Source organism: Spermophilus citellus (genome assembly GCF_964194105.1).
Source record: "Spermophilus citellus genome assembly, chromosome: 2".
NCBI classification, from domain to species: Eukaryota; Metazoa; Chordata; class Mammalia; order Rodentia; family Sciuridae; genus Spermophilus; species Spermophilus citellus.
The window spans coordinates 148,707,564-148,851,742 of NC_138183.1; the positions used below are offsets into that span (position 1 = coordinate 148,707,564).

At 46.4% G+C, this 144,179-nt stretch overlaps 5 pseudogenes across 5 annotated transcripts; 3 read left to right on the plus strand and 2 right to left on the minus strand.

The window, feature by feature from the left end:
* Window positions 1-7,472: 7,472 nt before the first annotated feature.
* Window positions 7,473-32,323, minus strand: LOC308639815 (leucine-rich repeat LGI family member 2-like; annotated as a pseudogene). Its single transcript has 8 exons — window positions 32,126-32,323; window positions 30,220-30,291; window positions 28,603-28,674; window positions 26,605-26,676; window positions 21,454-21,525; window positions 20,621-20,790; window positions 14,673-14,837; window positions 7,473-8,289 (listed from the first exon to the last, which is right to left on the minus strand). The product of its transcript is annotated as a leucine-rich repeat LGI family member 2-like (transcript).
* Window positions 32,324-32,581: 258 nt separating this feature from the next.
* LOC308641658 (putative olfactory receptor 10D4) lies at window positions 32,582-80,098 on the minus strand (annotated as a pseudogene). Its single transcript has 2 exons — window positions 79,203-80,098; window positions 32,582-32,779 (listed from the first exon to the last, which is right to left on the minus strand). The product of its transcript is annotated as a putative olfactory receptor 10D4 (transcript).
* Window positions 80,099-90,836: 10,738 nt separating this feature from the next.
* On the plus strand, window positions 90,837-100,381 carry LOC308641659 (von Willebrand factor A domain-containing protein 5A-like; annotated as a pseudogene). Its single transcript has 12 exons — window positions 90,837-90,879; window positions 90,986-91,188; window positions 91,487-91,691; window positions 91,803-91,978; window positions 92,263-92,388; window positions 95,905-96,063; window positions 96,306-96,394; window positions 96,580-96,723; window positions 97,095-97,174; window positions 98,238-98,370; window positions 99,212-99,376; window positions 100,370-100,381. The product of its transcript is annotated as a von Willebrand factor A domain-containing protein 5A-like (transcript).
* A 4,285-nt stretch (window positions 100,382-104,666) lies between these two features.
* LOC308639845 (olfactory receptor 10D1B-like) lies at window positions 104,667-105,564 on the plus strand (annotated as a pseudogene). Its single transcript has one exon. The product of its transcript is annotated as an olfactory receptor 10D1B-like (transcript).
* A 4,385-nt stretch (window positions 105,565-109,949) lies between these two features.
* LOC308641660 (olfactory receptor 8G50-like) lies at window positions 109,950-110,928 on the plus strand (annotated as a pseudogene). The gene has a single exon. The product of its transcript is annotated as an olfactory receptor 8G50-like (transcript).
* Window positions 110,929-144,179: the final 33,251 nt, after the last annotated feature.

Sequence of the window (144,179 nt, forward strand, 5' to 3'; positions counted from 1 at the left end):
AAACCATGGGTAAGTTGGTTATTGGACGGCTTGAGTTTGGCTGCCAAGGGAGTGCACATAATCACTGAGCAGGACCCTTACAGTTTGGTTTTAGAGGAGGGCTTTTCCCCTGGTGGGCAATAGTAAACAAGTTGACCAGGTGTTGAGGAGGTAGGGTTTTGAAAGAGACTGGGGTCAGGAAGGAGCCAGTCTTGATAGCCCCAGAGTTCAGAGCGTAGATGGAAGAGGAGGGGCAGGGCATAGGTTTTGGAGATGGGTAGGGGTTCTATAGGCAATCTGGAAGGAGCGAGAGGACGGCCATCCATGACTTCGTAAGGTGAGAGATTAGAAGGCTTCTTTGGCAAGGCCCTAATGTGCAATAAAGCCAAGGGGAGCATCTTGACCCAGTCCAGGCTAATTCCATGGTGAGCTTGGTGAGGGTCTCTTTAAGGGACCAAATGGTCCTTTTCAACCTTTCCTGGGGGCAGTAAGGGCAATGGAAATGCCTAGGGAGTGATAGCGTGTGAGCCAGTCCCTGAGTTATCTGCGAGGTGAATTCTGGGCCATTGTCTGATTGGATAGAAGTGGGCATCCCAAAATGGGGTATTATGTGAATAAGCAACAGATCAACTACCATAGAGGCCCGTTTGTTAGAAGTGGGAAAGGCTTCAACCCATTCCGAAAAAGTATCTACCAATACAAGAAGATATTTTATGTTTTTTACTCGGGGCATGTTGGTGAAATCAATCTGCCAGTCTGCAGCTGGGGTATGACCGCTGGCCTGATGAGAAGGAAAGGGATTAGGTTTTAATGGAGTATTGGTATTGGTTCTCTGGTAGATCTGACAAGCGGAAGTGATCTGTTGTAGGAGGGTCTTATCATGTGGGGAAAGGGTGAAAAAGGAGTGAAAGAAAGTAGTGAGACTCTGTGGACTAGAATGGAATAGAGAGTGAAGAAACTGGAAGAGTTGTTGGGGATCTTTGGGCTGATCCCTGGTGGTAACAAAGAGAAGCGGAGAGTAGGTAAAGCTCTGTAGGGCGGCTGATGGAGCCACTTGATCGGCCTTGGAATTCCCCATAGTATTAAGGGAGCAGTCAGTTTGGTGGGCTTTGCAATGGATTATTCCCAGTTGGGAAGGCAGCCTGAAGGCTTGTAGTAGGCCAGAAATAAGTGTGTGGAATTAATGACTGCCATCACTCTGGTGGTCAGTATCCCCCTTTCTTTCCAAATGGCTGCATGGGAGATCAGGTTATGGAAGACGTATTTGGAATCTGTATATAGGGAGAGGGTTTTTCCCTCTGCTAGCTTGCATGCCCTTGTGGCAGCTATGAGTTCAGCTTGTTGGTTGGTGGTATTGGGTGGGAGAGGTTTCGCCTCCATGATGGATGAGAGGGAAATGACAGCATACCCCGCCACTTTAACCTCTTCATGTATAAAGGAGCTACCATCTGAGAACCAGACGAGGTCCGAAGAGGGCAGGGGTCCCTCAGAAATGGTGGCAGGGCAGGGTAAAATCGTCTCTAATGCCTCCAGGCATTTGTGGACGGGATCTTGTGAGGGAGAAGATGGGAGCAGGACTGAAAAGAGATGGAGGGATTTTCAAGGAATGAGACAAGGAGGGATAGAACCCTGGAAGGAGGAAGTGACTGTAGCCCCTTGTAAGTGAGGAAATCCTTTAGATGGTGAGGAGATGAGATGGTTAGTGTGGAGGCAAAGGTAAGCTTGTGTGCTTCTTTCTGGAGGTCATGGGCCACTGCTAGGGCTCTGAGGCATGGGGGACATCCCCTGATGGTGGGGTCGAACTGTTTGGATAGGTAGGCCACTGGTGCAAATGTGGGGCCATATTCCTGACCCAGAGCGCCCAGACTTTGTCCCTGTTTTTCATGTACATAAGGGTGAAGGGTCGGGAGAGGCCAGGGAGATGCAGGGCGGGTGCACAGAGGAGGGTCTTTTTGTAAAGGGCTTCCCTACTGCTGAGGGTAGGGGTTCATCTTGGGGGCCCTTGGCTAGATTATAAAGCAGCCTGGCGAGGAGGGAGAAATTAAAAAGTAATCCAGGCCCTGAAGTACCCAGCCAAACCCAAGAAGGAGAGTCATCTTTGGTCTTTGGTGTAGGTATAGACACAATAAGCTGTTTTCTGTCACTGTAATGGACTTTTTCCCTTGAGAGATAGAGAACCCTAGATACATGCTATTTGGGCTTTTTGTGGAGAGGCCCGATATCCCTTTAAGGCCAAGAAATTAAGTAGGAGAACTGTGTCATCTGTTGAGCGCCCTTTGGACAGGCTAGAAGAATTTGTAGAGGTTTGCAAGAGGTGCAGAGAGCAGGATTGGATCGGAGCAAGAAGAAAGCCTGGACATAAGCGATCTCTACCCATTTTTTGAATGCTCACAGGAATTGTAGAGATCCCTTAGAATGGAGGGATCCAGGGACCCAAAAGGGGCCATCTGCTTTGGTTGTCTAAGGGATAAGTTGGCCAGGCCTGGGTGCTGTATTTGATCCAAGAGGCATTGTAGGGGAGAGTCAACTGGCAGAGAGGACACATTACCCATGTAAGGAGGAGGGAAGAGGACGCAGAGAAGGAGGAAACTAATTTATTGGCAAAAGGAGCATCCCTGCTAGAGCCAAAAAATCAGGAGTGCCTAAGTAGCAGGTTCAAGCTGCAGAGATTGGTCATCACCGAATCCTGACAGTTGAAGCTCTTGTCCCAGACAGAGCCGGAGCCATGGGAGACCTTGGCCAAGGCTTTTCGGGACCCCTCCTGGAGAGGCCGGATACTCCCAGGGCCAGAAAGAGGGGAGAGGAAGGGGAGGGTAAGCGTCTCTCTAGCAGCCGAGTCTTAAAGGTGAGAGGACTAGTACTTTCGAATCTGCCCAAGGAAGGAGTCCCTGAGGGCCACCGTAGCCTTAAAGGCTGTGGTGGGGTGCTTTAATCAACATATTGCAAGAGGGTGGATTCGGGGCACTGGGGGTGAAAAGATTGGAGGTTGCAGGCCAAGGTTTGTCCAAAGAGGTGAGGACTATCTCGGAATCCCTGAGGAAGGACAGTCCAGGTTAGTTATCGAGACTGTCTGATGGTGGGATCTGTCCAGGTAAAGGCAAAAAGATCTTGTGATTTGGGGGCAAGGGGAATGGAGAAGAAAGCATCCTTTAAATCTATGACCAAGAAGTGTGTGGCAGTGTGGGGGACCTGAGACAGCAGGGTGTATGGGTTGGGAACCAAAGGATGTATGGGCCTAAAGGAGGTGTTGATGAGTCGTAGGTCCTGAACTAAGTGATCGGACCCATTGGACTTTTTTAACACCAGTATGGGAGTATTGTAAGGGGAATGAGCAGTTCGGAGGTACCCCTTGCTAAGAAGGTCCTGAATAATAGGTTGTAGGCCCAGAAGAGCTTTTGTGGACAGGGGGTATTGAGCCTGATTGGGGAAGGTGTTGGGATCTTTGAGATGAATGTTAAATGGTGGGCAGGAAACGGTGGAGGGGGTGTGGATATCCCATACAATCGGGTCAACCAGGTTAGTATGGTATTTCATGTCAGCCTCACAAATGGAGCAGAATGGCCATTCTTCTGCCAAAAGGGCCAGAAAAGATGAACAGGCTGATTCTGGGGCCTGACTGATGCCAGGAGCCTGAATGTTGATTGTTGTATTGAATTTAGAGAGAATATCTCGGCCGAGCAAAGGAACTGGACATTGGGGCATAACTAGGAATGTCTGAGAGGATGGGAAGTTGTCTATGGAACAGAGTAATAGGGGAGTCTTTCTTGGATAGATGGTCTTTCCTCCTACCCCGTCAATAGGAGAGGTGGACGGCACTGTTTGCCCCCAGAATTCTGTCAGGACTGAGAAGGTAGCCCCCATGTAAAGGAGAAAGTCAACCTTGTACCTATCCACCTGAATCTGCATCTTGGGTTCCTGTCTATTGATTGTTACAGCTGGGGACAAAGACCCAAGGCACCATCAATCTTCGATTGCCAGGCCCAGAAGGTCGGAGGGTTCCCTGGCCATAGGCCTCCTACAGGATCTAGGACAGTCAGAGCCCCAGTGACCTTGTTGTTGACATTTATGGCATGGGGTTCGCGGAGTGCGTGGTGTGGGGCATGCCCTGGCCCAATGTCCCCTTGCCACACTTGAAGCAGGCACCCAGAGGGGGTTTTGGTGATGGGCGGCGACCCAAGGAAGCACCCTGCAGGGCCTGGGCCAGCATAAAAACCTTAAAGGCTACCGCCAAGAGCTCTGTCTGGGGGTGGCAGGGCCTTGTTGGAGATTTTCTAGTTTGGCCCAGATGTCAGGGTAGCTCTTCGAGAGGAAATATGTCATAAGGACATGACGGCCATCTGGGATTTGGGGATCTAGGTTAGTGCTGAAGGGCTTTCATAAGCCGATTCAGAAATTCCAATGGGGTCTCTTATAATTTTTGGAAATTGACAGCCTTACGTGCCGCTGTTTTGAGCCCAGCAATAATACATGCGGAGAATCGGTCCCTACTCTGTATGCCAGCTTGGGTATTATAATCCCAGTCAGGAGTTTGATCTGGGGCAGCAAGTGGCCCCGGAGGGTGATTGGGATTAACTCCATGAGTTTCATCTGCATGGGCTCTGGCAAGTTCCCAGACTCTGGTACATTCCTCAAGAAGGAGGGTGTTAGCCAATAACATATAAGTGGGGTTATAAGCCTGGAGGACCCACTGAAACTCTCTTCTGTGGTGAATGAGCCCAACCTTGAGGTCATTCATAGAGAATGGGATATGTACCCGGATAATGCCCTCAGGTCAGGCAACCTCTCATAAAGGGGCCATGGTTTGTGGGACTAGGGGCAGGACCTAGTTTGGGGGGAACTAAAGGTGTCAGCTGAGTCAGGGGGAGCACCTGAGGGGCTGGACGGAGCCGACGGGGTAGGTCGTTAGGGAGGGGGATCATCTGCCGGATAGGTAGGGGTGAGAACAAAGAAGAGAAAAAGCTTCAACATAGGGGATCTCCTTCCACTTTTTTGAGCGCTCAAAGAAGTTAAACAGATCTCTGAGAATTGTGGGATCTAGGGATCCTCCTGGGGGCCATTGACTTTGATTGTCTAATTGATAGTAAGGCCAATCTTGTGTGCAGAATTTAATAAGGGGGAGTCTGAAGAGAGGGAAGAAGAGTCCCCCATAGGTCAGGAGAGGGACAAGGGTGGTTAAGAGGGGGGGTGGGAAGGGGAGTGCCTGTTCTTCCACCCCTCAGTACCTCTCGCTCATGAACCAGGTTCCAGAGAGTCCACCGTGACCATGAAGGTTGTGGTGGGGTGTGATCTCTCCTCCAGGTCAAAGCCCCTGCGTAGCCCGTCTGAAGTTGGATACCTGATAGGGGAACTCACCTACTGAAGACTCCCAACACCAGTCCTATTTTTTGTATTTTATTTAGAGATAGGGTCTCATTGAGTTGCTTAGCACCTTGCCATTGCTGAGGCTGGCTTTGAACTCAAGATCCTCCTGCCTCAGTCTCTTGAGCTGTTGGGATTACAGGCATGCATCACCATGCCCAGCCCAAATGCCTTCTGAGGGCTATTCCAGGAAGGCTCAGCCCTGCACTTCTGCCTTCTGCTTCACCTTCGCAGGGAGTCACCAAGCACAGCTCACACTCCAGGGGTGGGAAATTGGCCTCCACCTCTTGATGAGAGGAGCACCAAGAAATCTGTGAGCAAAATTAAAACCCTACAAGTAACTTGATTCAAAGGGGAGGAGCTCAGCCTTGGCCTGCGGTTCCAGAATGTTCCCAAGAATGCTGATGCAACACCAGCGTCTCATTCTCTGAGTGCCATTGACTGCTCAGTCTGCGTTGCTCAAAGTCAAAAAACAACAAACACATTCACATTTGGGGCAAGACATCCACCTACTCATGATGTGGCCAATAATCATTAAAACCTAATCCCACCCTGCAATTGCAAATTTCAGGGCTGGAAGGAGTTGCTGGGGTACTCTTTGCAAATCTCCGACTAAAGCATCCACCTCGTACCCTCTGAAGAGAAGCAGCCACCCAGGCAGAACATTCCCTAGGACACTCCCACAAAAGCAGACCCCTGTGCTTCCCCAATGTCCACACCAGAAGCCAGTTTGAGACAGGCCATCTGGTCCCGGAGCACAGACCTGTCTATGGGATTCAGCTAGTCTGGCTCTAGCTGCTCTCTCCTGCTCAGCCTGGAAGTCCTGCCTGTCCATGACGTCCCACCACCAACGAGGCCCTCTGCTGAGTGTGGGGCTCCTGGGGTCTCCTTGCTAAAGCACTAGGAGAAGAGGGTGTGTCCCTGTTATAAATGCCCAGCTGGTGATTTGATGGCTGCAGCACCTTCAACAGGGCTGCTCAAGCAGCAGTGAGACCAGCAACTCAACAGGGCAGGACTGTCTTAGGAGGATGGAGGTAGGCTGGGGGCAGGTAGGCAGGCTGCTACTCAATCACTTGAAATATTAAGTTACCCAAAGGGCAAAGACATGCACAAACCAAAGGGCCACCTCTGAGTTTCAAAGCACAACGAGATCTGTGTAAAGTCCCCTTGGACTCCATAAATTCTCACTTCAAAAACTCTACCAAACGCACATCAGATGGCAATAGCTGCTCCGTCCCGCTAAAGGACAGAGTAAAAAGCACCTTTCATTCTTTGGCCTGTCTGCTAGTTACCCACAAACACAAAGGAGGGGTCGGGGAAGCAGAGGAGTCACAGAGCACATCAAGCAAGCATTATTGCTCCGGCCACCACAAGGGTCAGCTTTGAACCACGCCAGGGGAGGGAGGAAGTCCTTTGTCTCACTGCAGGGCCCAAAGCCCATGCTGGGCTTGGACAGGTGTCGCCAGACGTTGTCTCTGCGGCAGAGCAAGCAATGTCCAGCTTTACACTGTGAACACACCCAGGACAAATATCCCGCGGTATAAGCCAACAAAGAGCCAAGGTTCTGGAATGCAGGAGGACTCAGGAAGGCTGGGTAATCCTTTCAGGAAACTAGGATGGCTCAAAATAGCACTGCTGAGTGGTTTAAGATTTTTAAACTAATCATCAGCAAATCTTTTCAGCTGACTTTGGCTTTAACAGTTCTTACCAAAAAGATTGCTGAAATGAAATGAGAAGGGTCCATGAGTTTGGTTTTCTTTTTCTCTCTTTTTTTTTTTATTTTGCTATAAGAGCTATCCTGTCTTGTTCAATTTTCTCCTTCCTCATTAAAAAGAAAGAAAATAAAAGCACATTACTTTCTAGATGGCAAGAGGAAATGCTGTACTCTCAGAAATTACAGGTTTTGAGATGTCTTTTTAAATGGTAGAATGGGCATCTCATGCGGTTAGCCAATAAATGCAATCCCTGAGTAAAATGTGAGTCCTAAAAGTTGGAAAACTTCTAACTATTTCCCCAGTGCAATTGAGATTGTCATATCAGAATTCTGAGCCTGGCTTATTGTATTTTATTATTTCTTCCTGGTCCTCTCTTCTTAGGGCTAATGCCACAAGTCTTTTAAACCTACCTGTCACCCTTCACAAACTTAAGTCGACAATGATGTGTTCAAAAATCTTTGTTTTCCCTTTGAAACTGGATGCAAAAAAGAAATCCCTCCTGTCGGTGGAGACGGCAGTGAAGGAACAGGGGCCTGCACGTAGATCTCCTTGAACTTTTTGAACAGCTGCTTCTCCTTATCCCACTGGTAGATCTGTGAAAAGGTGTAGTCGCTGCCCAGCGCCAGGTAGTGGTTCTCTTTAAAGGAGAAGGGTTGCAGGGTCATGGTCCCCCGGGAGGGGAGCGCCTGGATCTCCACGAACTGCTTGCTGTTCCACCTCATGACCCGGGAGTCCCCGATGAAGCGGGTGAGGGACAGGTAGAGTGTGTTCTGCATCCTGAAGCTCTTCACAGCCAGCACGTCCTCCATGTTGGGGATGTCACCGTGGGGGACGAACTTCTTGGAGCTTTTATTCCACTGGAGGATGATGGGGACCTGGGAGCGGCTGGACAGGATGAGGTGTGACTTGCCATCGATGTCCACGAACTCGGCGTCCGTGTCGCGGAACCACTCATGCACCGACTGGTAGGAGTAGAAGCCCTTGCTGTTCCACTTGTACACGGTGGACAGGCCGGCCTTGGAGCTGTCCGCGATGATGAAGAACGTCTCCGCGTCGATCTGGAACAGCTCGATGTCGTTGGGCTTGGAGATGCGCGACACCTCTATGTCCTGGAACTTGACGAACTTGGTCCAGCTCTCGTCGTATTTGTAAATGTGGGAGCTGCCGAAGAGCTGGGCCACCACCACGAAGACCTGGTCCTCGATCAGGATGGCCTTGCAGCCCACGATGGACTGGCCTGCGCCCCGAGAGAGGGAGGGAGACGGACAGGTTAGCCTGGCACCTCCAGATGACCGCGGGACCTGTGGACAGCCACTGTGGCAAGCAGCTCGACAGCTCCCCCTGGAGACTTATGAGAATTACCACGGGACCCCGCAATTCCTCCTCCTGACACACACCCCAAGAATGGAAGCAAGTCCTCAGAGGGAGCTGCACCAAAGCTATTGGTGTCCCCCACATTCCTGTGTTGGGTCCTATCTCCAAGGCGATGGTGTTAGAAAGTGGGGTTTGGGGGAGGTGAGTAGCACCCCCATAAAAGAGGCCCAGAGAACTTCTTCTGGCCTCCCACCATGTGAGGGTACAGCAATCGGACTATCTACTATGACACAGAGTCTGCCAGGACCTTCATCCTGGATGCCTCAGCCTCCCAAACTGTGACAAAAAATTCCTGTTGAGCAGCCCCATCCCAGACACCCATGCTCACAGTGTCATTCTACATGACAGCGGAAAAGCAGAAGCAGCTCCAGTGTCCATGATGGATGAAGGGACAGACAAGGTGTGGCTGACACATACAATGGAATACTACTCAGCCCTAAAAAGGAGGGGAATTCTGACACATTCTACCACATGCACCTTGAAGACTATGTGCTAAGTGAAAACAGCCAGGCATGGAAGGACAGATGCTGCTTGACTCCACATAGGAGGTGCTCAGAGCAGCCGAGACGAGGAGAGGGAGAGGGAAGGGTGGCTGACGAATCAAAGTCGCTCTTTGGTGGGTACAGGTGAAAAGAGTTCTAGGGATCACTGGAATGTATCTGACCCTATGAAATAAGTACACTAAAAGGGTTAAGATGGTAAATTTTATGTTATGTGTATTTTGCCACAATTAAAAAAATTTTTTTTTTTTTGGTGCCAAGGAATGAACCCAAGGTAGCCTGACCACTGAGCAACACCCCCAGTCCTTCTTTTATGTTTTATTTTGAGATAAGGTCTCATGAAATCCTTAGGGCCTCACTAAGTTGCTGAGGCTGGCCTCGAACTTGCAATCAATCCTTCTGCCTCAGCTCCCCCAACCCCAGTTACCAAAATTACCAGCATGCACCACCACCTCAGACTAAAAAGACAAAAAGAATTTTTAAAAATCTTTTAAAAATGTGCCACCATGGAAATGGGCATGTGAGGTGGTTAGGGCCTGCCAGTCTGTAGAGGCAGGCATCCGACTCAGGAAATTCACTAGCACATGGGAGAAGTGTCTTGGTGTTAGTCAATAATTGTACGTTAATTAGCTTAATGGGACTAGTCCACAGTGAATGCATATTTCCAAATATCTCATATATGATGAATATTTACAATTTTTATCTGTCGATAAAAAATATTCAAAATAAATATATATTTAAATAATATTTAAAATAAATATATGTATATACATATACATATGCATATATATATATACATATTTTATACATACATATTTTATACTTAAGAAGAAAAAGTCTTTCTCAACTGGCAGAGTGGGCAAGGGCTCCCCTGGGTAGTAAGGCAGGGTGAAAAGCAGGGGTCAGGCCTGAAAGCAGACGTTCCCAGGGCTCTGGAAGCCATGCAGACTCTGGAGGGTTCTAGAAGACCAGGGAGGCGGTGGGTGTTAGACCTCAGCCTCCACAGCAGATGGCCTTGGGTTCAAACCCCAGGCACAAGGCGGTAGGGTCCAACGCTGGGCCATGGAACTCAGCTCTGGGGCTCCAGCCCTCATGGGTACACAGAGAGGAAGGCAGCCACGGAGCTGACCTTGAGAACTAGAGGACACCTCACCCTGAGTGTTAGCACAGCAGGGCATCATGGAGGGGCGTCACAACTGGTACCATCTTCACCCTACAACAGAAGCAAACTTCTTGGTGGTCAAAAGACCCTACCCCCAGTGCTCGCCCACAGTGGGCACTGTGCAGACACCCGCAGAATGGGCAAGGTCCCCGGGGTCAAGGTCAGGCGTTTGATGGAAAAGGGGGCCATGCTCCACAGGGACTCTCTTCTCTGGGTCTCACCGGCGGTCCTGTTCCCCACTGTACCTGGACCTCCCCACTTCCCCATCCAGAAGCCAACCAGCAGGAGGACCAACAAATCTCAAGGGTTTCCCACCCTCTGTCTCATCATTCCATGAAGCCATTTCCTGGAAGATGTGGTGATGGCCCAGGCCCATGGTTCATGACTGGGGAGACAAGAGGCAGGAGGATCTCAAGTTTGAGGTCCGTCTCTGCAACTTAGAGAGACCCTCAACAACTTAGCAAGACCCTGTCTCAAAATAAATAGAAATAAAAGGGACTGGGGATAAAGCTCAGTGGTGAGTGCCCCTGGCTTCAACCCCCAGTACCAAAAAAAAAAAAAAAAAAAATTGAGTTCTTTCTTTCCCTTAATTTGCTAGGTAATTTGGACTCAGATGAATTTTGTTTATAAATTATAAGAATTAATTACCCAACGTCCATCCTGAGGATTAACTCTGAGGGCCGACAGTGGGTAATAGAGTGGTATTCACTTTTCTCTTTCACTGTTCTACACTCCATCCAAGAGCCTGACCCCTTTTCTCTGTTTAAAACTAGGGCATTTTTTTTCTGAATAAAAAGTGTTAAATGTTCACCAAAACAAAATATAAAAAATAATAATTAGTAGAACTAACAAAGTGGGTATTTACAACCAGGCACTACATTCTAAGCACTTTTGTGTGTATTTACTTATTTGATTTTCACAATTACCATCTGAGGAAGGTACAATTCTTGTCATCAACATCCTCATTTTACAGAGGATGAAACAGACAGTGAAGTTCACCAATTTACACAAAGTCACACAGCTAGTATGTCGTGGAGTCTGGGGTTTAATCCAGTAGTCTGTGACTCCTAAGTACCCAAAGGCATGAAGAAGAAAATAAAAACCACTTGTACTACAAACATACAATGAGAAATTTCTTTAGTCCATACACAAATTCAAATATGCTTATTTTAAAATATTGAGATTTATATTACACACATACTTTCTAGAATCTACCTTTTTCTCTTGACTTCTCTGTTGTATGTAAACATTTCTACAATTTGATTTTTTAAAATACTACACAGTATTCCACGGCATGGATGCACCATATTTTATTTAGCTAATCCCCTGCTGTTGGACATAGCAGTTATTTCTTATTTTTCATTATTGTCAAATAACATGTTTCTTTTAACATATTGTTAAATAACTTGTTTTGGAACCATCTGGCAATGTTCATAAATACAGGAATTGCTGGGGCAAATATTGTGAATGTTTTTAAGGCTTTGGGGCTTCAACTGTCAAACTGCTCTCCAAAAGGTGCATCAATTTCCACCCTCCCAACACTGATAGTGCACACTCCTGTCTCCTTCTGAGCGGCCTGGCTGTGCAGGCCCCACTGCCCAGAGGAGTCCTAGAGGTCTGCCTGTCACAGCCAAGGGGACCCATGAGACAGTTTCTTGGAGAGGCTGCCTCACAGTTCTGTAAACACTTTTAGTCTCTATGGAGTTGTTAGTAGCAGCAGAGTGTGTGTGTGTGTGTGTGTGTGCAGGGAGAGAGATAACAGGTGGGAACACACATGGCTTCTGACACCACAAAGCAAACAAACCCCTAAACCAAAAGCAGGAGAGCTGAGATGTAGAGAGAATGAGAAGGAGCAGACACTGGTGTGATCATGACCCTGGTTCCTCCCTCTCCTTGGGGACAGACAGACAGCTGGAGCTACCCCACTGGCACCGAGGTTACCAGGAACCCAAAGGGGGAAGCGGGTACCCCTCTGAGTCCTTGGAGCCCCACTCTTACACAGACTGAGAAAATCCTGCCTAGCCCTTGCTGACTCAGGGATCACCTCACAGCCACCCAAAATGACATGAGGGGACCTGGTCTGAGGAGTGGGGGAGGGGGACATCCACATCCACCTTGATCCTGTGCCCCTGCGTGTCCACCTGTGCTGTGGGATCTTCCAGGCTCATTTCCAGCTACCAACAGTGACGCTCCCTCTCCCAGCCAGGGGATCTGCCCTGTCTGTCCCCCCCCCTGCCCCGCCTCCCTCAGGTGGTCCCAGCTGCTCCCTGTGCTGGGTACAGCCATAGGGAAGCTTTAATTAAAGTAGACAGTTAGGGTCTGGGGTGGGGGGAAGAGGTCCTATTTTGTCCCCAGCTTGTTGTGGTGTCACTCCATGCCAGGCACTGAGCTGTCACACACCCATTCCCCATGAATCCTAACCAGAGTCCCCGAGTCCAAACCCTGCTGAGCCATTTTACAGATGAAAAGTCATCAAATGCCCATTTCATAGGTGAAAGGGCCACTGTCCCTGCTGGAAAGAGCTGGAGCCAGAATGACCAAAAACCAGCCTGATGTCGGGGCTCCCAAGTTCAACTACCACAGTGCTGTGACAAGGGGGTCCAGGGGGACCCAGCTCCGAGGACTCAGGCTTGGAGACCAAGGGCTGGAGGAACCCTGGTAATGAGCAAGGTCTAGCCTGAGGTCTGCCCCTGGCCACAGCCACTCCAGGACACTGACACTCACCCACCACCACTGCAGCTCCGTCAGTCCAGGCCCCCATGGCTGCCCCAGGCCCGAGTCCCTGTAGGAGCTCCTTGGGGAGTTGCTTCGCTTGCACCTTTGAACCCCTTTCCCCAGAGTGTAGAGCTCTGAACTCTCTCTCTCTCCCCCCATCTCTCCACATCTCTCTATCTCTCTCCCCCATCTCTGTCTCTCTCTCTGTCTCTTTCTCCTCCATTATAATCTGAACTCCTCTAGGGCAGAGGTTTTCATCTCGCTTAGTCACGGCTGTGTCCCCAGCACCTACAACATGCCTGGCCCAGAGAAAGTACTCACGAAATGTTTGGGAATAAATGAATGAAGGAAGAATGAATGCATTTGGGGATGCCACCATCTGCCATATGTCCCCAGGGTAGGGGGTGGGCAGTGCCGTCCCCTCCCACCAACATCAGCTTGGGTCAGAGAAGGAATAGGGTGCCACTGGGACAGGTCCCAGGCTTGTCCCTGAATGAACATGGAAGGACTTGATGTGTGGAATCCTCCCACATCCCGGGGACACATGTCCTCCCCATTCACCGAGGACAGCTGCCTCAGAGGCACACCGACTTCCCAGCACCCAACAGGCACCAACGCTCACCACTGGTCAAACCCTCAGCTCTGAGGTCGATATCCCAGGTCTCTCTTGGAAAGAGGGCTTCAGTCCCTCCCTGTGGGCAGGCAGCCCAGGGCCACTGAGTAAGGGGCTGATGTGAGTTGCCCAGGAGAGCAGCCAGCCCCCCCCCCCACCAGGCCGCAGCAGCCCTGGACCAGAGCAAAGCTTCAGGCCGCTCCTGTCTCCTGTCCTGGGGCAGGAGGAGAAAAGACCTGGCAGCCCGTTCATCCTTCCCCTCTCCCAAGTCCAGAAAAAGAGGGAAGCAGGAAACACTGGGCTTCGGAGGCCTTCCACGCCCCCCCCCTCACTTGGTGGCTGCACCTGGGCTGCCCTGCGCTGAGCCTGCACCTCCAGCTGCTGCTCAGGAAGGTGAGCTCAGCACCCAGAGGCCAGATGGCCCATCGACAGCAAGCGGCTCCTCTGAAATGCCATCTGCAAGTCCATGAGCAGTGCCTCCCCAGGGTGACACCACGCTCCTCACCTGCTGCAAGGCCACCATGAGCGACCCCTAGAGCCTCCCAACCCCGATGTTCTACCTCCTACACTCCAGCTGCGCAGGTTAAAGGGAAAGCTGCTCTACACCAAACAGGGGCCTGGAGAGGAAGCCCTGTGGGGGTGGGGGGCTGTTGGTAAAGTTAGCACCACAGCAGACTGCACTTGATCCTGGAGAAGTTCCTGAAAGCCTTTTTTTTTTTTTTTTTAATTTCAATTGTATCCACTTATTTCAAAAGCAAGCAGACAGTCATTTTTTTAGATCTAAAACCCTGGGATCCCATAACAGAAGCCTTAACTAAGCCAAATTCCAAAGGCCTGAGTTGAGCTATCTGTTGGTTCTTATTTTGTATGTTCCTATTAAAGGAGAGCAGTGTGGGAGGAAGGTGCGGGAGGGGCGTGGGTGGGTGTGGGGCGTGTTAGTTCGCAAGTTCGAGCTATTACGGAGCTGTTAAGAAGCTGAGCAGACAGGCTGCTATAGCAACACAGGTCCCGGGGCGGGGGGGGGGGGGGGACACTTCTGCCACCACACAATGCTTTCTGCTTCCCACATGCAGCCCTGGCCCCTGCCCCCTGTCAGCGGGCTCTCCACCTGTGGTCTCTGCTCTGTCCAATAACTGACCACACAGATAAGACACAGGAAGGACCAGGGTGGGCTGCCATGGTGCCACCTCCGACTGTGTTAGAGTGCCAAGTCCTCCCTCGACATTACTCAGGGGCCCAACTCAGCCACAACGCACCTGTGATATTGTCGTAGCTCCGGAAGTTCATCTCGATGTGGTCCCACTCCAGAACCATGCAGTTCTCCATGCTGGGCTGCGCGATGGCCACGTACACGTCGTTCTTGGAGTTGAACGTGTCCACCGACACGGACTGGTAGGGCAAAGTCTGGTGGACAACAAAATCTGGGGACGGGCATTAAAAACAGTTCATGAGATCTGCAAACTCTCCCGTGGGATTCACCAACCGCCCCTGCCCTTCTCTCCTTCCCATCACAGGTTCCAGAGGCCTGAGGAGGGAGCAGGAGTGTGGGAGCCAAGCAACGAGTTCTGGTGGGTTTTACTCTGGAGATTGCAGAGGACCATCAGCTTCTCATGCTGCTTCCTGTGGATAAACAGCCTCATGGGTTTGGCAAAAGATAACACGTTAAACAAAACTGGTGAGACCTGGCTTTCAACAAGCCAAGGCCAAGAGGAGGCTGCTGAGAGTCTCAAAGCTGGCACACAGATTGCTCTGTGACCAGGGGGTGCTGTGGTCCACTTCCAGCCCTCCCAGCACAGCCCTGCAGGAAAGCAGCCTGCTTCTGAGACTTACCTGGAGATCCCCTCTGGTTGGACGCACCCCAACAGTGCCCCCGCTGTTCAGAACTGACACTGCACTCCAGAGGGCAGGCGCCATCTGGAAACCAAACCAAGCCCTCCCCTGCAGTCCCAGAGGTTTCCCAGCCAAGGGGGAAGTGAAACTACAGGTGCTGTCCTGGGGTCTGGACCCTGGCACACATTCTCCTGGTATTTCATGGTGAGTCGAGGATCCCCGTCTGTGTGGCTGCCCTGAGCTGCAGCAGACTTTCTGTATTATACCTGACTGGGGAAGGACATAGAATTGCCAAGGAATGGAGCAAGCATGTGCTTGGGAGCAAGGCTAGCTGGTGTGCAGAGTAGCTTCGGAAATGTAGAGGAGAAGGAGTCTGCTTAAGACACACACACACTAATAAAGGTTGTGAAATAAAGTTTGAGTTACATTTTTGGCCAGGGGTGCTTTAGTGTGTGCCACTCTTTAATAACATGGGGCCAAGTCATCCCTAGGAGGAAATCATGGCGTTTCCCAGCTCCTTCTCACCCAGTGCTTAACCATCCCATTCCAGTGCCCTGTACTCTGCCAGGCCTTCCCTAAGCAGCCCCATCCATGAAACTCACTGGGCTGACCCTAGGCACGATCGTTTAAATCTTATTATTTACCATGACTTCAAATAACATCACAGTCTAGTCTGGAGATAAGGGAAAGAGCCTTGAGCATTTTAGAGTGCCCAGAGAGGGTGAGCACCTAGCCTTGGCCACAGAGCCAGATCGATGTGTCTCCTGAACCTAGGGCTCCCAGAAGTCAGGCCTGGGTCCTACTCTGAGCCCCCCACAGCTCAAGCCCACGGCGGCCACTCAAGAAATAACCACCGATTAGGAAGCCTCATCAGAGATGTCACTCAAGAAAGGCACCAAGGGGCCGCTCAGTAGTGAGCAAAGGAGGAGCAGAGGAAGGAAAGGAGACAGCAGCAGCTGGGCAGGCTGAGGTGGGCGCCATGGATCAGGCACAGGAAGGGCAGGTGGAGGAAAGCGCCAGGGCTGAGGGGCGGGGCCATGGGCACCAGAAAGCACACTGGTCCTGAAGGCCCATGATCTGAAGCTACCAAAGACCCACATCACCCCCAGGTCTCATGCACTTGAATCAACCCCCAGGTCTCATGAACAACATGGGGCAAGGACGTGGACCTCCCAAGCGAAACGGCAGGATAGGTCAGGCCATGTGGTAGAAATGCCTATCTTAGCGCCCCACAGGTTAATAAATGCGTTACTGAGGTCCAAGATGAGAGAGCAAGCTTCTAAGGCAGACCTGGCCCAAGCGAGGCAGTGTCTACTTTAATGACATCTAAAGTAAGATGCTGGCACTGAACCACCACCTCCTTGCAGAATGACCTTGAACAAATGGCTCAACCCATCTCTGCCTCAGTTTTCTGGATTGCCCTGCCCTTACCTAGCACAAAGTGAACTTCAGCAAGTTAACTTGAAGAAGTGCCCCCCCCAACTCCGGATGCACAGTGGGTGCGTGATAAACTCTTTTCTGCTTAATGAGGGTGGGGTGGTCTGGCTGGCCCCAAGGACCGTCGTAAGGACCGTCGTAAAGACTACCGCAGAGCGCTTGCGGCAGAGGACGGTGCCGGTGCAGGAAAGAGGGAGGTGGGAGGTGGGCCGCATCCCTGGGAACCAAGAGGGAGCTGCCTCCGCAGCCCGACAGGCAGGAGGTGATGGACAGTGGAGGGACGAGTGACCCTAGTGGACAGGGTAGCTCCCACCCCAGCAGCAAGCGAGCAGAGCATCTTGGTGAAGACAACTGGACTTCAGAGTCTCCTCTGCTCAAGGTTAGCTGTGTGACCTTGAGCAAGAAGACGGAGCCTCAGGTTCCTCACGATAAAATGAGAGGACGCCAACTTGCCAAGGCTGCGCCCAGCGCGGGCCTTCGGAGGCTGCTCCTGAGCTTTCTAGACGCAACCACCGCAGCACCTGGATGCTGCTGGAAGATGGAGGGAAGAGTCCCAGCCGCTCCAGGCCCCGCCCCACCCACTCCTAAAGATCATAGTGCAGTTCCATCAAAGGCTAAGAACAGAGCCACCCCTGCAGGCACCAGCAAAGCCAGTGCAGGAGCCACCAAGCCTGCTTGACCTCACAGGCTTTGCTGGCTTCTGTATTCACGCATAGATAAAGGAAAGAGAGGTATGTGGTGCTCCGGGTGCGCCTTTTCTGGGGATATAAAAGGATTCCAAATGCAGCAAGTTCTTTTAATTACAGCCAGGACGGCTGTAAACTCCTCTGCTCATCTCTGGTTGCAGCGGGCTCATCTCGGAGCCTGCCAGAGGTTCTAAACACTCCCTTGATGGCCATAACTCATGCTCCGCCTTCCCATTAGTCTCCCAACTGCGCTCTCAGTTCTCAGAAACACGAGCATTGGCTTTCAAATGCAGGCTGTTTAAAGTGCAGACCAGAAAAGTTTCCATTTTTATTGAAGAATCCCAGGATGAAAAGAGGCAGCCAGGAGAGCGAGCATTCTCCAGATCTACCCTTTAGCAGCCCCGGTTCCATTTATTTTTCCAAAACAGTGGTTTCCTCATATTTTCTCTATATTAACCAGCACAACACAGACTGTTAAGTCCCTTGAATGACAAAGCTACTTCTTAGTAGAAGACACAAGCAGCAGCCCGGCCATAAAAGGAGAAGACAGAAGGCAGAGAAAGAGGAAAGGGCAAAGGAAGCTCGTGGATGTGTGCGTCTGTGCGCATCAGAGCCGCAGCTGGGAAGCATTCAAATATCTTCTCCCACCTCCATCTTAATTTACCTTTCCCAAGCCACAAAGCAGAGTTCTTGTGGAGACAACTCAAAGAACACACATCCTGACATGACATCAATTTACGGGTGTTGAAATATTAATGGCACTCTCGGCCATTCACACTGGATTAAGTTCAGGATGTCAGGGGGTCTCTGACAATTTAGGCCTTTCTCCCCCTGGAAAATCAACAGATTTGTACGAGGCTATTTATAGCACTGGCAGAAAATAAATTATACATGATGCTGAGCCTAGCACATTAATGCATTATTTCTCTTTGCGTTTTCATCAGCCCCCAAATGGGGAAGCTCCTAGGACAATTAGGATGCAAAGTTCACTCCCTCTAAGGAATTTGGAGAATTATCCACCTAACACGGGCCATCATAGGTAGGTAACAGACATTTTTGAGTAGTTAAAAATATACTTGAAGGGGAGGCTTTGGAAGAACTGTGATTAATCGGAAGAGCTGGAGCACCCAGTGGTAGCTGCCTCGTGTTAATTAGTCCCCTTTGCCAAGAAACAGAGCAGTAATGGTGCCTTCCTCTCTCTGGGCCAAATGGGGAGATCTACTAGAGGACATTGTCTCCTTTCCTGAAAAGCTGAGCTAAGAGGAAAACAAGGCTCTGGGAAATCTGCTTCTTCCCCAACCTCTAGCAAGGAGACAGCAGCCATACCCTGAGCTGCCCATGGGCTTTGATTCTTCCATCCGTCCTCGTTTGCTCCCCAGCCTTTGGTGAAGCACCAGAGACGCGGGCTTGAGCTGAGCAGAAGGCACGAACCCCAGACCTCCACAATTCACTCAACTCCTTCCTGTATCGCAGAGACTACATTTGGGGACAGTTTACACATTGTGGTGCCACCTTTTCCAGATGGGAGAAACTGTAAGAGCTAATGTGTCCTTGAGTCTCAAAAAAACAGCAAAGATAGCACTGTCCTCTCTCTTTCCCAGAAAGCCCTATGCTGGCTTTCCAAAGCGGGGCAGGAAGCTTGCTAGCAAAGACAAATACACACAAGACAGACACAGCCCTACAGGGTTCTGTTTCAGGACCTGGCGGCCTTGGTTCCAAACCATCTCCTTTCCAATAATCATTCTCAGTACCTGGGTCATTTTTATAACCATCTAGATGGTCCTAAAGTCAGAAATCGTGTTTTCTTGTATGAATGAATCCCTACTCCCAAGGTCCTCTGTGGTCCATGTCAATCCTCTCAGAAACTGACCAGTTTTCCCCCACGAGGGCCAGTTCAGTAAGAACAGAACAATGGGAGATGCTACCTTCACCTTGGGAATTAGAGAACCCCCCTGAAAAACTAGACAAGAGGCAGAAAGGAGCCCCAGCGAGCTCTGGTTTAGCATTTCATACTAAATGATCTCAAATGCCACCTTTTGGTGCAAATGTCATTGACTATGACCTCTGATTTATTGTTCTGGCCCCACAGTACAATAAATAACCTCTTGGTGGCCTCAGCTGGCTAAAGGGCACCTGCCAATTACACAGCTGAATAAGTCCCCAGTCAATGATGAAGGACAGGGCACTTCCATGAGACTTCAGGCTTTCAATCAAAAAGAGAGAACTTGTAGGGCCCCTTATTTACAAACAAAGGCATCTAGAAAGAATTTTCACTTTGTGGAATTTTGTTTATCTGTGGGAAGGGTGTAAGCAGGTTCTGGCCTCAAGGTGATATTTTCTTCATGGAATTTGGGTGTCTTTTGAGTTTCTGCAACTATTTTCTGAGTTCTCATTCCTGCTGCTTCTGCTGACATGCCTAGGGGCTTTGTAGATACCAACTCTCAGCCTAAATGTTTATTTTTACAAACATCTAGAAAGCAGGTTTCATGCTGTGGATTGATCCTCTCTCCTTTAAAAACTGGCTTTAGAAGCGGTAGAAACTGTGCCTGCGCCTTTCATATGGAGATGCTCACCTGCTCTCTGCCTGCTGTGACAGTTGAGCCAGTTGGTATTTTAATTCTATTCTATAACCTGAAAAATGTTTAAACTAACACCCTGAGGCCAGGCCTAGAAAAACAAAACTGAACTTTACATTTTTCTCTCAATGATTTTGTTTCTTTTGATAACTTATATTATTTTTCTTTGGATAACTTACATTTTCTTCTTTGCTACTTATTATAATATACCTAGTGAGCTCTTCTTACTTGGAACTACAAGAGCATTTTATAGATTTAGAAGTCTGGTATTCAACTTCCAATAAACATTGTCTCAGTGAATCAGGAGAAATCGAAAGACAAAATAATTCAGGTGTGTGACTGATTTCCCATGAAACAGAGACAGACTTGAAAGATGTTCTCATGCAAAACTCCTGAGTTTATATTTTGATCTTAAAAGAGAAAGAAAGAAAACTTTAGAGAACTTTGAATTTTGTCAAGAATCAAAATGAAAGCAGTGCAGTTAACAAAAATCCTTCCAAACAGTTGAGAAAGTTTGCCCACCACATGGTCTCATTTCTTATAGAATGCTGGAACTTTCTCTAGCTTTGGTAGGAAACCTCTACATTCTCATTTCCCGGCACCCTGTTGACAACCTACAAGGAAAACGAAGGGCTTGTTCTAAATGTCCACCTTTGGCAAGGCAGGCGCTGGTACCTGTGGTTGTGCACTCGTAGTTGAAGCTGGCCACCTCGTTCAGCTTCTTCTCCTGGTATTCTGGTGGGCCAGAGCACAGCACGTCGGAGACGGTGGAATTGGTCATCTTCAACCACAGATACAACCACTTGGCTTTGCAGTCACATTCAAATTTATTACCCCTTAAATCCCTGGAAGAGAGAGAGAGAGAGAGAGAGAGAGAGAGAGAGACTGAGATTTGATATGCTTTGGTAGTGACGTAGGTGTATTAACAGCCTGACATATTTTAAACTCCTTAAACATAGAATTTTTTAAAAGGGCATTTCATGCTTCCTATCTCTTCTGTTTATCATTGTCCTTTTTTAGTGCTTCTTGGGGCATACTTCCAGCTGTATAACATATAGACAGTTCCCAGATGGCATGTCACCTTTTCTCCAACCCTCTTGAAATTGTCACCATGTGGAAATGGGGGAGGGACAATAGAAGGACACCCACAATGTAGGTTCCCCAAAACAAAACAGGATGTTAGAGGAAGAAGCTTAAGATCCTATCAAACCATGTCCAGGAAGACATGACGAACACCACACAATAAAGCAGATGGACTCGCTGTTTGGGAGAGTGGGGTCCTCCCATCCAGCAGGCCTAACTTACCATTGGCCTAATGGTACCAAGTCTACTATCAAATGGCAAAATCCAGCACAGGGCAAACCGCACACGGTTTCCCAGGATGTACTACTTGCTATCGATTGTTAACGACAACGTAAAAGAAATGCAGCAAGAAGCAGAGGGGATTGGAAGATACGATTAACCAGGACCCCATGACAAGTGTACACAGACTTAATCTCATTACTTACAGTTCAATCAGAGAGTCTAAGTCACTGAAGACGTCCCTCGGTAGCGCTTTAATGTGGTTATTGGCCAAAGAACTAGAAACAGAGAGTCACATTATGATGTGGTTATCATCTGCACGCCCTGACACTCTGAAGTCCCTGTAAATATAGCTAATGACTTAAATAGCTCTCGACCTCCTCATCACAGTGTGGCTTAATTCCTGGCCTTGATCATCAGCACTGGGAGAAAGACATGAGCTCACTTACACAAAGAAAACGTTGTAGATGTCAGATTACCAGGGAAGCCTTTTTGTGTATGTTATTTATTTATTATTAGTACTGGGAATTGAACCTAGGGTCACTTAGCCACTAAGCCACATCCCCCAGCCCTTTTTTGTACTTGCTAAGTTGCTGAGGCTGGCTTTGAACTAATGATTCTCCTGCCTCAGACTCTTGAGCCATTAGGACTACAGGCGTGCACCACCGCACCCAACTTGTGTTTGCTTTTAAAATAAGCATTTATAAAGCTGTTTATGTACATCTGTTAAACTTCAGATGGCTTTCTGTTTCTTGGAAAAGTCCCTTTGATGGTATGCAGGACTGTCCCAGCTCACCCACGAGAGCACATCTCACACTGCTCAGCTCCAGTCGAGTGGCCTCCACGAGATTCCCCCAGCAGCCTCCAGGGCTGGGCACCTGTGGGTCTGTCTGGGCCACTCTTCCCCAGACATAGACACAGCTCACTCTGCCTCCTGAGGTCTGCAATGAACTCTTCCCACCCTCCCAGACCTTGGTACATCTCTCTTCCCGACTCTGTTGATCTTCATTGGAAGATTCTCATTGGCATGCTCCATATTTTAATTATCTGTTTTAATTATTAGTTTATTGGCTATATACCCTCCCCATACAGAAGCAACATGAAGACAAAGATGATTGTCTATCTGTCCCTAGCTATATTCCCAGTTCCTAGAACATTGCCCAGCACATGGTGGATTCTCAATAAATTCTTTGTTGAATGAATGAATTAAGCACCCAAGTAAAAATGACAGTGATGACAGAAGATGGATATGGTCTGGCCCCAGGAAGTTCCCTAATAGTCCACCTAAGTGAATTCTATCACTTGTGACTCTACAAAGGACCCAATGAATACTCTTTTACATAAAGACACTCGGCTCTAACACTCAAGAAGAATATAATAAAAACTCAGTGAGTCATAATGTTTAGGGAATGACTGTTAATGTTCAATTTCATTTTCTCATTAACAAAGGTTGAGGAGAAACTGTTGTGCATGTTTGTCCTTAGTGTTGAAGATCTTCCCAAGATGCCCTGGTCTATGCCCCACCTCCAGAAGTAGACCTACGTGGAAACATGAACTCCTCCTGAGGATTCAGGATCCTGCAATGCCCTGCCACCATCTTGCTGAAGGTGGACATCCATTATTCAGGGCTGTCATGGAAAGATGCTGGGAATCCAAATGCTGTCCATCAAGTCTGGTTTCCCCAGGCCCCATATGCTTATAGGAGTCAGCTAAGAAACTGATGCCTACATTTGTGTTCTCTTATTAATTCAAGAATAAATGACAAAACATAATTAATAAACAAATATAGTTGAAATAAGTTGTTTATATCATCCTAAAGACCCATCCCACCAAGAGGACTAAAGACATGTTGTTTCTTCTTAGAGTCAGTTAGCTTCTTAGAGTCAGTTAGACTCAAAAGTATGTGCCCATTGTGTTTTTGTTTGTATTTGGTTTGCTTAGGGTTTTTTTTTTAAAGATCATTCTTTTTTGGGCGGTGTGGGGGGGTACGTACCGGGGATTGAACTTAGGGACACTCAACCACTGAGCCACATCCCCAGCCTTATTTTGTATTTTATTCAGAGACAAGGTCTCACTGAGTTGCTTAGTGCCTGGCTTTTGCTGAGGCTGGCTTTGAACTCATGATCCTCCTGCCTCAGTCTCCTGAGCCCTTGGGATTACAGGTGTGCACCACTGCATCTGGCTTAACCATTCTTAAACCAAATAGTCTTGCTTCAATATGAGGAGATTTGTAGTTTCTAAATTGCACCCCTTCCCATCCATGTAATCACAAATGGATTAAAATCCAGTTGCAGGTACTATTTTACATTTTTTTTCTAAATGATTTATATTTTTAAATGCTTTGGGAAAGAGAATGGAGACGTAATCAGACTGAACCCAGTGCAGAAGTAGCTTTTTGAACTTTAAAAAAGGGGGTGTTTTGATTTTTTTTATAGTGAATGATGGCTTTTTCTGGAAAGCAAAGTAAAAAAGAGTTTTGACTAATTAAAGGTTAATTATTGAGCTGAAAATTTTGGCTGACAGAAAGTTTGCATCGAAGGGGTAAGAACATATGGAATACTAAAGCCACAGAAAGTGCGTTCAGCGATCGTTCCAAGAATGCAATTTAGAGCTCCGAAAGCAGAATTATTTAGATGGTCATCCACCCCACTCACACTAAGTGCTTAACATCTCCCTCCCTACTTCATTTTGTCTACAAATTCATGGCACTTACTTCATTTCTGAAACTATTTAACAGCTCTCTGTCCCTTGGGCTTTACAGGACTGCTGAAAACCAATGTCCTAGATTTTAGTTACAGATTGGCGTGACTTCTCAATGCTCTGAAACCTGATCTGTGTTTCCTTACATGTGAATGTGCATCTGAAGGTGCTGGAGGCGGGGGGGGGGGGGGGGGGGGGGGGGGATATCAGATCTCTAATTTAAACAGGCCAATTTCAAGCCACATTGTCCTGGGCACAGAAGTGAACTTCAGAGCTGGTGTCTTCTCTTCATTAGAGGTTTAATAAAAATGGAAGGAGGGGGACCAGCTCATTCATTAAACACTGTACTAAATGCATTAATTTCTAAATACATCTGCAGCCTAGAGGAGCAACTTTAAAGTCACCAGATTTGCCTGGAAGTAGAGGACACACTAAAAAATCCAGCTCCGTAAGAAATCCATTGCTCAACCAACGAATCACCAAAAGTTTCCTACAGGATTTGCCCTGAACAGGACTCTGAGGGCTTGTGGAAGATGTGTAAGGGCTTGTCCTCAGGGGGCTTCCTCCCTTGCTGGGGAGCCAGGACCAACATCGTGAAACCTCAGCCAGGGTGGCCGGTGTAGAGCATAACAGTGTGTGTGTGTGTGTGTGTGTGTGTGTGTGTGTGTGTGTGTAGCCAGAAGGGGGAACGCGGGAGATCAGGAAACGCTTCACGGGGGAGACAGAACTTGATTTAGACTTTGAAGGAGAAGACGTTTCTAGGAAATTGAGGACAGAAGAAGTAGCATCTTAGGCACAGGGAAGGGCGTGAGGGAAAGCCCTGTCATAAGATGAGCGGGGCATGCGGGGGCACACGGAGAGCCTCGTGTTCTCAGGATGTCCAGGGTACTGAGGCTGGAGAGCTAGAGGGGGACCTGGGGATTTCCCCCTCCCAGCTGAGATGAGCCTGCTCCCCCTCCAATGCATCTGGAATACTCTGGACCCATTTGGAGGATTCCCTCATTCTTTCTGAATTTGCGTTCTCTGGATGTCACACAGAGAAGGAGGTATGTCTTGTAAGCATGCACATAGGATAACACGTGAAAAAATTCCTAGCAGTCCGTGGAGAAATTGAGACTTAATGAGTGGAAGAAGGGAACCATGTTTATTGACGATGGTGTTGAGGTCAACCGTACCTTGACCGTTCCCCATGAGGAATGGGCTGGGTGCCACCAGCGTCATTACCTGCGGCAACCCTACGAAGTCAGCACTATCATCCTCTTATTAAGAATAAGGAACTGGGACTCAGAGAAGTTAAGTGATATGAATCAGTGATGGCCTTGAGATTTGAGCCCAAGTCTATGGAACGCCAAGCCCATAATCTTAGCCTCTACAAGACTGTGGGGATCTGGCGTCTAGACTGAATCGGAAACAAGTCAAGGCTTTTATAGGGAAAAAAGGAAACCTGGAGGCAGAATGTCAAAGAGAACCTGCCGCTCTCCAGCATGGCCGGGTAGATCCAGGTGTCCTGTCTCTCACCATGGCACCCCACCTCCCTGCTCCAGAAACCCCCTGCAGAGCTCTGCCGGGTAGCCCTCCAAACACAGGGCTCCCTGTGCCCAAGACAGACCCCCCAGCCCCACCGGCTTGATGTGATGGCTGTCTCGAAGACCATTACCTGTCAGGGTCACACCCAAAGGTACTGCCCTCCCTGCCCAATGTCCACACCCAAAGCCCTTCAGATTTCCCAGTGCTGATGAGACCTGTCATCTTCCTCAGACAAAATATCAAGCATGCCAACAGAACCTGGCTCCTGCCTAATAAATCACCCTCACCAAGACAAGGACTATTTTTGCATTTTCATAAATACAGCCACTACTTTTTTCTAGTTTTATAAATTTGCTCAATGTGTGTACTTGCTTCATTTTGATATGCCAATTCAAATCAATTTAATATTTTTATTTGTCTCCAGAAAGCTATTAAGGAATCCGAGAGCTTAGCTGAACCCGCAGATTAATCCAGCATAAAAGGAAAAGTGATTTGCATTCAAATGAAAGAACCATGAAGATGTCTCTGTTCTGCTTGGTCCTAATTCTGATCACATATTTAAATTTTTTTTTTTTTTAGTTATAGCTGGACACAATACCTTTATTTTATTTTTATGTGGTGCTGAGGATCGAACCCAGCGCCTCACACATGCTAGGTGAATGCTCTACCTCTGAGCCACAACTCCAATGCCCTGATCCCGTCTCTGACATTCTGTAAGGAGTTATTTATGCCTCAGTTCTCAAATCTGTACAAGGGGGACTCACAGATTATCACAGAAGAGAGAGGAGAAGGCTCATAGGCCCCCAGCCCTGTACTGACACCAAGTAGGTGCAGGACGCACGTTAGCCCCCTTGCCGTTTCCTCCATCCAGCCGCAAGGCCCCTCACAGCTCAGGGCTCCTCACTTCACGTGACCCCAACTGCGACGTAGGGGGATGAAGAAAGTAATTAAGCCAAGTGTTGGTAACCACAAAGAGCAAGGTCTGCTCCACAACAGAAAACCTGGGCAGCCAGGAGGTGAGTCTCCTTCGGGGGACGTTGCAGTATAGAATTATGGAGGCAGAGACATACGCCAGGGGCCAGTCCTACTCCACACATTAAAGAACAGGTGACATTTGCTACAGGACTTACAGGTGAGTCAGATCCCAGAGGCCGCGGAAGGCATTTCTTGAAATGGTTTCTATTTTGTTCCCTTCGATGAGCCTACGGAGGAAAGTCGCATAATTCAACTGAATTTCCTCTTCTGAAAATGTCTAAAAAAGTGATCCTGGTATGATTTGGGAGTAAAATATAGAAGCATTCATGAATCATAACGTCTCTGAAGACTAAGTTAGCTGCAGCGAAGTCCATGTGGGAGCAAGGCACACGAGCGTGTCTGCACTCCCTCCTTCTGGACAGCACGGAAGTCTTCAAACTCAGAGTTGGGGTGTTGGGGTGGGGTAGGGAGTGCATGGGACAAAGGCAAGAAATGCTCATCTCTGCAAGACCGGAGAGCTTCCAGACATGCCCCCAGCCAGCTCAGCTCTGCTTGCATTTCACAGTGCCTGGCTACTGCTCTTCTGATAATATCACAGTCCCTTGAGGAGACTCCAGTGTTTTACATGGTGCTATTAAAGTTTTTGAGGAGGGAAAATTCATTAAGGTTGTTTCCCAGCAACTGTGAGCTCCTCAGGTCCCACCCTCCAAGCAAATGGGTGACGAGGCAGGGATCCCTTCCAGATCTGTGCCACGAGGAATAGGGTGTATGCTGAAGTTGAACCAGGGCTGGCTTTCTCTATCTGTGCTAAAATGGTGCAGGGCTTGCTCATAGAATCTTGCAACCATCACACTGGTGGTGCTTTAAACTCTGTGGGGAAGACAGGGCGTGAATGTACTGTGACGACTCCCTAGGGCCACAGAGAACTAAGTTTTAGTTTATGGCTTTGCATTACGTCAACTGTCAGGGGGCCTTTGATGAGACGGTCCAAGAAAGAGGCTTTGCTAGATCTGTGAACGGGGTCTTGATCCTCACACTGAGAACTTTCTGATGCCTTAAAAAAATAAAAAATAAAAAATAAAGAATCTGGGGTTTCTCTAGTAATAGACTACAGCATAAACTGACAAGCTCACTTCCTCCCCAGTGACCTGGCCACTGAGATGAACTGCCTGCTGGGAAAACTCACAGCTTCCCCTTTGTACCTCCCTCACCAAATGTGTGCCTTCAGAGAGGCTGGCTGGAGCTAGCACTGAGGTTGGCTGGAATTAGCAACGGGGTCCTGCCGTTCTTTCCATATCACGTACAAGCCAGAGTACCACATGATCACAACATCCAAATCACATCGACTCTGGGGGAAGAATTCCTCATTCCCCAAGACCCCAGGTCAACAGAAAGTTTCCCTATACCCAGATGTGTCTAGAATTCCAACATCTACCTGTTGACATAAAATAAGAAAGCCTTAAAAATCCCTCTGAATGCTAAGTGAGGAAATCCTATCTGATGGCAGGATTAGCTTTATGACAGATTTACAGAATACTAGAGTGAAAGAATTTAGGAGGGAAAAAGACATGGTGTCCTGGTGCAGAAACCAGAACAAGGCAAAGCTTGTAGCTAGGAAAAATAAAAATAAGAACTACACATCTGGAGAGGGGGAAATTACCTTTTTTTCTTATAGAGGGGAAAAGAAAATACAACTCAGCAGAATCCACAGGAAATACTGTGGAATACGGGACATGGAAGAGCTGGATAAAGAACAGAGTTGTACCCCCAAATAGGGAAACTTTGTTTAAAAATAAGTAACCCTCAGAACCCTTCAGCCCAATTTCTAACTGATCAGCAAATCCACACCTGGTTATGAGAGGTAAAAATATCCAACGCAGTTTCCAATTTTGCTTACTCCACCACAAATTAAATGTCACCAGAGAATGAATGAATGTCTTTCCCTCTTTGTTTGCTTCCCCACTCTTTGTCTCCAGCCTCCTCTTGCCCCAGTGTGTTTACAAGCAAGGAAACTCTCAAAAGTCCGTGCAGAAAAGAAAATAAGGTTTACTTCACTTGCAGACCCACTAGAGACGCTGTCCTAGCTTAGGACACAATCCAGCAAGCCACCAAGGGACAGAGCACTCTGGGAGCAGACAAATCACCACACTTACAGGTATTCCAAATGGAAAAGTCCAGCAAATGCATCGTCACGGATCACGGTGAATGAGTTAGAATTCAGCAGTCTGAAAATAAGACAGATATCAAGGCAGAGACACAATGCCTGAGCCACATGATACAGCCCTTTCTGTTTCTTTTGCTGTGTTCTGATTTGTAGGCAAACCTGAGCTGTTCTCAGCCCAAGAGCAGCCCATTAGGTCCCCAGCCTCATTTCCACACTACTGATACAGGCAATAGGAAGTGGGTTCCTTTTGGCCAGATTTTCTGGTCATTTCCAATACTCTATACCTCTCACCCCTGGGTTTCTTAGTGAATATGAGCTGATAATTCTAAGGCGAGGCACAGCTGAACAGCTAGGGAATGCTTTATAATACACAAGAAACCATGGAATCATAGACCTAGAAGGATCTCACCCAACTTTATTTTTAGGGAAATCCAAACCCAAAGAAGTTTAGTGATTTAACCAAAGTCACACAGTTGGCGGTGGGGGGAAGTCCCTTTTACTACATTATACATTCCCATGAAAAATGTCAGAAAAGTTTAAGAAGTCTTCAGAAGACTCTTCATCATTACATAGTTTTCTATTTGGTAAAAGTCTATATAGTCTATAGTAATCACTTAAAATACCTAAATTTATATTTATACTCCTACCATGGTAGAGAAAGTTCATTCTAATATCATTACAATTCTAAGAGAATTCAGCTTTTAAAGCATAATGTTGTAAGTAGACACATAACACTTCAAGAAAAAGTATCCACAGTCCGTTTATTTAGGAGGAGGAATGATCTACATTTCTGTATATCTTTCTGTAGCTCATTGCTTGCTTTAGTTTATAATCTCATCTCAAATTTAAGAAACTAATATGATAAAGAGAATGAGCTGTGTACTTGACTTTTTCTGGCAATGATCTGCTTTGGAAAACTGCTTTTTGGACACTTATCTTCACTAACAAACATTAGATGACCTGGGTTATGTGTACTGCACGTCACTTATCACAGTGACCTGGGCATTGCTAACCGAGAAGTGCTGGGACGAAGAGTAGTTATGAGTGAGGTCTTTGAGTTTTGGGTTAGAATCTGTGATTTTTTTTTTGACAAGTTACTTAATTCTCTGACCTCAGCTTCCTCATCTGTCAAATGGGAAAATCAAAATACCCTCTTCAGAGAGATGCTATGTTCATGAGATATAATGAAGCACATAAATGCATACTATGGTGCTTGCCTGTTTAATGAATAAACTAGAAATGCTCCTATTTCCAGGGTAATATTAAGATCTTAAAAAGTAAGTTTCTTTTAAAGTGAGATGTTTGGGGAACACTTCATTCTGGTCATGATTGATGTAATCACCTGCCCAGTTGCTGAATCTGGAAGTCGAATCTACAACAAAGTCCTGGAAGACAGCATGGACCAAAGTCGGGAGAGGACCTGGAGCAAGGGGCCTTGATACTTTGTTTAAGACACCCCGGGGCCAGTGCACCCCAAGAGGCAGCCACCATTCATTCAGGGAGCTAGGAGATTTCAGGAAGGACTGACACCAAAGAGGCAGAGACCACCCTTCAAGGACCACACTTCAGGGAACCCTATTTTGCAAAGAGAACTTTCCATACTTACAGCAGCTGCAGGGAAGGCAGATGGGAAAACATTCGGTCCTTGATTTCTGAAAAAGTTCCATTTACTAGGCTCCTACAGGCAAAAAAAAAGAACAAAAGAAGGCTGGGGTTCTTTCAGGAAGTGGGGGCGGGGTGGGCAATCCGCCTGACCCTCCACCTGCACTTCAAACTCTTCCTCTCAATGAGGCTTACCACACGAGGCCATCAGCTTCCCCAGGGTAGGAATGGAAGAGTGGGGCCTCTTGCCAATGCATTTGATCAATATGAAAACTAGTCTGGATACTAGACACCTGCACCATCGGTCTGGCTTCCTTTAGAGACATTAGCGCAGCCAGCTCCAATCAATCCCCGGGCTTCCTTTGCTTAACTACAGGAGGCCCCGGCTGCAAATGGATAATTACTTCACCTCTGCCCAAGATTCTGTGTGTGCAGACACAAAGTTAATGTTGGCCCACGAAACTCTGGGGTAGAATTAAGCATTCCCCTTGGGAGCATGTCTCTGAAAGACACTCAGAGCACTTCTGATTAAATGCACCGTGAAAGCCTTGAGGGAAAACTCAAAAGACACCTGAACTTGACTGTGCGGGGGAGGCAATGCCATCTGCCAGATGAAACGGTCAACTCCGGGGCAAGAAGCTTGGCTCTAGTTCTGCCCCCAGGTTCCCTACCCTTCCTGGCCACAGCAGGACCTCAATACTTTATTTTCGTTAACATGCAGATCAATTAAGCAGCTGCTGGTTTAAAGGATTTAACAAGGGGAATTCTAATTTCTGGAATCCTCCATGTCACCTGACTTGGCAACAGTAAGAATCAAACAAGCCTTCTGTTCTTCCAGCTACACTCTCCTGACTTCCTATAAATGCAAACAGGATGCCCCTGCTCCTAGGTCCAGGCCCGGGTCTGGCCTTGGACAAAGGCAGGGGAATGTTGTACGTGAGCAAGCACAGAAACATCACTCTCAGGACTCCCTCTTCTACAACCCAGGGAGCACCCCAGCACCTGGGCCTGCAGTAGATATGGCCCAACAGCCCTTCCACAGCCATTAGGACAGCTAGTCATTGGACCTGAGTGGCTGTATGACCCAAGTTGAAAGCCTCACTTAGCAGGGGAACAAGCAGTGCAAAGCCCTTCCTAGTCATTCACTCCAGAGCTGGAAAAGCAGGCAACACAATATGAGGGGAGGAAGGGCAAGAAGACCCTTGGACTTCAAACAAGAACTGGGCTGATTTCCTGCCCTTGACACTGAGCTGGACAACCCACATCCCGTGGCTCCGCCAAGATCTCGGAGCCCCCTCTTCAGGCCACGTGGGGTGGCCTCCACTTCCAGAGGCTGCATGCCTTCCCAGGCTCTTCTCAACCTGCAGTGTGGAGGGAGGAGGAGGCCACAGTGCCAACCTCAGCCCCACTGTGAGGTGGGGCAGCGAGGCTCACCGAGTCTTAGTTTGCACCCCATCCAGTCGGGTTCTGCTGCTCCTCTGGCAACCACACACCCACCACCCCACAAGCACAAACACAGCCTGTCAAAGTTTAACGCTGCAACCCAGAATCACAAGTGGTCGCCAAACGCCGACCCTCAGGCTCCACTCCACAGACCCTACCACTCCATGGGCCCCAATCCTTCACTGTCACCAGATCCCCCAGGTGGGACTGATGCAGGTGGACCGCGGACCACACTTTGAGAAATACTGTCACGGGGACCTGACCGGGTTTCCAGACTCTAGAGCTCAGGGTCCTTCCATCTTCCTGGGAACCGAGCCTCCACCCACGTCCCTAGAGCGCCCGCACCCAAATGCCAAAACAGGGACTGGCGAGAGGGGTCCGGCGCGCTGCCCCAGCGCCAGAGGCAACTCCCTGGCGGCGGCGGGCACAGGGTGGGGCGGGGTGGGGGCTGGAGGGGTCCCACTCACAGGGAGCTGATGTCGCCCGGCACGATCCTGGGCACCCAGGAAGAGCCCACGAAGATGATGGACTCCTTGGTACAGCTGCAAGTGGCGGGGCAGCGCGCCAGCCGCCTCACCTGCGCGCTCCGCGCACGCGGCGCTCAGCAGCAGCAGCAGCAGCAGCAGCAGACCCAGCGCCCCACCGCCGCCTCTCCGCAGCGCCATGCCGGGTCCCCGGTCCCCGGCCCGGTCCGACCCCCGCCGCCGCGCCGCTCGCTCGGACCCGGCGCCGCTGCAGACCCGGGAGCCGCTCGCTGCTGGGCCGCCGCCGCTGCTGGCGAGGACGCGGGCGCCGCGGGTGTGGGAGGCCGAGCCGCAGCCGAGCAGCATGCTGGCCACCACCCCCACTCGGCGCCCCCACCCGAGCCGGGGCTGCTGGGCGGCCGCCGCCGCTGCGCCCGCCGCACTCGCGCCCGCCTGACATCAGCACTCGCGCCCGCAGCCCCGCTGGCCAATGAGTAGCGCACGGCCAGGCCCGCCCCGCGGGGGAGGGGGCCGCGGCGCCCCGGAGGGCCACAGGGAAAAGTTGGGGGACCTCCGGGGAGGGGCCAGCCCGGACCGAGACCCCTTGGGAGTCTGGCCCAACCGCAGAGGATCAGATGCCCGGAGTCCCTCCACGGGCTGCAAAGAAGGTGGGGGAGATCTGAATCCTTAAAGCCTGGCCACAATGTGAGCCCCAAAAAGTAGGGACAGGGAGAACTGGCGTGATCTGTGGGGAGGGGACTCTGCCCTGGGAGCTTTGAAGAGTCCTGCCTTTTGAGCAGCCTTTAGTGATTTTGAAGTGAGCCGTGGGGCTCAGCGAAGGTGGCTTTGCTTGTCTTCTGAGAGGGCACTGGGTTCTGGCTCCACGGCATCTGGTTACTGGAGCCAGGCGCTCGCCCAAGCTGAAGGCTTGTGGAAAAGGGAAGGCACCACCGCTGTATGCGCCTCTGTCACTCTGGGCCCTGCCTGAGCTTGACAAAAAGCCTGCAAAAGTTTTCCCTCACTCAACAAGGTAGCTTGCTTACCCAGCAGCCCACCACCCCATTAAACAGGGGATGCAAACTGATGGGAACCCAGGGCGTGATGCTTCTAGGAACTGCCACTTAATCTTCGCTGATGGTTTGAGGCAGATTGATTTGCTGATAAGGAAAGAGCCAGCAGGCAGGCCTGTGGTCTAAGTGATTTGGCCTGGGATGGGGATTGGTTACCTGGCCCCACTTAGTCCCTTTGGCACTCCTTGAGTTTGTCGTGTGATCTTGAGTTAGCCCGCAGCTGGGGAAATCAAGGAAAACCACAAAGCAGAACCCAAACAGTGGCCAGTAGCCCACACTGCTGAATGTGTGTGTGGGGGGGCGTCGAGAGCCCCATCCTGAGGCTACAGACCAAGGAAACCACTTCTGATATGGAGCAATATCCAGAAAAGCCCAGCACCAAAGTTTAGGGCTATCACTTCTTCACAATTATTTATAGCACCATCCCCCAGGAAAATACCACATCAGCATCTGTGAGAGGGGACAGAGGAGCAGGCCCTATCCTCAGGGAGCCTGAGTCTAGCTCAGCAGGTAGCCCTAAAGGAATAACTGCACAGGGCTACATGGAGGTCACAGACCTTCCAGAAGAGGTTCAGAAATGTAAGGTGAACTCACTGTAGGAAACTTCATGGAGGGAGCTGGACGTTCATTGCGGCCACCATTTACCCGACACCTCGCATCCATGCAAACCAAGCAACATTTATCATTTATTCTCACATCTGCCCTGGGAAGTGAGTCTTCCCATTTTATGGATAGGAAAATTGAGCGTCAAGATTTTTTTTTCTTGCCCGAGGTCACTCAGGACCCAGCCAGAAGGATTATACTCCAAAATTGGCTGCTGGGTCTAGGGACAGCAACAGATACAGGGACCCAACATCATGCATGTGTCTTTCTAAAGGAGGGGCTGCTGCTTTACAGAGTGGTAGAGATGAGGCTTCACAAATGGAGCACTTCCTGCCAACCCAGGACAAGAAGATCTGCATTGAAGCCTGCTGGAGGTCCGGGGAGGTAAGTGGGCTCTGCCCCAGAACCAGACAGGCCTAGGTTTGGCACCCAGCCTGCCGTGTACTACTGTGTAATGCTGAGAAAGCTAGGCCCTCTCTGTCCTCTGTTTCCTCACCTGGAAAAAGGGAGCTTTCCTGGCTCCTGAGCCTGCATTTTAATCAAGGTCTGGGTTACAGTCTAGCACCCTGGTTTTCCATTGAGCATGATACAGGTGATACTTGGCCATGTCTGGATGTATTTGTGATTGTCACCGAGGGGTGGTAGAAGCCAGGGATGCAGCTGAACATCCTAGAGTACACAGCAAAGAATGATCTGGCCCACAATGTCACTAGCATGTGGCCTAGTGACCTAACAGATCCTTGGAGAACTCTAGAGGCACAGATTCCAGGCTGGGCTCCACTTCTCACAAGCAAACCCTCCTTCATGTCATTCCCACCTCCTGCTGCTCTTCCCTCACCTGTTTCATGGGGATAAAAAGACTTCTCTCTCTTCTCTAAATAAATGTGACTTGTCATCATTATTACTGTCCTTACTCTCGGCAACTCAGGCCAGCTCTGGCTCATCCTAGAACACAGTGTGGAGAAAAGCCTGGAGTAGGGAGCTGGCAGAGCTGGTATTTGTTTCGGCTCTGCTAAAGACACTCAGTAAGCGAGTGCTTGTAAATTATAAGGTGCAGTTTATAAATTAAGATATAAAAATGGAAATGGAGATGACTTTGGTTTGGTTCCAAGATCTTCAGCAGTTTAAAAAAAAATTAATAGACAATCAGAGAGACACAATCTGTTTCCAGGAAATAGCAAGTTTTTTGTAGATGTAGAAATCCTCATTTAGATGCACACTTACTCAGGCGGAGCCCCGTGACATGAATGCACGTTGCTACCTTGAATATGGATGAAATGGTAGCTCGAAATAGCATCCAATCATGCACACTCACATTCCGCTGCTGGTCTGTTCAGGGGTCAGTATAGACTGAGAAGTTGCTAGGTGCTTGCTGGGCGTCCATATGAAGCAATGGCAAAGACAGACATGGTCCCCACCTTCATGGGAGACACATGTGATGATAAATGATGGTAGGACCCATGAAGGAAGAGAAAAGGGGAGACCCTAGTTGAGTGGAGGGAAGGGGGGGCTGGAAGCCTGACTGAGGACTTCACTGAGCATGAGGAGGAGAAGGAGCCAGGGGAGAGGCAGAGGCTGAGGAAGGGGCAGTGTCCTCAGAAAGCAGAGCATGTGCAAAGGCCCAGGACCAGGAAGAGATGCATGCTTGGAGGGATTCAAATGAAGGCCAGGGTGGCCAGTGCACAGAGAAGGAGGGAGAGGGAGAAGGTGAGATGAGATCTGAAAGGTAGGGAGGAACTAAATCACACAGGACTTGTAGGCCAAGCAAGGAGCCTGCCTGTCGTTCTAAATGCCATAGGGAGTCCACCCCTCCCATCAAACAGGCATGATGTCACGTGTGCTTCAATGTGGTTATTCCAGATGATCAGGTACAGAATGGGAGGAACGAGTCCTGGAGAGAGATGGTGCAGCTGGGGCACAGTGAGCAGCAGAGGAGATGCAGAGTGGTGTGCGCTCAAGGTGCAGCTTGGAGGGAAGATCAGCAGGACTCGCCATTGGGCTGAATTTATTTATTTATTTATTTTTATTATTTTTTTTTAAGAGAGAGTAAGAGAGAGTGAGAGAGAGGAGAGAGAGAGAGAGAGAGAGAGAGAGAGAGAGAGAGAGAGAATTTTTAATATTTATTTTTTAGTTCTCGGCGGACACAACATCTTTGTATGTGGTGCTGAGGATCGAACCCGGGCCGCACGCATGCCAGGCGAGCGCGCTACCGCTTGAGCCACATCCCCAGCCCTGGGCTGAATTTAGGGGAAAAGATGAGTGAGATGTCCACGGGTGTGGTCCAGAGCCAGTGGGTGGCTGGAGGAGCCATCTCTTAAGACAAGGAAGCTTAGAAGAGCAGAGGGTTGGGGGAGAGCGGTATCGGGAATGTGGTGTCCGGAGGTTGAGTTGAGGTGACCTCGAGGCACCCACAGGCCCAGGTGGAGCTCAGGGCTGGAAAGAGGAGCTGGCATAATGGGAATGTTCACTCCAGGGGAAGCTGTGGTCCTTCCTCGGGAAGCCCTGGCTGTAATGTTGGCTGATGCAATGAAGAAGTGACATTTCAGAAATCCCAGACATGAGGGACAAGATCCAGCCCAGGAACAGGCAGCGAGGAACGGCAGAAATTTTACAGAAGGCGGTGAATCTAAGAATACTGCAGTTTGGGAAATCTATTTTTAGATCACAGATCATCTTCAAATCCTCAACCAAACTATGAATCTTGTGAGAACCTTCGAGACTCCATCAGGCTGTTAATCCCCCTCCCCTACTTTCCAACCAAATCCCACCTCCACCCCCGGCCTGGTCCCCTCACCAGGACCGTAAGCTTCAGCTTCAGAGGGCCTCTGCTACCGCCCAGTGCCTCTGGCTTCAATGCTTACTGTAACAACCGAATAAAAATTATTCATCCAAACCTCAAAGGTATTTCCTGGTTTGAATGAATACAGACGAGATTCCCTGGGGTTAAAAAAAAATTTTAAAAGCCTCCCCCACATCCAGAGTTTGCCAATCCCTCTCTGACCACATCACCCTGATAGGCCACTCTGGGGCTGGCTGCTGGTCAAATGTGGATGTGGTTCCTGGCTCCCCGTCATTTCCTCTCCAGAACTTGGTGGTGTCAGAGGCTGGAGCTCGTTTTGAAGCTGCCCCTGATGGGCCTCTTGAATTCAGTTGTGTTCTTGAAGGGCTGCCAGTATGCGTTCTTCCTGAGTCTCCTAAGTCAACTAAAAGGCCCTCGGGACCCTGGTCACAGTTCCAGTGACCTTTGTCACCTCCTCCACCAGCATAAGGGACTCCTGTGGGTTTCTCTTAGCTTATGCCAGCTGCACCTTCTCATGGAGACAGGACGCCATCTTGCCTGGGAGGGAATCAAGCCTCCTCAGTGTCCAGTCCAAGGGCCTCACTTGACCAACACTTCCATATTCCACTGTACATCTCAGCTAGACTATAGCATTCCAGAACATTCCAATCCCCCAGCCACAGTGACTGTTTTAGATATGAATACACCACCCAACTGGGCTAACCAGGGCTAGCAAAATCCCTTAACTGGGATTTTTTCTTGAAATGTTGGGAACAGAGTCTCTCTGTGCCACTGACCTGGGAGCTGTGTGACGTGAGCCTGCGAATCCACATATGCAGAGAGAGGCCCCACCTGAGAGGGATCTCAGGGGTGTTGCTCGAGTCTCAAATCAAGCCTACCCTTCAACTCTTCAGTTATGTGAGGTAACACGTGCTCTCTGATGCTTAACTTCTCTGAATCTGGGTTTTGGCCCATTGCACCCAAACAAATCCTAACTAATCCACTGAGTTATCACCAAGAACAGAGGCCATATGCAGCGACTGAGATAAGCAACTACCACAACTGTCTCACCACGTGCTCCGCCCCAATTTTATGATGTCCTTTCCTTTCCCCCTGCTCAAGAAATTTTGAAATCCTGCCTCCCCTGCACATGCACACTTTTTTGTTTTGTTTTGTTTTTATTCTCTTGAATAATAGCATCAGTCTATTTTATTAATTCACTCAAGGAACCAAGTCAGGCCCCTGTTGATTTTCTTTCTTCTACCTTAGTTCTCTACATTTTGTTTCCATCTTTGTTAATTTTCTCTGTGCTGAGTTCGCTACGCTGTTACCTTCCCATCTGTTTTTTCCTACTTCATCTGAAATCCAATCGTAATCAGTTAGAGTCACTTAACCACACGAGTCACCGCATTTCACAGGTAACTTGTTTTGCACTTTATTTATGTTTACAAGACCGAAGGCCTCAGCTATGTTCCTAGTTCTAAGAGAACGTGCCAGCCTTTCAGTTGGGTTGTGCGAGGACAGATCACAGGCAGGTGGAGGGTCTGTGAGCAAAGATCTCCTAAAACAAACAGGGTGCACTTTATAACAAATTTCCATGGACTGGAGTTTATTAGTCAACATAATAACTGTACGGGAAATCTCTTTGTTCTTCTTAGTGAAGAGTCTTAGCAGAAATTCTCTTTCAGAAGTAGGAGTTAAGAAAAAATTAGAGATTTAACTTAAATGTATAATAATAGATCTGTAAATATCCTCTAAGCTCCTCTCTTATCCATAAACCATGGTTAATCCAGTGCTTTGCACTCTGAATATTGAATCTGAAGATTCTTACTATTAAAGGCTGTCTGACCTTTGGTCCCCACTTAACTTTAATCAAGGCTAAATCAAATATATTTGGGACTTATAATTTTTCTGTCCTACCACATCTGAGTTATTCTGTGATCAGATATCCTCTGTTCGACCTGCCCCAGCCCGCATCAAAACGTGTTCCTTGGGCAGTATTGGCAATGCCTGCGCTGCATATTTATAGGGCTCTCCGTCTCTGGCACGTTACTGATTTGACATAGCTCTCAGACTTAAGCTAAACATCATGGGGGTGATGCCACGCAGAGTTCCTGAAATCAGAAAGTGGACCATGGTTTCCTCTGCTCCCCCGACCCACCCCTAGGTCTCTCCTCTAGTCTTAGAGGAAAGGCTGCTCAGAAGAAAAGCAAGGACAGCTATCTTCCGAGCCTCCCCAGGCCTCCCTCTCCAGAGCTCTTCAGAATCTGGTACCAGAGGTCGGCACAGCAGGGAGCGTGGAGTGTGCCCTCAGAGTCCTTCATTTGAACCCCTCAGTCACCACTCATCTTTCTGGCCTCGATTTCCTGTTCTGCCAAGGGAAGGAGACAGTGCACATCACCCCGGATTGCTGGGAACTGAAATCAGTTCAAGAATGTGGAAAGTGTTTATAAGCCATATGAGTTAGTCCATTGTGTGTTCAGCTAGTTGGTCTCTACCTATTGAGCCAGAAATCACTATGAATATGGGTTTTGAAATGGATTGATGGAGGTGGATTAGGAATAGGTTATAGATATGGTTGCTATTAGCCATGGATAATTCTCCTCAAAGAGCTTGAAATATATACAAGGAAGTAAGGCCCTTCTTTGTCAGAGGAGTCTGTCAGTACCTCAAAAGGGTCTTACTTCTTCCCAAAAACTTCTTTCAACAGCCCCAGGAGACACAATCTGTGCATTTCTCTGAAAGCTGAGAAGCTTGGTTTAATTGTTCAACAAATCCTTCCGAGGCTCCCATGGACCAGCCCTTGTGTTAGACCCTGGCATCCGGTGGTGGGCAGATGTCTCCTGCTGCCTCCAGCCTGCCCTGCACATGGAGGAAATCCAGGTGGACACCTTGCTCTTGGATTGGCAGCCCCCAGGCAACTGAGCAGTGCCCCAAGGCCAGCCAGGGGACAAGAGAGTGGAAACTTTCACATCCTGTCCTTCCCCCAGGGAAAGACCAGGCCTGTCCCTGCACCCAGATAAGTTCTCATCCCTAAAGGAACCTCCTGACTCCTTGTTCTTGATCTTCACATTGACATTGGAGCTCAGAATCGATGTGGCTCCTGAGGACTGCTCATTTGGCAGGAGAGTGGGTGATCCATCACTTAAGGAAGGGCAAGGGGTCAGGTCCATTGGCCCAAGTGCTGACACACAGGAACATTGGCTTTAAGGAGAGGATGGTTGTAAATCCCACGTCTGTCCCCAGCAGGCCATCTTAGCTCCTGTCGGACCTAGGTTTGCCCTCTGTTACATATAAAGTTCTGGGAGTTTCTATGTCAAGCTCTGAGCACTGGTAAGATACTGACCTTCACTGGAAGAAGAGAAGTAGCACTCGGAGGCTCAGTGAGGCATCTGACGTTCACGCCACAGCTGCGTGGTTTACCAGGCCTTCTCACCCCGTTATCTCAACCTCGACTCTGGCTCACAGCTGCCCTGGAGCAGGCGTTTTCAAAGGAGGAAACCAAGGTTTGGAGGTCAAATGGCCTGTCCATGATCAGGAAGCTAATGTCCACGTGTCAAAGACTGCTCCACCAACAGTCCTGCTGGAGGGTATCAGGACGAGTGGGGAAATGGTATCAATGCCTTCCACAAGGTTCTAGAAGGCTGGAACCTACCATGCCTTCCTTCATCTTAACCCAAGGCTTTCGAAGGCATCTCTTTGCTGTTAGAGCAACATTAATATGACTGTTCTTTCAGCCCTTGGAGAAGACACCTTCAACAAGTCCACACTGAGGCAAAGGAGACCTGGCTGGACGCAAGAATCCCCAGGAACCAAGAGAGAGTTGCTGAGGGTTGATGGGGACAGAGAGGAGACGGCAGAGTCACCCTGGGAGAGCAGAGATCACCCCTGAAGCCTCTGGACCAGGAAAGGGCCCGCGGGCCGAGCCGGCCCCCACCCACCCCAGCCTCCCCTCTAGCCAGAGCTGCCGCAGTCCCCTGGGGGCCCATCCAAGACAGCACTATTTATCTTTATTTTTTATCCTCCAAGAGGAATAATAGGATTCATCAATAATGTCTTTGGCTTTAGACTCATTTGGGAAATCAGGAAATTTGCCATGAGAATAGCATTCCCTCTGATTGATTTTACTGTACTATTTTGGACAATGTAGTTACAGTTGAATTCCCCCAAAGAAACAAAAGACCCAGGTCCTTCCTGGGACATGGAGAGGCCACTGGAAGAGGCTTCCAGTGACCAGGTATGGCCAGAATGAGTGTCATCAGGTCAGCCCCACCTTCTCTCTCTTTTCCTGGTGTGAATGTGCAGGGTCGGTCTGCCCTTGGGCTCTTTCTTGGGGCTCTTGGAACTCGGGTCTGCAGAGTGTGCTGTTTGGGATCACAGGGAAGCGGAGGCTGAAGCTGGAGTCAAATGCAAAAGGCTTACTAGGGGTGGCCATCTACCTCAGACAGCTAGAGGAGCAGGCTGCCCAGCGAGGCAGACATACCAGGTCTCTGCCTGTCCACCTGGCGCTCCCAGGGGGAGACCCCCCAGAGGAGAGCTACCTCTAGGGGAAATGGCTGAGCCTCCTACCACTGCCCAGCTTGGTCAAGGAGGATCCCTAGGCACTAACAGCTGGAGCCCATCCCCTCAGCACACGGCCAGCCCCTGGTCAGCCAGCCCCTTCCAGAGGAGAATCTGAGCTGCCAGGCTCCAGGTCTGCCACAAAGGGTCAAAAGGACATTTTGTTGGTGGGTGGATGTAAACCAATAGGAGCTCAGTAAAGGTGTGACGCATCTCCAGATCCTTCTGGAGCCAAGAGAATATTAGTGGTGATAGTTCTTAGAAATTTGCTGCCACCTGGGAGTTGACGACTCTTCCTGATTTGGGATTCATTCTGTCATTGTTCCCTGGTCAACTCCTGTGTTAGTCAGCTTCTCAGCACTTGGACCAAAGTACCTGACAAGAACAACTTAGAGGAAGAAAAGCTTATCTGGGGCCCACCATTTCAGAGGTCTCAGTCCACATGGGCCCACCCCATGGCTCTGGGCCTCGAGGGGAGTTAGCTCAGCATGCTGTGGTGGGGGTCAGCAGAGGAAAGCTGCTCTGTCATGGTGGGATCAGGAAGCAGGGGAGGGGCGTGGCCCAGGGAAGGCCCACCTTTCCATGCACATCCCCAGTGACCCGCCTCCTCCCACCATGCCCACCTGCCACAGTGACCACCCAGCCAGGTCATTCTAACGAGGGTGGACTGACTGGGTGACAGCTCTCACACTCTGATCATCTCACCTCAGAACATTCCTGCATTAATGCCGGAGTTTAGGGAGCACCTCACGGCCAAACCACAACAATCTACAGACAAGTCCATCTACCCAATATATGGATCTACTGAGCGGCTTGAGTTGGGAGAACACTGGACGAAGGGCCGAGGCTGCCAAGATGGATGAGGATTAAGCCCTGTCTGTAAAGAGCCAAAGAGTGGGCTCTTCAGCATAAGACAAGTACAGCAGAGGAGTCCCTGAAGAAATGCAAGACGGCGGGGGGACAATGGCTGTGGAGGTTCAGAAAGACAACTGGACTTGGTCAGTGACCAAAACAAGGGGAGCTTGGTAAAGATTGTTTCAGAAAAATTCAAGTCTATCCAAGAGACTTTGAGCAGCAATTATTTTCTTATACATTCACTACTTTATAGGAGTTGGTAACAAAGGACAGCAAAAGGGCCCAAGGACAGCAAAGAGCCCTGGAGGTGTGGCTCGGAGCTAGATCCTTTGCTCAGCTTGCGTAGGACGTCAGGCTTCACCCACCACACACACAAAGAAAAAGAGGAAGAGAGGGAATGCTTCCTTCTAATCTGCAAGGTCAAGTCTGGCTTCCCAGGCTCTATCCTTGCAGCTGGGTCAGGAAGGATGGACAGGCTCTAAACCACCAGATATGGAGGAGGGACATTGTGCGTGGAGGAAATGGAATGGATAAAGCCACCAATTAATAACAACAGTAAAAACAACAGTGAACACTGTCTAATGCCTGTTAGGTGCCGGGCACTATACGTAAGTTTATCTTAGGACTTGAAACAGCTCTGCCTGGAGGTGATACTATCCCCCATTTACAGGTTAAGAGTCTGAGGCTCAGAGAGGTAGGTAATTTTTCTAAGTTTGCACAGGTAGTGATAGACTCAGCTTACAAAGTCAGATCATCTGACTTGAAAGCCCAGTCCCAGCCCTATGCTGTCTCCCAAGGTGGGTGAATTTGAGATTGAAGACTCCATTGGCCAGGGAGAGCACACAGAGAACAGGGAAGAGGGGATATTGGGAGGGAGAAGAGCAGGGGGCACCACTGGGTTGGCTGGACCACCTGAGAGGGCATTCTCTGGGCACTAGCTGGAAATTTGAATTTGAAATGCAAACACGAGTCCGGGGTAAGGAATGGGTTTGGGTGAGAGATGGAGAAAGGTCATCGGTGTTGGGAGGTAGGGATGTGTTTATTCATTCAGGGAGCTGGAGAAATAAATAGGAAGGACAGAAGGACAGAGACCCAGTGAGAGGAGGAAGTCCCCGTGAAGATTGCCCAGCCTCTGGGGAAATTTGAGAAAGTACTCATGCTCTGGACAGGGAATAAGTGTGTGTGTGTGTGTGTGTGTGTGTGTGTGTGTGTGTGTGTGGAGAGAGAGAGAGAGAGAGAGAGAGAGAGAGAGAGAGAGAGAGAGAGGAAGTCGCCAAAGCAGCCTTCACACTGAGGCCTCACCTGGTGACATCGACCATGTACCTGACAAGGGTCTGGCACAGGGACCCTGAGCACCCAGATACAGATAAGCAAAGCTCCCTCCTCAGGTTAATTTGCAGGAGTCACGGCAGGGCTCTGGCCCTTCACGGGCCAAAGACTTGAGTCAAATCTGGGGAGGCCCTGGCTGGGCCAGCACAGACTCTCTGGCTGGGCCTTTGCTTAAGGCCACTGCGAAAGAGGCTGTGGAGGGGACGAAGCCCAGGGAAGGAGAAAGGAGAGGCAGGTGGAGAGAGGACGGAGGCAGCCCCCAGCCAAGGGGGAGCCGGGCCTGATGCTGCCCTGAGGCACCTGTCGGGCTCCGCCTCAGGCCTCAGTGCTGCAGGGAGCCCCAGAGCCCACAGCCCCAGGGCCCTTCCTGTGGTGAAGCTGTGGGCCCTTCAGAATGGGCCAGGAGACAGGAGCAGAAAGAAGAGCTGCATTGTCCTGGGTGCCAAGGGGGGTACCGCAGGGGGCTGCCCCGGAGCTGTGGAGGGCCGAGGCTGGGGAGCTGAGGGCTGGAGCTGGTGTGGAACGTAGAAGGACTGTCATAGCGTGTTTCGGGAGGAAGTGGCCACGATCCCCTTTGTATGGTGCTGGCCACAGGAGTACTCACCCCGGGGTACACGTGTCTGTACCGAGCAGAGTGGGCACCCTGGCCCTTGCTGGCACTTCTCGGGGGCGGCACATTCTGTCCTGGCTGCTGACCCGTTTTTCCAGTGCCAGGTGACAGGAGTCCCACTGCTCACACTCATGGCTACGGGGACCATGAGGCTGTGGTCAAGCAGTTCTGGTCGGTGCGACTCCCCCTCCTGATCAGATGGAGGACTTGCAGGAGGTGAGATGGAGGGGGCTGTGTGCTGGGCCTCCTCCTTCAGCTGGCTCTCTGCAGTCTGCAGACCGCTCTGCCTGCCGTCCCAGAGGAGCCTGAGCACCCGCAGGCAGGGCCTCAGGACACCGAGCGGGAAGACTCCCACCTGCCGACAAACCCTCCCTACACAGGGCCGAGGACAGAGGCCTTCCTTCAGCGGGGCTTCCCCCTGCAGGAGTGATGCCCACGGCCCGTCCCCCCTCAGCAGCACCTACCCTGCTTGGTGCAGGTCTCATCCTCTGACAGGCCTTCCCTGCCCACCCCTCTCAAGGGTCCCTCCGTCACCCCCCACCCCACCCCACCCCCCCACCCCTTCATGCAGTTTCCTTAGGGAGGGTCCCCACTGCTTCACTTCGTGTGGGTCCATTTCCTGGCTTGTTGAATGCATGCTCCTCACCAGGGTGTGGCCTCCTGGAGGCAGAACCCTGCTCTCTGCTGAATCCTGAAAGCCTCAAATGGCCCCTGTTGGAGGATGGTGGCACTGAGACCCAGTGTTCCCAAAGGAGCCCCACAGAGCCCAGCATGTTGGGTTCTCTGGTCCAGCCGCATCGCCCAGCACGGTGCCCGTGACAGCCTCCGGGATGACTGATGGATGGTGACGAGGAAGAATGAAGGGAGGACCCAGGTCCGGGCTGGCATTCCCCCAGCGGGACTGAGGACGTACGTGTCCTGGAGACCACAGGGCTTGGAGCACCTGGCACAAGGGCTGATGAAGAGGAGAAGCCACCCAAAGAGAGACAAGAGAGGATTGAAGGTTCTCCAGGCCCCTGGGCCATTCGGACCCCTGGTCTGAGAGGAGCCTGTGAAGGTCAGCTGTTTAATTCTGCTTCCATCAGAGGAAAGGAGGCTTCAGACAAAACAGACGCCAGCACTAACTGTCTCTGTGAACCTCACCACCTCCGGGGCTCTCTGGGCTCCCCAAATGGCTCCAGGAAGGAGTGAAGGGAGGGACGAGAGCACCCTGCTGTAGGGACTTCCAATGGAGCCTAGAGGGAGGGGAATTCGATGACTGGGAAATCAGATGACCTCAGAGATGTCCTTCCAGGGTTAACCAGCCATGTGTCCATTTTTCAAAATGTAAAGGAATTTATTTATTTTTGTGCCAGGAATTGAACCCAGGGGCACTTAACCAACTGAGCCATATCACCAGCCCTTTGTGAAATTTTTTATTTAGAGACAGAGCCTCATCAAGTTGCTGAGGCTGGCTTTGAACCTGCAATCCTTCTGCCTCAGCCTCCCAGGTTGCTGGGATTATAGGCATTCTCCACTGCACTCAGCTAGGGAATTTTTTTCACAAGAATCAGACATATTTGAAGGTGGCAGGGCTTAGCTTGGAAATAAATACCTGAGTCTGCTCTCCACCACCCCCGCTCTCATTCAGTCATCTTCTTGAGCACAATGGGTCCATGCTCCTGTCTCAGACTGCCCAGTCCACACTGTGTTGGGATGGAGGACGGAGGCCGCTTCTGGCCATAGATGGGAATCTAATGGGTCCCGTATGAAATTTCCTGTGGGGTTGCTATCTCTGATAATCCAATAAAAAAACGGGTCCATCTTGGCCAGGAAAGGACACCCTGAGAGTCACCACTGGCTCCCCAGGGTAGAGTGGAGCTGTTTCCCTTGAGCAATGAGCAGGGAATGTTTTAGGAACTTGAAATCTTTGAGTGTGGTGACAGCTCGTCTCATCTTCCAAGTGAGCCTGAACCATTTACACCTGTAAATAATTAGATGAGTTATTAACTCTAAGCTCTCAGTGGTACGGGACGTCCCCCAGAAGCCGTGGACCTCTTTCTCTCTGTCCAGCTCCACAGCATGGTCTTGCACTCAGCGCCCCTCAGCAGCAGGGGAGGGGGATGCAGCCAGTGACTGCCCCCAGGTATCCACTGACGTTGTGCCAGAGGGTGTTTCAGTTTGGTCAGCTTTGGCCACATTGTTCCTGGGGTGGAGGGGCTGGGGAGGTGGCTCAGGAGAAGACACCATCCCTTAGCTCTGTGCCCTCCACATCCTGCTTCTCTCCATTAATTAAGCCGTCATGAATCTCCCAACTCAGTCTAAGCCTCCCTTCTCCAACCCCACTCCCAAGGGTCAAGTCCCCTGTCTTGTGTCCTACAGTATCTGGACTTTACTCCTGGAAAAGCAACATGGGATAGAAACATGGAAGAGCAACATGGGATGATGTGTGTATAATCTCAAACCTTTTGTTAACATTTTTAGAAAGTCAATAAAGAAGGGACTTAATAATATATTTTATTTAGCCCAGATGTGTCAGCTTGCTAAGGGGACTGTAACAGAGAACCACAAACGGAGTGGTGGAAACACCAGAAATGTCTTGCCCACAGTCCGAGGGCTGGGACAGACAATGTGCTCCAGGCCTCTCCCCCAGCCTCTGTGGTGGCAGGCCCTCTGCGGCATTCCAAGGCTTAGGAATGGGGTCTCACATTGTCTTCCCTGAGAGTGGGTCACTGCCCCTTCACTAGGTGCTCTTTAATAAGGACGCCAGTCTGTTGGGCTGGGAATGACCTCATCTCAGGGAATTCCATCCACAACGACTGTTTCCAAATAGTCACATTCCAAGGTGCTGGGGTTAGAGCTTCAACACGTGGCCTGGAGGGGACACAATTCCAACCCCTAAGAGATTCGAGATGTTTTCATTGCATCTTGTCATTGATGTAAAAACTACAGAAATATTTTATTTTCTTCACACCACGTCTTTGAAATACGGTAGTGAATTTTATACTTATACCATGATATAGAGTGGCGTATTTTTATACTTGTAATCATACTTATAGCAGAAAATTTTCATCATAGCTATTACTTCTATCCTTGTACCTTATAAATTTTCCAGTTGGAAAAAAAAATCATATACCCCCAAATTTCAAAACATTTAAAATTTTCCAACAATGGAACAATGAGTACTAAATGAATTATTTCCTTTTGATATGCACGGAATGTAAGCACACAGTGGGTCTTCAGTTCCAAGGGGTCGTGTAGTTAAGTGGTGGAACAGCACCTAACCCAGGTTGGGGTGGCCTCCTTTCTGTCCCCTGAGTGTGTAAGGAGCATCCTTTGCTGACATTGTCAGTGGAATCTGACGTTGTGTGTCCCTGGGTTGTGCTGTTCCTTGAACCAGTGAATTCTACATTTGCAGGATATAGAATTTACTTTGTCCATTTGCCACTTACTATTAAGAATGCAAACCCAATGTCATTTAATTCTCACATCAGGAATCTCTGTTTGGTTTAGTCAGCCTTTTCATCATTGTGACCAAAAGACCTGATGAGAACAACACAGAGGTAGAGTTTTATTTGGGGGCTCACGGTTCCAGAGGTCTCAGTCCACAGACGGCCAACTCCATTGCTCTAGGCCTAAGGTCAGGCGTGGCAGAAGGACATGGTGGAGGGAAGCAGCTCAGGACGTGGCAACAGGAAGCTGGGGGTGGGGTGGGGGGCTCCCCAGAGACAAGGTATAAACCCCAAGGCACTTCCTCAGGGACTCACCTCCTCTAACCACACGCTCCTGCCTACAGTTACCACCCAGTTAATCCATATCCGTGGATTAATCCACTGGTTAGGTTAAAGCTCTCATAACCCAATCACTTAGGCTCTGAATGTTCTTGCATTTCTCACAATGAGCTTTTGGGGGACCCTCATATCTAAGCAATAGCACTGCTTCTGTTTTAGCAATAAAGAAACTGAGGCTCAGAGAACTTAAGTAACAAGTTCATCAGCCTCTGGGACTCCCCTGCATTTCCTGCTTTCTCCAATGAGGGTGGCATTGCCACATGTCTGCGCTGGCTCCTGTGGACAGGGCACAGAGGAGAGAATGACAACCCACAAACACTGACTGTGAGTAACAGGACGTTTTAATTTCCTGTAAAAAAAAAATAAAAATGGAACATTCAAACACTTGGGGGGAAAAGAGCTAGATTCAAAGAGGGTCATCGAGGGGCTGGGGATATGGCTCGGTTGGTAGAGTGTTTGCCTCGCATGCACAAGGCCATGGGTTCAATCCCCAGCACCACTAAAAAACAGACAAACAAACAAACAAAGAGGGTCATTGAGAGACACTTCAGAGCTGGGCTCCCAGGAGTGGGGAGGAAGAGAAGACCCCAAGGTACCCACGGTGGCTGAACCGCAAGGCACTTGACACAGTGTATGTCTGACAGCATCTCCCTCCTCTTTGGACGTGGTCTTTGTCCAGCTGGTTCTCTGGGGCCACAGAGGACAGATCCATCCGAACACTTACATCTGAGCTCAGGGGCTCCTGTCCCCTCCCACTACCCCATCATTAGGGACAAATGAAACATTGTAATGAAGCAGAAAAGTCACCGTGGTTTGTGTCCCCCACCACCCCTCAAAGTCCACACCTGAGAAAGGTAATTCCTGTGTTTTGGGGGTGGGGCTTTGGGGAGGTGAATAGGGTTGGATGATGTCATGAGGATGGGTCCCTTGTGGTGGCATTAGTGGCTTCGTAAGAAGAGGAAGAGAGACCTGAGGTGTCAGGCTTGCTCTGTCTTGCCATGGGATGTCCTCCGCCATGTTGGGATGCCTCGGGAAGGCCATGACCAGATCCCAGTGCTCTGCTCTTGGACTTTACAGCCTCCATGACCGTGAGCCAAATAATCTTCTATTCTTTATAAATCACCTGGTCTCGGGTATTTTGCTATAGCAACAGAAAACAAACTAAGACGGAACTTTTAGGAGAAGGAAACTCTCTTAGAGTATGGAAGGATGGTCATGGAGACACTGGCATCTCTGTTAACAGAGGCTGGAAGGCCCATTCTCAGAATATCTCACTAGTTCTCACAGCCTTCTCCCAGGTGAGGGAACTGGGGCTCAGAGAGGTTGGACAACTTGTCTGGGTCACACAGTGTTCAAGGGACAAAGCTGGAGCATTATCCTTCATCATCATGGAGACCCGTCCTGGAAGCCTGGTGGTTTCTCTGCAGTCGCGTTCTTCCCTGTTTTCCTCACATCTCCCCGCAGTGCTTGGTGATGTCTGTCTGATTCCTCCTGCCTCGTTGCCTTGTGCTTTCACATGAGGACAGGTGAATGGTAGGGGCATCACCGGAGGTCTCAGGTGTGTTTATGAGACCCCTCCCCCAGGTACAGGGGTCAGAATCCTCAGGAGTCAGAGGCTTCCTGATGGAGAGTTGGAAGGCCCGAACTCCCAGTTTTGCTGTATTCTCTATTAATGCACAGGGTGTCCAGCAGCACTCACTGGCCCTGGGCACCTTCCACAGTTCTATGAGAAATAGTTTTTTTCTGGAATTACGTGGAACATTGACACTTCTATTCTCTGCTCTCCAACTTACAGCTGGGTGAACTCGAGTGCAGCCTACCCTGTCAGGAGGATCGGTTTCCCCGACTGGGAAGTGGTGAACCAAGTCCACCCTCGAAGGGTTTGTTAGGTAGGTGAACTTTAGGCCTCATCTAAATGTTTATTTTCTCCTGAGTCCTGCCCCCATATAATGTGTACAAATATCTAAATGTTCTTTATACATAAAACAGTAGGATTTTTGCCACCCTCAAACCAGCTTTCCCACTGAGATCTGCATCATTTTTCTACATGAGCCACCAAAGCCAGGTTCCCATCTGTTTCCAACACAAGCATTGGTGCCGAGAGCCACACTGGTCCCTCTCCCCCAGGTCACCTTCCTCAAGGGTGCAGGGACAGGAGGGCAGATAGGAAGACTGCAGAGCCATGTCCTCAGGCATGTTGGATGTGCACACACTGTACTTCTTAGTAGAGTCACCGAACCTGCCTCTCTGGCTGGAGATCTAATTTCCTGGCACTGGCCTCCCCCTGGGTTGGTCAATCTGCCTGGACTTGCCAAGGCAGCTGCAGGTGCAGGACCCTTTCTCACTAGCATATTGGGACCACTGGGCATAAAGGGTCCTCCGACTGCTGTGTCCCGTGTCTGTGGAAGGGCGATGGTCATTGTCTCCTAGCTTTTTGGAGACAATGGATAAATTTGTGGATAAATGATTCTAGCTCAAGCAGGTACAATTTAAAAATTAGAATCCACCACGTCATTGAATTATAAAAGTTTGTCTCTTCAAGCTCCTATTAGAAAACCACGGCTGCGAGGGACTCATTCCTTCTTCCCAGGTATTCATGGAGCACCTGACCTGCGCCAGGCTCTGTTCCGGGCCCCGGGGGCTGGCATGTTCTTGGAGCTTCCCTGCTAAAGAAGGAGACACCGGGAGGTGCTCTGCAAGGATGTGGGGAGGTGGCCCTTGATGAGACAGGCAAATCCAGGGACAGTGGGGAGGTCATTCTGGAGAGAGGGAACAGAAGGCCCAAAGGCCCTGGGGCAGGAGAGGACCCGGTGTGTTCAAGGAGCAGAAAGGAGGCTGTGGGGTGGCTCGGAGGGGTGCAGACGGGGACCTGCAGGCTGGATGTCCAGGGCAGCAGGAGCGGGCAGGGCGGGGGAGTCACAGGACCACCACACAGCATCCACAGGACATGCTGCTCACAGGATGGACCCCACAACCAAGCAGGGAGCGGGGAGGCCAGGTCTTGGGGCACTGGGAGGGCATGATGGGGCTTGGACAGCCGTGGTACCAGGAGGGGGAGGACTGGGATCTGCACATACAACCACAGTTCTATATTCACCAATCCCGAAGGCACCTGCCCTGTGGACTGGACACACGAACATTAAATATTCAGTAATGGAGAGGAGGAGCAGGGTCGTGACAGTGATACAGAGCTTGAATATGTATCGAGCACTTGCTATGGACAGATCCTTAGTGAAGCGCTTTATCTCGTCTTTAAACTTCACCCCTGCCTTCTGGGGTACACACGAGTATCATCCCCAACCCAGCAGGCACAGCGAGGAGAGCCTGGCTAGGAAGGCACCGACCCGGAATTTGAACTCAGACCTCTGCGACTCTTAGCCGTAGTCCAGCTGGTCAGCCGGGCCCCCTTTCACATAAAGATAACCCTCCAAGGTCCCCTTCGGGTCTGGACTTTGTAAGCCTATGGTCTTTCCCAAGTTGTCAGGGTGGGCTGTGGGGGCAGGCCCTAGGGAGAGGCCAATGACCTCGGCTAAGAGAGGGGACTGTGACTCCTTCTGCCCTGTGCAGTACTTGGCTCAAGGTGAGCCCTCAGCAATGACTGCTCAGCAAAGGCCTGAAGGATCGAACGAACCCACCACCCACGAGCCCAAGACATTTGCTCTTTCCCAAACCAGAAGCTGCTTCGCCTCTTGGAACTAACACTCGCTCAGGAATACGAGTGGCAGTCACTGGCCTGGGGGTGGGCTGTGGCTGGGTGGACCACTTTCACTCATGACATTTGACTGGGATCAGTCATTAACAAATGTATGCCAATATGATATGTCAAGAGCTTTGTAATGTTGTGAACAACCAATAAAAAAAAATAATGATTAAAAAAAAGAAAAAAATACATAAATAAATATCATTAAAAACTATCTGAAAAAAACCAAATGTATGCCAGGTGTAAATTATTATTATTATTATTACTATTATTATTTTAATTAGTTTATTGAGTTGGGTGTTCTCTCAGATCCAAATACAAGCAACAGTAATATAGCACTTAAAATATTTGATTCAAGAGTTCCAGCCCAATGCTTCCCACCTGCATGAACTTGACCTGCCAACACCTAACTGCTTCCTATGAAAACCTGGCCAATCCAACCTCTCTCGTTAAGTGACGAGAAAAGGATATGCAAGACCGCTCTCAAGGTAAGCTCTCTGCAGTGAAATCAATCATTGTGTCCCTATCACCGCTGTTGTTCTTAGTCTGTTGTCTTTAGGAGTAAAAGGAATGGGTTCCTGGTGCTTTTCCTTTCCTCTTTTTATTTCCTTTTCTCTAGAATGGAGACAGGAGCTTGAGGCCTCTGCCATTAATTAGATTACAGAAATCTTGCAACAACAGGAGCTATCATTTTAGAAAACATTCTTTCCCACTTCATTTGCCTGAATCAAGCCTGCTTCATTTAACGAAGACTCTCCAGGAATAGCAGAAGACTTTCACAACTTCAATCAATAGCCTCCAAAGCAATGCTGACCAACTACCAGAGCCAAGCAATCACACCTGGCAGGTGGAAAGGGGCGTGGTGGGGACTCAGTGGGACTGTCTGATTGGTGCAGGCGTAGGACCAACCCCTGCTCCGTAGGTGTGGGTCACACTTCCACACAAACCATCCAAGCACCACTTAGGACCAAGAGTGGTTTGTAATCCCCCAGATGGCATCAAGCCGCAGCCAGTAGCTGCTTGGCTGTTTGTCTTTGCCCTGAACACTCGTGGCGAAGAGAGGCTCAGAGGAACGTGTGAAAAAGGAACTGGGTCCATCGCAGTCTCCGCTGGGCACAGAACGGGGCGGGGTGTTTCACCCTAACATTTGAAGTGGTCCCATGGATGTTTTCCTACTGAAACCACCACAAACTGTTTTAAGCCCACGCTTGTGTATCATCTCAGGGATCTGGAAGTCAGAAGCCCTTGGCCAGCCTCCCTGGACTAGCCTCAGGTTGCTGGTGGGGCTGAGCTCCTTCCTGGGGCTATTTCCTTGTCTTTCTAGGGGCCCCCCATTCCTTGGCCAGGGGCCTCTTCCTCCATCTTCAAAGCCTAACCTCCAACCCCTGCTTCGTCGTCCCTCTCCTTTTTCATCTGGGATGCTCCTGCCTCCCTCTTATGGTCCCTCTGTGGTCCATTGGGACAATGGGCAATTCTTGTTCCCATCTCAGAATCCTTAACTTATCACATCTGGACAATCAAGGCCTCGTACTCACAGAGTCCAGGGACTGGGCGGCAGACCTCTTCGGGGAGCATCCCCCTGTTGCCATGAGGGACATGAAGAGGAATGGGACCGAGTCTCCTGGGAAGGCGGAGAGCACCCTGTCCCACCCCCACCCCAGCCCTGGCATCCTGGGCAGCTTTTCTGGAAGTGCGTCCTCAGGAGACGGTCCAGGTCCTGGGTGGCTCAGTCCAAGGTCCCCTCACCTTCCCCTGCTCTGTCCTCTGGGGACTGAGGCTGCTCGTCGGGCAGCTGCTGGCTGGGGTCACAGCAAGAGGGACTAGCAAGGGACAGAAGGTGGAGGAAGGAAGAGCTTGGCATCCCCCCCCCCCGTCCCCTGTCCACCTCAGGTGTCCTCTCAGCTTCACAGTCCCCCCACGTAAGCCCACCATGCTCCCAGCTCCCTGCAGGTGGCCCTACCCCTGGGCTCGGGTAATAGCACCTCCTCCCTGGGAGTGGCAAGGCTTCCTGTTGCTGCTAATTTCTGGGTGACCTCTCTGTGGCCTAGTGACTTCTCAGCCCCTCCATCACCAACGTGACAAATTCCTGCATGAAATTTCCTCTCTACAAATACCTCAAGTGGCTTCTACATGCCTAGTTGGGCCTTGATTGATGAAGTTGATAAGGAACTATTTTAAGTAGGCTTTAGAGAAAAATAGACACTGAGTTCAATGAAACTGTCACCACTGAAATTAGTTCTGAAATTCTTGTTTCTTTGGGAATTGTCTTAGTTCCAAGTTTTCAAGACAAAAAAAGAATCAACTGTAATAAAGTAACCAAGAAAGTGTTCGCTGTAATAAACCACCACAAACGTGGCAGCTTCAAACCACAGAAATGCATGCTCTCAGAAGTGTAGGCCAGAAGCCTAAAATCCAGGTGTCAGCAGGGCTGTGTCCCTCCGGCTGCTCCAGGGGAGAGTCCTCCGTCGCCACCTCTGGCTCTGGCGGCTGCCCGTGCTCCTGGGCTGGTGGCTGGGTCCTCAGTCTCCTCTTCCGACTTCACAGGACCTTCTGCTCTTTGTGGTCTCAAACCTCCCTCTGCCTTCCTCCTGTAGGGACACTCACTGTTGGATATAAGGCCACCAGGGTAATCCAGCAGGAACTCATCTCAAGATCTTTAACTTAATTACATCTGCAAAGACCCCTTTTGTCCAATAAGGTCCCATTTACAGATTCCACTCGCTAAGACATAGGCAGACCGTTTGGAGAGAGAGACAGCACCAACCTGCTACAATTACTTGCTTGCTCTGGAGACAGTGATATGGATTAACTGGGTGGTAACCATAGGCAGGAAGTGTGTGGTTAGAGGAAGTAAATCAATCTTTCTCTCTCTCTCTCTCTCTCTCTCTCTCTCACACACACACACACACACACACACACACACAAATTCCATCACCCACTTCATTTACCCAACCTCGTGGTCAAGTTTTTGCTTTTTCAAAGGTCACATCAACTCTTAAAAGACAAGCCATTTGCCCCACAGCAAATAGCGGAAGGCCTATTGCGGTGGCTTAAGCAGAGATGAAAAACCATTTGCTGACATCCACAAAAGTTGGTCCCTGGACAAGGCAGGCTGTGGTGTGTTCCACCCGTCAGCAGGAAAGGGACCTGGACCTGTGACCTGGGAGATGTCTCAATCTCCTTGACACTTCTGCACCTACCTCTGCCATGGTTTTCCATTTTAACCCAAATGTCTGTTTTCCAGCTTATTCATAGTATGCGTGAGCCTGCCGACTTAAACGTGGCTGAGACTTGCACTGAGCCTGTGAAGGGGAGAGAGGCTGTTCATAAAGGCGTGATTTTTCACAGTGTTATCTGAAGGCATCATTTCCATCATGACCCAGGCCCTGGCTCAAGTCAGTGGAGGAGCCGGCAGTGACCCCAGCGAAGGCTCTGGATAGCTTTGCCGAGATGGTACCCAGTGACCGCTTCAGAGCAAATACAGACTTTCAGTGCAACGTAGCTGCACTGACTAATGTGCACCCAGAATAACAGGAAAAAGAGCATTAGATGTCGAAATAGAACAAGTCGCTGCCCTAGGTTTAAAAAAAAAAGCCAGATGCTCCATAAATGAGTCAAATTCCCTGCTATTTTTAACGCAGGGGGAACATCCCATGCAGAAGCTCGTAGTCTTTACCAAGGGAGCAGGAGCCGTCTGAGCCCCAGGATGCGCCCTGGTGGGGGCTAGAAGGCGCCTCTCTCCCGTCGCCCCGGGCTGGGGAAGGCTTTTCCCAAGAGACAAGAAGAGGTTTCCTGCAGCATCAACTAAAATGTCAAGAAGACAGAGCCTCCCCAGTCTCCTCTCTCGATTCTCCTCTGAAAGGATGAGTAGCCAAATGTGGGACTGACCCTGCGGACACGGTGTGGGGACGATTCCAGCAAAACACCCATCTGACTCATATTTTATGAAACTCAGACTTTCCCTGGAGAAATTCAAGGTACCTGTCACGACGCTAAGGCCACATGGACATCCTCAATATTTACAACACTCCTGCCCCTTTGGTAGATAAGGAAGTTAGGATTCAGGAAAGCAAAGGATTTACCCCAGGCCACACATGCAATTCCCTCGATTGCAAACGCCATTGATTGCAGGACTCGCCATTGATCCCCTAACCGCTTTTCAGGGACCAACAACAACAACAACAAAAATACACTTCACTAAGTGTACAGCTCGCTGTAAGATGAACTTGGCTTTCAGAAACATTAAAATTTGAAGGGAAAAGGGAGCATCTGGACTCCGCGGAGCCGTGGCGGGACATTCACCCGAGGTGGAGCACCCAGGAGCCGTCTGATCCCCTCTCTGCAGCCTACCCACTGCCTGTTCTGTGCCAGGTGCGATGGTGGCAGGATGGGTAACCCGTGCCGATCACACAACAAGCTCCACGTTTAGTGCTTCTCTTCCCTTGTCAGCTTTTCCGTGACCTTTATCAGTAAGGACATTTTTTTTTTTTCCGAAACAGTGCAAATTGGGAAACAGCAAAATCCTCATTCTGTAGAACTACACCAGAGCGTCTACACAGTACCTACGTAGAGCCAGCTCTCCTGAGTGTCACTGTCACGATGCTCAGAGGACTCGTTTCTGGTGGATGGAGAGTTTGATCTTCTTTGGACCTTTCTGTACTGAAAGACATGACCCCAGTTCCCAGACCCCATCTTCGTCTGCAGAGGGATTGGAGGCCGAGAAGAAGAGGGGAAAGCAAAACCGTATCAAGACCCACCCGAGCAGCCGCTGGCCTGGGAAGCAGAACAGCCCTCGGGAAGCCCTGGTGCTTTACTGACTCTGCCCAGGAGGACCGGAGCTCGTGGAGGGCCTGGGCTGGCCCATGGCGAGCCTCTGAGGCCTGTGGGTCATTTGCGATGGCTCCTGCGGTGTGCTGATGCCCACGCTGTCCCTCTGAAGGACTCCTGGGCTTTCTCTGCTCTGACCACGGCAGGACTCCGTGGCCTTCCCTGCTTGGCCCAGCTCTGAGCCTCTGAGAATGGCCTGGCACCAGGGAACAAGGAAGCTCAATCCAGGCCCAATGTCAGCCTGGGACTTGGCTGCTGGCCCTGGGCTGGCCGGTGCTTCTTGTCTCCCGAGGCTGCACAGCCCTGGCTGACTGACAGGCCCAGCTGAGGCAGTTAAATCTGCTGAGCAATGCTCGTGGCTGTCAGGGTTATTCACCATAGTTTGGGTCCCCTGCCCAAGACCCCATCTCCCCAAAGACACCCTTCCCAGCCCGACTCATGACTAATAACCCAAACCCAAACTGAGCTCCAGCTGTTCTTCAAATGCAGCGCCAACCTTCTGGCGGAAGCCAAGCTGTTTGGACTTGCAGTAAATCGGGGCAGTTTCTCCTCTGGGGCTTGTCACTGGTTCAGAAACTGTCCTCATTCAGCAGAGCCTCTCATAGAGACGGGGACATGTCTTGGCAACATCATTAATTTGGAAAACTGGCTTTCTCCTACCACCCGGCACCTGGGCAAAAAAAGACCCCCTCGACCTGCTAATGCCTGCCATTTCTGAGTGGCTGCATGATGGGCTCACAGAAAAGAAGAGGGAACACCTGGTCCCCGTCCCCACGGCTTCCTTCCACCCAATGAGGCACGACTGCAAACCACGTGGCCCAGAGGCTGCCCCGGACAGCAGGGGTCAGCTCAGCACTCGGTGGTCGGGGAAGAGGCAGTCATGGAGGAAGAGCTGCAGGCCACTTTCAGACCAGCGGTGGCACAAGCCCTGGAACCAGCTGCCACCATGGTGGCGATGCAGGGGGAGGGGGGGCGAGCACTTCTAGCAATGATGTGGGCAGAGCTTTGCTCTCTGCAAGGCACGAACCCAGACATCCTTCCAGGAGCTCCCGGGAAAGGACGGACCGCACCATTCATGTCCTCACAAGACTTGCGGCCACTCTGCGGGGTGACTGCACTAGCTGCGGTTCTCCAGGGAAACAGAGCAACAGAATGTGTTCATATAAAGGCAAAGGTTTACTTTAAGAGATGCACTCAGTTATAGAGGTTAGCAAGCCCAAAACTGTGGGGTGGATAAAGCCAACCGGAGGCCCAGGAAGAGCTAAGGCCACATTTGAGTCCAAAGGCCACCTGCTGGCAGGATTCCCTCTTGTTTGGGGGAGGTCAGAATTTTTTTGTTGCTTCTCTTCTAGTTAGGCCTTCGACTGATTGGGTAAGGCCCTCCCCTACTATGGAGGACAATTTGCTTGATTCGAAGTCTGCTGACATCCAAGTTCATCTCAAACAAAAATAACCCGCAGAGATATTCAAAATGATGTCTGACCGAATTTCTGGGCACCGTGGCCCAGCCAAAATGACACATGAATTCACCACCACCTTCATGTAGACATGGAAGCTGAAGGCCCTGCCCTGTAGGTGGTCATGGGTTAATAAGTGGAAGCGATGGTATGAAACCCAATCATAGTGCAGGAGGGGGTGACACCCGAGGGAAGAGACGCCTGACGGTGCCATCAACCTGCATGCATCTCCTTTAGCATTAGGAGGAGCAGGTGTTCACAGAAGGCTTTCTTGAGGGCTCTTGAGATGTCACCTGGAGGGGGGGTGAGACTCACTGGGCACACAGGGGACACATGGCATCATGATGAGAAAGCAGAGGGAGAGAGACACAGAATCTGTGTAGAGAGCATCCAGGAATTGACTACAATTGTGGATGGATGGATTTGCTGAGCACCTACTATATTCCAAGCACTAATGGATGGTATCTGACTTAGGTAGTTTCTAACCCCCACTCAAAGAATTTAATCAGTGCCCCCAGGGCTCCCTCAAAACTCTGTGGTACAACCAACTTGCATACCCAGGTCTCTGATGTGGGACCCCTAGCTCTTGACACCCCAATGGTTCAGAAACACCCGGAAAGATTTTAAGGAACCACAGAGACCCAGGCCAGCCCCTGGAGATTTGGGTCACCCGTCGTGCATGGGGTCCCGCATTGGTGTCTTCTCAAAGATCTCAGGGTGCTCCCTCCTAATAGGCTGCCAGGATCAAGGTCCGCTGCGCCAGGTCAGGGGGCGAGGTTCTTATTTCTAGACAGTCGTTTCAGCCATTGTACAAAAATCACATGGCACTGACCTCCCAAACACTCCCGGCAGCTCAGAGCGACCCTGTGTTTCCGTGAACACCCTCCGTGGATTGCTTGAGTGACTCTGGTCACCCCTGACGGATGGGACCGCGGCTGACTTGGAGGATGGCGGTGTGGACTGAGAGGGGGCCGAGCTGCCAGACTGGAAGAAGAGGAGGTTCCTCTCTCTGTTTTATGCAGTCTGTCTGTCCAGAAAACACCCTTTAGAGAGCCGTGAGGCACTGCCGGGGAACTCGGGAGGGGGGGTGGGACAACCGCGCTGAGCCTGTAACAGCCATGATCTGTGCTCCGTTTCACTCCACTTACAATGTAGAACAAACATCCTGGTGATGTTCAGGGACAGGGTACCCAGCTGGTCCCACAAGCTCACACCGTGGCAAGGGCCAGGAGCAGCCCGGCTCAGGTGGGCGAGAGCTGGCACGCCCTGTCTGGGGGCCGGGTGGCATTTCAGTGGTTGGGGGCAGGGGAGAAGGTTATTTGGATTTTTCCCAGTGTTTGGCCCAATGTGATCTTTCGGGACTTCCTTTGTGAACATCCTTCCTTGCTTAAAAAAAAAAGTGTCTGGACTGCAATTTTGCCTTTATGGCCTCTCTCAGGAGATCAGCTTTTATTTCAAAAGTGAAACCCAGCACAAAGGGTAAGGTGGCTGCAAACCTTGGAGGATGTATAGCAAGAGCTGGCATGAAAATGCTCCCGCAGCTCCTGGGCTATCGGGAAATGCCTCTGCACTTGGGCTCAAGAAGTCGCTTCCGTCCAATGTCATGACTGTGAATCCCCTTGTGCCTAGCACACTGCCTGACACATAGGTGGTACCAAGAAAACGTGTGTGTGTGTGTGTGTGTGTGTGTGCACACGCATGGGCAGTTAACATGTGCAGTGTTTATTTATTTTTTAAAACAACAAGAGCAGAAAATAATGCCTGGTGGCCCGCTAGCTTCCCCCCTCATCAGCAAGGCCCAGGAAGGCTTCTGTATGACATGAAGCATCCAACGAATTTTGATTAAATATGTCACCACTCGGGGGGAAAATTTTTTTAAATGCAAATATGAAACAATCCTAAATGTGTTGTAAATATTTCAATCTGCTTCAAAAACAAACAGGAAAATCTTTGAAACTGCATTCAGAGCAGCGGAGAAAGAGAATCTTCGATTCAGCGGAGGCGAGCCTGTGTCCCAGTGAGTGGAGAGTTGGCGCCTGGGAGTCAGCTCTGGGGACCTTCCCCTCGGGCTGATTGTCATGTGAGACTCTTTGGCTACAACCCAAGAGGGAATGGCCCAGCTGAGAAGATCACGTTGCTGTTTCTTGTCCCAAAGGCTGTTGTGAGGGTCTCTAGTAACATCTCCCACGATTAAGTTCCCTGGGTCTTTTTTTTTTAAAGAGAGAGTGAGCGAGAGAGAATTTTTTTTTTCATATTTATTTTTTAGTTCTCAGCGGACACAACATCTTTGTATGTGGTGCTGAGGATCGAACCTGGGCCACCCACATGCCAGGTGAGCGCGCTACCGCTGGAGCCACATCCCCAGCCCTCCCCTGGGTCTTTGGCATCTGCTCCCTATCACGGGAGGGAAGCGGCTTGGGATGGCTGGTTCCTAGTGACCCCGAGAGCGCGGGTCCTTGCCCCTCTCTCCCACACGGGCCCAAGCCGTCGGATCGTTCCCTGAGGGATGGTTACATGCCCGTCCGGGAATGCTGCAGTTCACCCTTTTCCCTAAAGAATGAGGAAGACTCTGTTCCTGGCGCCCTCCCCCCTCAGGCAGCTCACGTTCCTCAGGGGACACAGGCAGTGGTTCTGTGGCCCCTCAGCCAGCTTTTCAGTGTCCCGGGTGCAAGCTGGCTGAGCCCCGGGTGGCACTAGTTTAAACTCTCCAGACACTCCGTCCTCTTGGTCTTGAGGATCACCAGCCAGGTCCCTGGACACCTGCTCAAAGGTGAGCCTGAGAAGCCAGAAGCCCGGGGCCAGGGCCTGTTCTGGGCTTCCCCACTCACTCACGTTCCACAGAACACAGCCACGTGGACCCAGGAGCACGCGGGTGCCGGGCACTGGGCCAAGGGCCTTCCTCTGGGCTCACACGGGGTCCTTCCACAGCCGGGTGACGCAGCTTGCTATCAACCCTCTCGGGCAGAGGACTCTGATGCCCAGGAAGGCAGGTCACTTCTCCAAGGTCACGCAGTAAGAAGGGGCCAAGGTAGCATTCACACCCACACCTTAATCCACACTGCGACGGGGTCTGTCTGTCCTCTGTCACTTTTCCTGAGATTAACAACTCAGATGAGATGCAAAACTCCTTGATGATGGGAGGATGGGAAATCATTTTGGTTTCAGTTTTTTGCAGCAGGTGGTCAGTTGTTGGTAAAGCCCCTGCAGGTGGCCCCGCCCGGCTTTCTGAGCCCCAGCCGCCCTCCCACCAGGCACTTCCGACCCCAGGCTCTGGTGGGCTCCTCATCCCTTCTCATGTCACCACGGCAGGGACATTGCCCTTGCCACTCCTCACCTGGAGGTCACCCTGGCCCTCCCTCCTCTGAACTCTGTCCCCATCTGCCCTTCCAGAACCACAGGCCTGACCACGGCTGCCCGGGCAGAGTCACCAGAGGGAAGACTGGAGCCTGGGTGGAACTAGGTCCCCCACTCGGGACACGAGGAAGCCCTGACCCTCGGGACCCCCGAGTGTGGCCTGATTTGGAAGTGGGGTCACTGCGGATGTCATCATCAGGATGAGGTCACGCTGGTGACCAGAACAACTGATGTCCTCCTAGACAGGGAGACTGGGGCACAGACGCCGGCTGTGGGAGGGGGCGTCGAGGCCCGGGAGCTGGTGCTGTGGCCACAGGGCGCTGGGAGGGAGGGCCTGGAGAGGCTCTTGCAGCTCTGGAAGGAAGCAGCCGCTGACCTTGGCCTGAGCCTCCAGCCCCAGGACCCTGAATTCCCCGAGTGTGCAGCCTGGTCACTCAGCCCAAGAAACAGACACAGATGTCAACCACAGAGGAGGGAGCCAAGTCCAGTCAGCGGCTCCCCCAGCCCTGCCCTGCCCTTGGGGACCCTCCCCAGCCCCTGACTCTGGGCAGGAGAGAAGCCGGGGGGATGGTGTTGCTGCCATGGCACCCTAGAGTTGGTGACGCCTGTGGGTGGCCAGAGTGTGACTCTGAAAGGGTCTGGAGTCCAGCCTGAGCGCTCCTCCCACCTGTCCCTCCCGTGGCCCCTCCCGAGCCCCTCCCTTCCCTGTCACTCCCCCCCCCCCATGCCTTTATCCTGGGACTGAGCCCAGGACATGCCCCTGGGTCACCTCTGTGCTTCCTGCCGGCCTGCGGTTCCCCTGTCTGATACTCGTTCTGGATTTGGGGGTTTTGATGAAGGGACAGCAGGACGCAGCCCCCTGGGGACAGCATCCTGGGGCACCTGTGGATGCTCCTGCAGAGAAACATGATCATTCACACAAATGGGGTCAGCGGAGGCTGCAAGGAGCCTTGCGGGGTTCAGGTCAGGGGTTCAAGTCAGGTTGGGGTCCCTCCGACTGTGGCTTTTAGTGGCACGGGGCTGGGTGCCAGGGCCCTGGGGCAAAGCCCAGCGGAGGTAGCGCCTCTGCCCGTCGGTCTCCTTCCTAGTTAGGGAACTGGCCGGGGCAGACCACCTCTCCCCGCCGTGTCCTCGGGTCACAGGGTGAGTTTGGGGTTAAGGGTCCCCAAGAAACCATTAAGGACCAACCATTTGCTCAACGTAGGAAAAGCGCTTTGTCCTCGGTTTAAAGCCAGTGGGAGAAGCAGAGACGAGAGGAGCTGCACTCACCGCCCACTTCCGCGGTTCTAGGGCCACCTTCCCGCTGCCCGGAAGGCCAGGGCAGGTCTGGGGAGCACGGGGCGGGCAGGTGGCCCTGGGAGCTCGCCCTCCTGGGGTCCCTGGCCTCTGATCCTCAAGGGCAAGGCAGCCAAGAAGGGATCTCTGCTGTCGCTCAGGGTCCTAGAGCCTCCAGCCCAAGGCTCCCTCCTCACCAAGAGGATGAGAGGAGGGGGACTCCGGTCCTACCCACTGCCTCATGTCCAGGCAGGAGGAGACTGTTTCCCTGCAGGTGGGCGTGGCGCTTCAACAGTTCCACGTGACACCGCCTGGCCCGCCTGGCCCTGAACATGCTCCCAGTGCTCCCGTTTACTGTCCCCTGGACCATTCGCTGACCCTTCTTGGGCCATGGCTCCTGTCCCGGGAGGGACGTGGGAGGTGGGCAGTGGTGGAGGGAGCCCTGGGGGACTTGGGAGCTCGGCCTCACTGCCCTGTGTCCCCCGAACCCAGGCTGTCCCACAGCTCTTGGGACCTCCAGGACTCCCTCCAGACAGTGGGCTGGACCCTGGAAAGGCGAGTCGGCCGGAAAGCCTTCCCTTCCCAGAGGTCAGTGCCAAAGCTCCCAGCAGCGCCTGGGTTAATGGCCTTCCTCCCTGGGGCACTGGGCCTCCACGGCTGACCTCACCCCTGTGCCTGGGGACCCCTGCCCTGGGCCACGTCCTCCACTCTTCCCAAGTCAGGGGGCTCAATGTTAGCAGCCACAGGGTCCTCAGAGACAGGGAGGGGACCCGGCCAGCTCTGATGACTGGTACTTACACACAGGGCAACACAGGCCTCCTGAGCTTCCCAGATTCCAGAATTCAACCAGTTAGGTCTGGAAAGATGGACTTACCTGTTCCCTGTTATAGGTGCCGTGATGTTGGCTCCTGGTGTCTCTCTGTGGATTCTTCATGGTCTAAGATGGTTGCATGAGCTCCAGCCATCATGTCTGTGTCCCATCTCTTCCCAGGAGCCCTACCAGCCAGATGATCATTACTGAATACATGCCTGGCTGATATGGGGACTGGTTTTAAGCACATCTACAAATTCTGACACTCCTACAAAGGTGGGAGTCTGTGTCCCCTCTCCCTGGATCTTGGCCAGTCTTATGGCCAAGGAAATGTTACCAATGAAATGCAGGTGGAGAGACCTGCCGCTTCCTGCAGTGCTCTTGTCCCTCAGGACAGCACTACTGGGAAGCCTCCTGCAGAGCCCCGCCCCACGTGAAGGTCACATGTGAAGAGAGGCAGCACTGCTGCACAGACCCTGGCTGGGAACGGAGGGCCCTGCGGTTGGGTGGCAGTCCCTCTGCGTGCTGCCTTGCTGTGCACTTTGGGACTGCTGTGCAGGGCTACAGGGAGGAGGCCAGGGCCGGGATTCTCAAGCCACCCCACCCTGCATGTCCCTCTGCAGGCAGCGTGACCCTCCATCTCCCCGTCTGCAGTAGGGGACGATAAAGTCACAGAGTGCATGAACATGTCACTGCAGGAGACATCTTCGGACCACGGCTCTCAGGTCTCACCTTTCTTGACTTCGTGCCACCACTTATTCCAGGAACCCATAGAACATGAGTGTAAAGGGGCAGGGACCACATGGCCATCCTCGAGACTGTCTGTCACCCCTTGGATGAGACTTGAATCCTTTGGATCAGATAAACTCAAAACCATGGTTTAGTGTATAGCCGCGTATCTTCCTCTTCCGGACCATGTCGGGAGGGTGTGACCCTGGGGCGGGGGGGGGGGTCGTGGACCTTTCATCCATCATCAGAGCCCCCATCTACTTCCACCTCACTACCCCACCAGGCTTCGTGTGCCCACTTCATGGTCCAAGATGGTGGCTTGAGCTCCAGTCATCACATGTGAATTCTTTGTTAAGGACACTCAAAAAAAAAAAAAAAAAAACTTTCCCACAGTCCTATTCAGTGATTCAGCTAACATCTCACTGGCCTGACCGTATCTCACATGGTTATGCCAGTTGGGAAGTTTAATCCATTGGAAGGGTGGCATTATTTCCAGTTAAAACTGGCGTTCTCAGGGAGAGAGGGGAATATTGATAAGAAACTAGGAGTCCCTTGGCCAGGCTCAGTAAACCTCAGTCGGACTCCACCTTCCAACCATGCCATGGGGGTCCCACTGCCCGGCAAGTTAAACCATGGTTGACCTGTGGTTTGTGCAGCTTTGCTTAGTGGGCGGGGGCTGCTGCTGGACTGACTGGTTGGGAGCCCGAGGGCTGGCCCAGGAGAGGGGGCGGGACAACAGGAGGAGCCGGTCTGCTGTCCTCTGTGTCCCCGCTTCTGGTCACATGCCTGCGAGGGAGCAGCGTCAGGGCCCAGGAGGGGGTGGGCAGGCACCGAGGCTGTCCCGAGGGGTGGTCAAGGACCAGGCCGACCCTCGGCTCCCAGCACTCAGCACTCCCTTCAGGACGCCAGCAGTGCCCTGGGCAGGTGCAAAGGTTCAGCTGACCGCAGGAAACTGCAGGCTGGGAGGGGGGACAGTCCCTGGGTCCTGAGAGCCCCTCTCACCGGGGCCTGCAAGCTGCAGGGCTCCAGGTGTGGGACCTTGAGGGGGTTGGGTATTGGGTCAGGAACAGGTGACCATCACACGTTCCTGCTTCAGAGAGGGGAGCACCACCAGCCAGGTGTGGGCACGCTGCCTGGCTCCATGCTGAGTGGGCACACTCGGGACTCCTGGCGGCTCCCTGTGCACCTGCACTGCCCAGCTCCCCACCCAGGCTCCCCCGAGGCCCGTCTGAGCCCCCTGAACTTGAGTCCTGGCCTGGGACTGAGTCCTTGGGGTGCTGGGGATGGAGGATTTCCCAGTTCCCAGTCCTCGTCCTCAGGAGGTGCACGTAAGGCTGGGGAGGTGATGGAGAGCCCAGAGCCCCAGGGGTGTGTTTGGGGAGGACCAACAACTTCCCGGGACTCAGCATCATCTAATCGCCACCCTCCCTTCTCCTGAGGGCTGCAATGCGACAGTCACCTCACTGCATGCCAAGTCCCCGCTGCAGGAGGCTCTGGCTGCCCCCAGCGTGGTCATGCAGGTAACCCGCCGGATTACACACTCCGCAGAGGGCGGATCCGGCTCTAAAGAAGGGTCGGCAAGGCATGGGCGAGATCCAACCAGCCGCCGTCTGTATGGCCCAGGAGCTGCGAATAGATTTTACACCTTTAAATGATTGGAAAAAGTGAATCAACAGAAGAGCATTTCAAGATTCATGAAAAGTATATGAAATTCAAATTTCCACATCCATCAATGAAGTTTTATTGGAACACACGATGCCCGTTCACTAACAGGTCGCGGCTGCTTTCCGGTATCTGCAACAGCTAGTGTGGCCAGCAAGCCTGAGATCTCCTCCTGGCCCTTTAAGGGGAAAAGATGGCTGAGAGCCCTGCTCTGCTGTGAAGGTCCCCATCTTAACTCCTGGCGCAGTGTCTCCAAGAAAGCGCCAGGTGGGCGTCAGAGCCGAGTCCGGCCCAGGGTTCCTTGTGTGGTTTGAATGTGCAAGATCTGGGTGTGATGACTCAAGGCTGCCCCTCGTGTCCCCTCTTGTGCAAGCCCTTGTTCCCCCTCCTGCTCTCTGCCATGAGTTGAAGCAGCAAGAGACCCCGCCAGAAGCCAAGCAGCTGCTGCCTCTCGGACCTCTCCACCTCCAGGACTGTGAGCCCAAGTTTTCCTTATAAATCACCCAGTCTCAGGCATTCTGTTATAGCAACGGACAGTGACCTAAACACAGACCCTGCCAGACAAACCATGTCAATCACCAAGATCCTCTGAGGCTGGGTTGAAAATAAGCGTGCTCAGCACACCCTGCGTGGTTCCAAAGACCGTCTGAAAACCAAAGCAAGATGCTGTGTTCCAAAGCATGTGTGACCCGGGAAGACGTCCACACCAATGCACGACATGATTCAGAGACATTTCTATTGTTTCAAACCTGGCAAAGCAAACCTTTGTGGACCAGGTTCACTTTACCTCTATGGGTTATTTCTAGCCTGAACAAGTTAACTGATGATTGTTTGTTTAAAAAAAAAAAAACAAAACAAAACCTGCTAAGGTCCCACACAATGTGGTAAAGCAACAGACCCCAGGGAGGATGGGATCCGATCGGAGGGACATCAGAGGAGGCTGAGTACGTGAAGTCGAATCTGGGGATGTCGCCATGCTGAACCCAAGGAGAGGCCAGGGCTCAGCCAGTTTTGGGGTGGCTGGGTCGGGGCAGCTTTGCAATTGATGGGAGCGAGGGGGCGGCAAACCCCAAGAATTGTGGAATGGAGGCACGTTCTGGTTGTGAGGAGGGGGTCGGAGCTGTTGGCTGTGGCTCCAGGGTCCCCACTGCTGCTCGGGAACCTCTCCAGGTGGGGGCAGCCCGCTGTCCTGGCTCTCAGCAGGAAGCCAGTCTGGAAGCCAGAGCAGCCCGGCTCCCCCTCCCCGCTGCTGGCACCCTGGAGCCTGACACTCAGCTGATCTTTTAAGAGTGAGACAAACAAAACTGTGTGTGGAATTGGATGTTTATTCCCACCATCTGCGTGGTGATCCCAGTTCAAGTTCTAATGGCATCCGCTCTCCATCAGTATTAGGGAACCACTGAAACGTCCACAGCCATTTACTGATTATAAACACACACTGGGAAAAAAGTGGCGAGTGGCATGTGGCCCCGCACCTGCTGCCTCTGTGTGCATCAGTCAATTTCATGCCTAGGAAGCTCGGGGCTCCATGGGAATGGCTGGGGAGCGGCCTGGTTGGGTAGATTGTGTTTCTATTCCCATTTATTATTTTTTTTTTCCTGGGGAACAGCATAAACCCAGCTGGCCCCAAAACACATTTATTGCAAATAGATGAGAATAAATAGAAAATAGACTCTGATCACAAATGCAATCCCCCCCCAAAAAATGCTGAATTTCCCCATGTTAAAATGCCTATTTACTTTTTATTAGTAGGTGAGTATTTTTACAGGCCTTCAAGAAGTTAATGGAGGTCGGTCGGTGTTCAAAAGGCTACTCCACCCCATCCCACCCAGGAAGGTCTGAGTCACTGGCAATGGGGACTCGCATGTCCGTCCGTCCACTGGACATAGAGAGCAGACTCTGGAAACAGAAGGCACAAGAGAAGCAGAGGCATGGTCTGTCCCGAAGATGTGAGAATGTTCTGGGCCAACGTTTTGCCTTGCAAAGGGTTTCTCCATCTCCTTGGGCTGTTCCTGCCCCTTGCCTGGCCCGTGGGTGGCGCTGGCCTTTGAGAGCTGCCTCAACTCTGACCTTAAGCAGCTGTGCACTGTGGTGGGAATCTGTTCTCACCTGGAAGGGTCACGGTGGGGATCGGAGCAGCCCCGGGCCTTCCCAGGCACCCCTGAGCTCACCTTTCCGGGTGAATGGCTCCAAGGTCAGCTTGACTTTGGATTTTCTCTTCATAGGTTTTTACCTATACCTCCTGCCATTTGGGCGCGAAGGACCCTTTTATTGTGGGTGACCAAGATTTGGGGAGGGAGGAGCATAAAATCACTGTTTAGTTCTTGATCTGGTCACGGATGCCAAGACCCTCCTAAAAACTCCGTTGTGTCTCTAATGTGACTCCCGAGACACGTCGGGCAGAATCTTTCCCCAGGGCACCCCACTCTGCTCCTCTGGTCTCTCCGGGACACCTTTCCACCTCCCGTTCTCAGGGACCACTGACGTGAGCTGGTGCTCCCCCTACATAGCTGGTTAAGCCCGTGTAGCTCTATGCACCTTCCATCCACTTTAGAATCAGGGTGACCTCTGGGTGGCGAGGACGATGACCCCAACCTGCTGCTAGGCCTAGTCCTATTCAGGATTCTAACTTAAAACCTCACCTTAAGGAAGTGGGTGTTGAAACTGACGTGGATACGAGTCCTTTTCTCATCAGAACCAGAGGAAGTTGGAGCCAAATTTCAATTCCTCAGCAGGCTGCAAGCTCCTGGGGGGCTGGTGTGGAGGGGACAGCCCCCACAGCCCAGCTGTTTCCCCGGCTGCCGAGCATCGCCACCAGGACTTCTAGACCCCCTGATGTGGGAGAAGCCCAACCTATAAATGGCCCTACAGGTGGAATTCAAAACCAAGCTCCCCTGTACTGAGGGCCCCCGAACGGGCCTCTGCAGAAGCACTGTGCCTGCCATCCCCCGTCAGTGCCCCTTCTCAGCCTGAAGTAGCCAGAGCAGTCATGACCCCTTTCCCCTAATGGTACTTGGGGCACTCCTTCAGAGGGGGAAATGACAGGGCTCAGGCTGCACAGCCCATAATGCCAGCCCAGCAGCCTGGAACCCACCAGCGTCTGCAATCTGTGGCCCTCAACGTCCTGGGAAGCCGGGAGCCAGGCCACCTGCTGGGAGGGCAGAGGGCAGCAGACCTGAGTGGGCCTAGCCAGTCGAATTTGCCCCCTTCCAAGCCCTGATTAGCATAAGTTGGGACCCATAGCATCGACCCAGGTGCCATATAAACCTTTAGACCAGCATACTAAGAGGGCAGGACTGTCCAGTCCTCTTTCCCTCTGTGGAAATTCTGTTTTTATTGACACCTGAATAAATCCTCCTCTCCCGCTCACTCATCCTCGTCCATGAATTTCAGTCTTTGAATTTGTGAGACAAGAACCTGGGAAGAAGAAATTGGTGGTGAGCGTCTGGGGTCTGCGGCACCTGGAGGGCACAGCCCTCAGGAAGACCTGCACCACATTCCTGGGCTGCAGAGCCTGCGGCGCTGAGACCCCAACCCTGAGCAGTAACGGAAGGGAACCGAGCAGGGCCAGGAGCTCTCAGAACCTCCTCTCTGTGCTTCCTTATGCACTGGCTCCAACGCTCTCTGTTCCTCAACTCTCACCCTTTCCCACTAAAATCTACCCAGAGGTGCCCCCATTTGGATTCCGACTCAAGTGTAAAAGGAAAGTAATGAATGAGCCCTGGCCTTGTATTTGAATGATCTAGGTCCCTAAGTCATTGCCAACACTTTTAGGTGGGCTAAGGATACCACAATTAAAAAAAAAAAAAAATCAAAGTCCTTTGCTTTGGAGGTACATATTAAGATGTGACCCTCACTCAGAAATGATGCCTGAGATTTGCTTTGACATACTAGAGGGCCAGTGGGTGTGTGAAACAAAATGGGACTTGGTGAATGCCAAGCTCAGCGAGGGACATGCGGTGGCCCCCCTGTGGGGGGCGGGGCATAGGTTTGAAAGTTTCTATGATAAAGAGGTTTTCTGTTAGTTTAGCTATTCTGTTACCCATTCTTGCAGTAGCAGTTGATAAACTCACCGAAACCAATGAACCAGTAACTGATAAGGATAAATGGCAGTTTCAAGTTCCCACAGCATCTGCATTTTAACAAGAGAAAAAGTGAAGCAACAGAAATGACCCCCACCATGGCAGAGCCAAGAGGAGGCAGGAGGTCATCTCCAGAAGGGCCACGTAGGCCAAGCACTGTGAATAGAGTCCCCAGCTCAATTTTCTTTTTAAACCTGGATAACTTGGTCTTAATCAACATAGGTTAACACACACACCTACGTCTCACAAGGACTACTTCTGTGCTATTTAGTAAAGAGCTTTTCCTTGGCCTTGCTTGTAGTTAACTTCCATTTAGTCATAGCGACACCACATACCTGACTCCTTGCTCAGTACATGTATAATTTCATTGATCTTTTTTCACCCCTGTGAGGTCTTATTATCCTCATTTTACATGTAGTCAAAAGAAACTCGTGCCCAGTCTCTGAGTGGCAGAGCCAGGGTTGAAGTCTGGCCTCTCACTCTGTTGTCACTCTATGGCTTTGAAGGAAACTTCCTGAAGAGTGGTTATTGCATGATTGACATCTCTCACTGTCTGTGGACCACTTATCAAAGGTGTGCCAAGGCGTTAAGTCTGGATCCACACTTCAAAATGGAAATTTGTATTTTAAATCAGGAAATAGCTTAAAAAGGCCAGACAGAAACTGTGTGGATCTGTGCCGGCCAGCACAGGAGACTCAGGAGGCTGCGGATTACTGTTTGAACAGGGCCACGTGGTGCATGCCAGGGTTTGGCAGGTTCCTTTAAAGCAAGGGAGGAGGGAGCAAACCAGAGTAGAAAAGTAGGCGGGGGCCTTTGGTCTCAGGTATTGTGAATTGGATCCTCTGGAAACCAGAGGAAGAGCAAAGGAAGCAAAAGGTTTATGGGGGACCAACACCTGTCAAAGAAAATGGAGCAGCTGGGCGGGGGCGAGCAGCGGCCTGTCTGTGATGGGGCCTGACAAGAGTATCTGCCAGCCCAGCAGGGAGCCCCCCAGGTGAAGCTGCCTGCTGCAGGACACTGCCTTCTGACACCTGCCCCCTTGCCTGACTCAGAAACTGGCCGAAAAGCATAACTTTGGCTCAGACAGGAGGGTGTCAGCGGAGCGGCTGGGAGCAAGGCTTCCCTGCAGGGAGATCTTTGTGTCTGCCACATCAAGGAAAATTTTTGGAGACAGATGGAAAATTACTGAATAGTTTCAATTACTCACGATGGGATTTCATACGTAGTTATATAAATATTTAATAATACCTACTGAATCATTCATAAAAGTATTTGAGAATGTGTCGTGTGGCAGGTGAAGTTTAGGTGCTTGGGATACATGCGTAGAAGACTCTGCTTTGATGGATCTTCTGGTCTAGCATGGGGGACACACCAGGTGACATAATGAATATGTAAATTGCATAGCATGTTGGACCTCTGCTCCCCAGTGTGGTCCATGAGGCCCATAAATAGTATAGGTATCACCTAAGGATTTACTAAAAATGCGGCCCTACCCCAGACCTACTGAATTCCAACCTGAATTTAAATTGGAACACTGAAACAGAGTCCTCACTGTCAATTAGGGTTATGGTTTGGATCTGAGGTGTCCACCAGAAGCTCACCTGTGAGACCATGAAGGTTTGGAGGAGAAATGATTTGGCTGGAGCCTTAACCTAATCAGTGAGTTAATCCCTGATGGGATGAACTGCGTGGTAACTGGAGGCAGATGGGTGTGGCTGGGGGAGGTGGTTCATTGGGGGCGTGGCTCTGGGTATATATTTGTACCTGGTGAGTGGAGTCACTGCTTCCTGGTCATCACGGAGCTTCCTCCCTCTGATAACACTCTTCTGCCATGATGTTCAGTCTCACTTGAGCCTCGAGGAATGGAGTCTACTGTTTATGGATTGAGACCCCTGAAACCGTGAGCCCCCCAATTCTTTTCCTCCTCTGCAGTTGTTCTAGTTGGGTCATTAAGTCACAACAGTGAAAAAGCTGACTTTTGAAATAGTGTTAAGGTCGGGGAAATTTAATAAAAACTGCAAAGGAAGTGAGTTAGCCAGGCATGTGGGTTTAGAGGCCGGGGAACAGCCAGGGCTGAGGCTCTCCAGGTGTCCTGGAGCTGAAAACGTGGCTGAAGCAGAGGGGCAGGGGTGAGTGTGGGAGAGACAAGTCGGCAGGATGAGGGACTGGATAGCACGGGTGGATGCAGCAGAGCCTTTGGGGACTCAGGAAGGACTCTGGCTTGTACTCGGGTGGTACAGAAAATTACCCGCAAGAGTTTGAGCAGGTAAGTGACAGGATAGATTTCAAGGCTTCCTCTGGCAGTTGCACTGAGAAAGAGACCGCACAAGGGCCAAGGTTGAGGCAGGGAGACCTTTTGTGGGGGGAGGAAGAAGGCGCTAAGCAACACAACCAAGGAACACTGGTGGTTCAGAGCTGGCTGGTTACAGGAAGGAGAAAGGGCTTGATCCTGGGTACAATTCCAAGGCAAATATGACACAACTACTTGATTAGATGTAGAGTGGAGGATAATTCCCAGGTTTGGGGCCTAAGCAATGGAAAGATCAGGAGCATGAACAGCTGGCATCCAAGAGACGGTGATTAGGCAGTTGCGTACAAGTAGAGGGATCAGGAAAAAAGGTTTGTTTGAGATACAAATTTAGAGCCACGACCAGCTGTCCTACATAAAGTTCTGGAAGAACAAGGCTAAAGATACCGAACAACTGTTATGCTTATAGGTCTACTGACTCCACCAAAATCCTTGCTGTCAGATAACACAATCCCCGCGGCACCACTGTAATACGAACTTGTTCAAGGTTCAGATTTGAAGTTTCAGGTGCATAAAAGTGCATAATAATTGCACTTTAAAAGTGTATTGTGTATGTTTTCATCCTCAAATTTAAATGCAAAACCAAAGGAAACTCATAAAAACAAAGTAGGAAAACCCTAAAAGTTGCACAGATTTTTAAAAAAGGTCATCTGAAGTCAACTATCAATGTTTGAAATTTATTTCCACTGGAGTATGGACAACATTCATTGACAACTTCCCTTAAAAAAGTTCTCTGGAATAAACAGATGATAAAGAAGACATTTTTACTTAGATCTAACACTGCTTAGCAGAGTATCACAGCAGTCAACAGTACTGTCTCCCACACTGAGTTAATCACTCCAAGTGTTATTTCACTCAACCCTCAATCCTATAAGGCTGTGTCCACTTCACATATCATTGATAGGAATGAGATTCAGAGGGGTCATGTGAGCTCGCATGGTAATTACCAGTACAGAGATGTGACTCCCAAAGACACCACCTCCATAATTCAAACAGCAAAAGAGGTTGTGGCTCAGCAGTAGAGTGCTCACCTAACATGTGCAAGGTGCTGGGTTCGATCCTCAGCATCACGTAAAAATAAATAAAGGTACTGTATTCAACTAAACTAAAAAAAATATATTAAAAAAAGATATCTGAAGTTACACTGATTAGTTTATTTTATGTTCAAATAAAAATGTTTCTTTTAGAAAAGGTTAGATACTGTTAAGTGTCCAACTTTATATAGTCAATCAGCCCTTTGCAAAATGTCATCTTTTCCTTTTAAAAAAATAATTCAAGCTGGGTGTAACAAATGCCAGTAATCTTGGCAACTCAGGAGGCTGATGCAGAAGGATCACAAGTTCAAGGCCAGCCTCAGCAACTTAGTGAGGCCCTAAGCAAATTAGCCAGACCCTGTCTCTGATAAAAATTAAAAATGGGAACATGGTTCAGTGATTAAGTGCCCCTGGGTTCAAACCCTACTACCAATCATCAAAATAATTCAGATCCCAGCCGTATGTCAGTATAGGTCTAACTTTTCTTGCTGATTTTTGGGCAAGTTGATACTGATAACAAAATCAAACAACAGGCAAGTAATTTTGTGTCGGTTATTTGTACTTTTATGTTTTATCTGTAATAATGACTGGGTAGAATGATATGAGGTACTATTAGTGTTTATTAAAAATTAATTTCATGTAATAAATTATATAATTCAATTTTATATTTAAACAGTCTACACCAAAAATATCCCAGGAAACATTTTTTTCCCTTTGATAAGACAGGCTGATGTTAGCAGGCTGACATCAGCTTCACATTCTCATGGCTGAAACTGCTCCCAGTTGTATGTACAGTTGAACAGCACCTTTCCTCACACTGCTCCAGAAGCCCATGTTGGCAGCACCTGACACAACAGAAGAACATTTCCAGGTTCTGCTGAAGGCCTTAGTTTGAAATGTAGAATATTAGGTGGAAAGTGACAAAGGCATTCGTTAGCCCTCGACTCACCATCTTACGCTGTACATAATGGACAGAATGAAAGTAAAAAGCAAGGCACAAAAGGACAAAGTAGGTAAGTCAGACCTGGACTAGACCAGACCACAGGAGTCACAAAGCAACCTGACAAAGGGAAGACTGCTGCAGGGACTCTTAAAAAAACAGAGGAGGGAAACTATACCAATTGTCCCCTTGCAATGCCTTGAACAAAACCTTACTTGCTTTAAATTTTCTTTCAATTTCAAAATTTTCTACAGAAACAGCAGCCCATAAGCATTGGGCCCCCCTCATGGGGACCTCTCATCTACTATGGTCTCATGAAAGGCTCCTATAACAAATGCATGGGATGGTCTGGGGCCCCTCCTAACCATGGGTTGAGGGTTTACATATGTTAACAGGAGCCTCACCCCAGCTGGGTGCCTGCCAGAAAAGTCAAGCCCTGGACTCCCAAAATACCAACCAAGAAGATAAAGGAACTAACTCTGAAGGATAAACCTCACAAACAAAGGACTCAAGGATGCAAACAAACCTCATGTAAAGTAACCTGGAGTAATATGAAAGGTGCTGTTGACCAAGCCACCAGATTGTCCCCTTTGCCTGGTGGCAAACTCATTCCTGGGCTTATGATGATGATTCTATTGTGTGCAATGCTCACTGCTAACAGTGAAGCCTCCCATCAGGTAAATTGGGCTTTGGTCACTAGGCAACCATCTTTAGCTGTTGTTAATTGGGAAGGGGATTTATCTAAGTTCTTCTGTAATAATTCCAACCTTATTGATCCTCAGTTATCCATCCAGGAGGTGATGGTACCCTGAAATACCAGCATTTCTATGCCTACTCTGCTCATTTACTTCTCTAGAGTAGATAATGAAACCCATAATCCAGACAGTCCCCTCTGTTTTGCTCTTGCCAATGAAACTATTATCTATAACTATAATAAGTCATATGTTGGCCTGTCTCTCACTGACCTTAGAGTTATAGTTAATGCTACCTATATCCATAGACTCCCCTGTGGCAAATACTAGAAACCCTTGCTGCCAACATGCCCAACAATGCTTTTTGGAAAGCTCCCTCAGATAATGATAGCATCCCATGGAATCAATGTGTCCCTGCCTTACCTTATCTCCTTGATAAGAGCAATTTCTCTGGGGAAGAACAACATCTATGCACTTGAGTGGGTGCAGCTCCCTGGAATGTAACTGATATTCCCCAAAGCTATATGAGCTATCGCAGTAACTGCTACACAGGACAAGCCATTACCAACCATTATGCAGGAAATCAGTATAGCATGATAGATATCACACCAATATTTCTGGCTGCTAGACCCGTCAAATGAGCAGCAGCTGGCTGGATGAATGGACTAATAATGAGTTCAGACCCTCACTATGGATTTGCTTTTATGCCAAATTATTACCTATACCCACTATACTCAAGCTTGTGTTATGCCACCCTTTGCCATGCTAATAATCAATGGTACTGTTGGCATAAATATCACTCAGAGATCCCTTGTGCAGTCAACACATCCTGCTGGCTCACAAATTGTCTAACCTTTGCTATGAACGCTAAACATATATTTATCCTCAGAGTGCCCCCTGTGCAATCTGACTTCCAGTGAACCTGTCTAGAGAGTGGAGGAGTCCGGGGGACATGGAGATGGAGAATCTTCTGAATGAGATCCTGCACAGGACAAGGCATGCAATTAGCCTCATCATGGCTGGGATTACTGCCCTGGTGGCCGCCATAAATGCCACAGCCACTGCGGCTGATTCACTCAGAGTATCCAGACTGCTCAGACTGTAAACAAGTTGTCTACTGCCATGGCAGAAGCCTTTGCTGTTCAAAATGACTTGAATTAACTGTCCCAAGCTGCTATTTTAGTCATTCAGCAAGAACAAGACCTCCACCAGGAACAACTAGATATTCTGTTTATGTTGCAAAGGCTCACTTGTGACTCTGAATTTCATTGCATTTATGTCACCCAATGCCGCAGTCCTGCTGCAGCAAAATAACCGGGGGTGACAACTTGTGTACGTTGATACAGCAGGAGTGGAAGCCATTTATTGTAGGACAGGAGGAGTATTTATACATTCCACACAGCTTATCTAATTAACATAAACTCGATACAGCAGTCAACCAATAAGGAATCTCCACACTTAATGGCTCACTGGCGTTACTTCACAAACCACACCCTCTGGCATTTTGCCAGGTGCCATCTTAACTTGTTTACAGACCCTAACATTTCTCTGGCAAAATGCCAGGCACCATCCTGACTTGTTTACAGACTCTAACAACCCAATATCTGTATCTGAAAATGTAATCTTACACTTCTCCAGTTTTCTCAGTATATTAAGGGTGCTTGGGACCCTAACCATGTTATGATTATGTATAACCTTACCAAGACAATTGTCAAAAATCAATGAGACTAAAATCTATCTTGACAACCTCCTCTTTCTTCCAGGGATTAACTGAACATCGGAGAAACCTGATAGCCAAATTAACTAATTCTTATAGTGGAATTACCCTGGCCTTGCTGTTTATGGCAGTGATAAATTTTTCTTGTGTTGTTGTGAGATGCTTATATAACCATATAAAAGCCATCGAACAAAAAACAGCAATGCTGGCTGAAGTCCTTGCAGCACAGTCAGAGGGGTGAGATGGGGGGGCATGTGCATGGAGTACTGCATACATGGCATATGTTAAGGGCATCTGAGTGGCAAACCACCCCCCCCATAGGCACATGAGTGGTAAACCACTTACCCTGTAGGCACAGCCCTGGGCGTGAGGCCATGTGTTATGGTCCCTGTGCTTGCTCCAGGGCCCACTCCTTGACTGGTTGCTGCAAGGACAGTTAGCAAGACATTGTGTTGGTGGCTGCCTATAATCTGCTTACCTACTGCCTGAGTTTATATACATTGTAAATGTGCAATAAAATCAGACCTGCTTCCACCTTCGTTTCCAGAGGTCTTGATTAGTGACTCCTCAGCCACTCTCTTCTCTACCCTGTTCCGTGGACCTCCTCACTGGATGAGAGAGAGCCCACGCAATTTGTCTCCCAAAAGGCAGGTGAAGGAAAAAGAAAGAAACATATAAGTGTTTAAAACTAGAGGGGCTGTTTGGGTTTTTTGATTAGCAGAATATTTAGAGTCATAACAACCTCACTCTAGCAGATGAATATTTTTTTAATTGACATTACACATATAGGAGAAAATGGAGCCACTGTTTACATTGTATTAGTTAACATTAGATATGTTTCATATTTAAATCCAATTGTTGCTTTTTGAAAGGAACATTTGTGTATCAATGATTTTGAAATTTGCAATATTGTCCATTTGATTTCTATCAAGAGTGGAACCTAACTTCTTGTGAAAAACAATCACAGAATCTGTTATAATTTGAATCTTGAATGCCCTTCCAAAGGCTAACATGTTGAATAGAACTAGGGGCACTACTGGAAAGTGATGGAGACTCTAGAAGTTGGACCAGGTTGGAAGAGGTGGGTAGCCTGGGCCACATCTTTGAAGGCAATGTCTTGTTCCAGACCCCTTTCCAATCTCTTTCTCTTTCTCTATCTCTCTGAGTTCCCAGAAGCCAGCAGAGGAGCAGCTTTCCACTGTCATGCCCTTTTGCCCTGATGTTTCTACCTTGAAGCCAGAAGATGGCCATAAACTGAAACCTCTGAAACACTGAGCCAAATTTTTCTTTACTCCTTGAAATTGATTATCTCAGAATTTTGTCACAGCAATTGAAAAACTAATGAATACATTCTTTCCTTAGAAATTCTTAGATACCACATTGCAATTCCCTGGTTACTGGCATGAGCTGCCACTGAACCTTTTAATAGTTTCTAATAGTGCATTCCACACTCTGTGATGACTTATAGATTCTTCTTGGAGAACTGATTTTTAGTCACCTGTTGATGGACAGAAATTGAAGAAAAGAAGAAAGCAAAAACCATTTCATTACAAAGCACTATTCTATTTTACTTCTAAATTACAAATTACTTCCTCCCTATCCTACTTTTTTTCTCTTTGTCTCTCTCTTTCCTTTCTTCCCTCCTTTCCTCCCTTACTCCCTCTTTCTTTCTCTGTAATATTTATTTCATTCATCTGTCCAAGGGGAGTTAATGTGGCTTATAAGAAAAGTAATAAATAACTAGTAGATAAAATATAAATAGAGAAAATAATATAGAAAAAGAGGACGAGAATTATATTTATTACACAATTTAGTATAGTTTCTAGAAACAAAACTTACCTGTTTTACCCTCAGCATTATGGAACACAGAGATTAGGGGAAGAAAAATAACTTATATTGTTTGTTTTATGAGAAAGGAAGAAACTCTCCGTGGGAGGGAAATTTACTATTCCTATTTGAATTTAAATAATTTTAGTTTGGTTTTTCTTTATAGAAACAGAAATAAATCAACATCTTTGTTTTAAAGCCAAATAGCAGGGGCTGGGGATGTGGCTCAAGCGGTAGCGCGCTCGCCTGGCATGCGTGCGGCCCGGGTTCGATCCTCAGCACCACATACAAACAAAGATGTTGTGTCCGCCGAGAACTAAAAAATAATAAATATATATATAAAAAAAGCCAAATAGCAAACCATTTACTGTCAATGGGAGTTTTTAATTTTTTAATCACATTTTTACAAGACAAAAATTCTTACTTTGTGTATCTAATGAGAAACAATATAGACTCATATCTTTCCAGAGGTCTAATAATGCAATGAAAACATCTAGGTCCAAAGGAATCCGCACAATAAAAAACTCTCAAAATCACACAAGACTTTATTCCAAGAAGATATTACCTTAAATATTAGTTAACTAAGTTTGAATTTTGATGTTGCTTGCTGGAAATTGGAGTTCACTCTCTAAAAGAAAAGAGACAGAATTCTGATGTTATGTATTAGCCTTTCTTCAATTTTTTTCTCTCACTCTCTTTTTCCTCACGATGTATAAGAGTACACTTTTAACCAAGACCATGAGGAGACAGATGTGTTTTAATTCTTTCAACTATTTAAACAACTAAGAAATGTTTTGGGGTACAATTGTGCTGAGACAGAATTCATACAGCATGAGTACAATGTCAAGTAGCAACATTATCAGTTCTATTTCATTATAAACATGGGGGGAAAAGATGGACAAGTATATTAAAATACTGAGAATAAGAGGTAGATTTATTCAGAGTATATTTTATTTCAGTATGTTTTGAGAACCGCAGATGAGAATTTGTCCTATGATATGGAAAATCAGACTTCATCCTAAAAAGGTTTAGAGTCTTTTATTTATTTTTTATTTATTTTTCCAGAGCAAGACTTCTCTTGGGAAATACATTCCTCAGGGCTGATTTTACGTCTTTATTCCTCAGGCTGTATATAAGTGGGTTCAGCATGGGAGTCACAAGGTTGTTCAAGATCTGAACGACAGCACCCATCAGGGGCCTGGGGTTAGGCCGTAGGTAGATGATGATGACTGGCCCATAGGCACAAAGAATCGCAGCCAGGTGGGCACTGCAGGTGGAGAATGCTCTTTGCCTGCCCTCTGTTGAATGAATTTTGGATATGGAGATCCCAATGCTAGTGTAGGAAACAAGGATGAGAAAAAAGCAAATGAGAGACAAAAGACCAACATTTGTAAAACCTACTCTCTGAGCCAGAGATGTGTCCTCACAGGCTAGAGGTAGCACTGCAGGTATATCACAGAAGTAATAGCCCACCTCGTTGGAGCCACAGTAGGGTAACTGGAAGGTGACGGAGGTTAGGATAATGGCATGGACACAGCCACCCATCCAGGTCCCTGTGGCCAAGACAGAGCACACTCTGTGGTTCATGATGACCATGTATCTCAAGGGAAAGCATATGGCAACAAAGTGGTCATAGGCCATCACTGTGTACAGGAAACACTCAGTGCAGCCCAGGAAATGGTAGAAGAAGAGCTGGGCAGCACAGCCCTGGAAAGAGATGCCATGTTCCTGCCCTGAGAGGTACAACAACATCTTGGGAGCAGTTATGGAAGAGAAACCAGGTCAAAGATGGAGAGGTTTCCCAAGAAAAAGTACATGGGAGTGTGAAGCCGAGAGGAGAAGATGATAGCAGTGAGAATGAGCACATTTCCCAGGAGGGTACACAAATAAAATAATGAGAACACGAAAAAAAGGGCTGTCTCTAGGCCCTCTGTCTCAGGGATTCCCAGCAGGATGAATTCACTCACCATGGTTTGATTTCTCATTTTTATAGAAGAATCAATTCTTGATTGTCTGTAGAAAGAAAGCTGTGGTTAAATTTAATATGTATTTAAATTTGTTCTGTTTAGATCAGTGCAATGAAATGGAGAAGAAAATTATCTAGATATTTAGAGAGTGATGCTTTCTGAAAAAAATTGTCTTTACCTTCCCACATCTCCCAAGATGGGTATACCCTTCCACAGTGTAGTTTCCAATAGCAGGTGGCACTCATGAACAATCCCACTCAGCCTCATTGGTCTATTCTCCTATCTTCCATTCTGCATACACACTGTTAAATTGCATTAATTGAAATGTTCCTTTGTGACACTTATGGAAGCCGCACGTGAAAAAGATACAGTATTTATTCAGTGGTCTCATCCTCTGGAGTCCCTGAAATTAGTGCAGATGAGTGACTGGTAGCCTCCACCTCAGGCTCCAAAGTCTATAATTCTCTAAGCAGGTCCAATTTCAACAACACTAGTTTTGCACCAGTAGGAGACACAGGGGAGAGGGTAGTAAAAACACCTTTACAAGTTTTATAAATTGGGAACCTTGAATTTTTTTATTGTTTTATATTTTCCAACACAGTAAGATCTTTAAATTATAGATAGCTCCGTGGATTCTAAAAACAATGCCTAAGACCCTATCAATATCTATTATCTCTCTCTCTTTCTCGGTCTCTCTTTCTCACACACACATCTATATATGATTATGAGGAAAGACAAGATAAAACATAAAGGTAAACTGGGCATGGTGTCCCAGCCCTGTAATCTCAGAGGCCCAGCAGGCTGAGGCAGGAGGATCATGAGTTCAAAGCCAGCCTCAGAATTTTAGCAAGGCGGTAAGCAGTAAGACTCTTTCTTTAAATAAAATACAAAAACAGGGCTGAGGAGGTGGCTCAGTGGTTAAATGCCCCTGTGTTCAATCCCTGTACCAAAATATAAATAAATAAATAATAAACAAAGGCAAAACTTCAGGTACTCACATAGCAAACACTGTGCATAACTGGCTGGATTGTTGAATGTTGTTTTTGTTTCCTCCCCAGTAGAAGAAAGAAGCTTCCCCTGCCTCAATTCCCAGCAGCCTACAGGTTGCTAATAAGGGTCCTGAATTACTCTCTTTTTAAGCTATTTTCATGTAGCATACCACATGTCTAAGTGTACTCCAGCTCCCTTACAATCATTTCCTATCTGACTCCAGGAACTGCAACAATTCATAAACCCAGGAGATTTTAATAATCTTGGTTTTCCTTTGGGCATTAATCCTTCAAGTCAGGAACCTCATTGTGCAAGAGTGCAATTAACTACTTGGTATAATTGGAGCTCAGAAATGAGAAAGTGAGATGAAGAGAAAGAGAGAGAGATTATTATAATTTCCTTTGTAAAATATACTTTGTGGAATAAAGGTTGATCTGATACCTATATAGCACATGTTTTTATTTAGTGCTTTTTTATGTGCTAATGTTTTTAATAGATCATTTATACATTATTTTACTCCACAATACTGCCAGAATTAACCTATTGCAACAGCAACTGCAGTAGCTGAGAGAATTAAAGAAATTGATGAAAAGCTAGGCCCAGTAAGTGTGGGAACAAGGGCAGCTCCAGGGCCATTAGCAGTAGAGTTTTGTGGAGCAGCCTTAGAGCAAGGCTGTGCAATGACTCAGGTTCAATAGTCTCATCCTCTGGAGTCCCTGAAATTAGTGCCCTCTGCTTTTGTGGAACTCAACTTAAAATTCAGTACAATGTCCTTGGTTAAGTCATATGCTTGCCCTGTATTCAGGGTCCAGGGTCCAGGGGAACAAATATGGGCAGTGCTCAATGGTATGGAGAGGGGCTACTGCCTAGATAGAAAAGTAGAAAATATGCTGAAGGGCCAATAAGAGTTTGAAGCTATTACTTGAACTGTCTGCCTTATGTACTGTGTGGCATATATTGTGGCTTCTATGTTAAAATATCATGAATATTCAATAAATATTGAGTAGAGGGTGCCAGACCTAATTCTTCAATTAAAACAATTATACATTTGTTTATTTACATGTACATGAATTCCACTTATTCCAACAAATATCTAGAATCCAATTTATGCCAGATATTAATCACTTGCTAAGAGAGACAGACAAGTGAACTGTAAAATGGATTAGATATATTCCCTTGGCTCAAGAAATGTAAACTATCTCTGGGAGAAACAGCATCGAACAGACTTATTTAGATCTCAAAATTCTGATGGAATCTACAGAGATAGGAAAAAGTAAGTAATAAAGAGAGTTTTTGTTGTTTTTGCTGCTGCTGTTGTTTATAAATGCCCCAAATCATGGAAGGAGCTAGCCTTTGGCTTGTTTTTCAGGACTTTTGTCCATGAAGTTTCTGATCAAGTTTTAGTGCTTATAGGATGTTTAAGTAGTTACACCACTCTGAAAACATCTCAAATCTGGAATCATTAAAAATTAATAAAATTAAAATTTAAAACATTATTAAAAATTAATGTTTTTCTTACACACTAAACAAATGATAAAAGATAAAAACTAGATACTTTTATCTTTCTTTTTTTTTCCTTTTCAGTATGATAGAGGGAACTCAGGGCCTGGCACATGCTGGGCAGGCACCTTACCTCTGAGCCATGTCCCCAGTCCAATCCTTGATTATCTTTAAATTTTGGAGCACCATGACTGGCATGAAGAATTATTTTTTATGAATAAAGAGATGATTCATATACTTCTGACGAGCAATCAAAATTTCTTTAAATTTATATTAGCTAAAATTTAGGAAGGCAAATAAAATAGACTATGTTAGATGTTCACTTTAGAACCAAGGTGGCATGTGCTAAATTACTGTGATTGTCACAGTGATAATACATCCACATCCCAAAAGGTCCAGTGTTCTCAGTGATGATACTTATTACAGATTTAGTAGTCATCAGAGGGCAATGGGACAGTATTTGATAAAATAGCAAAAGGTCTCTTATTTGTGCTTATAGTTCTCTTCTTCCAGAAAGCAACAAGATATTCCAAAATTAACATAAGCAAAAAAGTAAAATTGCAAGTTGTTTTTTATCTGCATTTTTAAGCAAAGTTTTGCTGTTTGTGTCAAATAGATTTTGTATGTGTCTAGAACACATCAAATACTAATTTTTAAGGAATTATTACTATTTAATTGAGAAAATATAGATATATTTATGTAGTACAATATGGTGTTTTCAATTAGGTAACAATTAATGTTTTATTATCTTATGAAATGACTAAATCAAGCTAATTAATATATGGATCACCTTTTTTTTTGTAGTGAAAACACTTAAAATGTACTCTCAACAGTTTTAAAGGCTACAATTTTATTAATTCTAGCCATAGTATTGTGCAATAGATCTCTTGAACGTGTTTCCCCTGTTTAACTGAAATTTTGTATCCTTTGATCAATATTCCCTTTTAGCAAGCCCCAGTCCTTGATAAACCCCTTTCTACTCTCCACTTCTATTAGTTCAAATTTTTAATAATTCCTATACCAGAGAAAATGCACAGTACTTTTCTTCCTCTGTATGGCTTATAAATAAGATCCCTGAACTACAGAATTTTGAGATACTTGTTCAGGAAAAAGGAGAAAAATAGACACAAGATCAAAAAAAATGCAACTGGCAAAGTGCAAAAGCCTGGCATTAGCCTCATCTGATAGCATCAGAGCAGATGTTTATTTACTTAAGTTTCCATGTATGACAGTAAACTAAAACCAGATTTCAATTCTCTTATCTGGATGGGCCTCCCACAGACGCCCTCTGGGAATGCTTACAAGGTAGGAACCAACAGAGGAGAGCAACAAATGGGTAGGAGAATAATAAACCCCACTCTGTGGCTTTACAAAATTTTCTTGTAAATGAGTTTAGGCATAATGTAGAAGCAACATAATTACTACTACACCACTGGGTTTTGAAATGACTCTGCTTTTTTTCCTCAAGAGTAATTACTCTGAATGTTTTTCCACTTCAACTTTTTAGATTTTATCATTTTCACTTGACCCAAGTCTGAAATATTCTTTCCTTCCTCTTGAAAACAGCTTTTTAAAAAGTAAATGTTACAAACTCATTGCAAAATAATAAAGAAACACACAAAAAATGTAAGTTATTCAAATCCCCATAAATAGGATTACATATTTTAACATTTAGGTGGACATTGTTTCCAATGTCCATTTATACATGGACAATTTGTATTGGGATAAAATAATGTGTAAGTATTCACAACTTCTGTAAGAGATGGTGTGGCTCAGGCCAGAGAGATAGAATACATCTGGGGACAAGTTACAGATGGGAACAACAAAAATAGATAGAAATCCCAAGAAGAAATACATGAGAGTTTCAAGAATAGAGGAAGAAAGGAATGCTATAAAAATCAGTCATTTCCAAGCAGAGTGAAGAGGTAGATGACAAAGAAGACACCTAAGAGAAAAGTCTTCATTCCCTCCATCTGAGGTATTCCCAGGGGAGTGAACTCATTGAGAACAATGTGATTTGGTGACAATGAGTGTACTGGTATTGTGTCTGTCACAATCACACTGCACCTTCCTATTTTTGTGTTCTTTGGAAAAAATCACATCTTATATAAAGATGCAAATATGGTATATTTAAACATTTCTAACTGTGCAATTTATGAAACCTTAGAGTCACAAAACTAAAATTTTTAATATAACATTTGTGTGTTTTCTGTATTGTAAAAAAATTGTATTTAAAAAGAGTATTTGTGGTAAGAATACTTAAAATTGATCTACTTTCTTTTTTTTTTTAAAGAGAGAGTGAGAGAGGAGATAGAGAGAGAAAGAATTTTTAATATTTATTTTTTAGTTCTCGGCGGACACAACATCTTTGTTGGTATGTGGTGCTGAGGATCGAACCCGGGCCGCACGCATGCCAGGCGAGCGCGCTACCGCTTGAGCCACATCCCCAGCCCTGATCTACTTTCTTAACAGATTTGTAAGTATACTATACAGTAATGTCAGATACAGAAGAATATGTTCATAGATGTATCTCTAGAATACCATATTTATTATTGTTTATTTATTAACAAAATCAAATTTTTAAATGCTCTAAAATGATTGCTTTTGACCAAAAACAGATTTAAACCATTTTTAATAACCCAAGACAGCAATTGTTGCAGCGAATTTGTTTTTGGCCAAATGAAAAGAATTTAGGTATTTGTTAATATATCATGTGGTCTGATTGTTCATATAGGATAGATAGGGTGGGTATTGAACGTCTTCTGTGTTGGGTTCATATCTCATCGACACCCTTTGTTCTCTATAGATGTCAGTATTTGGCCTGTCTGTTCTGTGATTATTTTCAATTTCAACTTATTTCCTTACTTCTTGTGGTTCTCGTTTCCCATGAGCCAGAACTTAATCATAAGATGACGCTGGATTTAAGAAAGACTGGAAAACTGGAAAATGTTTTATTTTAGAATAGCCATAGACTTGGCTTCACTTAGGATTCCTACTAATAAGAAAAGAAGGTGAGGATCAATGTTCAAAAATACCTAGCAAGGCCAAAGCACAAGAACAGACTTTCATGTGGAGATTCCTCATCTGAAGTAGCCTCTATTTGTTCTGTAATGTACTACACTCATGTATTACCTAAAGGGGTTTCTGTCCACAGGCAGTAGCACATCTTTAATGGTGTCCCATAAAAGTATTATAAAGCTGAAAGATTTCTATTTCCCTGTGGTGTCATACCCATCCTAATGTCATAGCAGGATGCATCATATGTAATGCTGTATTAATGTACCTATTGTGCTGCCAGTTACATACAAGTAGGGGACAATAAATTATGGGAGCTATATAGTATTTGACAGAGATGATAAATGACTATGTTATTGATTTATACATTTACCATACTATATTCTTTACCATTGTTTATAGTGTACCATTTTAAAAAAGAAAACCTTACTGTATACCAGCAGGAGCCTCATACATCTTATGTTTGATTCATATCTTGATTATATCAAGGGCCCGTGTTCTTAATTGACCTGGACTTTTGGGTCTGTGTTAGTATACTTTTGATTACATAATAAAGAAAATACCTAATGAAACATGTTACAAAACATGTTCCACAGCTGAGCCATGCATGATAGTTTTAGTTTCTTGAAGAACTTTCATTACCAGATATATACTTCTTTGCTTATTTTTTTGTTTATTGTTTTTTTCCCTCCATTTACAATATAAGCTCAAAAGGGAGAAGAATTTGTCTTTTTTTTTTTTTTTTGCTAAATGCCAATGTGCAGAATAGTATCTTCTGTTTTGTATAGAAGCCCAGTAAATACATGTTGACTGAAAGAATGAATTATGTGTTTCTCTAATAAAAGTTTGATCATTGGACCATTGGACACATTAAATATTTTATCTGAAAAGTATAAAATTATTGACTGTATTTGAACAAATGTGAATAAACTCAAAATATAATGCATCCATGCTTTAATAAATATAAAGGTCTGTTTACTTGTTATTGTGCCAGGTTTAGGGTCATTTCACCTATTTATCCTTACAATAAGCAGCAATATATGTGTGTTCTCTGATTCTGTCCTTCCAACCAAATTCTGTGTCTGGTCTGCAGCAGACTTCAAATTCTAAGCTTGTGATTCAGCTAGATCAGAGGATGAATGCTACATTTTCCCCGCTTTTTTCTCCTGTTGCCAGAAACTTCAGCCAATAAAGTGAACATGTAGCTGAGGAAAGAATATGTAATATATAACATATGTAATATATAATATATATAAAATATATCAATATTATATATATGATTTCTATCCAGAGAAATAGACCATCCCTTCTCATAATTAGTTTGTCATATATAATAGTAATATATTTCTGTATTATTGCTTACTACTGATAAAATCAAATTTGTTCTTGTTCTTATGCATTGCTTTACTCTTTATGTGTATGTATTTGTGTTTTTGTGTGTGTGTGTTTACTTTCACATGCATTAAGATCAATTAGATCTTAAAAACAACTCAGGGAATTAGCTACACCACTATCCTCATTTTACAGATGTAAGAAGAAAAAAGTTGCCATGACAAATACATCACAAAGACCTAATCAAACTGAGTCTTTCATACACATATATATGCTACATAGATTTTTCTACATTGATATGAACTTCTTTGATCCAGATTTAATAGGTCAATTTGATATATAGAGAATATACAGGGAATTTAATCACAGGTAGTGTTCTTTAGCCAGGAAAATGAGCACAGATATTCTCAGCTATTTACACTGTTACACCAGAAATGTGATTTGCCATCCTGAAGAGACACACAAATCACCATGCCTGGAAAATGCAGACCTTATAAAATGGATGCTATCCCAACAAAGCAGAAGTGTGTACCCAGCCCTAGCACTGGGTATCATGCAGAGACAGAGAATTGAAGTTAGAGTTGGGGAATCAATGACACATGCCCACAATGTTTCTATTAGCAGGGCCAGCACAGCAGCAAGCCCTTGGTAAAGTCTGTTACAGGGATATTTAGCATCTGATATCACTGCTAATGTTACTCTTGCAGCATTTTCACTGGAAAAAACAGCTCCTTCTCTCTTTGTCTCTCTAACAGTTCCTTTGTAGACACCAGGCAGGTGGAAAAAGCAAATATTCTCATGTTCCGGACTTTTACATGATCCAAAGAAGAACAGAAGTACAAGTATTTGTTTAGTAAATATCAGTAGGTCCCTTAGTGGTATAGTTGCTAAATTATAACTGGTCCCTAGAAGGGGGAAGGACTTCCTGGGAAATTTAACTGCATTTGCTTTCACTTTTCATCAGGTCTGGGAACTTCAGGAGAAGGTAGGTAACCCTGCTGCCTGCACTGAGACAGAATCCCACCCCTGCACCTGAAGCCTGAGCCTCCCATTTTACCTCCCTTTCCCCTGTCCTTACATTTATTGGTACCTGTCTTCTAGTTGCAAACCCCAGGGTGTGGAACTTAGTACTGGTGTGTTTCCCCAGGATTTCTGCAAGTTTAGTTGTTTAGGAGAATCTTGGGGGAAGGCCTGGAGGGAAAATTTGGCCATCTTCTGATAATCCCCACCTTTCCCATTTTACTATTCTTTTCTATCTCTCCATCCCTCTACTTCTCCCTTCCTCCTGCTTTTCTCTGGGATAAGTGATGTTTTCTCTGTTTTGTGTATGTTTGTGCTGTCAAATGTGGCTTTAAGTCTCCACCCAACTCAATCATTGCAGCTCCCAAGCCTATCTATGTCAAAACTGAGATTGCTGCTGTCCCTTTTTGTAAATACCTGGGCAATGAGAATCTAGGACTGAAAATTTAAAGATTGAATCACTCTCTGATTCTGGGCAAGCTCCATGCTGCAGCCCAAATCACTTCCTGGCTGGCCCAGATTTTCCACTTCTCATAATAGGCTGTTAGGGTGTGGTCCACTGGATTCTCCTGCTCCTCCCCTCCCTGCCTGCCTGTGACTGCTTCTGTCAGACTCCTGCATCTCCAATGTCCTGTCCAAACAGAGCTCTCAGGCTGAGAGAGAAGCTCTCTCTCCTGGGTAGCTGAGAGCTTGGATTTTTCTCAGTCTTTGGTCTGCTTTGTTCCTGTATGAATCTACTGCCTTAAGTTTCCTGTGGGTGTTATTAGATGTTCTTTCTCTGACTTAGCCTAGACTCTTCTATCTGTCCCACTTAGGGATCATCCTGGAAGCCCTTTTCCTCAACATGTTCTCCTGTTCTCTAACCTGCTACTTTTCTCTTGTGTTGTTTTAAAATGTGGGGTGTTTTACAATGCACTGTTTTTATTCAATTGCCTGTAATAACAGATTTGGAATGAGGAGCCTGGTTATTGCTGTGGATTTGTATAACAAGGCTTGTTGCATAGGAAATACAAGTGATATCACGTGGATAATCAGCATGGGCACGATTTCAAATTTTGTTAAAGTGGAGATTTTGTTTGTTTTTCTAGGTGTGGGAGTAGCTGTGTATGTGTGCGTGTTTGTGGATCTAACTCAAGGTCTTGTTTGTTCTAGACAAGTATTTCATCACTAGCAAAATCATCACCCTAATATGTGCTTTAAATAATGATTTGGATCAGGATAGTGAGTTTACAAATATTTTTACCCAATGCTTCAGAAAGCTTGGGCAGGGATCCTTCCAGAAGGAAAGCTGTTCCTCAAAAGAGCCCCTGTTTTTGTGCCTGCAGTTCCCTTAGGGAAGCATGGCATTCTTTATATTCTGTCCAGGGCTCTGGATAAGCACATGTGTGCTATTGTTCTCCAGCATGCTCTGAGCTCCAGGTGGTGCCATTTTAACTCTTTAAGTCCTATTTTTAGTTAAAGCCCCTGTTGGTCCTGGAGATGGCAGCCCAAGTCACACTGTGTCAGATCAGGGACAGGCAAGCTAGCACATGATCCAGTGCAGAATGGACTCAAAATGACTCCCTGGAGCATGAGGATTCAGCATTAGGATAAAACCCACCTGTGGGCCCCCTGGATAAAAGAATTGCCATTAAATCATGCTTTTGGTACATAAGATGTATCTCTGTTGATATGTATCAAATTACATGGAATGTACCTCCAAAATGATTATAAAATTTGAGAGGAATGTTTAGGACAGTCTGATTTAAAATGTGGGACATGTTGCACGTATACTACTTGAATACTAGAATAATTTGGACATAGCAATTAAAAAAAATAAAAGTCACAAGGCATATGGTACAAGGTTTAGGAGACTTAAGATGCTTTTTACATGGGAGTCTGAATAGAATGATTCATAATGATTAACAGTAAATGTTTATTGAATAATAGTAACAAGGTATAATAATAGTAACAATGCTGGTATCTGTTCCAGTTTAAAAATACTAATGTAGGAATTTTGCATATATTAATCCAAATGTGAAATGAAGGTCTGATGGTTATTATTTTGGAAAGATAATACCAAGTTTCAAGGGAGATTAAGGTTATGAGAGTATAGTGGGAAATGAGGGTCAGAATACCGAGATCTGGAAGCAATAATTTATTAGTAGCACCACAGCTCAGAGGGATATTTGCCAATGTCTAAGCCCTAAGAATAATAGGGCTTATACTTTTATACATAAGCAAATTTGGGGTACATCAAGGTAAGGGAGTTGGTGCAATTCTACTGGAAGGTGCATTCTACATTTCTTATATAGGTACAAGTTTGTCAACAATCTAGGGACTCAGCTCACATAGCTTAGGGATTTTTATGGCACTAAGCCTAAATGGGGATTGTTCTATTCCCACTACTTTTTTCCTGTTTCTGTTACTGCAATTATCTGTTACAGCTACTTGTTAGCCGCTTCAAACCTCTATGGTTAAATGTCATTAAGCAGATTTGCTATGTGTCAGTGTGCGAAACCACAGCCTGTCTGCTCTTAAACTGCTAAAATTCTTATTTTACTCTACCATGGGATCTATTCCCAAGGGAACAGTGTATTAAACACACTTTTGAGCTTTTGAAAAAGTGGAATTGCTGTTTTAAGTAGCCTCAAGGGTTTTAAAATTTCCTGTTTAGTGAACCTTGTTGAATCATACAGCATCACCCACCCCCACTCCTGGGGAGGGTTGTCATTTAGAAGGAGCCAAACTATCAGACTCTGTCTCCTTTTCCTCCTCCTTTTGTTCTAGATCCAACCCTAACTTCCTGAATGTATTCTTATGCAAGAGGGAGGCTCATAATGTACTAATATTTGGATGCATATCTCCCAACATGTCAGTCTGCTCATAATGTGTCTTTTCCTCAGATCACCTTGTCAGCATGGAGGGCTCCTGTGGCCTAATCACTCTCCAACAGGAGCCAGGTAAGCCCGATGTCCAACCCTTGTGTACCAGTGCTACCCAACCCCTGAACTGCAAGAGGTCTTCTATTATAGCTTGTGGAACTCTTGAAACCTGACCTATCCCCAGTGGCACTGAAGAATTTCTCTGTAACTTTGTCCATCCATGAGTTTGTGGCCAGTGTGTCTGCAACCTTAAACTGTGAGAATGAGGAGAAAGTCCCTTTGGAAGCCTCCTTTATGTACCCAATGGAGGAAGACTTTGATGTCTTTAGCTTCAAGGACATGATGGATGGGAAAAAAATTGTGGCAGAATTACAGGACAAGATGGAGGTACAGAAGATGGGTTCTTTGTCTTCTCCCTTCCTTTAATGATTAATGTGAACTCTTTAAGATCTCATTCAAATGAACCTTCACTAAAAGTGCTGGTGTTGGACGCTTTTCCCTCCACTCACGTCTAAATGCTGATTTTCCTGAAATCATTTAAGGATAAATCACTTAAAGGCATTAAAACTCCAGGTGTGAAATTGAGAAGAACCATTAATTTCTTTCTCTAACAGTCTTCATTTTCTTCAGTCCTGTCTTTTCATTTGTTGTTACTTTTCATTCCCATCCCTCCTGTTTTCCTTAGGCCCAACGCAACTATGGGGATGCCATATCCCAGGGACTTATTGGAGGAGGACTCATACTCCAGAGATGTTGCAATGTGGGGAACCTCCAGCCTGGGTCAAAGGTGGAGCTCACACTGAGGTATGTTCAGGAGCTGCCCTTGGACGCTGATGGGGCCCTGCACTATGTGCTCCCAGCCATCCTGAATCCTAGATTCCATCTCCCTGGTGAATCCTTTTCCCCTTTGAATACTGGGGTGGCATAATAGAAGATTTTTTCCTTCATTTTGGGGTGTGCCAAAACTATTAGAAAAATAGAATGAAAGTATTTTTTTGTAGAACATCTTATAGATAGTTGCCTTGATATGAAAACTCCTCTAGTCCCCTTGGATGAACTGCCCTACACACTCAGCATGGTTGCCACCATCAGCTCCCAGCATGGCATCCAGAGGGTCCACTCCAACTGCCCCTTGAGTGCTGTTGAGTTCCTTGCAGATGATAAGACTTCTGCTCAGGTAATCAGTAAGAGAGGACTGTTGTTGTCAGGACCCTATTCCTTGGGTGCTGACTTTGTCCAACCCTTCCCAGGTGGTCCTTACTTTTCCCTATTAACCCAGAGGGGGATGCACTGTGCTCCCTCTTCACCCAGGTTTCATATGCTGAGTCTTCTCCTGATTCTCCCACTGCTCCTGGTCATGCTCACTGGTGGAAGAAGCCTGTGGCCCTCAGCTCTGACCTCAGCTCCAGGCAGCAAAGAGTGAAGATTCTAACCTGACTCCCTTGATAGTCCCCAACTCAGGTTTCCTTGGCTGAAGAACACAAGTTTAACAGGGACGTAGAACTCCTGGTTTACTACAGGGAGGTGCACAGCCCCCGAATATCTGAGGAGATGGGGATGCCTGAGAAGAAGCCAGGTATTTTGTTATCCCTTTTTACTCAGTTTTTGGCAGATGACTGTCTTAGAATCACTCTCAAATATCCTCACTTCCATTTTCTATCCAATAGCAGCTAAACCTACTCAAGTGAAATATTGAAAGAGCTTCACTGCAGCACACAAAGAGATTGGCTTGGGTGTGCACTGTGGCATTGTCTTTTAGGCAAGTTTAAGTAGTAGATAGTTAGATGAATAATGTGAACAAATAATTCATAACAGAAAAGACAGGCATTTATACATATGCAGCAGTGATCAGTCCAGATATAAATGCAAATAAAAATGAGCATATGACATCTTTATATTTTAAAATAACAAAGATTTGCAAATATAATGCTTCATGTTTCAAAAGGTATAGTGAGTTTGGCACTGTCATAGATTACTGTGAACGAAATGTTTTGTGTCCATCTTTTCAAGACAAATTTTACCATATATATCTAAATAAATGCTCAATTTGGTAACTGCAATTTTTGGAATGTTAACTAAGGACATAAATCTAAATACAAATAAAAATATGCACTGGATACACTTTAATAACAATTTTAATAACATCAAGTGTTAAATGATTAAAATTATTTCATTCACTATGCTGTGCCCTCATTAATGTGATAAGTTAATACGTAGCTACTGAAATATTATACATTGGCATTTTGGAATAATTTGGAAGAAAGGCCTCTATGTAACTGGAAGTAAGAAATAAGTCTCACAAGCAGGTTACCACTATAAAATAACATATGCCATAGGAAAAAAACATTTTTAAAAAAGGACGTATGAACATAGTCACTGGGATTAGATTAAGACAATGTTTGGTTTCCTAATTTCTTTTTTAATCCAGTGAATAACCCTTATTGATAGATTCTTCATACATACATGTAATATTCCTGAAATTCTTTCTTTTTTTAAATTGTGACAAATAATAAAATTTAACACCTTAAATATTTAAAGTGGACAGTTCTGTGACCTTAATTAATTCATCTTTCACCACAATCACCACTATTCATTTCTAAAATTTTATATTTAGCCCTAATTATTAATTTCTAATACTGTTTAGTGTCTTAGTAAGTTCAGTTTCTTACTTTTCCCTAATTTTTCTTATTAACTAAATCTTCCTGAACACATATGTGCTTTTCCTAATAACAAAAATTGGTACAACCAAGTCAGTCTATTGTTCTCTTGGGCCTTCCTGGCTGCCTGCACTGGGGTGCAGGGACCATAAAGTGTTACTGGAAAGATACCTCCACTCAGCAGCATTTTCCACATGGTTAGAATGGAGGCATTGTTGGGGACAGTCACATTCACAGTGACATGGTTGGGACTAGACTCATGCTTACACAACAACAAAGCTATGCAGTTCTCTGGAGTCAGTTCCCACAGGCCATCCCAGGCTCTCATTACTGATGTGTGGCCAAGGTAGTTCCATACACTTGAGCTTGCAAAGTGGCATTCTTTGGTGGCCTCACTTGGCAACCATAATTTCTTAGGGCCAGCTGTCCATGATGAGGTCCCAACCTCAAAAATGTTTGCTATAACCAGTTCATCTCCTATGAAGCTGCACTCTCTGCCTTGTACATTAGTTATCTGTGTTTGATTCCTATTGGTGAGCTCTTCATGCCTGTGAAATACATTATTAGTGATTGGTTCTCAGAACATTATTTCATAATGTTCAATTTTAGAAGATAAGGATTGAGATCTCTATCTCTTTTCTTGTCTGATATTTTTCTAGGCCCCATGCAGATGTTCTTATCTACTCCCATGGCCAGTTCTATAGACCACAGAGGGACATCAAGGACATCCTTATCAGTCTCATGAATCTCTTCCAGCAGAGATATTCAGGTGCAGCTTTGTAGCTCACATATTTGGTCGATTTGATTTGCTGTACATGTAACCACAAGGAAGCAAATGAAATCTTGGAATGGCAACCTGGCTCAGTAAAAACATTTTATTGTTGTGCCAAATGAAGCATACCAGTATAGAGGGGAAAGCACAACATTATTTTTTAAAAACTTAGAAGAATTTACTATATTAAGGGAATGATGTCTTTTTAAAATTAAAATTTAATTAAAAATAACTGTATAAAAATAACTTTTAGAAATAATTTTATAAAATTATTAAGAGTTCAATATGAGTTCAGTCCTCAGCTAAGTTTCATAAGGGTATTGTATCACTTAGCCAACAAAACAACCATATTAAGTAGATATTATATACCTTGGTTTTTCAGATGAGGAAACTGATGATAGCAAGGGGTAGGGTTAAGGTTTGAAAAACCTTGTTTGAAAACAAGGAAGCCAAGATTGGTAAAGTTAAAGATAATTTGAAGGAGGCTGAAAGAATTATAGTAGACAATACACATGCAGTGCTCACCATGTATCTGGTGGTATTCTGAACAGTTCATATGTACTGACTCCCATCATTCTTATTCAACCTTTCTGACGTCTCAGGACAGTGGCAGCCCAACAAAACCCGGGTGTTTCTTGTCACAGAAAAGTATCTACCTTACTCATCAAAATAATGCTGCATTGTATATCCAGATGTCTGGATTGTATATACATCATTTTTTCAATTAGTCTTTATCAAATATTTTGTGGATGATACCTACTATATTCAGTAGCCTGTTTGATTAGTAGAGCATCCCATGAATAAAAGATTAAACTGAAACAGGATCCATGGTCATATTTTATCTCAGGCTTCTAAGGATTTAATTCTACAATTCTAGATTCAGTTTATAAAAATACAATAATGGTACCTCATTCCATATCCTCTTATATTCTCTGAACTATAAAAGTGGAGTTAATATAATCTAGTCATTCTCATTTAATTTCCATCTCAATAATGATGTTTGAATTCCAGCATCAATTTTCATTCACACCTAAACATAAAATCAGATATAGCTTTAAAAGTTTATCCACTCAGGATGGTCTCCTCTGTTCTCCCTCATCCCATGGTTTATGTGAAGCTATTTGAATTCAACATGAACCCCAGAACTTTCTTTTCTTAGAGAGAATATCAGTGAGTCCTTCATACCAAATCATGAGGAATTTCATTGGTGTGTATATTGCTTATAAATACTCTTATAATTTATGAGCTTCAAAATTATGCATATGAGCATCAACCTTTCAAAGCTGCAATTAAAGACTTAAACAATGACCTTTGTGATAAGATTACCATTGGTTTAATATGAAGAAGGTGTGCCTCTGCAGATAAACTTATCTGCTGCTTCTTTTGGCAAATGCTAGAAAATGTTCATCTCATGTGTCTCACTCATTTGCTAAGCTTCCAGGAAAATAGCTTCCAGGGACACTGTTAAAAGGGTTGATTATTCTTCCCTTACTTATTTATATGTTTATGCCTCACTTGCCAAAGCCCTTTATAAGCTAATACTGCCTAAGAATCAAACACAGAAATTTAGATTTGAGATTTTCCTGTTCACTATTGAGTTCATTATAATTGATTCCTGGATGCTTTAAGATTCTTGCCCTTTTTTCTCACAGGATCTTTATCCATTTTGTATAGGGAGATCCTTCTGTCATGGTGAGTTTCTATCCAGACATTCCTGAAGATGAGGCATCCATGACCTGTGCAAAATTTGTCTTCCTTATGGACTGCACAGGAAGTATGTGGTGCCCCATGAATAACCAGAACCAGTCTCAGTCACGCATAGAGGCAGCCCAGGTAAATCTAATTTCTTCCTCTGAGTCAGATAGACAAGTGAGGGTGAATCTGAGGGGTTAAAGTGGGGTGCATTTGGAGATGCAGGTCTATTCTCCACCTGAGCAGCAGCTGGTATGACCCACTCTGAGGCCTTGGAAGGTAAAGTGGCATGGAACCAAGGTGACAGGCTACAGCCCCAAGAGTTGGCTTGGCAGTGTCTGAGGAGGTCCTGTCACTATGTCCTTATCCTCTCTACCCTTCAGGAAACACTGATTCTGCTGCTGAAGAGTTTGCCTATAGGCTGCAATTTCAACTTCTATCAATTTGGATCTTCCTATGAGAAATTCTTTCCATAAGATTCTGAAAAGACCAGAAAATTAATCTTTTAAAGGAAGGGATTAGATTTGTTAAAGATATTACTGAAGAATTGATCTAGGCTTTGGGGATTTCAGGTGGGATTACTATTTGACTTGGATTTCTCAGCTATGTGCAATGTCCAACTGCTGTTCTATCCCTGTGTGTGTTTGTTTCTTTCAGGAAGAGTGTGAACTCTACTTAGAAAACAATGGAGGAGGAGGGAAAGAGTTAAGATCATGAGCAAGGTACCTATGGGGCACTGAAATCTTGGCACCACTTCAGAATATTTACAGGAAGCCCTCCATCCCTGGTCACCCCCTACAGGTAGGAATTGGAACAAACTTAACAGAAGGACACAGGGAAATGAATCAGTCCCTGAGCTTCACTGCAGGGGTTTTAAAATGTGATGTATAATTGGAAGACTCTATTTTATAATACTTAACTCAGTCTGTTGGACAGGGGAACTGCCTTTGTGGATTGCCCCAAAGTCTCTGACAAAGTCAGTGTGTGGAGGAGCTGAAAATCCCCAGAGTTGCTAACAGACCTGTGAGGATGCTGTGCAGTGCCAGGGGAAGTGCATGCCTGTTTGTAGAGCCCTGAAGTCTCTGGAATGAAGCAATTAGGGTTTTCAAGAGCAAATTCTGATACCTTACGGTGAATTTAAAGTTTAATGTGTATTTTCTTTCTTTATACAGCTTTTTGTCTTCACAGATGGAAAAGTTGCAGAAACATATAGTGTAATTTAAAAAGTTCAGTTTAACCACGAGAAACATAGGAACAATCTGAATGTGATTCCTGTTGGGGTGACCAGACCCTAATGGTGCCACTTGCAACCTATATCCTCATAATACCAGTGTTTACATCAGGAATTGTCCTCAACACAAAATATGTATTATATAAATTTTTGCTATTACTATAGTTATTATCTTATATTCATCCACACAGAACATTTTAGGGAGTTCTAGGCAGAGATCAATAAAAACATTTCAGTTTTGATTTCATACATGAAAATAATGTAAAAGTATGCATGTAAGCACTATATATATAGCATAGGGGACACTTCAAAGTTCATGTTGGAAAAGTACAGTGAGGGCATCAAGATGCTGGCAGAATTTGGTCTTCAGAAAGAATGATACCAAATTAATTGCATTCATCCTAATGTGATGTCACTAGATTTGAGGATGATGACTCACACTAACCCAAATGAAAAAAGACTTGTTATGTAAATCTAAATCCATAGTATTAATTTACAATGGAAACTATTTTTCCTGCTGTTTATATTAGTATTACCAAGGCATTCTCTGTTCATAGATACATTTATTTGGGAAATTAGACAGTTTAAGTATGTTCTGGTGCACACAAACTAGGACACAGTAAGATCTTTCCAACTGAAAATCAGAAGACCACATATTAAGAATGGCCTTCCTGGGCAGATCCAGTGCCCTAATAGTACCAGGAAGGTACACGGAAAAAGTTTCTATATTTTCTTTCCCTTGTCAGAGTAATGTTCTGCTCAGCATAATGCTTAGTGCCATGTTGACCATTTGGTAGGGAAATGAATGTGGATAGATTTGTTAAGTTTTCAGGTCCCCAGTTCTTTATCTGGGAAATGGAAGAGAAACCTGTTGCTGAAGAGACTCAGCATGCTTAAATTCTACTAATAATTTCAGGTTTTTTTAAAGTTCCCTAAATATAAAACATGTTCAATGATTGGCTTCTATTACAGTTCTCATCAGAGAAGTAGATTAACTTATCCTGTAATTGTCACCATTCCTTGTTAATTGTGTAAGTCCATTCTTGACTGCCCATGTCTAACCTCCATTTATTTATAATTGCAGATGTTTCTCATTTGGCATTGGAGAAGGAATTTCCACCAGCTTAATAAAAAGCATTGCCCAGGTGACAGGGAGCACTTCAGAGTTCATCACAGGTAAGGACAGGATGCAGTTCAAGCTGAGGGGAAAGCCCTGTGTCCAGAGATGGGCAATCCAGACCAAGTACACAGCAGGGTAGGGGACACTGCTGTAAGGGCAGGAGCCCAACTTGCCTCCAGTGTGCATTTTCCCAAAGGCCTGGGCTTTGTCCTTAGCAGGGCTACATGTGGCCTCATACAAATGTGTCCACTGTACATGTGGAATATGGCCCAATTAGTTGGAAGACCAGAAATAAGAATTTAAAAGAGGTTGAGTCTTTTGTATTTGAGAACAAATTCAGAGAAACTAAGAGCTTTGAATGTCATGTTTGAGACTCCAGACCTGTGCTTCAGGACCTTTTTTAGTGGTAAATTGATGGTCTGTTATCAATGCACACAAGGAGATATCTCTGGTTCTATTTCTAAACTCCTCTTTTCTTTTTCTTTCTTTTTTTGGTACTGGTGATTGAACTGTATTTTAATTAGAGACAGGGTCTCATTGAGTTGCTCAGCACCTTGCTTTTTGCTGAGTCTGGCTTTGAAGTTGCAATCCTCCTGCCTCAGCCTCCTGAGCTCCTGGGATTACAGGTGTGCACCATTGCACCCAGCTCTAAATTCTTCTTTCCCTGTTGCTGCCATGTCTTCTTTAGTTCCATTATCTGGATATCAACTTCCCCTAGCATATCTTCCTTCACATTTATGCTATTAAATCTCTTAACCTTTGCTTTCTCATGTGTAAAGAAAAAGAGATAATACCTACATCCCAAGATAGTATTAAGAATTAGGCATAACATGTGTTATGTCACATAGCACCTGATACATAATAAACATTCAGTTAATTGTGGGTATCCTTCTCATCCTTATTTGTTTCTGCCTATTTGGTTCCCTTTCCTCCATCAGGCTCTTAGGTCCCTGAAGCACTCTCTACAGCCTGCTATATGCAATATCTCTCTGGGATGGAATTTGTCTCTTGGTGTGCCTGCTACCATGCTTTCCACAGAACCAACAGCCATGTTTAAAGATCAGAGGTTAATCATATATGCCCTGCTCATTGGGAAAATGCAGGTGAGGCAGATTAGCAACTGTCCTGACAATTTCAATAAAGTTGGTAGGTAGATTTACATTTCAGCAAGACTGCAAATCCCAGGGAGAGCCAGACCACCATCTTCCCCATCATTTCAAGTCTCTGATTTCCTGAGCTATCTGATGGCTATTTAGAGATTTTAATGTGCTGAGCTGGGGAGGTGCCACTGTTCCAATCATTTGTCTGGTCATGTCTGCCTTCCATCACTTCTCTAATTTTTAGGAAATTGAGTCTACAGGAGAAGTATGCCTCAAATACATGCTCCAGAACAAGAGTTTTAAGCATAAGCTGACATTTTTCTCTACAACCCATGCCAGATGCCAGGTAAGAATTCAGTTTCCCTATTCTTTTCCCACATTTCTCTTCATTTTTCTTCCCTTTTTCTTTTTTCTGTCATCCTTGCTGTTTGGATTCCTTTTATTGATTTTGTCTTTAATTGTTTCTCTACATTTGCCTTTTTCTTTATAAAACATTCAGTCTTGTCTCTGGTCTTCTCTGCCCTTTTTTTCCCTTTGCCGTTCCTAACATTTGGAACCCAAAGTAACTGTGGGTGTTTTCTGTAAGTCTCAGAATGTTTTGTTTCATTTTTTTCTCTTAGATTCACCATTCACCATCTTCCTAAAAATTCCTTGACCAGAGAAAAGACTTGGGTTTCAGTGAGACCCTAGTTAAAGATAAAGAACTCGTGTTGAAGATCAGCATTGAATCTGGAGACATCAGCTCCTTTACAGAATATATTGCTATAAACAAGGAGCTTAAGCAGCCAGTTCAGGGGACCCTAGCTTACAGGCAGAGTCCAAGGCCAATTCTGTTCAATGATACCTGTAGGAGGCCAAGAATGTGTTTTTCTGGTGAGTTTATCCCATTCAGACTCCCACAGAGTAAGTGTCCTGGATATCTGAGTATACTATTTAAAGGAAAATCTTGTGAAAGACCTTAAGCTGTCTCATTTTCCCTGTGCCTCCACATCCAAGGTTGTCTGGTGAATGTTAAACATTTTTTTTTCTGTACTAAGGAGCTAAAATGTGGCCCACTGGTAGAGAGATTTAATATGGAAGGATATTAGAATATAGAAAGTACAGAGAAGCATCAAAAAACCAAACTATTGCCAGGTACAGTGGCACACGCCTATAATCCTAGAGGCTCAGGAGGCTGAGACAGGAGGATCTTGAGTTCAAAGCCATCCTCAGCAAAAGTGAGGGGCTAAGCAACTCAGTGAGACCTATCTCTAAATGAAAGACAAAATAGAGCTAGGGATGTGCCTCAGTGGTCGAGTGCCCCGAGTTCAATCCCCAGTATCCCCTCCAAAAATAAACCTGTTTAAATCTGAAGCTAATCTATCAATGATATGGTAAATTGTCCCCCAGATGGCTGGTGTTGGTAATGTCCTGATACTAGTAGTGGTAGAAGAGAGGACTCAAGAAAAAGAAAAAGAGCCCCTGAAGTTAGTTGGAAAGTTTCTACTTCTCCCCCAGGGAGAAGTAGAAACATTTGTATAGAAGAGGGTCCAGTATCTCAATTTATGTAGTGGAACCAAACTACTAAAAAGAACCATAGTGTATGTGAATCTTTTCAGCAGTACTCAGCAGATTTGGCATAAGAATGGAGCAAGTAGAAAGTTGGGCTAATTTCAATGTTGGAAGTTTGCTAGATAGGTGTGATGAAAGCAAATTAACAATATGGAGTTAAAAATATCAGTAATGGAGTGGCAACTGTTGGACTTGAGATTTAGATTGCATACAGAATAAAGATGAAAGGAAGTTTATATATGGGAATAATAGAGAAATCAAGACTTATATGTTTTAGATGAGGTAAAATAGGAATGTCTAGGTAAGAAACTGGAAAAATTAATATTTTAAAAGTAAGATTTTTTAGTTTGTTTTTTATAAATGGCACAATTCTGCATGATAAAAGGCTTATTATGCCTGGGAATGTAAAATTGAAGGAGAAAATAGAGCCAAAGTCATTGAATTTGAGGAGGTTAAGAAGCTTTGCATCAGGAAACTGGGTAGGCTATCTCCATGGGTATGTTGAAAACCTTCAAGATGATGGCAGACCTTACAATGAAGAAGAAGTCTACAATCTGGATTTCAGAAGCCTTAATTCCTAAAAAGGATAATGCAAATCAATTGCAAATTTACCCACTAGTTGTATCATGCCAAGAGAGCTCTCTTGAGAAATATGTATTGAATGTTCTGGTGAGATTGATCCTCATGAACAGATCGTGAGCTAACACATTTCCTCCCCCGCTGCCGCCTTTTTCTCCATCTCTCCCCCATACTTTGTTCAGGGAAACACTAGTGATTCTAAGGATATACAGAACACTTATCCAAATCCCTAACATGAATGGATTAATAATAATCCTCTCTCACAGGGTCAGCTGCAGTCATGCTAGGAAGCAGTAGTGATATGGTGGAAACTGAGCTAAGCTTGGGAATGCCTGGGCTCTTCTGTTGTTTAACCTTAGGAAAGAGCTCTGAGTTCCTGTGTTCATATTTGTAAAATTGGGTTAAGACAAAGCATCTTACACATTTTTTGATAATCAATCCAAGCAACATGAAAATGCACTGGAAAACTACAATAACCACAGATGTTAGATGAAATTGCTTATGAATGAGTATTTAAAATTACAATTAATAGTGAATTTGTTTTTCTTTATAACTCAAAGAAGGAGTCATACTGTTTTTGATTTGAGATACAGATTTATCTTTAACCAAGTTAGTTACCTCAGTTACTTTGATTAAACACTTAGAGACTAAATTGTATACCTTAAAATATAGGGGAGATACTACCTGTCTAATAAATTTACGGTATTAAGTGAAAGAGATTGTGTTTACAGATCACACAAGACAATGCCAGAACATAGCAAATGAACAATAAGCCTTAGCTATTATTAAAACTATTGTCTAGCTGGGCTCAGTGGTTCATGCCTGTAGTCCCAGTGGCTCAGTAGGTTGAGGCAGGAGGATCTTTGCACTTTAGGCAGCTTCATTAATGTTTCTGAGTTTCAGTTTCTTATCTATGGATCTGAATAGTAATAATAATGGTAACTTATTCTTATTAGTACACTTAAAAAATAAATCACACTTTTAAAAGTTTGATCCCATTCTTGGAACATAATAAGCATTCATTATATGGGTGTGTGTGTGTGTGTGTGTGTGTGTGTATGTTCTATTATTATTACCATTATCATTACATATGTATTCAAGTATTATTACTATTATCTTTATATATATTCAATTATTATTAATACTATTATCATTACTAAGTGAATAATGAGAAGAAGAGAAACCAGTAGAGGTTCTGTTTTTGGGATTGAGGTCTCTGATAGCTTCATGACTGTGGCATGCTTGGTGGCTAGGAAGTTTCTGTGCAAAGACACAGAATGCCTGGCTTCTCGGAAATCTTCTGTGCAAAGACACAGGATGCCTGGCTGCTGTAGCAATGTTCTTCATGATGAGGCTCTGTGTTAGTCTTATCAGCCTCAACCTTGATCCCAGGCACAAACTCCTGGGAATAAAGGAACTCTCTTGTTAGACAACCATAATGTATCACTGAGCTTAAACCTGCACACATAACAGTAACTTTATACAATGAACTTTCTTGAGAGCTATACAAAGCTCCTAACACATTGCAACTTAGTGTATAACTGAGGAATACCCTGCATAATGTTGCTAAGTCTGTAACCTGCCTAGTAATACAATGACCACTACGTACTAATGATGCCAATGACCTAAAGTAACCTATTGATATAAATAAGGCTTGGCAGCTTGGCCTCTCTGCCATTCTGCCATCTTTCTTTCCTGCCTCTGCATTTTGTCTCTGTGTCACTTTTCATTTTCCTTACAGGAACTTACATGTCCCAGGCACCACACCACACTTGACTTGTATAACCTTCCTGATTAGCGGTGTTCTGGTGTTCTTTGCTTTTATTCTACATGAGTCACCGTATTTCCCACTTCATCAGTAACATGAATTTGACACTTTCCTTGCTGCTGCTATATTTTGCTAATATTTTCAAGTTGCTAAAGTCCATGTAGAATAGATTAAAGGGATAGAAAGAGCACTTTCTTGAGATAGAATTGTGGATCTTAGCATTATCAAATCTAGAGGAATGTAATCTGAAGAGGATGTGATATAAGTCTACTCAATAGTGTTAACAAGACATATACTTGAAAATAATTACAAAATACAAGCATCAATGGAAGGTGCTTAACAAACTATGTTTCAGATGTATAAAATAAAGAAAGATTTTTTCTTAGGATTTAGGGGATTTTTAAAAGAATTTTTATTTGTACATTGTAATTATATATAGAGAGATTTATTAGTCATAATCTAACATGAAAATTACAGGATTTGATGAGTGTCATTTGCCAGTATCTTCTCTTTCTCTCTTCTCCTGCCTTCCTTGATCTACTTGTTCTACTCATTTCATATCCCTTCTACTATTATAATTATGGCAATTATTAGTATTATTTTAATTAATGGATTATTATAATATAACTCGTATATATAATATACATAATCATACAAATATGATTATATATATATATTTAAAAATAAAACATTTTTAAAATGCTGAACCATTGCTTGGAACATAGTAAGCATTCATTAATTCTATATTAATATGTAAAATTGAGATACATGTACATCATGTACATATGATTCATTGTGGTATATTTGTACATGGACATAGCATAATTTGGTAGAATCTGTTTCCCCACACTTCCCCATGTCTTCTGTTTTCTCCCTCACTCTTGGTCCCCTTGCTCCACTCTGTGTGACTCCCTTCTATTTTTATGAGATTCTTTTGTAAGGCGAATAACAGGTAAAGCCATTATTCATATTGAGTGCCTAGTTTCCTAACACTATTTTTTTCTGCTATTTGCAGATTCTAACGGATAATTGGAGTTTGTTACTTAAAGATATGAGAATTAAAAATATAACTGTGATCAAAAAGATTATATCCATGGGAAAAAGTCTCCTAACTTGGGGATATTTTGAATATTTCTGTAAATTTCTCCTCTTGTCATAGTAAACAATCATTTCTCTTAAAAATAGTTTTTCCAAGATTGGATTGACTGACTCTGAAATAGCCACATCTTTTTACCTGAAATTTTTACATAGATTTTGCTCTTGACTTTCATATGTCCAGTTGTTTCTTTTTAAAAATATAGTCAAAGCTTAATAATATGACATTGTTGTACAGATTTTGGTGTTTCAGACTCCTTCTCAGGGTTAGAATTTCTTACAGCTATGAAGATTCCCTTCATGGTGACTGAGTTTGTCCTGCTAAGAGTCCCAAACCAGAGGGTCTGGAGACCATGCTCTTCATCTTGTTTTTGTCCTTTTACGTCTTCAGCTTCATGGGGAACCTGCTAATCTTGCTGGCAATTATCTCCTCCACTTGGCTTCATACCCCCATGTACTTCTTCCTGTGCAAGCTATCTATTTTTGACATATTTTTTCCCCTCTGTGAGTTCTCCCAAGATGCTGTTCTATCTGTCAGGGAACAGCAGAGCCATCTCATATGTGGACTGTGGGTCCCAGCTCTTCTACCATTTTCTGGGCTGCACTGAGGATTTTCTGTACACAGTGATGGCCTCTGAGTGCTTTGTTGCCATATGTTTCCCTCTATGCTACACCATAATCATGAGCCACAGAGTGTGTGCCATCTTGGCTCCAGGGGCCTCATTTTGGGGCTGCATTCAGGCCACCTTTCTGACCACTATCACCTTCCAGCTGCCCTACTGTGGTCCCAATGAGGTGGACTACTACTTCTGTGACATCCCAATGATGCTGAAGTTGGCTTGTGCAGACACTTCAGCCCTGGAGATGGTGAGGTTCATCAGTGTTGGCCTCATGCCCCTCAGCTGTTTCCTCCTCATCCTCACCTCCTACAGCTGCATCTTTTGCTCCATCCTGCAGATCTGCTCTGCAGAGGGCCACCACTGTGCCTTCTCTACCTGCAGTGCCCACCTCACGGCCATCCTGCATTTCTACATGCCAGTGGTCCTCATCTATCTAAAGCCAACCCCAAGCCCCTGGCTGGATGCAACTGTGTGTGTCCTGAATAATCTGGTCATCCCCATGCTGAACCCCTTGATTTATAGTCTCAAAAATAAGGATGAGGAAGGTCCTCCACCTTCTGGGCTTCCTTCCTGAATAATTGTAGAGAGAGATCAGTAGCTAACACTTCAGCCACACATCATAGCTGATGAAATACTTTTATTTGGATTGCATAAGGTATTATTATTATCTCCATTTTACGACTGGGGGACTGAGATGCTCTGAGTTAAAGTGACTTGTCTCAGGATGTGTGAATAACAAATAGCAAAATGAAGACTCCAGGGTTGGTCTGCTGACACTGGGAACCATGTTTTTTTGTGGACATTACAGGGCTCATAAAGAGAAAGAGAACATTTCCCAGAAGGCAGAAAAAAAAATGGACCTTCTGCTTCTCAGTCTTAATTGTCTTCATCCTTTTTCATTCCTAAACCTCATATTCTTCTCACACTGATATTTTTTCATGTTAGCTACAGTGTTTGTCTCCCCAAACCATTAGACAAGCCATCATTTTATTGGCTAAAGGGTTGTTAGGGAAATGAGAGAGATGTATCCTCATGGCTTCCAATAGCATCCTATTACTTCAGAACTACAAAGAATGTGTATAAAGAAAATGCTTCTTGCTAGGACCTTGGGCAGGTTTCTCAGTGAAGCAGAAATACCAGTATTCTATACCACTTACAAACCATGACTTTTGGGCTTAGACCTGGATATAGGCATTGGTGGTAGACATCAGCTTGTAAATGGGAAGAGAGAAGAGATAAAGGGATCCATGGAGAGGGGATTGGGCTGTGATTCCATGTGAGAAAATCTGGACTTGTCTTTGCCTCGTTCAGTATAATCAATGGGCAATGCTGAGTATTGCTGGGTTCCAGCTATTGTTTTGCTGTGTTCTGGGCTTCTTTGTTTTACTAAAAGGGTTTTGCTCTGATTTATCTTCCTCTATTTATTGATTTTTTTGGTTCAACTAGGCTATGAATGAGAAATATTTCATTTCAATCAGGCCAGGTATAATTTTCATGATCGAATTTTAAAAGTATACTATCATGCTTGGGAAACGCTGCTGCTGTAAAGTTTGTTGTGGAATGAATTTGATCAAATTATGTCATTTCATTATATATGAATATATCACAGTGAAACCCCCTATTGTGTATAATTAATATGCAACCATAAAAATGTTTTTTAAAAACCAGATGTGTCTGCAAATTAAATGGAAATTATTTGAAAAAAACTTATAGAGAAGAAAAGATCCTGGTAAGAAGGTGATAGAAAAGGAGTGGGTAGAGACAGAAGAAAGGCTTCCCTTTTGTCTTCTCTTCTCATAATTAGAAAGCAGCCAAGGAACCTGCCAGGCCCAACCAGCAGTATGTGTCTGCCTGTAACCACCAGGGTGAACTGGCACATGGTCCAGGAAGGTAGGCAAACTTTTGCCTGATATTACTGTGAACCTCCTAAAATCCTTCTATTGCAGCAGTTTACCTTTTCCTTTTCAGTAAACAAAAGCCTAAAAGGGAAGTGGAAATACATCTCAGGTTATTTGAATTTTACTGCATCACAAACCCTTCTCATTTCTCTTAGGATCCACTCTAATGATTCCCTTCCTCAGTTTCCTGGCTACATATGGTCATTCAAAACAGAACAATCTATAAGAATAAAATATGGGCTCCTGCTTCTTTTCCAATTCCTGTTTCCAAGTAGAGAAAGATCATTTTAATTCCAATTATTCTAGACCCTTTTACTCTCAGAAGGTAAGAGGACTTTCATGAACTTGAGTCTCCTTATAATATAACAGTGATTCCATAGATCTACCTGAAAATGATTATTCATTCTTTCTGCAACAAATCTGAAGGTGGAAAATTATCTTTTTTAATAATTCAACTCATACAGCTTCCAGGTATGTTTAATGGTAAACATATAAAGATAAAACATATCTTTATGGCTATAGATCCTCCCTTTGAGGTTTCATACAATAGATGTTTGTTTTTACTGTCATATAGATAATAGGTGTAAATTATTTTGATCTAAATATTAAATTTTCTAAATAATTGCAATCAATATACCACCATCATAAAATATAGCCTTCCAGAATTAACACAACTCACCAGATACAGTTTCTCTTGGGTATCTACCACTTCCCTCATTTTGAATACTCTCTTTCTTATAAAGAAATTACTGGTATTTATAGGTGTTTCTTCTCTGGATCCAGGGACTTTGATATGGGGAACTGTCAGGTCATTGCTTCTCCAGTTTGAATGTTGTGCAGAGCTCACTCATTTCTACTTATATGTCTACACTCAGGTTCCCTTAAAAAGCCTTCTTTGATCCCACTCTGGGCTAGCACCGTAATGACCATGTTCCTATAGGACCCCACAGTCATGTTCAGCACAGGAAATTAGTGTTGGCCTCCTGTCCCCTTCAAGATGGTATCATTCTGAAGATGAGGAATTCTATAGCATTTGTGTCCTTATGCTGAATGCCCACAACAAACATTTGACTTATCCTTGTCAAATTTGTTTTAAGATTAGTTCACATTCACAGCCCAATACTATCAACTTGAATCATTACAATTGTATAATTTTCCACAACTATTTTCTACTTGGGAATTCTCTTCAACCATACTGATTTCAGTCCTCCTTAGCTATATTCATTTTTTCACTTTTGTTCTAGTGGATTTTTATCTCTGATAAAAGTCATAGAAGAAAATGTTTGGATTGAAGACATGCCTGCCTTATGTCTGTAACTTCTTCTCTTCTTTTTTTCTTTTCTTTGTTTCTTTTTCTTTTATTATTTCTTATTAATTGTGCTGCTCTAAACATTGGTATACATCAAACTCTATAGTATATTGACCTTAATTTTTTTGGATAAATACCAGAGAGTGCTATAGTTGGATCATATGATGTTGATATTTCTAGCCTTTTGAGGAACCTCCATGCTGATTTCCATACTGATTATACTAATTCATATTTCTACCAACCATGTAGAAAAGTTCTTTTTCACTCATTCTTATTATGTTCAACTTACTATTGTTTTTTCTGTGTTAGCCTCTGGTTTGGGGATCTTATCTAAAGCCCTTACCATCAAATCCAAGGTCATAAGGATTTAGTTTTGTGTTTCTTTTCCTAATATTCTTAGAGTAATAGATCTTACATTTAGTTCTATGGCACATTTCTAATTGCTTTTTGTGAACTGTATGAAAAAGCAATCCAGATTAATTGCTTTACATGTCCCAGTTTAATGGAACTTGTATCATTTGTTGAAAAAAAAGTTTTTCCTCATGGAATTGTCAATAAAACCTTATAATAACTTAATTCTTCATAGGTATGAGTTTATTTTTTGTATTTCCAATTCTATTTTATTGAACTGTGCATCTGAACTTATGGAAATACCATACTATGTTGATTATAGTTACATTGTAGTAACTTCTCAAGTAGGAAATATGAGAACTCCAAGTTTATTCTCCTTTCATCAGTTTGCTTTGATATTTTATGACCCTTGAATTATTGTAGGAATTTTACAGTTTGTAATTAACTGCTACAACATAGCCAGGATTTTAATAGAGATTACACTAAGTTTATGCATCAATTTGGGAAGTACTGCCATTTTGACAAAATTGAGTATTGTTGATTCAGGAATATGGTATGTATTTTCATTTAAGTAGGGCTTTTATTCCTTATAACAATGTTTTGTAATTTTAGGCAAATTGCCTTGCATTTATTTTATTTAACTTATCACAAAATATTTTATTCTTTTTCAAGTCATTTCAAATGCAATTTTTTGATTGTTCATTGACACTGTAGAGAAATAAAATTCAGTTTTTCTATTGATCTTGAATTCTCCATATTCATGAACTTTAAAATTCATCCTCATAATTGTTTCCTAATGAGTCCTTAGTATTTTCCATAGACAAGCTTGTGCCATTTAAAAATAAAGATGGTTTTACATCTTGCTTTCAAATCCGTTTGCCTTTTAATTTTGTTTTCTTGCCTGATTGTACTAGCTGGATCTTGTTGTATTCTGTTGAACAAAAGTGCTGGGTGTGGACATCTTGACATGTTCATTACATTCGGGAAAAGTATTTCAAACTCCTTTCCTTTTGTGATATTGGCTGTATGATTTTTGTGTTGTTGTTATTTTAACATCAGCAAAATATTTGCTCTACAGAGCATTTGAAATTATTAGAAATAAGGCATGAAAAGTTCTCAAAACAGTCAATCATAGTTATCAGAACAGTTCTTTGGATTATCAGGAACTAGTTACTAATAACCACTCTTTTGCCAAATAATACAGATTAGGAAAATGCTGCTATTTATTGACATGTCCCATATTTGGGGGATCTCAAGGTTTTGGGCTGCAAACACAGATGAACAGTGGCCAAAGAAGTAGAAATATGGCTGAAAAAGCTTGAATTATGGCTCACACTTCAGTGAGATAGTAAATACTTATATTAAATTTGTTTTTTTCTTCCTCCAATAGGGTTCGAAGGAAAAAATGACACAAGGAAACCATTCCACCACAGTGACAGAATTTATCCTGGCTGGATTAACAAACAAACCAGAGCTCCAGCTGCCCCTCTCCCTCTTCTTCATAGGAATCTACATGTTCACTGTGGAAGGGAACCTGGGCATGATCATGCTGATTGGGCTCAGCTCTCACCTGCATACACCTATGTACTATTTCCTCAGCAGTCTGTCTTTCATTGACCTCTGCTAATCCACTATCATTATCCCCAAAATGCTGGTAAACTTTGTGGTGCAGAAAAACATCATTTCCTACCCTGAATGCATGACTCAGCTCTATTTCTTCCTAGTTTTTGTTATATCAGAATGTCACATGTTGGCTGCAATGGCATATGACCGCTATGTTGGCATCTCTAACCCTTTGCTTTACAATGTTACTATGTCTTCTCAAGTCTGTTTCTGGTTGGTAGTTGAAGTGTATAGTATGAGCTTGACTGGTGCCACAGTTCACACAGTCTACATGCTAAGAGTGCTTTTCTGTAAAGCTGATATAATCAACCACTATTTTTGTGATATACTTCCACTATTAGAGCTCTCTTGCTCCAGTACTTTTGTGAATGAAGTACTAGTTCTGTGCTTAGTGTGTGTAATGTCCTTGTCCCAACCCTGACCATCCTTAGCTCTTACATCTTCATCATTGCCAGCATCCTGTGCATTCGCTCCACTGAAGGCAGAGCCAAAGCCTTCAGCACCTGCAGCTCACAGCTGTTGCTCTCTTCTTTTATTCCATTGCATTCATGCACCTGCAGCCAATGTCAGTTAGCTCCATGGACCAAGGGAATGTGTCCTCTGTGTTTTATACTATTATTGTGCCCACGCTGAACCCTGTAATCTATAGCTTGAGGAATAAGGATATGAAACTTGCCCTAAATACATTCCTTGAAAAAAAAAACTGCCCTGTAAAAATAGTATTTTGCTTTAGTAAAAATTTACAATTTCTGGAGGTTTGATAAAGAAGCAGTCCAGAGATAGCGATATATATTCACAAGTCATGAGATTAATGCTAGTGTTTGATTTCTTGGAAGACAGATGCCAAGGATAATACTGGATACCCAGGATCAGATACAGAACAGCACCTCTTTAAGATGTGCCATGATCCATCTGTGCAAAATAACCTGAATCATATCTAAACACATTTATAAACCTTAAAAACACTCCTTAGGGTTGAATATGCCTCATTTTAGGCAAGTTTTTTTTTAAAATCTTAATTCTGGGAATAAATATATTTGGTTAGTATCCTTTTATATTCTCAATATTTTGTATACCTGTTCTTTTTAACTAAGTTTATTGGCAAACATTTTTGAAAGTTTGAGCTCTAAAATAAATAACCAAACATAACAATTTGTAATACCCAAAGTATAATGCCTAATTCTTACTAAGTTTATAGAACACTATTAGGAAATATGGAAGCATGTGATGAGTGACCATTGTTCTAACGCACAAGGAGATAGCACTATAGATGGAAAGATTGACAATAATATACATGATGAATAATACTAGGAATACTTTTACATAAATTAAGCAATAATCCTTGCTCCTCAGTTTAGGGATGATGTTACTGCCTCTACTTTCTTCATAATTCTATACTCATTTTCCCTTAATCCAAAGAGATAATTTTTTCCAAACTTCATTATAGAATCTCTTAGTTGGAAATGATCGTTTTGTTATTTACTTGTGCATATAATATTTCTTCCATTGGAAAATTTAAAGTTAAAAATTATTTTTTTTACTAATGACAAATATCATTTCTAACCAAAGACTATTATTCACTATATATATATATATATATATATATATATATATATATATATATATATATATATATATATATATATTTTAGGGTGAGGGGAGCAGGGATCAAGGAAGAAGACTTCCAAGAAGTAAATTTGCTTCTTTCCCCCTTTCTCATATTGATGTCTTTTCAAACAGCAAACAGAAAATTTGTGTTCTTTTCCTGGAGGCAATTTTCCCCTTATTAAGTCTCTCTTGGTGGCATCTATTAGATGTTCAGCTCCCACATATTCTCTTAGTGGTAGTTTAACCATGTCCACTTTATGCTTTGAATATAGCCCTTGCTGTTCTGTCACTGATGCTTATTTTTAAGTTGACATGTTTTTTCCTCTTCTCCTCTCCCAAATTAGCAAGTGAATTCAATCCCCTGTCTGAGCACACCTGGAATGTAACCCTTGAATGACTTCATTTAAAACTCTCTGTTTCAATGGATGGGCAGAATCTCAGCCCCTAGGTCAGGAGTCCCCTGTGTTTTTCCTTTGCTAGCAAAGCTGTAAAACTTTTTACCTTTTTCTCAAACCATGTCCTCATTATTGGATTGGCATCAGGGACAAGGACCAAACTTTTGGTAATAAATTGGCAACCTAGATGGGACCAAGTGCAACTCCTGCTCCAATTTTCTTGGGCAGGTCTGGCACATTGGACACCCCACCCCCTTCCATGCTGAGGATTCAAGGTACCTGGTAAGTTTTTTGAAAGGTGACTGCTAGGGAATTAGGAAATGGGGTGAATTTTCCTTCAGCTAAATCAGAGGAGTTTTTCTGTAAGTAAAGGGAGTGACTCAGGGACTCTCCTAGCAGCTGCTGAAGCTCCTTCTCTTCAGAGAATTTCTGACTTCTTTCCTTGAACTGTGCAAAATACTCCCTCAGGTTGGTCTAAGAGAAGCAATGTGTCTGTCACACAAAAGGACTAACTAACTTTGCCAAGAGATCTGTAAATGACAGTTAAAGGGATTCCTCTACTAAACAGAGACAATGCTAAAAAAAAAAAAAAAAAAAAAAAAAAAAAGCTATTTTACAGAAATCAAATGACATTACATAACTACAGCTCAACGGGACACGGACACCTTGGCCATTATAAAAACTAAATGCTTTGTGTGTTTCTAACAAATGTGTTAATGTTCTAAAGTCTTAAATGGCCTCCACTCACAAATCAGTGTCATGTCAGTGCCATCTTAAGCTTTATTGAATTACTGACTTCATGGTTTTCAGAGGCCAGCTAAAATATTAATTGTTTTTGTGCTAATTGTTTACCAAAAAATAAAGTTTTGCTTGTTTATTGTTGTCCTAGCATAATACCTGACCTATGTATGCCTTTTCTAGTAATGAACAAACTGCTACCATGGACCTCTGGACTGCCCAAATGCTAAATACCCTTAATTGTCTATGTCTCTTGAGATAGAAAACAAGGACTTGGGGTCACTTCTCCCCAACTTTACCCTCTGTGAACAGAAAGCAGCTTGTAAATATTACCACCCACTTTTACTTAGAAATGGAAGGCAGAAATTGACAGTGGGGAAATGTAACAGTGGTTTAAATGAAGTTTATTTTTTTATTTTATTTTTTTATTAGTTGTTCATGACAATACAATGATCTTGACATATCATACATTTGAATCAAATGGGGTATAATTTCTCATTTTTCCAAGTGTACAGGTTGCAGAATCACATTGGTTATATGACCACATATATACATACAGCAATACTAGTGTCCATGAAGTTTAAATGAAGTTTTTTTTTTTGCTCTGTCACTGAGGCTTATTTTAAAGCAAATATGTTTTGTCCAATTCTCCCTCTTCCAAATTAGCAAGTGAATTTTGATTCCCCAGGTCCATCCCAGTCAGGGCACACCTGAAATATAATCTTTTAATCATCTTTTTAAAAATCCTCTGTTCCAGTAAATGGAAGGAGTTGGAGAATGTATTGCCAAGTGAAGTTAGCCAATCCCCAAAAACCAAATGCCGAATGTTTTCTGATATGAGGAGGCTGATTCATAGTGGGGTTGGAAGGGTCTTGGGAGTATTAGAGGAACTCTAGATAGGGGGAAGGGGTGGGAGGGGAAGGAAGGGGGCATGGGAGTAGAAAAGATGGTGGAATGAGATGGACATCATTATCCTAAGTACCTGTATGAAGACATGAATGGTGTGAATATACTTTGTATACAACCAGAGATATGAAAAATTGTGCTCTCTATGGGTAATATGAACTATCACATAACAAAGTAGAATAGAAAATAAATTATAAATATCCTCCATTCCCCCAATGAGCAGAATCACAGGAGATCCTGGCATTTTTCCTTTGCCAATAAAGCAATAAAACCTTTTTTTCCCCATTTTTCCAAAACCGTGTTCTTGTTATTGGATTAGCATCAGGGACAACAATTGAGATTTTGGTAACAATAAGAGTATCTACTTTTTTTTCTTTTTTGTATCTTTCTAGAAGAAGTTCTCATATTTTTGGAGACAAGGTGTTTCTTTTTCACTTCAGTGCCTCTTCTACATGACAGGCCATTGTTGTATTCTTTCTGACACCTCTAAGCTTTGAAGTCTTCAAAAACTTTGCATTAAGGAGAAAAGTATGTTCACCTCCAAATAACATTGTGCTCTTCCCTGCTCCCGTCTCTTGCACTATGTCCACAGATACAGCAAAGCGACACTTCTACTTTCAAAGCTAGCGTGAGAGTTTAACCTTGGTTAAGTTGCTTTTCTCTCATTTAAAAAGCATAAAACTGTGCTTGTGTTGTCATCAGCCGACCTTCTATGTGACAGAACACCTTAATGCAAAATCACCTTTATGTCACCCTATAAAACTAAAACTTATAATGACAGAGAGAAGGCTATCCCCCCTTTGAAAACTATAGGAAAACATTTTCTGAATTTTCTATGTGCTACTCATTTCTTATGTTCTTACCTCATTTTATTTTCCTAGAAAAATATCTATATATCTATTCATATCCATATATCTATACAAATATCTGATCCATATTTTTGTGGAGGGTAACTTATAATACATATGTATATGTGAGGATTGTATTTGTATTGCTTGATCTGTTTTACAAGGTTTATGTGTATGTAATTTCCATTTTATTATGTGAGGTATTTAACAACAATTTCCACTATATTTTTTCTTATTACTGGAACAAAAGATAAAAATGACATTTATAAATTTTTATTATGTTTCAAAGCATTCAGTTCTATGATGAAACTGCTAAAAATATTTATAAGAATTTAACTCCATCAACTTGCCTCAATCTTCTATTCAACTGTAAATTAAACTTACTTCTCAGCCACAATGAAAATACAATTTTCCAATAGTGATTTTCAATCCTTCTAGTTTGCATTTGACTTATTATTGTCCAACTGTTCTGGACAATAATCTCCATGAAGGATCCCCTCTCCACAAATAATTTATTACCACACCTCTAAGATATAGAACACATCTTGCCATCCAAAGGACCCTTATTGATTTTCTTATATCTATCTCATACTAATAAGAAAATCATATCTACCTTATAACATATATATTAATATCTTATCAATCTCAAGAAGCTACATATGTTTTTTATACTCACCCTTATTATGCTTAACTTTGTAGAATAATTCCAGAATTTGTAAAAATAATGATGATGTTCTGAACAATAGTTTTCAAAGATCTTGAAGGAATATTCCTGAGCTTCTTCTGTGACAATTTCTAGTCCAGATGTGATAACTTTTGAATGTTCTTTTCTTGAAAACCAAGGAGTTGTTAGAGAAATATGCACTTTTTCTTGATTTTCATTCATGTGTCATGAATATGTAAAAATAATAAATATGTTGACACCTGATGAATAAACACAGAGAATCTTGTGGTAGAATGATAACTGGAACTCAACTCAATGTGAACTAACACATTCTTCACACACAGTGTAGAGCATAATTTCATCTATGCTGGCATTGAAAATTTTTTTACTATGTAGATGTTCAGTACATTATATAATATATAAAATGAACTAAAATTAAATTTCTAAGAAGAAAAAGAGAGAACTATATTGTTAAGTAAAATAACCTGAAATTCTATAGCCAGGAAATATATTTATCTGCCTTTTTTAGGGAAGTGGGGATAGTTAAATTCATTTGATTCCAGGTAATAAAGTGTACTTTGTTCATATATGTTTATACACAGACATCTGTTAATCCAAAGTGCAGTTTGTTCACACCTTTATTTGATGTAATATAGGTGAAGTTATTCAGGGTTGTCCCATGGAAGATCTAAAAATATGTCATATGTCAAGTTAAGCATAATTTGAGGAAATTCCTTATCAATCATGTCATCTATAAGTCTGAGTCTAGGAGGAACCTGCTGTCAACCTATTTCTTTCACTTGACACTAAGTTACTATGAGTAGTGATAATGAGTGAAAAATATTTTGAGTCTATGGATAGTGTTGGGTACAAGTGTTGTTCAGTCATTTCAAAGGAATACACATTGTGGTGGTCGCAAACATACACCTGTAGGATGAACTTGCAAATATACTAAGCCACATGAAGGCCTCAGTGTGGTTTGTCAAGATCATCCTGATTCACAAGGACCCGTCTTTCCCTCGCCTTGGAGGGAACAGAACCCAAGTCCTGGAAACTGCCTTTAAGACTCCAAATTTGTTTTGGAGAGGGTAAAAGAACACCAATGTTGGAGAGGACTATGATGAGTTTTAGTTAAAAATTGATTTCTAAATGTGGAATCAGAATAAAGTAATACATGTGTAATATAAGCATATATCATTGTTTCTAAATTATCATGTTAAATTTCATAAATATCTATTAGATCTCCTAAAAAGTTGATATCATCAGGAAAAAACTCCACTTTTATCCTTTTCCTGGGAAATATTTTCTATTCCCACACTGAAATTTTTTCCTAAACTTGGTTTCAGCTTTTATTTTGACACCTGTGTTTGTATATTCAGTTTTTTTAAATTGAGGATTACTTGCATATATCATCTAATCACCTGTTTTTAATTCAATGTAATCATACACACACACACACACACACACACACACACACACACACACTGATCAGGTGTTATTACCATCTTTTTCCTTTATGAGGCAGCAGAAGCAGAGAGAAGATTCAGAATATGCCCAAGACTCCACAGTGCATTCCCTACTGAAGGTTTGTGTCTCCTCCAAATTCATGTTGAAGCCCTAATGCCAATATGATGGCATGAGAAGTGGGGCCTTTGGGAGGTAATCAGATTTCGATATGCTGGGCGGAGGGCAGGTCTCCCAAGATGAGATTAGTGTTCTCAGAATTTCAAAAGGAGACCAGGGCTTACTTGCTCTCTACCAAGTGAGAATACAGTGAGAAGCAGCCAGCTATGAGCAAAAAGAGGGCTCTTTCCAAGAATTCAATCTATCAGTACCTTGACCATTAACTTCCCACCCTCCCAAATGGGGAGAAATAAATGTTTCTTAAGCTTCGGGTATTTTGTTTAGCAGCTAGAACTGACTAGGACAGTCAGTGAAAGGACTTTGTGAATATACAATGAAATAATGTATGCAAAGTGGTCTATGAATATAAGCTATTGCATTATCACCTTCATCATCATTACCATTTTCCTAACCAAATGGCATAGGAGCTATTTTTCACACCTAATTCAATTCCAAAAGAAGCCACTGATATTTCTCCAGCAGAAAGGTTATGACTGCTCCAGATGAGTTACTACCGAGATTTTCAGGTTGTTTGTGGCCATTTTATGGATCTACATAGACCTTTGGCTGCTCTGTAAATGAGTTTTCTGGCCCATCATGAGATTTATACCCCTGTGCCATCAATACCATCCCCTTTTAGGGTGTCCAATTATGACCAGTGATTTACATCTTGAGCCATTCTGAAACCCATGTGGATTTTCTCTTTCTCAGAGGTCTATAAAAACATGAATGACAGGTGATGTCACTGAACAACAAAGATGGGAGAGGACAGCTTGAAGAGCCTGGAGAGGAGCCAAGCAATCAGAGAAAAAAATAACACTAAGAGTGGAGGAGGCCAACCTCTGTCCAGAGGGCTCTGGGAAGAGCCAGCCTGATTTCCTTCTGGGACCTGCTCATGGGCACTGGCCTGGGCAGGCACCAAGATGTGGTTTCACCAGACTGAGGTTCTGATGGAGTTGGTGTCTGGTGCAAAACTTTAATTCAACTGTTAGCTCTAAAAACAGGAAAGCATATGTTCTAATCAATAAAATTTTCCCTTTTGGACAATATTATGATACAAAATTCTGATGTTTTTTTTCAGATTTAAAAATGTAATAATAAAATACAATATTATTACAGCATAATATTTAAAACAACACAAAATGCAAGCATGGCTTTAGATTTCTCACAAATCATATTTTCCCCCAGATTAAATTTTTATTCAAGTATATCATTTATATATCTTTATGGGGTATATTATGGCAACTCAATAGACGTACACAAGTTTTATCATGCAACTTTGATATTACATCCAGGAAGTCCCTATAATGAAACCTGAAATTAGTTTCATTGTGATGAATTACTTTTCCTAGAATTCATACTGTGACAGAGTCTGAGAGACTGTCTCTTCAGGCCCTTCAAAAATTAGGACATTCTAGCATTTCAAGTAGGTGGCGTTGATGCAGGAAAGATGAGTCTGGACACCTGAGGAATTTGGAGGAAGCAGATTTATTTAAGCTGCAGCAATCCAGAGGAGCTAACACCAAACAAGCTCTGGACCCCAGGTCTGGAAATTCTCTAAGATTTCAGTGGGTGGTTACACAGCACAATGTTTAATATAACTTAACTTTGTTCCACATTCATAGGTTGGACAGAGGTTTCACAATTTTTTACACAGAAAACAGAAATTTTCGCACATCAAAAAACTTGATTGGTGATTTTTTTTTTTTTTAGGATGTGGATGAGCACAATACCTTTATTTTTATGTGGTGCTGAGAATTGAACAAGGGGCCTCACATGTGCGAGGCAAGTGCTCTATCACTGAGCCACAACCCAAGCCCTGCAGGCCTAACTCTTACAAGAAAGAGAAACCTGGCCTTTACAACAAAAAGGAGCTCAAAGCACAATGAGTGCTCTGGAAATTTTGTTGACTTCTTAAAATAATCTCTTCTTGATTAGGAGAGAGACTTGTGTGTTACAATTAAGGTGGGAGTCTTTTGGAAACTACAGCATTATCCCCTTTGATGCTCATTATTTAATCCACTAAGTCAAAGGGCATTATTATCTTCTTGGCTTAAAGGTTTATATGATGTAATATCATAGTTGTTGTTTCTCTTTTTTAAAAAAGAAACCTGCTTCTATTGTAGAACCACTAGTTTTAATGAAAAGAGGAAACAAACATGGAAGCAATACACAAGTTCATAGCACAATCCATGCCATGTCAATTAAGCTTTTGAATCCACCAAGAAAAGGAAACCATCCTCCCAATAGTGAGCTTGGATCTCAACTGCAATGCCCTTTCAGGATTGAACTGGTACATGTGTTTGTTTTCTGATATTATTAACTATGTGTTTGATTGTTATCAGTCCTAGAGTCAAGACAAAACAAGGGACTCTGTATATGACAGGAGTAAGGGGTGGCAATGACAGTATAAGAGCTGTCTTAAAGAGTGAAACAGTCCATTTTCCTTTTGGCTAGTATATCTTTCACCTTGTACATCCAACCCAGAGTGGCTGAAGCAGGGCTGATGTTCCCTCTAGCTTTGGGCACATTCAGGCTAGTCAGCTTCCAGAGTGACTTGAGCAGGGTTGGTGTCCTTCGGATCTTTGAGTTTCTCTGGTGCTTCCTTCTTCCTGATGCTCAGCTTAAGGGGTACAAGTTAAGGAGGGAAAGCTGCAAAAGAATGTACGTAAGAATAAGAGATTTTATTTTCAGGAGGTTCCAAAGCAGGCTAAAAGGAACAAAGTATTACATAATGTATATCTCTGCATATGTACATACATGCATTGACATATTTGGTGACACTCTAAAAATTAGAGTAAGGGATTGTAGATAGTACTCTATGTGGGGGTGTGACAAGAGGTGGGGGATATCCCAGGAGGCTTGAACTATGTAGACTTAACTCAATGTAACTTTAAACAAATTTAAAAACAGCCTATAATTTCACAAGCCTGACCCAACATTGGCTTATGATCTTCCATATATTATCATTTCATCTAAAAAATGAAGTAAATTCAATCGCCTGCTCACAGGTCAATTGCCTTCCAAAGGTGCACCTCTAAGTGGGTTGACTTTAATCTCAGAATATATTTCTGCATGGAATTCATGTCAAATGCCTTCCTGGCTCCCAAAGTTTAGGTACTGCTCAACAGCTTAATTTTACCCCTGGCTTATGCTCCTCACCAACTTTACTTTACCAGATGCAAACCCAAGGTTGTACCTAGTTCTGCACCCTGGTCAAGGTCACCCAGTTAAGAGGGATTTAAATCCAGCTCTACCCAATCTGAAGTCTTTACTTCTCCTCACACTACCACTTAGCCAGACAGACTTGCTTACTTATATTTTTCTTTTCTTGATAATCTCTTGGAAGAAGCCAGTGTTAAGCTAAATTTGGTAGATCTAGGAGGGTATTTTCCCAATAGGCTATTTTTCCTACAAGTCCAGGTATGGCCAGTCTGGCTGTCCCCAGCCTGCTGCAATGTACTGGGGCCTCACACCACTGCCCAGAGACCCTGTGCCCAGATGACCCTATGTCAAGGACACAGAGTCTCCTCAGGGAAGAGTGGAGGAGTAGGGGAAGGAGACACCATGGAAAGTTCAGGAGAAAGGACCAGAAGGTTCTTCCAGGGCTAGACTCCAAGAGCAGCCAGAGATCCCTCTCTATCTTGCCCTACAGGATCAGGTCTAGACCTGGCCAGCAGCTACCAGGCTCTAACCCCACCCTCTCACCAGTGAGCTGGACCCACCTAGCCCCACCCACTGCCTGCTGTGAGGACTGCAGCCTTTATTTAAAGTGCTCACTTGTTTATTTGGATGAGTTCCCTCAGTTAGAGCCACAACTCCTCAAGGGTCCTAAGGACTGGTGGCTGGTCCTGGGGTGACAAAAGGCAGGCAGCATGCAGTGGAACTTGGTGATGTGACTCTAATGGAGAATGATCAGTTTCCTGGCTCTTATACATCTTGAGCAGAGAAGCATCCTTGGGGTCAATTCACTGCAATGGCACCATCATGAAATGGTGGCATATGGTGGCAAGAGCAGCATCCAGCTCTTTTGGGCACAGGGCATCAGGCGTCAAAAGTCAGGAGTTGAGTATTGGCGTGGGGTGGGGACGACCATGGCGGTGTCAGCATGCAGCTGTGATTTGGGAGTTCCGTGCTTCCTACTCATGGTGGCGGTGACAGTGGAAGAATCCAGAAACAGTGGTTGTAACAACAGATGCATCCAGCCATGAGTGTTTTCATCTGCCCTAGTGACAAGGGTCTGGCTGCAGTTGAAAGGAACTTGACCCCAGTACTGAGTGTCACTGTCTAGTATCCATGTTAAAGTCTGGTGGCAGCAGGGTGGAGCTCCAGAGTCTGGCAGGGGCGGGAGCAACATGCAGCTGCATCAGGGGTCCAGCCTCAGTATAGGGGTCGGGCACCAGGTGTGGGATAAAGTACAATGACACTGGGGCCTTGGTGGGCAGTGTTGGTGTTCATCTGGAGTTTGGAAGTTTGAGTGCTGCACAATGGTGGTGGCACCATAAGAGTTCAGAAGCAGGGGCAGCAACAACAGGCAGCGTCCAGCAGTGAGCAACTTGATCCTGCAGAAGTAACTGGCGTCCAGCTGCAGGACAGTGAAGGTGGCATCCAGTGGCCATGTGGGGAGTCTGGTTGGCTGCAGCGAAGAGCTCCGGGCTGGCATGGCAGCAAGGGCATGGGATAGTGGGTGTCAGAGTGATAAGGTAACCAGTAGATGGGATGTCCTCTGTGGTGGAGGCTCCAGGACCTGGTCTTGCGCCTCGTTGACTGGCCTGCTCAGGAAGAAGAATGCGGGAGGCGGTGGTACCCAGGCAGCTGCCCATGACCTTATACTTCCCAGAGCTGCCATGTCTCGCTCTGGCCATGAGCCCACTGTGTGTCTGCTCACCCCAACACCTGATATAGCCTCTCTACTGAGGAACCAGGCTGCCTGCTAGGTTGGGGCGGTCTTGGGAGAGAACCTCACCATCCCCAGCCACATCTTGCATGGACTGTGGGTGCAGAAAGCAGAGGTCCTAGGACATCTTCACGCCCAAAGTGCATTTCTGTGGCTGGGGGTGGCAGAAGACCAAGACAGAGAACTGCTTGCTCTTAGACTCCCACTGCCACCTGTGCCCTCCACCCTTGTCCCGCCCCAGGGATGCACTTGGAGGGTGAGGATTTTCTAGGCCCCCCCACCTCCCACCTCTGCACTCTGCTACCACAGCCCAGGGGAGATGTAGCTGGGGAGGGTGGGGGCCTTCTCCCAAGGCTGCCCCAGCTGGCAGCAGGCCTACTCATCCCTCAGAGGCTGCAACTCAGGGAGGGGCAGGGTGAACTCAAGGATTAGGTGAGCAGCCTGGTGGACTCAAGGCCAATGCCAGGCATTGCTGGAATGGGCAGCATAAGGTCCTCAGCAGGTGTCTGGGTACCACCAGGTCCTGCGCCCTGCTTCGTGGGCAGGCAGGCCCTACCAGGAGCAATACCAGTTGCCTGGAGGAGCCACTGCAGAGGCCATCACAGCCTCCAGTCGCCCTCTGACTCTGAGGCCTGCTGTCCCAAGCTGTCACCATCACCGCTAACAGAGCTCCATACTGAAGCCACTGGAATCCCCACAGGGCCACCAGTGATGCCTCAGCCACCATCACTGCACTGGGGCCAGAATCCTGCCACTGCCAGAGGATGAGAATGCAACTCTCTGGATGCCTGGCTTGACGTTGCCACCTACAGACTCCTCAGTTGCCTTTGCCACCACTGCCATAACTGCACTTCAGAGACCAATACCTCCACAGATTCCAAACGCCAAGGCTTCACTGCCCAGGCTCCTGCCCATGGCTGTCCTCCAAGCCTGAGGACAATTCTCCATCCTGCTACTGATACACCTGGGCTCCTCAAACTCCCTTAAGACACATAGGCTTGCTCTTTGACATTCTCCCCACAGATGGATGCCCCTGCTACAGGATTCTGACACTGCTCCTGGTCACTGGGAACCTCCAAAAGAAACCCTGCTGTGGAACGCTGAGTTTGGCTTCTATATGCTTCAGTCCTAGAAACCAGACTTCTTTCACAGCCACTAGATGCCCTTGCAGGTGCCAACTATACCTCCAGTCTTCGGAGGGGTCCAGCACATGCCCTTCCATGCCTGCTGCCTGTTCATATCTGTCAGGGGAATTAACCGTTGATTGGGTTAAAGCTCTCAGAACTGAATCATTTCACTGACAATTCTTGTATTGGCTCACCCATGAGCTTCTGGGGACACCTACTATGTAAAGCACAACACATCTTCATCGAATAGCTTAGCAAGACCTTCTAGATAACTTGCAAGAGCTTCTACATCAGCACTTGTTTCTTTGCCTTGCACTTTTAATTCATGGAGAGGGGCCTCTTGGCAAAAACATAATGGACCAAACTCTGGCAGTTGCAATGACGTGGGCCCCAGTACTGAGTGTCACTGTCTAGTATCCATGTTAAAGTCTGGTGGCAGCAGGGTGGAGCTCCAGAGTCTGGCAGGGGCGGGAGCAACATGCAGCTGCATCAGGGGTCCAGCCTCAGTATAGGGGTCGGGCACCAGGTGTGGGATAAAGTACAATGACACTGGGGCCTTGGTGGGCAGTGTTGGTGTTCATCTGGAGTTTGGAAGTTTGAGTGCTGCACAATGGTGGTGGCACCATAAGAGTTCAGAAGCAGGGGCAGCAACAACAGGCAGCGTCCAGCAGTGAGCAACTTGATCCTGCAGAAGTAACTGGCGTCCAGCTGCAGGACAGTGAAGGTGGCATCCAGTGGCCATGTGGGGAGTCTGGTTGGCTGCAGCGAAGAGCTCCGGGCTGGCATGGCAGCAAGGGCATGGGATAGTGGGTGTCAGAGTGATAAGGTAACCAGTAGATGGGATGTCCTCTGTGGTGGAGGCTCCAGGACCTGGTCTTGCGCCTCGTTGACTGGCCTGCTCAGGAAGAAGAATGCGGGAGGCGGTGGTACCCAGGCAGCTGCCCATGACCTTATACTTCCCAGAGCTGCCATGTCTCGCTCTGGCCAAGAGCCCACTGTGTGTCTGCTCACCCCATCACCTGATATAGCCTCTCTACTGAGGAACTAGGCTGCCTGCTAGGTTGGGGCGGTCTTGGGAGAGAACCTCACCATCCCCAGCCACATCTTGCATGGACTGTGGGTGCAGAAAGCAGAGGTCCTAGGACATCTTCACGCCCAAAGTGCATTTCTGTGGCTGGGGGTGGCAGAAGACCAAGACAGAGAACTGCTTGCTCTTAGACTCCCACTGCCACCTGTGCCCTCCACCCTTGTCCCGCCCCAGGGATGCACTTGGAGGGTGAGGATTTTCTAGGCCCCCCCACCTCCCACCTCTGCACTCTGCTACCACAGCCCAGGGGAGATGTAGCTGGGGAGGGTAGGGGCCTTATCCCAAGGCTGCCCCAGCTGGCAGCAGGCCTACTCATCCCTCAGAGGCTGCAACTCAGGGAGGGGCAGGGTGAACTCAAGGATTAGGTGAGCAGCCTGGTGGACTCAAGGCCAATGCCAGGCATTGCTGGAATGGGCAGCATAAGGTCCTCAGCAGGTGTCTGGGTACCACCAGGTCCTGCGCCCTGCTTCGTGGGCAGGCAGGCCCTACCAGGAGCAATACCAGTTGCCTGGAGGAGCCACTCTGAGGCCTGCTGTCCCAAGATTGACCTTCTGGATGACTTGCGAGAGCTTCTGCATGGGCACTTGTTTCTTTGCCTTGCACTTTTATTTTATGGAGAGGGGCCTCTTGCCAAAAACATAATGGCCCAAACTCTGGCACCTTCAAACTTCTTATGCAGCTTTCTCACTTCTCTTGTCAGTATAACAATCTAAAGTGATGGCCTTATCTGGATTTGACTTCATCTTCATAGAACGTGGGTTGTTTCTTATTTTCTTCAGAATATAAAAAGTTTTTCCAGATCAGCAATAAGGCTGTTTTTGCTTTCTAGTCATTTACATATGCCCTGGAGCAGCAATTTAATTTCCTTCTTGAACATTTCCTTTGCATTCTCAGTGTGACAAAGTAGTGTAAGATGCACAGCTTTTTATTTGAAGTGCAAAACGTAAGACTCTTCTTTTTATGTCAACAATACAGACCGTTACTGAGTCATTAACGGTTCTAACTTCAATATTGTGTCTTGAAGAAAAAGATGATGGTGAGCCATGATCTGTGGAGCAAGAAGAATGTACATATTAAGGTTTTCATCTTATATGAGAAGGATTTGTAGTGCCACATGACAGTTAAAGTAGATCATAGTATGAGTTATAGTGGCCTGAAATCTTCAACACTCATTAGGCAGTCCCTTCTGCTCCATAACAGGGGCACCTATCTCACCTCCTCCTGGATGGCCTGTTTGTATCCTCTCTCACAGCACCTATGAGCTCTACATGGGCTCCATCAGCAGCTTTGTAGTACTGGTGGTGGCACAGCCTGGTGAATGGATTAAGCACTTTTAGGTCAACATAAAAGAATGTCACTAAAAATACTTACAATGCCATAAGAATTAGCATCACAAAAAATAAAGTAGATAATCTCAGAGGGGAGGGGAAGGATAGCTGTGCTGGGGGTTATGGCACTGGGTAATGCTCAGGAGCTCACATGTGGGAGATGCCATTGAAAAGTTCAGAACTAGGGAAGTGAGGATAGATTCTAGGAGATGTGGAGGGCTGTAGCCTAATAATAGTTTCTTGACCTCCTGCCTCTATTGTTTTGGACCCTGAATTTATATTGCTACCAGGAAAGGTGGTTCTCTTTCAGAGGATGGGATGGCCGCTTGGAGCACCATATGTACCATACATATATACCAAGTGGAAGGTAATGTTCAATATCCACTGACCTGCTTATTGGCAGCTAAGCTTCCTCCTCTTCTTGAAGGTTCAGTGGCCACTGGTGGCTCCATATCCTCCTGTGTGGTCAATGCTGGTGGAGGACCAACCTCTGATTTTGGGGGCTATTTCTTCTCCTTCACAGGGAATGTGATGATATGCTCCCCCAAATGTAAGCAAGTAAATTGAGCCATGGCTGCTGGAGGCAATTATATCACTTGATATGGTGCTAGAGCTGCAGGAGAAAACACCCAACATGACTGACTTTCCTTGGGCCTTTCCCAATTCACACTAGAACCCTGCCTCTGAGAATAGTCCTGGCCCTCCTCCACAATTGGCCATCTTCCCAGACTAGGTTCCACCAGCTGAAGGATGTCAGAGTTGTGTGTCTTGGGAACATATGGCAGATCCCAGGGGCACCAGCTGAGATTCCTCTGCACACACCTTCACTCATCCACCCCAGACCCCATCATCAGAGAGCTCAGACTTACAGGATCTGTGTTCTTCAGCTGGGGAAGCACAAGGAAGTTCCCCTCTGATTCAGGCATAATGATCAACAGGAAGGTCCTGAGAAGCTTCAGGTTGTTGTCCAAGTCTTGTGACCTCAAAAATATTCTGGATAGAGGTACAGCTGCATTTTGATGATGGAGCAGAGGGTGCTGTGGAATGTGGAGTGAAACAGGAAGTCATGATGGACAGGGCCTCTCTTTTAACTGGAACCTCCCAAGGTCCCTGCATCATGGGTTCCCAAACAGTAGCCAGGCAAGTCCATGCACCAGATCAAAAGGGCAACCTGTGAGGCACATGTGTGGGTAAGGGGCTCCCCACACTTGCTCTCTGGTCTCTGTACAGATAACTAGTGGCATCCTGAGTTTGGATTGGCTGTGTTGGAAAGGGATCCACACAGGGCTTGGCTCTGAGGCCCCAACCACTACTCTGTTCCTTTGGTGCCCAGAATCAAATGCAGAACAATATGTTCTTTCTACAGGGTAAACCCCAGAGTTGAGTCCTCTGCAGGAAATCACACAGGGTGGAAATTGGGATTTGCCCAGCCATCATTTATAAGAGCTCCCCATGAAACAGGAGCCCTCCTGACTGGCCCAAAGAACACCCCCTTCTTTCCTTGAAGCTACTCCTCACAAACATCTGGCTGCAGGTTTCTATACCTAGAGATGGTGAGGAGGCTGACACCTCTAACATCCTGTGCCCCTCATCTGCCAAGATGGCTGGTGGGCTTGACTAACTTCCTGACAATACTGGAACTCCAGGAGGACTAGTAGGTTTGTCTGCATTGATTCCTAAAGAATAGGCCAAATGATGGCCCATGGTGGTGCTACACATACATTTGAGTGATGACTGAGCCAAACCACCTACTGCCTAGCTCTTCAGGGCCAGGACCCTGTTCGTTTCTCCCCAGGTGTCCCTATTCTGGCTACATGCAGGTTGGAATGCTCCCAGATGCAATCCACAGACTCCTTCCTAAATGTGGAAATTGTTTTTCCTGAAGCCTCAGAGTGGTGAGGCCCGAGGCAGAGAACTTTCTCACAGGGAGGGGATATGCCCACAGGGTAAGGCCAGAGCTATAGGCTGCCTATAGTTACACAGAACCAGACCTGCCCTACTCGGTTTTCTAAACATCCAGGCAGGATGCTCCTCTGAAAACACTACTTTCCCAGAGCTGACTGAGTTCCCAGAATTCCCAGCACCACGCAGGAGATGGCCATGTGCCAGGGCTTGGAAGCAATACACATCTTTTACACAGCAGCTCCAGCACCTTCTGAGGAATGTCCAAATTTGGGGAGGAATGCAGTACCTTTCAAGAATTGAAGACAGTAGCTGCTGCATAGTAAGTGTGCATACATTTGTTTTAGTAGCACCACCTACCACTGTGTTTCTGGCCCATGCTCATGGATATGGTTTCTTCAACTCTTCATGGTAACTCAATGTGATGGGTATATCCCCCCTCTAGAGATGAGGAAAATGAGTCATGGTCAGATGAAATGACTTGCCACAGAATACTCAGCTACAAGTGCCAGGGTGGGAATTCAAATCCAGGCTGTCCCACACCAAGTCTGGAAGAGAGTACCGTTATTCACTCATTCAACAAACCCCTATGGGTGCCTCCTGGAAGTGAGTGCTTCCTGTGTAAGCCCAAAGATTCATAGCACCCATGCAATGTAGGTCCCACTTTTACCATTCCCAAGCTTCCAATGAGGCTGCTGACCTAGGAAGGCAAGGCCCATCAGGCCTGTGAGGAGACTGCACTTTGCATCAGTGAAGCTCCACATGGATTCAGGTTGCTCTTTCCTGATGGCCAACGCACCTGCTTCCTCAGATCACAGCCAGGAAACATCATGGTCATGGCCAAAGGTGGGTTCATGTCATTCTACAACTGTCCATTCCCACAGAATGTGCATCAGCAAGAGGAAAGATTAAGGTTAGCTCCAGACTCTAGGTGACAATGATGTGGGTTTCTGAACTGCAACAAATGTGACTCTCTGGTGGGTAGTGATGGTGACAGAGGCAGAGGCTGGGCAGGGATGGGAGCATTTGGGAAATCTCTGTTCTTCTCCTCAATTTTGAGCTTAAAAATTCTCTCAAAAGTTATCAAGTAAAAAACAAGAGGAGGAAGAAGTGTGCTTTGTCACTCTGCACCGGGAGAGGCTGAGGGCAGGCAACCAGAGCTTGGGGCAAACAGACCCAGCACCTCCTTCCCAACCTGCCTCTCTCCAAGCTCAGCACAGCATGGTCTTCAAGGGGCTTTGGGGTCTTTATAGAGAAGCTGTCTGATGGTGACAGCTCAGAAGCCCTGCCTGACACCTCCTCAGAAGGCCTTGAGGGGAGACTCAGATTTAGGGTGGCCCACCTCTCCCTCTCTGTCCCTGGGCTGTCCCTACTTATCTCCATTCCACCCCTGCTCCCTCAGAGGCTGCCAGCTGCTTGCTGCCTGAGCACCTTTGAGCTGCCCTTCCCACTTCTTGGCCCAGCAGCTCCTGTCCATCAATAAGCTCTCAGCGCTCATGACACTTCCTCGGAGAAGCCCATTCTGACTGCCACCTAGGAACACCCTGACCCTCTCTCTCCTCTGTTTCCTCAACCATTTCTGAATTTATCCTATTTCTTCATCAGTTTACTTGTCCTCGCTCGGTCTCTCCTTCTAGACTGTGGGCTCCAAGAGGGTAGGGGCCTTCCTTGTGCTCACTGTTGTCTCCACAGCTCCCCCAGGATTGGAAAGGAGGGCTTGGAAGCTGTGGAAAAGTCATAGGGTGAGGATATAATGAGAAGTGGGTCAGCTGCAACCTGAGGGAGGGCCCTCACCGTACCCTGCCATCCTGGCCCCCTGATCTTGGCCTGCTGGCCTTCAGATCTGTGAGAAATCAGTTTCTGATGTTTCAAAGCCACACAGTTGATGGTCGTAGTTACAGCTGCCTCCACTGATTAAGACCTGGGCAATCTGAGCCAGGCTTGGGTACTGCACTCAGGACACTTGGAGGTACCCAGGAAAGCTGAGGATGCTCTGTCCATGCAGCCAGTTGGTGTCTGTTTGTACAATATCAGGGTCTGCTCACATGATCCAGTGGACACCTGGCAAATAGTAAGCCTGCAGGCAGCACTTAAGACCACAGACAGGCACAGGGGCAAAATCAGCCACCTCTACTGCAAGGGGCTGTGTTCTAAATGCGGCTGCTCTCACCCCTTCAGTGGGGACATCTGTGGCTTGCCTGCTTGGCTTTCATCTCCCTGTCTCATCATTTACCCTTGAATATTTTTGGTGACTCTTTCTTTCTCTCACACAATGATTCAGCCCCTCCAGGCTTGACCACTGAGATCAATCCATCCCACCATGATGGGCAGAAAGAAGCAGTGACCCAGGCTGGCCCATGACTTTCACTATCATCATTAGGACACTGTCTTTTCCTCCAATGCCAAACTAGAAGATCGTGTCTCTAAAGCTGCTTGGCAACATGCCACCACCCCCAGAGACAGGGTGGGCAAAGAAGGCAGTGTCGGGAGATGGAGCGAGGCAGTGTCCTGATGATGACACTGCAACCTCTGGATAAAGCTGTGCCTGAATCTGTTGTGTTCAGCCCACAACTCCCAAACATGTGAACCAAAGCAACCCACTTGTCAGCCTTTCTTTCTCCTGTAAACTTATGCTTGTTTACTTATTGATCTAGCTAACAGTGTTAGGGTTTATCCAATTTGAAAGGTGGACCGCTTTGCTGCTTCATAGCTGTCTGGTCTTGGCTCAAGTCCGTAAACCCTCAGAGCTTCAACTTCCTTCCTAGTAAAGAGGAGTTGCTACTTTCACCTACACAAGAGGAAGTCAGCCTTGTAGATTATATGAGACAAGGCAAAGCACTTAGGATTGATGTTTGATGAACTGAAGATTCTATAATTCTAGTCTACTAATTAAGCATGATTGACTGAAGAATAACTACAGGGAATGCTTTCAAAGACCCAAGTATCACTGAGTGTCTGACTCCTAGGGCCTCAGCTATCTGATTTTTCAATGTGGCCTTGGTATGGCAGCAACTGTTGCATTCCGTAGAACACCCACAATCTGAGCTCCTAAAACATCAGGAACAGAAAAAGCATAAAAATATGGATCTTCCATCTTCTCATATCACTAAAAGAAAAACACAGTGACCCATCTGAATTTAGAACTCTGAAACCCCTCACCCAAGGGCTCAGGACAACTCCATGGCAGGATCAGGAGGCTCCCCCCAAAGAGCTTTTCCCTTTGGACATCAAGAAATACCCCTTGCATTCAACATATAGCACAGCTCTGGGGCCTGCGGCACCCCTACCAAGGGCTTATCCAGGTGATCAAGCTCATGCTCTGAGAGCATCTGCAAAGTCATCTGTGAGCACATGGCAGAAACTGACCCCCTGCAGCTGAGTCCATCTTGCTCCCACTGGAGTGAGCGAAGCAGTCCTTCCTGCATACAGATGGCACCACTAGAACAGGTCAGCAACACTGCTGCACAAGGGAAAAGAGACTGTCATTCCAGAGGTTCAGGTGCTACTAAATGGGCAGGACCACAATTTGAACCCAGGACTGTCTGATTCCAAACTCTGGCCCTTTGCCAACTCCAACTCACACTCCCAGCATAGGTCACAACCGCCCGTGGGCTGTTGGTTGCAGCTGCAGAGCAATGTAAAGCACGGTTTGCAGCCAGATCCCTGGGTGAACTACTCACTATCTCTGTGACCTTAGGCAAGATACCTGCCATGTCCTTGTCCCAGTTTTCTAATGCACCAGTGAAGGTGTGTTGTTCACTCCACAGAGCATGGGGGTGCTTAAATGAGATTGTCTATTGAACAGCTAGGTATCATATGGTAATTTTTTGTTTTGTTTGTTTGTTTTTATGCTTTTATTTACTCAGGATGTCTTTAACTGAATCCTAGGCCTCCTGGAGGGGAGCAAGCCTTATCAGCTGCTGTTTTATTATGTCTTAAGTACAGCCTTGGCAAATTCCAGGGCGGACCGGTCACAGAGCGTGGTGCCAGCTGGTGGCTAGAACCTAGGGCTCACCAGAGGTGGTGGTCAGCTCTAGAACCTCCTGTGCTTAGAAAGCAGGGACAGGGGATGTGAGCAGGGACTTTTTAGGAATCACATGGTTGTTAGGGACAGAGGCCTGGGAACAAGGCTCAGGCCATGTCCTGTTGCGTCAGGTGCCTGAAGCCCTAGCAATTTTGCAGGCCCATGGGGGTGACAAAAGTGCCCTTTCCTACTTGTTAACCCATGACAAAATCCTCCCCCAAGCTACTACAGCACCTCACGAGGCTTCTGCAGGGAGACCCAACAGCATGGCACAGGAGACACAAGCAAACAAGAAAGCCAGGCCCCTCTTGCCACTCTCACTATTGATAACCAGGAAGATCAAGGCTACCAGACACCCGACACTATCCAAAGCTCCCAGGAGCTGTGCTGCCAGAGTCCTGAAACAGCCTCAAAACACATCGTATGGGTGGGACAGCATTATTCATGAGAAGTTCTGCCCCCATGAGCCTACACACAGGCTCAACTGAGTCAATCCTACAGGACTCAAGGGACCCAGAAATGTCCTTCTTGGAAGTTCTGTGCCCATTCAATGAACAAGGATTCTGCCACCCCTACTCTGAATGCTGAAAAGTGGAGGCTGAGCCTGGGGTTCCCAGCCCAGAGGCAAAATTCTGCAAAGAATAGGCCCAAGTTTCCTCTTTGGCCTGACACCCTAGTGACCGTGCTTCCTTCCTACTGGTCCCTGATACTTCCATGTACCTCCTCTGGTCCAAACTCCCCCAGGGCTCCCATCTTACCCAGGGTGAGGGCCAAAGACCACAGCAGCCACGAGACTCTGCAAGGTGGACCCTGTTCTTTCTCTGACAGCATCATCACTCTCCTCCTTCACTCTGCTCTGGTTTCATTGGCCACCTTGCTACTCTGTCTTCCCAGCTCAAGATCTTGCAGGTGTTGATAATTCTGCCAGGAACACCCTTCCTGAAGGAGTGTATGTCCTCCCTTCCTTCAACGCTCTGCTCAAACATTATCCCCTCAGCGAGGCCAAGCTGACCACCACCTCTGGTGAGCCCTTTCCCTGTCTTTCTGACCTTCATGTCTGCCATGGAACTTATTATTTATCTACCTGTCCTCAGACTGGATTGTACTCTCAATGAAAGCATGTGAGTAAGTGCTCAATTTGCATCTGCACGAGGAGGGGAGCCTCAGTGGTGTTCAGTTCATCCACCACATGATGCCACCCCTAACACACACACACACACACACACACAGAGAGAGAGAGAGAGAGAGAGAGAGAGAGAGACAGACAGACAGACAGACAGACAGACAGACAGACAACAGACAGACAGACAGACCAGGCTGGCCCAAAATGTCTACACATTGTAAGATCTCGAGCTGACAGCTCACAAGATGCAAACATGGCTGCAAAGGGGTGCCAGGCTGAGCAATGGTGGGGGTGACAAGAGAAGGGCAAATCTCACACACACACATACACACACACACAAATCATAGCCTTATTTATTCATATATACTCATGCATTACACTAAACAGACTCACAAAAACTGTTCACACCGATTCACATGCAATGTCTGGAAATGCACTTGGACATCTGCAGACAGATGCACATACATTCTCATACTCACACACTGCAGCCCAAACTCCACACATATGCACACCACACACACACATACACACACACACACACACACACACACACACACACACACACAGCCATGTGTGTACCCACGCACACTCAGTCCAGACCTGCAGATGCCATCCTCAGCCCGGCCACTCTAAATGTTCCCTACCTCTACAGGGACCTCAGAGGTGACTAGCTATACATCCAGAGGCTGAACTAATCTCCACCATGGCCCAAGGGACAGTAAATGGGCAGCAGGGCAGCAGAAGTCTGTTTGTCATTCTCCTGTGTTAGGTGGTTAAGATGATGCGATGCTGCCTGCCAATGGAGCAGTCCACAGACCTGAGACCCCCAAGAAGTGGCCTCTGTCTCCTGGTGGTGGTGGCTCTGGGTACTGAGAATGTGTGCGTGCAGGAGGGAGTCTTTTTGTCCCCAAACTGAACCTCTCCTTTGCTGAACGCTGGGCCCTCTTTGGCAGGTCCACTCAACATGGTCCTCCCCAAACAGGCCTACCTGTCCCCAGGAGCTTTTCTCTCCTTTAAGGCCCCCTCACTGAGACCCACACAACTGTTCCTGCACAACAGGGGGTCCCAACCAGACACCTCAAGGTATGCCCCCAACCTGGAGGATCTTCACACTGCATCCACCCCTGCACACAGCTTAAAGACACCACAGGTACCCCATACCTCCAGCCCCAGAACCCTAAACACATGGGTCATCCCTCCAGCCCTCCAGAGGTAGATGCTCATCCTGGGTGAGCCTGCCTACAGTGTGGCAGCTCCTGTCACCAGGGAGCACCCCTCCAAGAACCATTGGCCCCCACCCAAGTTGGCTGTGCCTTCCCAGATGTGCGGCCTGCACCTACCTTCTTCCTCAAGGTCAGCAGCAGCTTCAATACTCTGCAGCAGCTTCTGCCTTATGCCAGGTCTTCATCTCTAGGGGACAAGCCGGTGGGCATGGGTGACCACATGGTAGGAGCATCCAGGGCTGTCCACTCCCCAGCCCACCTTGACCTTCCTTACCTGAGGGAGCAGCAGCCATGGCTCTCACAGTGTCCTCTGAACAGAAAGGGATGGGGGACCCTTGGGAATATGTGCCTGGTAAGGGCAGTGTGTTTGGTGTGCTACAACTCAGGTGGGCATGGGTAGAGCCAGGGACTGCCAAGTTCTGAACTCAGGGTCAGGTGCCTCCAACTGCAGTTGGACCATTCACTAGGAGGGCACCATCACCTAAGATCAGCTTGGAAAGTGTTGGGAAATTTTCCTGGAGACCAAAGCCTCACTCAGGATCTGAGGATCTCCTCACCTGATCCACGCTGCCCTCACATGGACTCATACCAGCATCACAGAGCAATGGTGCAGCAGCTTAACCACAAGAGGCCTCTGCTTCCTGCGGTGTCACTTCAGCGCCCTCTACTGAGGAAGCCGACAGCATGCACTGTGTAAATGGGAAATGATGTAAATCCAGGCTATGGTGGAGGAGCAAACACTGAAGGAAGGAAGGAAATAAAATCGGAGCCAACATGAATGAACTTGACAACAAACATAACAACACTAAGGACCAATAGAACAGTTGTTTCTTTAAAAAGGAAAACAAGATTGAAAAGCCCCCATGCTAAAATAACCAAGAAAAAAGCAGAGAAAAGCCAAGTTTATAAAATTAGAGATTATAGATATCAGATATCACAGAAATCCAGCGGATCATTAGAGACTATTTTGAAAACTTGTTCTCCCATACATTGGAAAACCTAGAAGAAATGAATACATTTCTAGATAAATAGGATCTCCCCAAACTGAATCCAGAGCAAAAGAAAACCCAAACATACCAATGACTTGTAATGAGATGGAAGGCTTTTCATTACTGTCTCTAACAAAGAAAAACTCAGGGCTGGCTGGACTCCCAGCTGAGGTCTACCGAAAATCTTTGAAGAAGAAGTGATGCCAAAACTCCTCAAATTACTCCATGAAATACAAAGGGATGGAACACATTCCAAATTTATAAAGCCAGCATTGCACACACACCCAAACCAGATAAGGACACATCAAGGAAAAAAACCTACACATCAACATCCCCAAAGAACTTAGATGCACAAATATTGGATGTACGTTTTCTCTGATATGCAAAAAAAAAATAAAAAATAAAGAACAAAAAGGAAAAGGAATGTGGGAAAGATGAGTAGAGAAAAGGGACCAAGTGGTAGGGGTAGGGGAACTGAGCCATATTGCATCAGTAAAAATATGGGGAAAATGATAAAGATTTCCCGGAAGTCTTGATACTAACCCCAACAACTGAGACAACCAGTCATTAAGAGAATGGAACAGCTCTCAAAAACTGAGAGGTATCTCATTTCACATAAAACCACTGTTTGCTTGTTTTGGGGGGTGGGGAGAGAGGGGACTTGTCAATTAGCCTACCCTTTAATAGAGACAAAATGCCACAAGATATTTGTTTGATGGCATCGGAGGAAGCCCTAAAAGAAACTCCAACACAAGTCTTCACAGGTGTCAGCTTTCTGAGGCAGGCAACATGGCTCTCAGTAAATTAAGTGTCCTGGTAGAAATGTGAAGTGATCCAAATCAAGCTAAAGGAGAGCTGGAATCCTAGAGGTGATGACCCAACCAAGAGCTGCTCCTGGATACTACATTCCCCCACCCCCACTTTGGGTAGTAGTTATGACCGTTTGATTTTTTCTCATGAAATTTATAAAATAGGTGCAGAATAACCATCTTAGTGTATTCTACTGTGATTAAGTTTTTTGTTCACACAGAAAACACTCTACTGCCATCCCAATTCCAGAAAGTGGGAAGATGTACTCAGGGGGCACTCTTCCTCTGTCAAAGCAGAATGACACCAATGCCTCAAGAATATGTTACACCCTTGAAGTGATTTTTTCCCTAGGTTCAAAAACAAGTGAGTTTTCTTTTCTTGTTCTTCCTGGCCCAGGTGTTCTGATGCCAGGCCTGCACTCTCTTTTAAGATGTTTGTGATGGTGATTGGCCCAAGACTCACAAACTGCACAAAGGATCAAAAAGAAGAGGCCACCTCAGAAAGGGCAAAGTGTGGGCAGTGGGGCCCCTAGTGGATGAGACAGATGATTCAGACCCTTCAAGACCATTTTCCCATCTCCAAAACCTATAGGGAGCAATTTAAACCCATTATAGACTGCTTACTTGCCCAGGGACCCCGCTTTCCTACTGACTCCCCCTGAAACACTCCCAAATTGCCAGGATGCAAACCCTCAGGAGCCTATCACTTAGTCCAGAATCTTCGCCTAATGAATGAGACAGTTATTCCCATCCACCTGGTGGTTCCCAACCCTGACACTCTTCTTTCTCATGTCCCCCCTTTGAGCACTCACTTTATTGTCCTGGATCTTAAAGATGCCTTCTTTTCTGTGTCCCTCCATCCTGACTCTTATTAGCTCTTTGCCTTCACATGGGAAGGTATCATCAGCTGACCTGGACAGTCCTACCCCAAGGCTTCAGGGACAGCCCCTATCTCTTTGGGCAAGGCTTGGCATGGGATCTAACTGCTTGTGACAGCACACTTGGGGCAGCACACTCTTACAATATGTGAATGACCTTCTATGCGGTTCATCATTCAAGGCTTGTGAACTCACACTGCTCAGCTCCTCGATCTCCTGGGGTCCCTGGACTATTGGGCCTCTCCAGCCAAAGCCCAGCTTACTACCTCTTCAGTTAATTATTTAGGTACACTTCTCACTTCAACCTCTAAAAGCCTCACATCAGACAGAATTCAAGCTCTCCATGACCTACAACCACTCAAAACAGTGGAATACATCCTCTCTTTCCTGGGTCTGGCAGACTTTTTCAGGCATTGGGTTCCCCACTTTGCACTTCTTACCAACCCCTTATACAAGGCCACTAAGGAGACCCCCTCATTGGACCCTCACCTCCCCTAAGCTAGTAGCCAATTCCTTTTACAAGCTCAGGAATGCTCTTACATATTCTTACACACTCTCTCTCTCTTCCTAACCCTAAACACCCTTTCCACCTCATTATGGATGAAAGACAGGGTATCACCACTGGCCTCCTCGCTCAGCCAACTGCACCCTCCTATAAGCCGATGGGATACCTCTTCAAGCAGCTTCACTCTATGGTTCATGATGACTACCGAGAAATGTTATAAAATTTTATGTTCTCCTGAGAAGTCAACTCAAATATATCTCTAAAAGACAACAAAGAGAGCCTAGCTTATTTAAAGTTTAAAAATGTTTTGCCTCTTTCCCTTAAGAGGGAATTAAAGGCTCTCTTACCTTTACATAATGATAAATTACGTTCACTAATTAATATTAATTTTTAAATTAGGTATAAGTTTTTATAAAATAATATTCAAGTAAAAAATTAAGATTAGTTTCAAAATCAAAACATCTTGCCTAAGATTGAACAAGCGTCCACCATAGCTACGTTAAAATTCTTTCATATCATTCCAAGATAAGACAATTGTTCAAGTATATTTAAAATTAAATTCAGAAGATAGGCTTTTGTCATAAAGATTACTCTATTCCTAAAGTAAACAAAAACACTATATATAAATAAGTAAATGTTTCAAATTATAAAAATTATATTCCTTAATTTATAACTATTATAAAATTAAATCTTTTACTCTTATTAGTTTTATATTGTAGTATCCTTACAAGTTTCAAAACTATTATCTCGTAAAGCCTTATGCAAGTACAAATTTTAATGTAACAACTGAAGGTAATTTATAATAATAAGGTGATTACTTATAAGACAAACAAGTTGTAATTCTGTATTTTAGTATCTATACTGGCCCCAGTTTATACTTTTATTGCTTAGCCCATTAGTAGAGACAAAGGAAAATCATAAGACTCATAAAAACAAACAAAACAACAAAAATCTAGGCCTCCTTTTGCTGTGGTGCCCTCTTTGGTTCGACAGCATGGACTTTAACAATCCTCCCTTGCATCACAGGTCACTCTTGCTAATTTTCCTGGCCAAATAAAAATATGTATTGTCACTTCTTGCTGTTTAAATACTTGTACAGTGCTGGGCCATTCTCTAAAGCTAATGGTGGTCCAGTTTATATCAACTTTTTTCTACAATTTTAAAAACAAAAAGGGGGAAACAAAATCCCATATAACCCCACTAAATCTCACAATTATTTTGAAAAGTTTCAAAGTTGTGATATTAAAAGTCTCACTCCTGCTGAGTGACACATGGAGCTTCACTGGGGTGGATGCCCTGGCCAAATTGAGTGCCCTCACAAGTCTTCAAGGGCTACAGCATGCCAGACTCACCATCCTATGGTAGAGGTGATAGGATGCCCAGTGGCCCCATGGAGTGGAGGCAGGGCCAGCTGAGGCCCAGATGGGGGCAGTGGAAGACTGTTGGGATCTAGGCAGCGTCAGTCCTACCTGGGTAGAGGGGCTGAAGGTGTTAAAGCCCAAGTGTGTTCTTAGCGCTTTCTCGCGCTTCTTGTTTCTCCACGTGGGCTGATGACCATGGCTCCAAAAGCAGAGATCAGATCTGGGAGCCAGTCTGGGCTCCCAGGCCTCATAGATGCATTATGGGTGGACGTCAAAGTAGAGGTTGATTTTGAGGATGTGGTGCTGGTTCCCCCAGGAGAGCTTAAGCCTTTCTGTGTGGGCAGGCTTTGGGGGATGGCAGTAACTGTGGCCACACCAGACATTGCTTTCCCTGGGGTGTGCCTTGCTTTCTGTCCCTTGGTCCCCATGGTGGTGCTCTGGCTAGGGGCACTGGAGGTGTTCTGTTCTAACTGTGCCCCATGTTGCTGCCTGTTGCTTGGGGTACCTCCTCTTTTGGAGGAGATACACAAGGCCTCAAACGCTATAATGAGTTCAGGGAGCATGTCATGGCTCCCAGATCCTCTCGATGTCATTGGGACCAAAGGGTAACTAGAGGTAGCCTTACTGGCTGTACTGCTTGTCCTGCAAGGTGAGCTTAGGTGTTTCTGGGTGGGCAGGCTTTGAGGGATGGCAGTCAGTGTAGGAACATGAGTGTGTCCTTGCCCCTTTGTTCCCTTTTCTGTGTGTTTCCCCAGTGCCACGGTGGTACTGTGGCTAGGGGCACTGGAGGTGTTCTGTACCAACTGTGCCCCTTGTTGCTGCCTGTTGCTTGGGGTACCTCCTCTTTGCGAGGAGATACACAAGGCCCCCAAAGCTGTAATGAGTTCAGGGAGCAAGTCTTGGCTCCCTGATCCTCTTGATGTCATTGGGACCAAAGAGAAACTAGAGATACCCTTTGTAGGGCTTGTCCCCTGATGTGAGTTTTGGTGTTTCTGGGTGAGCAGGCTTTGAGGGATGGCACTCAGGGTAGAAATTCTACTGTTTTCTTGCCCCTTTTTAACCTCGTTTGTGTTTTTCCTGGGTGCCATGGTGGTACTCTGGCTAGGGGCACTGGAGGTTTTCCGTTCCAACCTTGCCCCATGTTGCTGCCTGTTGCTTGGGGATTCTCCTCTTTGGGAGGAGCTACACCAGGCCCCAAAGGCTGACATCATTTCAGGGAGCAAGTCTGGGCTCTCTGATCTCCTTGATGTCCCAGGGGCCATAGGGAGACTAGAGATGCCCTTTTCAGTGGTAGTACTTGTCCCCTGAGGTGAGCTTAGGTGTTTCTGGGTGGGCAGGCTTTGAGGGATGGCACTCGGGGTAGGAACTCCACTCTTTCCCTGCTCTTTTTGACCCTCTTTGGTGTGCTTTCTGGGTGCCACGGTGCTGCTCTGGTGAGGGGCACTGGAGAGGTTCTGTTCCAAACTTGCCCCATGTTGCTGCCTGGTGCTTGGGGCTTCTCCTCTTTGGGAGGAGCTACACCAGGCCCCAAAGGCTGACATGAGGTCAGGAAGCAAGTCTGGGCTCTCTGATCTACTTGATGTCCCAGGGACTGAAGGGCAACTAGAGATACCCTTTTCAGTGGGAGTGCTTGTCCCCTGAGGTAAGCTTTGATGTTTCTGGGTGGGCAGGCTTTGAGGAATGGCACTCGGGGTAGGAACTCCACTCTTTCCTTGCCCTTTGTTACCCTTTTTGGTGTGTTTTCTGGGTGCCATGGTGGTGCTCTGGCTAGGGGCACTGGAGGTGTTCTGTTCCAACATTGCTCCTTGTTGCTGCCTGGTGCTTGGGGTTTCTCCTCTTTGGGAGGAGCTACACCAGGCCCCAAAGGCTGACATGAGGTCAGGAAGCAAGTCTGGGCTCTCTGATCTCCTTGATGTCCCAGGGACTGAAGGGCAACTAGAGATACCCTTTGTAGTACTTGTCCCCTGAGGTGAGCTTTGGTGTTTCTGGGTGGGCAGGCTTTGAGGAATGGCACTCGGGGTAGGAACTCCACTCTTTCCTTGCCCTTTTTTACCCTCTTTTGTGGGTTTTCTGGGTGCCATGGTGGTGCTCTGGCTAGGGGCACTGGAGGTGTCATTTCCCAAACTTGCCCCACGGTGCTCTCTAGTTTTGGGGGTTTCTCTACTTTCTGAGCCTGATATTTCCTTGCGTGATGTACGGCCCAAGGACAAGTCTCTCCTCCCATCTGCCTTTGAGGTCACTGCATGTGTCTGGGTGCTGCCACGAGGACCCACAGTGGAGTTTCTCTGTTTGTCAGACCCAAGGGCTGAGTAGTTTAGGCTGCCCACGCTCAAGGGTGGCATCGGAGCTGCCCCCCCTGGACCTGGAGCTCCTACGTGTCCATGCTGACGACAGCTGACAAAGCTAGGGGCTCCAGGCTTCATCCCACCAGGAACCCCAGAACTGGGTGAGACGGTGGCTCCAGGGGTGAGAGGCTGCTTCCCCTGCAGAATGTGTCCTCGCACCCTTGGAGCTGGAGAGCTGGAGCTTGCTACAGGTGAGGGCCTGTGTGTACAGTAGGGCTTTGGGCCCTGGTGAGAGCGCCGGAAGCTCCTACCCAAGGTGGAGGGAGGCCCCAGATGTGGGGGCTGTGAAGGCATAGTGGTGTTCGAAAGTGTGACCCCAAAGGGGGCCACTGGCTGTGCAGCCAAGCCTGCCAATGTGCTGAGAGAGGGCCTGGGAGGAAGGGCCAAAGCAGCAATTGGCAGGCTGGGGGAGAGCGGTCCTGTAAGGTTGGTGATGGGAGGATGGCTCTGGGAAGAGACAGCAGAGCTGACCCACACTGGGGTGTGGGCCACCATGGTTGTGCTGCTGGGGGGATGGGGAAAGGTCTGGCTGAGGCCCACTGATGCCAGAGGCCTGGCCCCTCCCGGTGGAGAGGGGACCCCCCCATGGGCTTGTGGGGCCATGGCACAGCTGTTCCCAATGACCTGGGTCTCACCCATCAGAAGACCGTTGATGCGCTGCAGAGCTTTCTTCTTCTCCCTGTCTAGGTCTTCAGCAGTCACTACACAGGCCAGTAACAGAGGTGGTGGCAGCTTCAGAGGTTCCCCTCGGCGGCATTGCAGGAGAGGAAACTTGCGTTTCCGTGGCCCACTGGTGTCTCCCGTGGGTGAGGACTTCTTCTTGGGAAATGGGTGTCCCGCCCTGCCTTCTGCCACTTTCTCACCCTGGGCCTTCTTTGGGGCAATCCCTGGGGATGAAGAACATCCCAGGGGCGGCTCCCCGTTGGATGGGTCTGGAGCCCTCCTCTTCAGGGCTCGCAGACCTCGCGTGGAGCTGTAGGAGCTGCTGATGGGGTTTCTTTTGGGGCAGGAGCTCATGCAGATGGCCCGGGAGCTCTCAGCTCTGTCTTGGGAGCTCTGGGTGCAGAGGTTACTCCACAGAGGCCCAGGCCTGGGCACAAAGGCAGGCACACAGCTATGGGCCCCCAGGGGCCTAAAAGCAGATGCTCTTCCAGTGACCTGAGGGCGCCCCCTCTGATGGTCTCTGTCTACAGGGTGCTCTGCTTGCTCAGCCACCACTTGGCCACTGTCCCCAGGGGCTGTGATCACAGTCCTCCCTGGGCAGGGTTCTTGGGGTGCTGGAAGCTGGCAAGGAGCCACTTCCTGCCCCTGCACCCTACAAGGCGGCTGTCTGAGTCTGCGGCCTGGGATGCAGGAATTCATGAAAGCTGCAGTTGACAGCAGCATCCTCTTCAGGAGACCTGGCATGCCAAGGGAGGAGGCAATATCCAAGTCTCCGAGAAAAGATCCAAGGGCCCGCAGGACCCTGGAAAAGCACCCAGCAGGCACATTTCGCAACCGCTGAGGAGCAGTTGCAGGATGGCGGCAAGACGACCTGCGCACAGCCCAGGAAGCCCTTAGTGGCCCACCAGTATAGGGATGTCGGCGCGGCCCATGATCGGGCTTCTGGTGGGACCCTTCTGGCAGGTCTCTGGCCCTCAGCGCCGGGGGCAGGGGTGAGGGACAACACTTGCTGTGAGAAGTCTCCATGGCACTCTCAGCGAAGGCGCTAGTGGCTAATTCTAGCGTTGATCGCAGAAGGCCTTCTTCGGTGGCTCACGCAGCTTCAGGAGGAACGGCTGTCACAACTGTTGAAAGGGCGCAGCTGAGGATGGAATGCGTGGAGAACACGCGAGCGCGTGAGGAAAACCGTCAATACTGGACTAGAGGCAGGCGCGCGCCAGGAACGGACGCGCGCCTGCAAATTCCGCGTGCCTGTGCAAAGTCTGCATGCACGTGCAAAGTCCAGGTGCGTGCACCAGAACGGAAGAAATCGGCGAGGGAACTGCGTGCCTGGTGGGTGCGTGGGTCCTGGGGGGACTGTTGAGGGCTGACACTGGGAGGTGATTCAGATCCCGCTGGTCCACCTCCTGACCCAGTGAGGTTTCTGGGTCATCTCGGAAGGGATGAAAGCAATGTCATTAGATAGGCGGTGCACCAGCAGGGGAGCAAGTGGTGGTGGCATCTCCAGGATCTCGCTTGCTGGGGCTGGGCAAGGACACCTTGTCCTCCCTTGAAGGTGTGAGCTAGGGTTTGTATCTAGCCTTGCTCTGGTGAGGGTGGGCGGGGCTTAGTTTGACAGCCAGGAGCTCTTGCAATGGCAGGAATCCCTCAGCCCATGCCCCGCCCCTGAGCTGTCAGAATGTTGAAAGGGCACAGCTGAGGAAGGAATGAGTGGAGAACACGCGAGCGCCTGAGGAAAACCCTCAATACTTCAAAAGAGGCAGGCTTGCGCCAGGAACGGAAGTGCACCTGCAAATTCCGCGTGCCTGTGCAAAGTCTGCATGCACGTGCAAAGTCCAGGTGCGTGCACCAGATGCGGAAGAAATAGGCAAGGGAACTGCATGCCTGGAGGGTGCGTGGGTCCTGGGGGGACTGTTGAGTGCTGACACTGGGAGGTGATTCAGATCCCGCTGGTCCACCTCCTGACCCAGTGAGGTTTCCGGGTCATCTCTGAAGGGATGAAAGCAATGTCATTAGATAGGCGGTGCACCAGCAGGGGAGCAAGTGGTGGTGGCATCTCCAGGATCTCCCTTGCTGGGGCTGGGCAAGGACACCTTGTCCTCCCTTGAAGGTGTGAGCTAGGGTTTGTATCTAGCCTTGCTCTGGTGAGGGTGGGCGGGGCTTAGTTTGACAGCCAGGAGCTCTTGCAATGGCAGGAATCCCTCAGCCCATGCCCCGCCCCTGAGCTGTCAGACTGTTGAAAGGGCACAGCTGAGGAAGGAATGAGTGGAGAACACGCAAGCGCGTGAGGAAAACCCTCAATACTGGAAAAGAGGCAGGCTTGCGCCAGGAACGGAAGTGCGCCTGCAAATTCCGCGTGCCTGTGCAAAGTCTGCATGCACGTGCAAACTCCAGGTGCGTGCACCAGATGCGGAAGAAATCGGCAAGGGAACTGCGTGCCTGGTGGGTGCGTGGGTCCTGGGGGGACTGTTGAGTGCTGACACTTGGAGGTGATTCAGATCCCGCTGGTCCACCTCCTGACCCAGTGAGGTTTCCGGGTCATCTCTGAAGGGATGAAAGCAATGTCATTAGATAGGCGGTGCACCAGCAGGGGAGCAAGTGGTGGTGGCATCTCCAGGATCTCCCTTGCTGGGGCTGGGCAAGGACACCTTGTCCTCCCTTGAAGGTGTGAGCTAGGGTTTGTATCTAGCCTTGCTCTGGTGAGGGTGGGCGGGGCTTAGTTTGACAGCCAGGAGCTCTTGCAATGGCAGGAATCCCTCAGCCCATGCCCCGCCCCTGAGCTGTCAGACTGTTGAAAGGGCACAGCTGAGGAAGGAATGAGTGGAGAACACGCGAGCGCGTGAGGAAAACCCTCAATACTGGACAAGAGGCAGGCTTGCGCCAGGAAGGGACACGCACCTGCAAATTCCTTGTGCCTGTGCAAAGTCTGCATGCACGTGCAATTCCAGGTGCGTGCACCAGATGCAGAA